The sequence below is a fragment of the Triturus cristatus genome, chromosome 11 (assembly GCF_964204655.1).
Source record: "Triturus cristatus chromosome 11, aTriCri1.1, whole genome shotgun sequence".
Lineage (NCBI taxonomy): Eukaryota > Metazoa > Chordata > Amphibia > Caudata > Salamandridae > Triturus > Triturus cristatus.
In genome coordinates, this window is record NC_140594.1 from 434,751,462 (window position 1) to 434,895,640 (window position 144,179).

The window sequence follows — 144,179 nt, forward strand, 5'->3', positions numbered from 1 at the left end:
TATTCTGATTGACAATCCCTCTCTGTCAACTCTCGCCTGGCCTTATCCCTGCTTCTGGGTTCCCACATGTAGAGTAATCGGTAGTAGCATGAATCAGGGTCAAGTGTAGTGATTTCCTTCCCACAGCTCTTGAAGTCTCATGGTCAGTGCCAGGCCTAGGCCTCTGCGAACACTCTTAAATTAGCATGACGCCAGGGACAACATAAGAAAGCAGGATACCAAATATACATGCAGTTGGGCACCGAGGGAGCGGGATCTCATCCTTGTAACATGCAAGGAATAAGCCCAGTCCAAAAAATTGGGCTTTTTGTCAGTAATATGTCTGAGTGGAAAATAATGCAATGCCATCATACTGGCCTTTTATGTAGAACACACAACACTAACTGCTTCAAGTCATTATTACAAAACCCAGACCCATTGTTTTTATCCTCCTGTAGAGAATAAAGGGCTGAGAACGTTTTCTATTCTATATGAGCACTAACTCCCTTTAGTAAAGACACTGGCCATCCCACACCACAATCCCCACTGCTACCAAGAATTTCACTTAACACTGTCACACTGCAGAACATCACTGTCCACAGTGGAATATCATAAAGAGAAATTGCCAACATATTGCTCGATGGCTGATATCGCGACCACGGAACGAGACGTACGGTCTCTCCAGTTTTGTATCTATTACAAAGCATTATACAGGCCCATCTCCACACTGTCTGTCACGCAACTTTGACTACTCTTCTGAACAGAATGACCTTTTGTATTATATTTCTTTGGCACCCATCACTTTCCCATATATGCACCATTTTCATGCTTGACTATGGGAGTTACCTTATTGTCCCTCGTTCTGGAGGAGGAAATTTAGGGCAGCTAGTTTTGTACTCCTAAACCTTTTAACTAGATTACCATTTTCTGGAAACCTCTTCTGGTTCAGTCGTCTCCAGGATCCTCCAGGATTCTGCTCCACACTCCTAGTTGGCATGTGTGTTTGGCACCTGTGAGTGAGGCTAGATGCCAGATGTAAGATTAACCTCGCCCGATCTAGCCCTAACTGCCTCCAGAAGAGCACTAATGAGCACTGCACAGTGAGTGATGGTGCACTTTGCTGAAGGTGGTGGTACACTGAGAGTGCTGGTGCCCGTGCCATGTGTGGTGATGCACTATGCCATTGATAGGGACATGCCACACTGTGGGCAGAGGTCTGCTGCACAGCACATGGTGAAGTACTGTTTGGCCCATCACTGATGTGTTGATCATGGAGTACTCATTGGATTTTTAAAATTGTTGTATGTTCGACTTTTCTATCCCGCATCTATTTTTTAGGTTTGAAGTCTCTTACGTTGATGTTTTCAAAACTGTTTGACATTGTGTTTAAATGTTTAGAACCATAACCAAAATGTTGCAGTTACTTTCTCTCCCAAAAAAAACGATAGATTCTGGTGTGAGTTATGCTCTTCGTCCTGTTCTCAAGAGCATCAATTTTCTTTCGAACAAGGACATAATGACTCCACTTGAATGTACCATGCCTATAGGCAGTCACATATGTAACACAGTGCAAAAATAGTGTAATGCATAGAATAGTAAATAAATGCACTGATAAAGTAGTGGAGTATGGCCTTCTTCCCTGATTTGTCCTGAATTTTGACCTTTTGTCCTTACTTTTTACAGTCCTGCCCAGAATTTGCCTCCATACCAGGTGGTACCTACTCTACAAGCGTGTCATTGGATGCACCATGAATTATATGGAGCCCGTTTTTAAGCAGCTTTACGAGTCATCTATATTCAGGGCTCCGGGTACCCACACTGTACTGGGAGTGATAGTTTTAGACCGCACAGTACAGCCTTTAGGCAGGGTCTGGTTGGTGGTGTGTTATTAATAATATAAGACATGTTTTGCAACCCTTTCTTCAGGTGGGGGATATTGCTTCGCTTCCATAGGCAAATTTCGCTATGGAAATTAGGGGCCACATTCCTCCAAGTAATAAGTAGATAGAGATAAATTAATTAGATTTATTTAAATTCGACAAAAACTGAGTGTCTTTCCTAAATTCCTGAATAGGAATACAAATAGAACGTGTCGGCGGTTTTAACCCCTCCTCTCTGTGATGCCCTTATATTACGTGGTAAGTTAACATAAAGGTCTTGTGTGTCCACAGTGCTGTGGTTGAAATTCCTGCAATTCGGCCAGTCCAACCTCAAAGCTCTGTTCGATGCCCTTACATCCTCGTAAGATCACGCTCACATTTGAAGATTCCATACCGTACCCAGACCCAAGAAAATACGTCATCTCAAACACCCAAGAAAATACGTCATCTCAAACAGGTATTCTAAAATATAAAAAAAAATACAGAGAAACCCAGAGGATACATTTGACAAGGTTGTATTTACACTCATTTTTACATTTCAAAAGATTCTACACAAGTTTCAAAAGTCTGAGTGGAGGTTACATCTAAGCACAAAAATAAATCTTTTTTTTTTTTTAGCATACTGTACATTATATTACAAACACCAACAAGTCAATAAATAGTGTAATAAATAGGGGAGCGCGCGGACGGGTCGCGTGGACGCAGCTGCTGCTGACTGGAGTTGGCGCGTGATAACAAGAGTTTTTTTCCCCCCCTCTTCAGCCAGGCTGCGTCGATCCCAGTGAAGTGTCCAGCTGATTCATTCGCAGACAACCCTTCTTATCATGCGCATTGAGAAGAGTGTTGCCTTAAAAGCGTAGGACAGATGGCTGGGGGGAGGGTGGGGGTGTACAGTAGGAACTGGCCCAAGCCAGAACGGACCCGCGTCAGCTGCACTCCCGCCAGGAATCCGGCCAATGCGCAGCTCTGTAAAAATAACGTGACGGGCCCATTGTTTTTCGACACGGACACCTCCTTATCATCGCCCCGAACTGCAGCAGGAAAGTGGCGGAAACAAGGCATGTGACAGTGTAGCTCGAAGCCTCCTCATTTCAAATGTACATGCTCTACGTTCATGTCCAGGAGAGCTCTGCTCTTTTTCGGCCTTTGCTCGTGTTCTTGGTAAATTGAAGGACATACAAAGGCTTTCATGGCAGGGACGGACTGAATGGAACTCAGGGGTTGGAAAAAAGCACTGAGGACGGCCATATATTTCCCAAGCAATTTTTTTTTTTTTTTAGTAGTCCAGCCCATTCTTCCTCCGTTTTTTCACACTTTTTTCCTGATGAAAAAGTAATCTCTTTAAGCATGTCCTTTGGCAATGAGGTCCTTTCCTTGACTAAAATTCTCAAAGGTGTCAGCATGGGGGATGACCTTAAAACACACACTTTCCATTGAGCAATATTCATGTTATCAGACTTTACCATCGTGGTTCTTTTTAAACAATCTCCTTACAGCCAGTAGTGTGGTCAGTGTGTCATGGGCCCTAATCCAAGGAAGGTAGTGCCCCCCCCCCCTTACTGCACCAATATAAGCTACACCCCTGCTTGCCGCGTATTCTACCTCATTCGTGTAGTATAAGATTATCATTGTTGCAATATCGTCTAATGTAAAAATGTTGTCTTAAATATCAACAAACATATGCACCCATTGGAGTTAATAATAGAAAATGTACACCTAATGGGACCATCTTTTTGTAAATTATATAAGGTTCACAATATTTTTGTAACACAATTTTTCTGTACAGGGTTTTCTGACATGTAACTGACTCCATTTTAATGAACAAATACTGGGACGATTGCGGTTTTGGGGTCATTGGAAATGTCCCAGGTTCATAAGAGAACAATAAAACTGCATAATGTGAATGTTAGCTCAGCAATATTGACAATGTCGGTGGCAGCAGACACATCCCATAATCTGATTTTGTTATTTTCTATTCTCCATAGAGGTAGGGGTTAAGGAACACTACCGAAAAGCTGACAGAGCCGCGTCAATCTCAGGGGCCAATGAAAGTAGCAAATACTGCAATATGGGAACAGAGGAAGTAACAGCATGGATGATATGATCAGAAACCATTGTACCTTTCCCCCCTGTTCTGGCAAAGAGAGATATGAGAGTTCTTCCACTGGCCTCTTCTCTGAATATGACTTGCAGAGTCCTGGGTTTCAGACAGGTTCTTTTTTTCTCTTGCTACCTATATGCTGGAATAGCTCGGGGTAATGTTTTTTTTTGAAACTCTAAGGAAAAAGATGGAACTACCCTCATTGTATACCTCAAACTCATGAATCTCTCTTATGCAATTTGTCCGAAATCAAAGCGTCTTATCCCGGTTTCTCCGTCTTTCATCTGTGTTTCCTATCTTTGTCCACTGTGATGTTGATGTTCCCAACCTCTGCCTTTCTTAGTCACAGATTTGGTGATAGAAAGAAGATGAAGTCAATCCAGAGCAATTTTCTCGCAAGGATCAGATATTCGGGGCTTGGTCCCTACTTGTACTGAATTGAGAGTATATTAAAAACAGTGATATAGTCTAGTAGTACATCCTTGTCCTGTCTCTAATTATTGATCTGTGGTAGTGATACTCCTTAATAGCTGCTTTAAAAAGAAAACAAAAATTATAGTGCTTTTTTAAGTGCTATCAAAATAGGTGTTCAAATTACACCTATAGAGTACACGGTACTCAATTTCCTATGTGCTGTGGATCAAAGGCTAAGTTGATCATGCCATGATTCAAACTTGTGGCTTCAGATCACGGAAATGCCAATTGCAAACATGAAACTCACTCAGCCATCCGACCAAATTCTGCTTTTCTTTTCTCTCTTCTTTCCTTCGTGATTTTCTTTCCACTCATGCTCTGTTATCATTTCTACCTGTTCTTCTGCTCTAGCCTTGTTTTTTCACTTCCTGTGTCTACTTCAGATTCTTCACCACCCACTTTATCTCTACTTTCCCAAGTCTTGCTCACTCATCTTCTAGATCACCCTCTTTCCACTTTCTGTATTAAATTCACTTCACTTCACACAGGCTCTCATTAACCACCATACTGGGGACATGGAGGGATGGAGGGATGGGGACACATAAACTGGGATCAGATTAGTTCCGCAGAAAATGGGGTCATGTCAGTTTTACAAAAACTGGCAACAAGTTCACTCCGCAAAATATGGCATTAGCTTAGCTACCCATTCTCTTTGCCCATTCTCCTAACTAAATGACCTACAGATGCTCCATAGCATACACCTCATTGAAAAACCTAGTTGCATTTCCCAGTCATCTAAAACGTAGATCAATATGTTGCCTTGAGTAGATCTGTAGTGTGTCTATTCTTGCGCTTTCTTAAAAAGTTATCTCAGCTAGAAATGATCCGTCATAAAGAAAACTAGTGTCACCCACTCAAGCCTCTACCACCTTGCCTTTAAATTCTCGCTTGAGGTATCTATTCTGCAAACCATAACTTTCAGTCCAAGTACCACTCTTACACTTGACCAATAAATGATCCCTCCACTTTCACTCACACTTGCCTCTCACTTGTCTTACCACCTCTTGGGTCGTTCATAGAAACAGAATCCTGCAGTCTCACCACGCTGATTATCTACGGGCTACACCAGGCGCATTGTCTCTTCCTTTCATTTGATTTATTCCCATGTGCTTGCTGTGTTATTTCCAGACCTTGGTGCAGGACTATTTGCGCAGAGGCATTCCATCTGCTTTATCTGGTTAGAGCGCTTCCTGGGCTGGCGCTGATGTGAAGCTGGCTTTTGGGGGGTTAGCTCTGTCAGCGGCTGAAGGTGAGGAGCGATAGATGAGGGAGGGTTATCAGTCTTACAGTAGCTCGGCAACAGCAGGCAGTGCTCTTAGGGATAGGCTTACTGTATATGCTGTCTGCAGACTTCCAGCTATGAAACTAACGCCCTTTTTTCCTACAGTCAATTCACTAAAGGGAGATTGCAATTCACGCACCACCCTCCCTGACTCACCTGTGCATTCTGTTCCTGACAAGTTACTTAACACAGAAAAAAGACTGGAAACACATTTATGAACCAGAAAAGTTTGAGGGATGCTCAGCATTTTAAGGAGGTGCCTTTGTTTTCTGCAAGAGGTAAAGCCATTGCAGTAGGTTGCTGAAGGAGGAAGAGATTTCTGGAACAGAACGGTCCGGAATGTTGTTCACATTTTTAGGCTTAAAGATAGCAATGTCTGCAGTTTTTGCTACAAAACAGGGTCGGACTAGGCCATAGAGCAGTTTGACAGTGGCAGAAGCGCTGGTCTGACAGGTCAGTGTGTGGGCTGTGCTTTCTGACTGTGAGCCTGTTTTATGGTCTAATAAGCCTGTTTTTACTGGTAATTATCCGATACTACCACAACATTGCCTGAAGCAAACCCTCCCATGCAGTCTCCCAAATCTTGTAAGAAACCTTCACAGCATGCCTTCCCAAGTTCAAAACGGCCCCTTTTGCAAATGTGGGCCAATTTTTTGTTAGCTTTCTGATTTGCTAATAGGAGACACTTTCATTCTGCTGCCTTGGTCTATTTAATGTCCCAGTCCGACCCTGCAATCAAATCAGTATTTTACAGTGCGTAATATGACAATACCTCGAGATTTTGCTTTACTCAATTACAACTAATAATACAACAGTGTTTTGTTATAGTTCACCGGTTTTAACTGCTCTTTGCATACCTGGCACATCGAGGCCTCCTTTAAATATTTATATTAACTAAATTATAACATTGTTTCTAGGTATCACTGGAAAACATTCCCTTTTATTTTCTCAGGTAGTCCCTTCGTTACTTATATTTGTACTTCAGTGTGAGGTGACAAACTGACAATGCCCATTTAGGGTAGTTTTGGTTATTTGGCACCATAAGCAAGGGCGGTACTCTGCAGCTAATATCTACGGATGCCGCATTTGTTCTTTTCCTGCCCTGCAGTGAACAACACCAGGATAACGAAGATAAGGTTCGCTGGACGGGTCCAACCACTGCTTAAAACCACTTGTTTTGCATTGAACGCAGAACACACTCTCCATTTCTGCGCCATAGAACAGATAGATTGTCAACAATTATGTGGGAATTACTGCTACAGCTCTCTGTCCCATGAACAGTGGAAATACCTGCAACAACGGTAAACTGGCACCACTATATCGTGAAAAATGAGTAACAGGTGCTGAAAATAAGAGAAAAAGTGGCACTCCCTGAGAGAAATATAGAGCAATGTTTTCCTATAAAATGTAGAAAAAGTTCACATTACACATACATATAAATATGTATAGAGTTTTTCAAGCAGATATACATATACAAATATTTATATTTTTGTGACCAAAGAACATTAGAGGAGAACATATCCGACCGTCATGTGGGTCTCTAAAACTTTACATCTAAGTGGGCCTGTTGGAAACACGTGAAATTTGCTTACATACAATCTGTACACACATCATTAAATAAACGTTTTAAATATTAAATCAAAACTGTACAAATTTACAGGTTTTCTTCATTAAATATTGCCCCAAGAAATATACATGCTCGATCTTCTTTCCTATCTGCACCCACACTCAGCTACCACCATGCCATCATACTTGAACTTGTACGTGACAACCCCTGCATCCAGGTAGAGGATGGAGATGGGATCAAGCTTCGTCGGTACACAACAGGCTTTGGATGCCTTATGAGCATTCTTCAGATGCACCAAAGTCTGGACAATGGCATGCTTTGTTGGGGTGACATGCTCTGTCAGGGGATAGGAGCACACCCCACGGCACTCATATGCCTCGTATCCTGCTGGTGCTATGATCCAGGAATCCCAACCGATCTCCTTAAAGTCGATGTAGAGAGGAGCCTTCTTGCAATAGTTCCCTTTGGCATTCCTCCTGATGCGGGCGGTGGAGTCATAAATGATGTTAGACCGCATCTGGAGCAATGCTTCCTCACTGGGGCCGTCGTTCAGGTTGTTCGCCTCCAAGATCTCCAAATCTAAGAGCTGTTCATGATCGATCATCTCATTTAGTTCCTTCTTCTCCTCTTTCTTGTCATTGCTCTGGTCATTAGAGAAGACGATCAAGAGGGGAACATGCTTGGTCTCTGGTTTTGTATCAATGGACATTTGCCCGTCCACAGGAGACTCAATTACGTCATCCACAGTCTCCATGTGAACTTCAAGCCTATGGGTGGTGGTGCCAGACCGATGCCAACGCCGAATAGCCTCAGTCATGTCAAAGGTTTCCCAGTCACTACTGGTCTCGTAGACCTGTCGTGAGGCCAATTGCACCAGTTTTCTCCCAATGCCCCCTTGATCCACATCTTCATATCCATGGACTTCATAAATTGTTACTTTTCTATCCACTCCTTCGTACATCATGCGATCCCGCTCTACCAAGGTATAGAGCCTCAATTCTGCCATAGTGATCTCTTCATGGTGGGGAATGGAGACATTAAAAAGGAGGGGATATGTTCTCACTCTTGTCACATCTCCAGTCTGTGCAGATTGATCTAAAAAGTGGAAAATCAACACAAATTAGCTTACATTTTTTACATTTAGCATGACAGTGTATATGAATTTACAGTGATCCTAAAAGCCTGGATTTGAGACACAGCCAATTTAACAATATTGAAATACAATGCCTGGCAAAATTAACTCATGAGCAACAAATATCTGCCTGGCCTTTCTTTACCTGTAACATAGCTTTACCACAAACGAAACATTTGTTTTGCACTAAATGCAATGATTGCCTCATTTTGTAACTTTATTTTTGTTACATTTTAACACTTGCACAATACAAAAGCTGCAATAGAAAGCACAGCATGCTGTCTTCATACATCCATCATAATCATAATTTCAAGATGAATACTGATGAGCCACTCTCACACAAATTTTGTCAAATGGCTTTGGGTGACGTGGCCGTGCCTGCTTTATGCTGGTGATACCGGTGTCACTGTACCGGTAATCCACAGCCACCAAACTCAGGAGTTCATAATTAGAGTTTTAAATACAAATGAGCATAGTGCTCCGTTGTCTGTCTTTCATTTTCACAGCTTGGGTCATTATGAAAATGAAAGACAGACAACAGTGCTCAGGGTTATGCCACACACTTGCAGTCCTGTATGTGGCCCAGAGATTAACTGTCTTTACAGACGAGGTTGGTGGAGTATTGGATGTCAGAAGTTTGCCACCACACTAAATTTCCACTTTAAGCACATGTACAGGAAGTGGAGGGTATCTGCGACAATGACTCAAGGTGAGAATCAGTTGTCATTAAGTGGGTCCGTCAAAGTGCCCAAATTGATGCTTCCTGAGCCCCATGCCAAAACCTGGCAAAAATGAAAGACTGTAAATCAAAATTAGTTGAATTCTGCAAATTGTATTTTTACAAAATGAATACATTTAGTACATGTGAATAATTATGTAAACAAAATGAGTGTATTTTTTTAAAAAAAAGTTATAATTGACTGATGTTTTTTTAAATATCCATTCCCCATATATATTCCATATTCCATTTATATGATATTTGAGAATATCCTTTATACTTTTATTTTATACTCTACATCTTTAATATTAAACCATAGAACTCACCATTTTTTGGAGGAGTGGAGGTATGCCAACAAAGATTGTTTCTCCCACCAATGCTAAAGCCAGCCCTGTACCGGGGGCATATTTTCCTCATACCTCTGTCTGCCCATAGTATTGTATCCCCTTTATCTGAAGCTTTATTCCCTGAAAGTCTCAATATAGTCCCAGATTCTTACCAACCAATCACTCTGTGCTCACCAACAAAAAAATGGAGGGAGTGGAAACCTTGCTGGGCAGATAGAGGCATTCATTTATTCTCTTTACCAACTACAGTAGATGCCTCAGTCTCTGTGTATCCTTCTTGCTTCACCAAGAGTTGATGTCTCCCTTTCAAGGCTGTCAGAGTGTGGGGTACAATTGGATGATATCCAGGGGCATTGTGCAAACTCCTCAGGTGAACTTGGCTGAGCAGCGAAAGATTGGAGTCTCCATGTTTAGGGTGCCTAAATTGCAAAGGCAAGCATCTCACATCTTTTTGTATTTTATTTTAAAACCCTCACAGGAACAATTAGATGTTCTAAAGTAAAACATGGATGGATCCAAGTGGAATCGTAAACTTGGGGCGTGTGGTGAAGACAGAGTTCAAGAAAGACTTGTGGGAGAAATTGAGGAGCTGCAATGGCCCAGACTAAGGACACAATAGTGTGCGGCTGGATGCTGTTGATGGAGGAAATAAGTGACCGTTTGGTGACAAATGGTTCAGGCACTAGGAAGCTCCACTGGAGGGTTCAGTTGGATAAAATTTGCAATAGTCTGTGGGTAAACCTGCATATTCAGTCTTCCCCTCACCCCCGCTCTTCAGTAGAGGGAACCATCATCCTTGGCTCAGGTCAGGAGGAACCCACCTATTTTTGGACTTGGTGGGCAGGGAAGGCAACAGCAAGTCAGTCACTGCCTGAAGATTACAGTTGTGGATAGCTTCAGCAGGTTTGCAACCCTAAGAAGTAGCATCCTCCTGGAGCACCCACCAACATAAATAAGTGCTGTTCACAATGGGGCATAATGTGCCTGTTAAACAGTCCGGCAGCAATGGCACCTCTGAAATTCCTATGTGGCGAGGTGACAGGAGACCTTGATAGAAATGTCCTTTCAGGCCCTTCTCTAACAGTTGGGTCAGATGGTTTAATTTGACAATCACAGGAAAAGGCAGGTTTCATTCCCCAATCAGGGTGCAAGTGTCTCTGGAGAGCCCCCTGACACAATATACCAGAACAATATTGTAAGGTCACCAGATCACTTAACACCAGTATCCAATGGGTGTCAACCAGCCAGCCCTCTGCCCTACACCATGCTAATCTTGGATTCAGTATTGGCCCTCAGTCCCACCCACGAGATTACCTGTGGACGGGTGTGTCCTATTCACGAGCTCAGGTTAATGAATGCACAGATTCCTATAAGGCAGACATGCACCCATGCACCTCACAGCCCTGCTCAAGCTAGGTATGAACAATAAAATCTGAGTCCATGCTAGGTCACTTACCAATCTCTATTGACCGACACACAGCCGGGGGCATACATATCAATTGATTCCTCAAAAAACGATGTTGCACGCTATACACAGATATGGCAAAGCCCCTCAAGCCCCAACACTACCTCATGACAAGTCATCCTCACATTTCAGATTAGCAAAGAACACACTCGTGAGTGTAATTACATGTGAAGCTAAATACAGCAGGAGGAAGAGCAGGAGTTTCATTCAATTCCATGGTGGACTCCCCTGTGCATAAACCTGTTTAATGCTTGTTGGATATTGGATTTTTTTTAAGGATTGAGGCATTTGAACTTGAGTTACCCTGGGGTTAGAAGTAGATGCTCTCTTAGTAATGGTGTTCATATAGGCCCAGGTAATGAGTGGGCGGATAGCGGTTATGTATTTCCAACACCCAGAAATACTGGCTAGGGTTGGGCATAACTCGTGTAATTCCATGCAGTGTAATCGTGCAGAATGACCCCGAAATTATGCAAGATAATGCAGAATTGAGTTAGAACAGTAATTCTGCATTTAGCACTATTTTCTTAGAGCAAAAATTCCTTCTTGTGTCCCAAAAGGACGCAAGGATGCATTTTGCACTAAGAAATACATCTGAATGCAAGAAAACATGAATAGCAAGCATCCGCTCGTGCTTGCTAAATGTGCTCTTGCAATAGGATTTTTTATCCTAAATTATTCTGAATTATGCAAGCGGGCATAGTTGGGTTATTAAATGTGCACTTGGGGTAGGATTTTTCTCCCACTTACTCCCAGAAATTAGTGCTATTTTATTACCTAAAATTGATGTAAGCATGCTTTATGCCCTAAGAAAATGATGCTAAATGCAACAGAATATAATTAGCAGCATTAGCAGTTATTCGTGCTCACTAAATGTTCTCTCTTCAGCACTGTCTCAATTCCCTGAAACCACTATGTGAGACCTTTCCCCATACGCCTTCACTACTCAAGCTATATCCCCAACTTCTGCTCCCTACACTGTCCAAATCCTCCACTGGGCATCACCTACCTGAGCAAACAGTGCTTGCAGCAGCTGACTTCCAAATTACAAGGTGCGGGATGTCCTGCTGATGGAACACCTTCCACCAGGGAATCCTGTTGTCTAGGAAGATGGGCAGGATTAAGTATGTCGTATCAAGTGAAATTGGGAAACTTTCCTCACTTGGGCAAGGTACCATTTCCTGACTAAACTACAACTTTAACATGGTTAGGTTTTTGGACATGTTGTCATCACCAGTCAGGTCTGCACTTGATGGGACCTGTCACTTCAAAAGCATGTGCAAGTGGTAATGATCCATGCAAAATGTGTTCAGAAATATTTGCTCACCGTACTCCTCATTACTTACTACCGAAGTCGTAATCATTTGCAAAATCATACCCAATATCTGTTCATATTTGCCTGATGTTCTTTACCCCTGTTATTAACTCCCAGGAGTAAATTAACCCATTGGTAGTTGGCCTAGGTGAAATTTGGATTATGGAGGATTAATCAGGGTAATTTTGGTAATTTTGCATAACTCTTTTGACACAAAAATGATCCAATTATGCAAGTGTGTATATTTATGCGTAATTTGGCATGGAAATCTTACCACAGGAGCACATCAACTACAAGCTTAGTGAGCACGAGCTGCTGCTGTTCGTGTTCTGTTGCATTTAGCGCAATTATTTTTCTGTTTTGATCCAAGGGTGCATTTAGTGCTAAGAAAAGAACGTAAAATGCTGGTTTACACTCCTCACATAATTCCACGTAATTGCCCTTAATCTTGCTGGAATGTTTCTTAATTACATAACAACAAATGGCTCTGATCAAAAAGACTGGATGAATTTGAAAAAAAATTTCAATGCAAACTATGCATGCTAGTTATTAAAAGTACAAAAATGTATCATATGCTCTGGGAATGCCCTGCAATACAGTCATATTGGAAATCTGTCATGAACACCATTACAAGAGTTAGCAGGAAACCAGTCCCTCCTGAGCCCAAGTGCTGCATCTTGAATATCTGGGAGGCTACAGATCTTACCTCTATGGCGCAAACATGGGCAACACTGGGAATGATGCTGGCTAAGAGAAACATCGCCCAACATTGGGGGACACTTGCACTCACGCACATGAACTGGTGTAAAGATATGGACAGAGCCATGGTGGCATAAAAAACTGTGTATGTGAAGAGGGGTTGTCCAAAACAATGGATTAAACTATGGGGTGGCTAAAACACTTGCAGAGGGGGGATATGTGATCTACCAATGATGCATATTGAACCGTAACTTTCTTAAAAGTACAGGACAATGTAGTATATGCAAACCTGCCCGCAGCCGTAACACTTGTATGAAGCTACGATGATCCTAACATGCGTTCTATGTTGTGTATTATACGACTTTATTATTTGATGTGAAGAATCAGAATGTATTTGTGCCGTATATGTTTAATAAAAAGATTTTTTTTAAAGTGCAAAAATGTAATGTTTGACATTTAGAAAGAAAAATGTATGTGAGTTATGCTCCAGAATACAAAAGTGCTTCTCAATTAATTTTTCATGCAATTCGCTGTAAACGTTGCTAGTGCGGTACATGTGGCCCAGGCATACATCTAAATTCATAGTTCCTGCAGTACATGATCTGCTCAGACTAGACTTCCATGAGTGAAAATTATCCTAATAAATTATAAAAGTATAAGCTGAAAGAAACAAACATTAAGGAAAATATTTGAAATACATAAAAACCAGTGACCAGGATATACATGGTGTTATATTTCATAAGGACAATTGCCCAGGATACACAGGACCTTTATCAAGCTTTACCAAGATAGTATTAAAAGAATTCTGTTCAGGGGCGTGGCTAGCGCCCACGGATGATGGCGTGATGCTCCTGGTGCCTGCGGCGAAGACGAAGGATTTGCGATGTCCTACCATGGAGGAATACGGCGAAAATGACAGTGCGACCGTCGGAGCAAAGGCGGTAACTGCTGAATTACCTATCGTCGTGGAAGAGACCCGTTCTGTGGTTAGAATTCCTCATTTTTCCTTGCGCTATATGGCGTCCGCCATTTTGAAGCTGCCAGTGTTCTGAGGAGACTTTCTTTTTCTCTGTTACATTGTGCTTTCATTTTTCTACGTACTGCGCTGTAAACTGCCTGGAAGCAGATTCATTTCATGGGCACTGCTCACATTGACTGACTGTCTTTTGCCTCTTACAACTTCCAAAGGCTTCTTCTCTGACAGCAATTTCAGTGGGCATTTTGAGTCTCCCATGCATTCCATTGAAGGATTCTCATAGAATTTGTCGCGCTTCAATTTATGTCTAAAACTGTATATCACAACTAACCATGCTTATTTCTTTCATGTTTTCTTTTTGTCAACATAGTATTTAAGCAGGCAACATTACTTATGGCATTGTTTGTTCTTATGCTTTTTTGAGGTGATATTGTTGAGGTACATGGCATTGTTTGCTCTTATGCTTTTTTGAGGTGATATTGTTGAGGTACAAAGTACCATTTTTCTGTCGCAAGGCTTTCTTTGAGATAACTATTGTTTCTCCCAGCTACCAGTGGGTTGCATGGAACCCTTTTCATGTGTGAATTAACAACTTTTTTCTTCACGCTCAGCTATTGATATTCTCTATGCGCCATATGGTTTTTTATGTTTTTCTGCTCAGGTCAATTCCCACAGGTTATGACTTTGCAGTTCTTCCTTATAACTGTCACTTTTTCACCTGTTGGTTGAGGCGCTTGTTGCTATTAATGCTAGAGGCTCCACCTGCGTAATTCATACTTGAGGAGATACTATTCCTAATTACCATATTTATGGGCAGACTGAAATCAGTAAGACCTCTGGTGACCCCCGCAAATCGCCCATTTCTTTCTCGCTCACACCTTTTTACTCATCATATCAAAATGGATGATTTTTTGACCTCCTCTCCTCCACTCCTCCACTTCTTCTTCTACAGCCACCAAGGTGTCAACTAAGCGGTTAAAAAAGGACCACCCTTCTCCGCCTAAATAACCCACATCAGTCTCAATATGTCTTCTTCTAGAAGAAATTCTTGCACTCCGTCCATTTGTAGAGGAGACAAATTCCAAGACACAAGTTTTGACTGATGGTTGGGCAAAAATGGAGGAGAGAATTACTGCGGTTGAACATTGTGTAGACTCCTTGGGCATGGCTTGCGCTCAGGTTGCAGTCCTTCAATCTCAGGTTACATCCTGTCAGAAGCAGATTGAAAATCTTGAGAATAGAAATAGGAGGAATAATCTTCGCATATATGGTTTGCCGGAGGGCTCAGAAGGTTCTGACCCTATAGCTTTCTTCAAGTCATTCTTGCCGAAGGTGCTCAACCTACCAGAAACCACTGTCTTGAATATTCAACGTGCTCACAGGCTGGATCCTCTTCATTCTTCACCATCTGTCTTACGTAAACAAAGGGGTATCATACTCTATTTTCTTGAATATACGGATCTTCTCAAAGTACTGGCTGCGGTCCGGTCTTTGAAACGGAGTTCGTCATCAGGATCTCAACTTTTTTTTCGCAGGACTATGCAAAGTCTACAGCAGACAGAAGAAAATAATTTTATGCCATGAGACCAGCTTTACGTTCTATTGGTGCACGATTTGGCTTATTTCATCCATGCCTGTTCAAAGTAACTTTCAACAATAACACCGCCAGCTATGAGGATCCCATCAAACACAAAAGTTTCCTGAATTCACACAGCCCGGAGAAGATGGACATTCCTAAACCATGCCCGTGATGACTCCTTTTTCATAACAGCTCCCTGATATAGCCTTCTTTTTCTATTTTGTTAAGGTTCTTGTGAAGTTCACTGTTCACTTATCAGTTTAAACATTGGCCTATTCTACTTATTGTTACTTTATGCTTGAAATTGTAGGTTTATAATCATAAAGTTAAACTAAGTGCTTGTATTTTAATAATGTTTGTGTTCGCTCTAAGCAACATTTTTCTCTCCTTACAGGCTCCGCTTCGTATTGTCTCACCCTATTGTTTTGTGGTCGTTCTTCCTGAAGTCTCCCTGTCTTACCTCGAGGAGTCCGGATGTGTCATCGTTCCATGTGGCCTCCTCCTCCCTCACCCTTTTTATGTTTTGAACTCACTCTAGGTATAGTTGAATTTGTTTCTTTTTGCTATTTTTACTAGCAACTTCTTTCTTCTCCAGTTCTTCTTTGTCTGTTGCTTCTAACTTGTCTTTACACATCCTCTCTCTCTAGTCATTCTTTCTTTCTTCTCTTGTTCTATTTTTCCTTTTATACTTCTGTGACTTATTCCTACCCTATCATTCTTTTTTTGATTGCAAACAGATTGTTCTCTCTTATCTTACAATGCATTTGTCGCATGTTTACTCATTTTTTTTATTCTTATTTTACTCCTCTACCATAATATTGTTCCACGTTGCAGAAAGTTGGTCTGTTTCTTGGTATATCTCTTATTACTTGTTTTCTTATGTGGATGGATGTTTCATACCTACGCTCCCATTTACCTCATGTTTTTAAACGTTGTCTCTTAGAATATAAAAGGTTTACATTTGCCTATTAAATGCCAAAGAGTTCTGAATCACTTGGCCAAATTGGGTACCAACATAGCTTGTTTGCAGGAATCCCATTTAACAGCAGAAGAATCTTTAAAATTGAGGAGAGGTTGGGTTGGAGAGGTTTTTTACTCACCAGGAGATGGCAAGCGAAATGGGGTTCTGACCTTATGTCATAAAACACTTTCTGTTAAACTATTGTCACAATGCTCTGACGAAAATGGTCGATGGTTGCTCACTAAACTTTTGATTGATAATGCTCCGGTCTCTTTATGAAATATATATGCAACCACTGTTGGTGACCCCTCCTATTGGCTATCCTTAGCTCAGCAACTTGCAAATTGTGTTGATGATAATTTTATTCTTACGGGTGATTGCAACCAAGTTTTTGATCCCTTTTTGGGCCAAAATTCAATGGTTTCCTTTGTCCCTCATAAAGCCCACAGACACTTCGTACAGACTATTAAACAATATAAGCTCATTGATGCATGGAGACTCTACAATCCCACTTCCAAAGAATATACCTATTACTCTCCAGCTTATCATACTCAATCAAGATTGGACTATTTTTTCATCTCACATAATATTTCACAATCATTAATGACAGCAGAGATTGGTTTAATTTCTGATCATGCTCCTATTATTATGCGGTTAGATATTTTACAGAAACCCTGCACTCCCCGTAAATGGCGCTTCAACAATACTCTTCTTTTGGACCCGACATTCACTTCCTCATTTACTTCTTTATTCAACAAATATTTTTAATTTAATCAAACCGATGATTTACATTTTAATGTGATATGGAACGCTTTCAAACAGCAGCTAGGGATTTTATTATTGGTTATGTATCCAAAAAGTGTAAAAAGTCGCAAACACTTACCGCATCTCTTTTATCTAAGATAAAGAGACTGGTGCATTCTTTTTATTCCTCAAGATCAAAGGAATGTTCGTCAGAACTTGTTAATGCTAAATTTCAGTTTAATGAGGAGTCGACGAATAATGCTTCTACTTATTATTAAAATCTAGTGCAAAGTTTTATGGTGGGCAGAACAAAGCCGGCAAAGTACTAGCTAACTATTTGAAGGTTAAACATAACAAACTCAATATAGAATCCATTATGGATGAACACCAGCCATTGAACTATAAAGATGATGAAATCTTACTTTTATTTTTCCCCTTTTACAAAACACTATACACATCAAAAGCCCATCCCACAGAGCAGCATATCTCTCAGTTTTTGTCCAACGACCACCTCTTAATCAACCAGACCTTTCCACTTTAGAATCCGACCTTTCGCAAAAAGAATTACATGCTGTACTATTGGTACTTAAAAAAGATAAAGCCCCAGGTCCGGACAGCTTCACTGTTGAATTCTTCACACATTTTGCCTCCATATTAATCCCTAAACTACATATTTTATATAAATTCTTTTTTGTCCTCAGGTAAATCCTCAGGCTCTTTCTTTGAAGCTCTCATTTGTCTTATCCCCAAGGATGGCAAAGACTTGAGTTATTGTAAAAACATTCGGCCCATATCTCTAGTTAATGTCGATTATTAAAAAAAATCGAAATCCCTGGCATTACGATTGGATTCTCATTTGCCCAATTTGTTGGAGGTGGAACAGTCAGGATTTGTTAAAGGTCGTTTCATCACAGATAACACCCGTTTTTTTTGTTGATATTTTGTCTAAGTCCTCCCATATTTCACATCCCCTGGCAGCCATTGCATTAGACGCAGGAAAAGCGTTTGATAGAGTGGAGTGGGCGTACCTTTCCCAAACTCTTCAATGGTTTGGCTTTAGACCTAAAATAATTTCCTTAATCTCACTTCTTTATTCTAACCCAAGAGCAGCTGTATGTGCCAATGGCACCATATCCTCTTATTTTAATTTGGGTAGGGGTGTTCGTCAAGGTTGTCCACTGTCCCCGTTTCTTTTTAATTTAGCCCTAGAACTCTTTCTATCACGAATTCGCCAAAATATGGACATTCATGGCATTAGCTTCAATGGCATTCATATCAAACTGGCAGAATATGCTGACGACATATTGTTATTCATTTCACAACCCCAGTCTCCTCTCCCTGCATTCCTACATGAAGTTGACTCCTTTGCAGCTGTCTCTGGGTACACATTAAATAAAGATAAATGTGAAATATTACCCTTAACAAAATATACTTTTAAAGATGATTTTGCCTCCTCAAAGTTTGCTTGGTGCCCTCAATATATGAAGTATTTGGGTTTACATTTTACTCCATCCATTTTAAACACAATTTCAAAATGTATGGATAATTGTATACAAATAATAACCTCTTTGACTGCTAAATGGCACCCTCTTTACCTATCCTGGTGGGGCCGTCTTGATACCATAAAAATGATGCTGCCTTCCATAGTTCTTTATACGATCTCCAATATCCCATTATCCATTCCCTTAAAATGTTTCAGGAAAATAAATTCTTTGTTATCCTCTTTCTTATGGAGCAATAAAAGTCACGCATATCTGTATCAAAATTGACTCGCCCAAAGTCAGAGGGAGGTGTCAATGTTCCCAATTTTCCCATATATCAAAAATCTTGTTTGCTCCTTCAAGCATCAAGATGGCTCTCTCATCCCTCAGGGGATTACCCTCTATGGGCCAAACTTGAACTTTCTTTTCTTTCCCCTTTTTCCTTTCAAGAATATCTATCGTTCTCACGCAAACCACAACACCTTTCAACCCCTATAATTAAATACACATCCAAAATTCTGAAACCCACTTCTTCCGTTGATTCCATTAACTGGACTTCTCTCTCCAACTCCACAATATGGCATAATAAAATGATATTGATACATGACAAACCCTTCTATTGGAAATCATGGAGGCAAAGAGGCCTATTTTGGATTCATCAAGTATATACACAAAATCAGATTATGTCTTTTGCGCAGGTTAAATGACTTTATGACCTTCCAATGTCCTTCCAATCTAAATATGCACTCCTAACACAAGCTCTCTTGGCGGCCTATACATACCTTCAAACTCTTCCACTGATTCAGTTCCCCCTTCAACTGATAATTTATACTGCCTGTTACAAGCCAACTCCAAGGCTTCTGTTATTTACAATTACTTACATTTTTAAAGGGGCTACACGTGAAAAATACTAAGACGGAACTCTCTTGGGAACAAGATTTAGATGTCAACTGGTCCATAAGCACATGGAATAAGATATGGTGTAAAATTAGAAAGTCCTCGAGAGCTGCTAATACTACACAGACACTCATTTTTATATATAATAGGCTTTTCTAGTCTCCAGTTGCTCTACATAAAAGACATGCTGATATCTTAGACGACTGCTGGTCGTGCTCTTCTCCACACCCGGATCTACATCATTTACTTTTTACATGTCCGCTTGTCTATCGTTTTGGGACAAGGTGTGGGCTCAAATTAATTTAATTTTTAATTCCAAATATCCTTTCTCTGTTTCTAATGTATTTCTGGGAAATTTATCTCCGGTATGGTCAGAACGCACTTCTAACACAAAAATAGTAGACCTATTATTGGTGATTGTCTTTCAGCAGATTACTAAAAATTGGAAAGACTTTACCAAATTATCATATCAAGCTTGGTATTATGCTATTTGTTATAATCATAGATTAGATACAGCTTTTTGTACGCTATTAACATGGCGATGAAACGTCTGTATTTGTGGTTACTTATTACATCGTTCATTGAAACTAGTGGTAAACGCTCCTCTTTTTCTATCCCCTGCACAAGAGGTTTCCAAACCCCCATGACTTTCTTCATTATGCTTCTATTACAGGATCATTTTCATCCCGCATTATAATTTTTTGTATTCTGTGAATTGAAATCTCTCTGCTTTGTTGTTGTTGATGTATTTTTATTTCTGAACTGAAAAAAGAATTCTGTTCATCTGACATAGGTTATACCTCAGACATACAATTACTTTATTATCACATTTGTTAATGACATAATAATTATTTATGAAATATACTCTCTCAATCAATCAATCAAACTCTTTATTCAATCTTTTTTTGTTCAGATCATAAAAGTACATACAAATAAATACCATAGAACTTTAAAAATACATCTCAACACATTTCGTTCCTTGATCGTGCCCCCTTCTACACCGATTTACCATAAATTCATGTGAGACACGTCCAAGATGAGACGATAAATAAAAATTTGTTTACATATGGATTTTGTACAAATGTATAACTTGTCTTAAAAAGTAATAAAAACAATGCACAGATAGTTGGTCCTACTGGTCCTTTGATTCATTAATTAATGCAACGTGTATTTCCTTTTACGCATGCATGCCCATAAAAAGGACGCAAAGCAGACAGACTGGTTCAGGGGTGATTTCCGAAAATATAAAGCAACATAGCACTGACACAATTTATGGTTCTTTAACCCCTTGTGTGCCCCGCCCTTTCCCCGCCCTGTTCTGGGCGTTGAATTAGCGGGCGGGGTTCATGACGAGATAGTCTCGTCATGGGCACAGCGCAACCGCGGCCCATGACGAGACCATCTCGTCATGGGCACTCAAGGGGTTAAAATTGGAACAATAAATAACTTACTTTCTTGAGCATACATGCTACAGAGAAGTACCAAGTGCAAATCGTTTTCTGGTGACTTTGAGTCACAAGGACAGAATGGTAAATCGGAGTGCCTAAAAATGCTACCTGGGTACCCCAACATCAACGGGATAACATTTAATCGAAAGCGCGAAAGGATAAACTTGTGATGAGAGAATGGGACCCCTACTAAATATGAGAACTCGCCCTCCTCGATTGGGGGGGTTAGTTTGTGCATTTGGATCATCTGTGCTCCACGGTTCTTCTCTCTACGGTCAAATTGGCCCTTAACTTAAAAATCTCAACCAGCCTCAGCTTGGAGAAGGTCCGACATGTCGTTGGTACCTTAAAAAGATTCAGCAAGTGCAGGGCATTAAATTCCTTCTCAATATAGTCTAGCCACCGACTCCTACCATGGTTGTCCATCTTGAGTAGGTCTGTAATGATCCTTTGATTAAGAGGGACTGTGTCCCTAGGCCAGATCGACCACCACAGCAAGAGGGATGCCAGACGTATTGAGTCCGTAATATAAGGAAGGGCTAATTCTATATGAGAAATGTGGTTTGAATACGATTGTGGAAGGGAAATTAGAGATTTCAGAAATGTGTTTTCTGCTGTTTGCAAAGGTTTAATGGATGCCATGCCCATACACTGCGGCTGATACTGTTTTAGCCTGATAGATCTTTTGTATGGGACCAAGAGGTCGAGATCCCAGCCTCGTGGTGAATGATTTTAATGCTGCTAGACTTCTATCCATCGCCATTACTTTTCCTTCCACCAACTGAGACCAAGATTGCTTCTTATCAAAAAGGACTCCTAGATATGCAAACAGCAGTTGTTGTGAGTGAAAAGCGTTACTGTAAATTGAAACAACTGCTGTTGTCTACAACCTTTGACTGATCGCATTATTTGGATTGGAAATTGACTTTTGGCCAGCACACTCCGCCGGTATTTGCGATCCTCTGCCTAGGCGTGGAAAGACGGAAGTAGCAAAACACAAAAAGAGATATGTATGTGTATATGTATATAATTGTTACATGCATCTAATAGTACAAGCACTTTAAAGAAATGTATTTGTTGTTTTAAAATAATTTGAATATTATAATATAAATGTTAAGGGCTATTGCTAGTGTATACTGGTCGATCTCAACAATATTTCCTAAGATTTGGCTGCTCTGATTGTTTATATTTTAATGCACAAGCACTTTTGATTCACGCTTTCATTGACTACTTATAGTGTTGGAAACGGTAAAGTGTACATATATATAAATCATTACTAGTACAAGTTTTTGTGTCAAGGCCACTAGTCACATTAAACTACTCTGCAAGCTCCAGACCATCCAGAACACCGTAGCCAGACTGATCCTGAACATCCCCCGCCACCACCACATCACCCAACACCTCTGCGATCTCCACTAGCTCCTCATCGAAAGAAGAATAACCTTCAAGCTACACACTCACGCCTACAAGGCCCTGCACAACATCGGACCAGCATACCTCAATGACCGCCTCTCCTTCCATGCACCCAAGAGACACCTCCGATCAGCTGACTTCTGTGTGGCCACCATCCTGCATGTCTACAAGACCAGAACGGGAGAAAAGTCCCTCTCTTACCTCACAGCCAAGATCTGGAATGACCCCCGCTCCACCTCCGGCAAACACCTACACTGCCCCATTTCAGGAAGGACCTCAAGACCTGGCTCTTCTGATTATCCCAGCACCCAATGGAGCCAAGCCCCCATCAGCGCCTTGCGACCCTCGTGGGTGAGTAGTTGTGCTTTACAAACCCCTGATTGATTGATAGATTACACTGAGTATGGACTATTGAAGCCCCACCCTCTTCAAAATTTACATAGTCCAACTTGCAACCATCATCAGAAACCACAGACTCAACATCCAGCTGATTCTCTATCTCACTGATGAACCCACCGCCAGCAAGAACAACTTCCACAATGGGATGAAGGCAGTCACACCTGGATAAAGGGCAGCTGCCTTAAGCTCAACTCAGACAAGATCGAAGTCCTCATCCTGGGTTCCACCCCCTCCCCACGGGACAACTACTGGTGGCCCACAGGGCTCAAACCCCCCACATCCAGAGACCTCGCACAAAACCTCTGTATCATCCTGGACTCCTCACTCTCAATGAACCACCAGATCAACGCTGTCTCATCCTCCTGCTTAACCATGCTCCACCTGCTTCAGAACATTTTTAAGTGGACCATCAAGCCCAGAAAAACGGTCACCCATGTGCTCAGCAGCAGACTCAACGACAGCAACACACTGTATGCCGGCACCAGCCAATAACACCTAAAGAAACTGCAGAAGATTCAGAACGCCTCTGCCAGACACATCCTGAACATCCCCCACCGCAGCCACATTACGGGCACCTGAGAGACTTCCACTGGCCCCTGATCAACAAAAGAATCACATTCAAGCTCCTCATGCATGCCTACAAAGCCCTCCACAACACCGGACCTCCATGCCTCAATCACCGCCTTCTGCCCAATTGGCCCTGGCCACCATCCCTCAGATCTGCAAGCCTCAGTTGGAGGAAGATCCTTCTCCTACCTCACGGCGAAGACCTGGAACTCCCTACCTTTACATCTCAGGCAATTACCGTCACTGCCTCAATTCAGGAAGGACCTCAAGCCCTGGCTCTTCAACCGAACCGCAGATTCCCCCATTACAGTGCCTTGAGACCCTAACGGGTGAGTAGTCATGCTCTACAAGAAACCTGATTGATTTATGTAATTGAGCTTTTTATTAAGAATGATTGTCTACAAAACATATATTTTGTATCTAGTTGAATAAGTGGGCAGGCCATGGATTATGACAAAGCTGATTCTAGTTGCTAAATGCAATTTATTAATGCAAGGTTATGTTTTAATGATTGCTATCAAAATATACATGCCTTTATAGTTTATTTTTAAACTGACTAGTGACAATTACAATATATATATATATATATATATATATATATATATATATATATATATATATATATATATATATATATATATATATATTCACTGAAAAAACCATAGGTTTCAGGGGTGTTATAGTTAGCTGGACTTTTCACTTGTACAAAACCATTGAATTTCCCCGTTATAGTTAGTTCAGCTAACTATAACTCGCGCGCCCGCAATGCACTGCTGATGATGTCACATATTACATCACTCATGACATGGTCAGTGACATCACTCATGACATCACTGATGACATCTCAAATGACATCACTGATGACATCACTGATGACATCATCCAGTGAATGTGTGTTTTTCTGAAAATTAAATATGTTTTATATATGTATATCTCAAGGTCGATGGAAGAATAAATGGGTATATAAGTGTCTAAATGGATGATTTGTTTTTGAAAAATTGATTGTGTAACTGACTGATTAAGTGTATCATAGTGAATACATGGCTTAGTGAGTAATGTTTAAATATGTAAATATCTGTATCAGTCTCTCACTTTGTGTATAAGTGGCTGCATGGGTTGGTGAGTAGCTACATGGGTGTCTATATAGGTCATTAGTTGGTTTTTTGAGTATCAGTCTGAGTGTCTGCATGGTTCGGTGGGGGGTATTACGTAGTGCATAGGTGCATGAATGAGTGACTCACTGTTTGTATGTGTTGAAGACAGCATGTGTGCAGGACTGTATGGGTGGATGAGTGTGTGTATGGGTGTGTTAGTGAGTGAATGACTGTCTCAATAGTGTCTTTATGAGTAACTACATATGTTTTAAACTAGTATATGTGACTATTGGTGTATATAAGTGAGTATATGTGAGAGTGAGAGATTGAAAGAGTTCCTGTATGAATAAGTATGTGTTTCTATAAGTGATTGTTTAAAAGACTAAGTATGTGTAAGTTTCCGTAGAAGTAAGTGTGGTGGTGTGTGTATAACTGTATATGCAAGTAAATGTATGTTTGATTCTTTATTAGCATGAGTGACTATGTGTGTGAGTAACTCTATGGATGAGTGGCATTGTGTAACAGGATGTATAGGTGTATGAGTACATATGATGAGTGAGTACATGTATGAGTGACTGTATAGGACTGTTGGTGAATGAGTGGATGTGTATGTGGATCTTAGAATTACTGAAGAGGTTGTTGTAACTGGTATTGGTATGTCCGTTGTTTTGAAAATTTTAGTCTCTATTTTTGAATGTGTGTATCAAAGGTTATATTAGGGTGAGAGGAGGTCTGCCACTCTATCACAAGGATGATGTCATCAGTGATGTCATCAGTGATGTCATTTGAGATGTCATCAGTGATGTCATGAGTGATGTCACTGACCATGTCATGAGTGATGTAATATGTGACGTCATCAGCAGTGCATTGCGGGCGCGCGAGTTATAGTTAGCTGAACTAACTATAACGGGGGATTTTCAATGGTTTTGTACAAGTGAAAAGTCCAGCCAACTATAACACCCCTGAAACCTATGGTTTTTTCAGAGAATTTCTGAGGTTTTTTTAATGCTAATTCCTAACTATAACGTGCCTGAAACCTATGGTTTTTTATGTGAATTTCAAAGGTTTTTTAAATGCTAATTTCTAACTATGCCTACAGAGATAGGACATGTGAAGAAAGAAGGAAAAATGCACAGAAAGAAAAAAAAGAAGTGCAGAAAGAAGCAACAGAAGTCCTCAAAGACAAAGAAAAGTGCAGGAAGAAGGATAACGTGCAGAAAGAACAAAAAGAAGAGCAGAAAGAAGCCTTGTTGCAAAATCATCCTGTACCCTCAACTTTTTCAGACGGATACTGGTGGTAACTGAGTCTGACTAACCAGTCCTAGAGCCAGTGCTATGTTAAAAGGCACTTAGAATACAGTGAAAACACCTACATACACTAGGGAACATTATGCGTTGGGGTCCCCCTGTGATTAGCATGACCTCCTCTGTAAGCCCCTAGTATATAATAGGGCGGGGGGATTAAAACTACCTCTTAAAACAAGCCACAGGGCGTTTTTGCACACATTAACTCAGGCCCTGTCCCCTCCCTTCACCACTGTGTAAACACGCCCTGTGTCCGTTTTTAGTTGGGAGATTAAGTTCATTTGAATCCTGAGGGTCCCTAGGGTCCAACTAGCCCACTAGGTACCTCCAGTAAGTGCCACAGAGCTGCGTTGCAGAGAGGTGTAAAAAGTGGCACGGCCTGGACCACCTCTCTGCAATGAAGAGAGGTGGCGCTTACTGGAAGCACTTGGTGGGCTAGTTAGCCCCCAGGGGCCCTCAGTATTGATGGAAAATGATATCCCCAATTTAAAACGTGCCATAGTGCGTGTTTGCACACGTCACCTCAGGCCCCGTCCCCTCCCTTCACCACTGTGTAAACGCGCCCTGTGGCTGTTCTAAGTTAAGAGATTAAGTCCCCTTGAATCCTAAGGGTCCCTAGGGTCAAACTAGACCACTAGGTACCTCCAGTAAGCGCCACAGAGCTGCGTTGCAGAGAGGTGTAAAAAGGGGCTTGGCCTCAGAACACCTGTCTGCAGCGCAGCTCCCTGGCGCATACTGGAGATGCCTGTTGGGCTAGTTGGCCCTCAGGGACCCTCAGTATTGAAGAGGAATTAATTCCCCAACTTACAATTCGCCAGGGGGCGCGTTTGCAGAGTGCTGCAAGGAGGGGGCGCGGCCTCCGGCACGATGCCAGTCTTTTATTTATTTTAATTTTTTAAGAAGGGGGGCTGTGTGGTTCCCCTTCTTATTCTTATTTATTGGCCCTGATGACCCCATCCCCCAGGGCCTGTCTCCTAATTATATTTTTTTGACCCCAATTCCCAGGGCCGGCCACTGTTTTTTATTATTTAAAAAAAATATATATTTATAGACACACCTAGGACATGCTGGACAAACCGTACGTACCTATCACCATGACGATTTGTGTGATATTCATTAAAAGGCGACTATGCATACAATGAATCCACGTGGAATGTATTTACACCACTAGTGAAGCTCTGACATGTCTGATGCCCTACCGTGCCTAATCCCGGTAGACACCCTTGTTGTTTATTTATACAAACATGGGTAGCTATTGACGGGCACATTTAATACCCATGCACACCAAGCCATTCAAAGGGGATGCGACAAAAATTCGACCAAAACTATGCAAGAAACCCCCCTCACGGTTAATAAAACACACATCCACTGCCGGATGTGTAATACTTTTTATTTTACTCTCTGGAAAGGGGACGAACATCACTTGAGAGTCACAGCGCGCTCCTGGCAGAGCCCAATGCTGTGTTACACCCACCATTGCCTGCTGAGTGCCACACACCTCTGTGTTGTACTCCACTAGCTAGTGCATATGCTATGACACTCTCTAGCCCATGTGCACTGTAACACCACCCCGTGAATATGTCATGCCACACTTGTCTTCGCACGGGTTATATTGCCCCATCTAACGTGCCTTCCTCGATGCCTATGTTATAACGCACAGTGCTATGCCATACATATTACAATCTGGGATCCATATCTTTGTCACAGTGCATATGCAACGTTACACTCCCCAGCACATATTTTATATTACAACTTTAGAGACTAGTTAGGTTACACAACACTGCCCTGTGCATATTACACTCCAAGGCGCATATCGCTTAGCACGCGCTAGTGCCTGTGCTATCTCGCGCTCTCCAATGAATCTGTAATTGCGCACAATGTATTGCATATTATATTTCATGCCTGGTTCATCTTATATCACACTTTTTGGTGCATAGTTTATACCATACACTATATCTAGTTTTCATTTTCAATCGTGCTCTCAGGACTATGTTCTATATAACACTGTGTTCACCTACCCTTTTCACTGGCATTACATTTTGCGATAGGGGGTGGAGGGTCAGGGGGTGTTTCTGCCAAGTGAGCCCGGAGTCACAGTCACAAACGTCCTCTTCTTCCTGAATAAAAGTGAGATTATGCTGCATACTTGTTCATGTTTTAAGTAGTTCGCACAGACACACGTTTTAAAAACAATAAAGTTCCTAATACCCGCCTACTCTGAACAGTTAGTTTGCTGCCCCATCCCCCTCCTCCCTATCCTCTGTTGTGTGAATCCATGGACTAGCCTCCTCCCTCCTGCCATGCATGGTCTGATGTGCTGCCACTGCCCTCAATTTAGTATGATGTACCAGTCCACTCCTCCTGCCCTCCATTGCCCAATTCTATGCCCCATCATTGACCTCCTGCTTAAACTCTGTGCTTAGCTTGCTGCCCCTATTCTCCTTCCCCTGCCCTCCGATGTCTTTGTGCATGCCCCTGCTCCATCCTTTTTGCCCACCATGTTCCATGGACCTGCCACTCCTATCTACTCTGAGTGTTCTGTTGAGCTGCCACTCTCCTCCCACCTGCCTAGCATTGTCAGATGACTGTAACCTGTCCCTGCCACCTCCACCCTGCCTGTCCACATGCCATGCCCCTATCCTCTTCCTCCTGTCCTACATGGTCCATTGTACTGCCACACCCTTCTGCCCTCCCTGGTCTGTTGTGCTGCAACTGCTCCTCCTGCCTGCCCCGTGCGGTCTGTTGTGAGGCCCCTTCCCTTGAACTTTCTTGTCTGTGCACAGGTCCTGACCCTCCCTTCTATCCTCCATCGTCCTTTGTGCATGCCCCTGCACCCTCCTTCTTGCCCATCATAGCCACTGTGCTGCCACTAATCCTCCCACTTGCCATGCATGGTCTTCTGTGCTGCCATGGCCCCTCCCACCTTCCCTGTGTGGTCAGTTAGCTGCCCCCGACCCCCTCCCACCTTCCCTCCATGGTCTGTGTGTATTCCATCACAGTCTCAGTGTTGCTCTTCATGGTGTGTCTTGCTTCTAGTGCCCATCCTGCCTGACCTCCATGGCTATCTTGCTGCTCCTGCCCTGCCCCCTTGCCCCCAGCCCTCTGTTTACATGTGCAGACCCCTACTACCTCCCTCCTGGCTTGTCTGTTCAATTGTAATGCCCCTGATCCGTCCCTCCTGCCCTTTATGGTCTGTTATGCTGCAGCTTTCTCTCCTGTCTGTCCATTATGGTCAGCTAGCTACCATTGCCTCTTGCCCCTCTGTTCTCTGTTGTCCATGTGCATGGTCCTGTCTCCTCCCTCTTGCTTTCTATGGATTGTTGTGCTGCACTCCCGTCCCGCATGCCCTGTGTGGTGTATTGTGCTGCTGCAAACCCTGATGCCTGCCCTGCAGGGTCAGTTTGGTGCACCTCTCCATGTCCCTCCTGTCCTCTGTTATCCAAGTCCATGTCCCTACCCCATTTCCTTCCATGATCCAATGTACCATACTTGCGAACATTTTGAACTTGGTAAGAGGGAGATTTTGAAAAAAAACTCAGTAGGAAATGCTTTCAGTTTTTTACTTTGATTCCATCATGAAGGTATTCAGATATGTCACACATTTGCCATACATTCTGAATGTTAGCACTCTAGTTGCTCATTATATCACTGTAGTAAAACTACTGTTCACCATGGAAGTCTGCTCCTGGTATTAAAAGTGCATGTTTCAGTCTGCATGTCAGAATGTTTTAATGAAATAGAAGAGGATTTGAGAAGTCACTCAAAATGTGCCCTCATTTTCTTTCTTCAGCATTAATCATAATTTCTATGGCAAAATGAACCCCCTCATTGTGTTCCTTTTTAAATTAAATGTTTTAAGTGTTACCAGTTTATTCCAATCAAGATGGCTTCAGGTGTGCCATACTTTTGTCATAATGAAGACAGTAAGCGCTCTAGTTGTTTTTAAGAACACTCTGGGACATTCTGTCATTGGGCTATACTTGGGCTACATCTGGGTGATTTTTGGGCTACATTTGGGCTCTTTTGTCTCTGGTGGCCATCTTGGGAGACTTATTTGTTATGAAGTTTCCTAATTTCTTCATTTACTGCAGTCTCCTCAGTAGGAAATACTTTCAGTTTTTTACTTTGATTCCATCAAGAAGGCATTCAGATGTGTCACACATTTGCCATAAATTCAGAATGTTAGCACTTTTTTTGCTCATTAGATCACTGTAGTAAAGCTACTGCTCACCAGGGAAAACTGCTGCTGGTATTGAAAGTGCATGTTTCAGTCTGCATGTCAGAATTTTTTAATGAAATAGAAGAGGATTTGAGAAGTCACTCAAAATGTGCCCTAATTTTTCTTTCTGCAGCACTAATCATACTTTTTATGGAAAAATGAACCCCCTCATTTTGTTCCTTTTTAAATTAAATGTTTTAAGAGTTACCACTTTAATCCAAGCAAGATGGCTTCAGGTGTGCCATATGTTTATCATAAGTAGGACTGTTAGCGCTCTAGTTGTGCTTTAGAACACTCTGGGAAGCTGCAGTAGAACACAAAGGAATCAACTGACAGTCTCTGCCCTTGTTGGATGTACATGTTTTACTGATAATGTCAGACTTCATTCTCACATGACTGAGAAAGATAATGTGAATTTACAGAAAATAAGCTCTCAGTTTAGCTTATAGATCACCTTCCAAACCTCTGTGGGAAAAGCATGAGAAAATATTTTTCTCTCAATCATGATATCCCAGCAGAAGGCTTTTTCACATGGTGAAATCACCTTAGAACATACCACAATTACTAAAATGAGTATGGTACCATCAACAAATGATTTATAATGTAACTAAAGTCTTAAAACCTTCTATTAACTGCAATGCTTTTTAATGAGGTGCTATCATGTATATTGGTCCCAAGATGGCTGCCAACACTTCTTGGATGAAGTGCTGACAGCCAATCAGATCTCAGGATGAGATGTGTGGTTAGGCTCCGCCCACATATATATATGATTTTACTTTTGATTTTCCCAGGAACTACTGAACAGATTGACACCAGACATGCAAAAGGCACTTCCCTGACCTGAGGACTACCTCTCTGCCAAATTTCAAGTAATTCTGTTCAGCCGTTCGGGCTGTACCTTGGACTAAAGGTCCCTATGGAAAATTACATGGGGAAAACGCGTTTTGGGACCCCCCTTTTTTCTCAGCCACCGCTTGACGAATCCCCCCGAGACTTTCAGGGTAGGAGCGGAGCGGAGCGCCCCACCTATTTTGAAAATTTTGCGAGGATTCGTCAACCGGCGCCAAAGTTATTCCAAATAGAATGTTGCGGATTTCCTATGGAAACACGGTCCTAACTATAACTATCTACTGGCGACCGCCAGTAGATAATATATATATATATATATATACAATATTTTAGCTCATAAGGCAACAGCTGTGAAGCCTTTCGGTATTCTAAAACTTTTTAATTTGATTTGCCTTTTAGATTTCTCTTATAATCAAGAATATTTCAGAGAGAAAGTTATGTGATTGGAGAACACAAGGACTATCAAGTCACATCATGATACCTTCCTTAATATAACAGTTAAATTGAAGAGCTGCCAACTTTGACAAGATTAAGTATGGGAAACAGAACTGATAGCATACTGGGTGTCATTATAGGCCCAGTAATGTCACACTGGAAACGAACAAGTCACTGGCTGAGACTGGATGTTCAAATATAACGTTATGTCAGAATTAAATTAATGAGTAATGTGAAACAAACGCTTACAAACCAATATTTTTATGCAGGTCAAGATTATTGTGGCATTGTGTCCACAACCCACAGAGCAAAGACTTTATATAAACAATTTTCTTATTTTTCATTTATAGTTTTTTATTATGTGTTGAGTTGAAAGGCGTTTTGTGCACTTTTTTGCACTTGCACCTTATTTGCACATTAGGAGAGAAGCACTATGCACTTTATCCTCGCAATGATGTATATATGACAACAAGTTGATAGGGAACATGCCTTTTTAAACTCATGATGAAATTTATGTTTAAACAATGTCCCATTATCTTTTTGCGCATATTGGTTAATACATAGCCGTTTAATATAAACTTTGCTCTTGTTAATTTGTTCTTTTCAGCTAATTGTACTAGATGATTCACCAAATATGAAACAATATTGGGTTTTATTCATTAGCTGTGTCGATAAAGTTTTTGTTTCAGATAAAAAATGGGAACTTTATGTGGTTGTTTGCATTTAGATAAATCACAAAGTCTTTTTTCCATTTCGAGTAGCCAGGAATTGGTGGAATTTATCATGTGACCTTTTTTTTGTAATCTATGTTTGTGTATTTTAACCCACACACTGAACGAGATTTCCATTGCATGATTAAGGCAGGTGATGCCGAAACGCGTAGCAAAGGAATATTATCATTAAACCTGTGGATTCAGTGAAAGCCGTTGGTGTCGGCGTCCTTTCTTTGGTTGAAGATGGGAGTTGGTGGTTGATATATATATATACATATATATATATATATATATATATATATATATATATATATATATATATATATATATATATATATATATATATATATATATTTATATATATATATATACACATATATATATATATATATATAAGACATCTGACATTTCCGATGGGCTTCTGGGAAGCTGCCTGAACGAGGGAGCATGTGGGAATATTGGGTGTCAGCAACTCCGTTAACAATGCATGCAGATGCCAAACTCCCAAAGAACCACTCCAACGCTGCTAACATGCTGCAAAATTCATTTATTGGAGATCACCACCATAATGCATTTAGGCCACTGTCACAGACTTGGTCACATGCCAGAGCAATATCTTAGTGGTGGTATATATACAAAAACGGGCTTTACGACTTCCTGTATAGACATAAATGAAATGCTAATTTTCTTGAGGATTGACGTATCACAATGATTTCACATGCCAAAAGTACACATTGTGAAATTCATAATATTAAATGGCACTACGAAAAGGTGCTAGAATTATGTTCAAGTGGGCCTTCAATCTTTGAGTCAAATGGTAATAACTTTATAAGCATGAGAATTAGAGACAATTTAGTGTACATTATGTTTTTCATATTTGTTTTTGATTATGTTTAATTTAACATGCATATATTTGTGGAATTATATTTTAATTTGCCCCACTTGAGCACTTGAGCATAATGCTGATACCTTTTCACAGTCGTTGGAAGCTGAAATGCTAAGCAAAACTTATGACAATGTTCCCAGCCAACCCTGCTACCACAAGATTCTGGTCATCCTTGGCACTTGAAGGAGCCCTGATATTAATCACCCCCCAGGGCACCTAGAATCCAGAAGAGATACTTCTTGATTTCTTGAATTTAATTTGGGAAACAATGTTAAAACATTCTGCCATTTTTGTGTTATAGCGGGAGGTGAGGTCATCAGCGGAAGTATGGTCAGGTGGAGGTAGAATTTGGGAACTAATTGAGGGATTTGGTGCATATTCCTCGCCCAGTGCTTAGGACGATTAGTTTGGGTGTGGTGCGTAGGTTGGTTGACATTGAGATCAAATAGAATTAGGTGGTGGTCATTCCAGTCGGTGGGTAGGATGGGAAGGGGGATATGGTATTATGGTTGGAAATTATTGCATTGAGGGTAAGGCCTTTATTGGAAGTTTGCTTTTTGCAGTGTTGGGCGAGGTCTTTCATTTCAAGGAGAGTAGATAAGGCTTCCACTGTTGTACCTTCTGCATCTTTAAGGTGCAGGCTTAGGTTTCCTAGTAAACTGGTGCACACACGTCATGACCAAGGTGTGTGTGAGCACCGAAACACTTAGGCACTATTGTCTTTGCTAAAGCAGGTTTAAATAAACCATTTTACCTTCACCGGAGTGTCATGGAATCCTTTTGATGAAGGAACCGTTTTAAAATATTTTTCGACAGCTCGTGGCAAAGTGCTGCAATGAAGCACCACTGGCGATCTGGCAGACTGGGGGTAACTCGCCGAGAACAGAGGGAAAATGTAAATATGCATATTATATAGATAGATAGATAGATAGATAGATAGATAGATAGATAGATAGATAGATAGATAGATAGATAGATAGATAGATAGATAGATAGATAGATAGATAGATAGATAGATAGATAGATAGATAGATAGATAGATAGATAGATAGATAGATAGATAGATAGATAATCACTGAAAAAAACATAGGTTCAGGCATGTTATAGTTAGAAATGAGCATTTAAAAAATCCTAGAAATTCACTGAAAAAACCATAGGTTTCAGGAATGTTATAGTTAGTTGGACATTTCACTCGTACAAAACCAGAGAAATTCCACCGGTATAGTTAGTTCAGCTAACTATAACTCGTGCCCCTGCAATGCACTGCTGATGACGTCACATATTACAGCATTCCTGACATGGTCAGTGACATCCCTGATGACATCACTGATGACATCTCAAATGACATCAGTGATAACATTACTGATGACATCATCCAGTGACTATGTGGTTCTGTAAAGTTTCAATTTGTTTTATATATATGCCAAGCTGTATTGAAGAATGAGTGGGTGTATAAGTGTCTGTATAAAGGATTTAGAAGGTATGTGACTGACTGTATAAATGAGTGATTACATGTGTCTTACTGAATGCATGGGTTAGTGACTAAACTGTGTGAATGTCTGTTTCAATCTGTTGTTTTGTAACCTGCTGCATGGGTTGCTCAGTAGCTACATAAGTGTCTCTTTGGGTTATGGATTGGTTGCCTGAGTATTTGTATGGGAGAGTGAGTGAGTGTGTGGGTGGGTGAGAGGTGTCTGACTCGGTGCATAAATGTGTGAGTGGTTGATTCACTGGGTGTACGGGTTCAAAAGTGCATGTGGAAACAGCTGTATGGGTGGGTGAGTGTGCGTATGAGTCTGTTGGTAACTGAATAGATGTCTCAGTGGTACATGAGCAAGTAACTACATATGTGAAATACAGTGTATGTGAGAGTTGAAGTATATAAATAACTATACATGAGTCAGTGATTGTAAGAGTGGCTGTATGGACGAGTGTGTACTTGTATTAGTGATTACATAAGAGACTAAGTATGCGTTAGTATCTGTATAAATACGTAAGGTGTTGTGTGTATAACTGTATAGGTGAGTAAATGGGAGTGTGATTGATTCTTTGCATGACTGACTAGGTGTGTGAATAACTCCATGGGTGAGTGCAGTGTGTGAGTGTCTGTATAGATGTATGAGCGCATATGATAGTGTTGTATTCATGAGTGACTGCATGGAGGAGGGACTGTATGGGTGAATGAGTGGATGTGTGTCTAGACCTAGGAATCAGTGAGTGCGTATGTAGTAACTGGTATTGGTGTGTTGATGGTTTTGAAAATGATACTCTATATTTAAGAGTGGATGTATCAAAGGTTATATTAGAGTGTGAGGAGGTGCATGAGATTTTCACGTGGATGATGTCATTGGTGATGTCATTTGAGATGTCATCAGTGATGTCACTGACCATGTCATGAATGATGTAATATGTGACGTCATCAGTAGTGCATTGTGGTGTGCGCAAGTTATAGTTAGCTGAACTAACTATAACAGGGGAATTACTATGGTTTTGTACGAGTGAAATGTCCAACTAACTATAAAATGTCTGAAACCTATGTTTTTTTCACTGAATTTCTAAGGTTTTTAAATGCTAATTTCTAAGGTTTTTTAAATGCTAATTTCTAACTATAGCGTGTCTGAAACCTATGGTTTTTTCAGTGAATTTCTAAGGTTTTTTAAATGCTAATTTCTAACTATAACATGTCTGAAACCTATGTTTTTTTCAGTAAATTTCAAAGTTTTTTAAAATGCCGTGACCTGCCACACATACAGAGGCTCATGGAGGACATGCAGTGGATGGAGGCATAAAGGATGGCACCCACCGCTGAACATGAAATGTAGCTGGGATCTACCATGCCCTTCAGATCCTCATCATGGCATTGCTGCCACAAGGCATGGCACAGATGAATGCTGCTGCCCCCACACCCTTCACATCTCTGCCACCTGGTGTGTTAGTGCCTCACAGTGCGGCAGGCTTAATCAATGTGTCCCTGAAGTGTCAGTGGCACACAGTGCGGAAGACAGTCCATCACCGTCCACTGATGTGTCAGTGGCACACAGTGCGGAAAACAATCCACCTTTGTCCACTCATGTGTCAGTGTCACACAGTCCCGCAGCTGGTACAGAAAAACCCACAGGTGGGGGAGTGCACACATACAAGGACGAGGACGTGGATGGGTGTGAGATCAGAAGAAGGCACTACCATTCATTTCCACCACCTGCCCTGTTTATTCTTGGTTCCACACATGGCCCCACGACCTTCCATTGTCCCACGTAACACTCTGATGCACTCACCTTGGTCCACGACATGGCCTGCCATATCCTCTTCATTGACCAATGACACGGCGACCTCACTGGGGACTGTACCCTTCCAGTTCCGCGGTACCAGTCATCCCCGGATGGACTCTGGTTCACCCTCCACAAGTCCATATTGTGAAGAGTGCTTGTCGTGTCCCTCTACCGCTCCAGCTGCTAAATTCCACTGGATGTGCAATAAACATCCAGTGACGCACTGCTGTGTTATGTCTTACCTAATTTATGAATGAATATGTGGAAGAATGTAGAGACAGTGATTCACCTTACGTCAATGATTCTCATCTAATGGGATGCCAGTCACAGTATGCTACGTAGCCTATTGTGTTTATGGGGCCGTAAACACTACAATGGGGACACATGCATAGTAATTTCCTTGTCCGGACATGTACTGAACCACGCCCAGAGTCATTGTGGCTATCCCTGCCCTGTTCCGTCGTAGGCTACGCCACTCCGATTACGTTCCGACATTGGCTCCACATAGCTACCTGTTGCAGGCGTACTAGCTGTTGGTGTGCAGGTCAGTGTTCTAGTTGTTAACATGTCACGGCCACTCCCTGACGGTAGGTTTGCACACACACCACACCCATCCAGCACATGCATCACAAGCCATGTGACCAAGCAAAAATAATGGATCGACAACGTTACATCCTTCATTGCCGGAGGTGACTGGATGGCAGACGCTCCACGGATCTGAATCATAAAGAGTCCATGAAAAGTTGCGCAGAGGGTTAGTCGCACCCTGAGCTGTATGGCCATCACGGTCCTAACACCACGTGGCGTGGACTTGAGTTGCACAGGGTTAGTGCCACCCGAAGATGATGCGGCCGTCAGGGGCCTACTACCACGTGGCGTGGACTTGAGTTGCACAGGGTTAGTGCCACCCGACGCTGATGTGGCTGTCAGGGGCCTACCACCACGTGGTACGGACTTGAGTTGCACAGGGTTAGTCTCACCCTAAGTTGTATGTCTGTCAGCTGCCTACCACCACATGGCGCTGACTTGCGTTGCACAGGGTTAGCGGCACCAGAAGCTGATGTGGTCTCTGCCATTGATGACTCAGGACTCAGCGACATGTGTGGGATCTGCTGGGCCGTGGAGCGGGTCCACATAATGTGCACCAATCCATGGTGGCGGGACCGGGCCCTGGAGCTTTCACAGGCACGTGGAGTGCCCACTGGTAGACACGCTGGTGGCAGCAGGTAATTATTTGGTCATGGATGCGCAGGGGCGGCGGTGTCTCTCTCTCTCTCTCTCACTTCCCTCTCTTCCCTCTCTCTCTCTCTCACTCTCTCCCTTCCTTTCCTTCTATCTCTCTCACTCTCTCTCCCTTCTCCCTTTCTCACTCCCTTCCTTTCCTTCCCTCGCTTTTTCTCTCTGGATTTTTTTTCCTTCTCTCTTTCTCTGTGTCTCACTCCTTTGATATGTGCATTACACACGTCCTTATTTTGTGCTTTATTTTCCAGTCTGTGTTGTCGACATTGATGGACCCGACAAGAGTCTTCCGCCTTGTTGTTTTGTGTTGAGTTTGTTAAAAATCAATAAAGTTTTTGGTTGTTACTTAAGTGCTGTGTGACTCTTTCTCATTCGTATTACTGTTATTTGGTGGTGTCCACAATTGTGTTAAATTTTGGGGCAGTTATCACTGGAATACTGGTGATGTCTGCAGTTTGCACCAGCTTCTGAATAGTGTTAGATTTATCTCAACTTTAGTTGCATTAAAGTGCTGATAATGAGATGCAGAGTAAGCTTTCCTGTGCAAAAACACACGAGGTGCACCTTTGCGATTTATTCTAAATACTAAAATCCTATATTGAATTGCACTGTGGTAGTGTGTGCATTTACAATGTACACACAAAATCAATGAAGAAATCTCATTGTATTTATATTGATTGGGAATAGTGGGTCAGGTGCTGGAGCTTGACGGGATACACTGCCCAGTTCGTTTATTTTTCTGTACACGAAAAAAACCACATCACAACTTTCACAACGAAAGCCAAAAACTGTGATGCGGAACAAATTCCGTCGATAAGCCGCATTAGCACCAGGGACTTTTCACCTGCCTTCTGCTGGTGTTAAGCAGGACGACAACCTGCAGCATGAAAGGGGACACAGCCAAGAGCGACATTGCAACACAGGTTGAACGCACGGTGTAGTTGAAATGCCGCAGGACATGCGCGAATAGGCATTACAATGATGTGCCGTAGGAGTGCACAGGATACAACAGTGCAGCGCACAAAAGTGTGGGGGCTCGTGGGAGGGGGAACAGCTGTTTGGTAACATAACACACAGTGAACCTGCCCATGTGCCACGTGCTGGGCATCTCATCCATGATGACCAGGGTCGCAGACATCCCACGACTGGTCTCTGTACACAACCTGTATGAATGCAGCTGGAGAAGTTACTGTAGAGATTAAAGGTTCTTTGGCTGAGCTATCTTGGGCTAGCACATCTGCTTCTCCGAGAAGGAACTTGCAAGTGGCCATCCCCCCTGACAGATACGATAATATTTGCATCCTTCTCCCACACTACGCACTGCCCGATTTGAGAACATCGAGTAAACATCCCACACTCAAAACTCCTTAGTCGTAGTTAGCGTGCGTGAAATGGTCTTCACACGTACTCCCACCACACCCCTGCCCTGCACCCATTGCACACAGCACCAAGCTGTGCCATTTCATCCACAAGACTGGCACACGGCAAGCCAGTGCAGCTACAAGCAGAGCCACTGACACAATGGCAGGGCATCCCGAAAACATGGTCGACTCCATTCATGTCCACCTATACCTTGCACGTCTGCTGCATGTCCTGGGTGCACTGCCTTTGGCAGTGCTGCAGATCACTTACTGGCTGAGTTTCCGCATTGCGGACATCACCTGCGTTCAACCTGTGTTGCAATGTCGCACTTGGCTATCCGAGTGGTGCATGGACGTGTGGGTAGCTGACATGGATTACGACGGGTGTGTGCAACCCCTGTTGGCCCATGACCAGGAGTGTCACGGTGATGCCCGTTTATGGTATGCATGAATGTTTGGCATGCATGTTGGGAACTGGGCCTGGGAGATTGCACGTGTCGTAGTATGCAGTGAGCAAATTGACCCACTCCCCAATTCTGCTTTGGTGCACATTGGGCACAGTGGTTGGAGTCAGCACATCTGTCCCGGTCAGCTGATGGATTACGTCAACGACATGTCAAATGTTGTGGCCAACCATCACTCATTAGAGATAGTGGCTTGTGCAGCTGCACTCGCGTTCATGGACGAGTGACAAGGTACCTGCAACCATGACTCGATGTGCCACATTGCATGTGTCCCGCTGCATCATTGCACGTTGTGAATCCAGTCACATGTCCCAAGACGACAGTGGACATGGCTGCATTGGCATCGACTCATGTCCGAGACGGGGACAACCAATTCTGCTTGACACTGACGTGTGTTGGTGATAGAGTACCCCGAGGTGAACATGGACGTTTTCCTACGTTCCTTATTCAGGCATGCTGCTGCATTTGTCTGCATATCGTGGCACTAGTCTTGGCCGTACTGACACGCACTTTATTTTATAATGTTTCTATATTTTCACTTGTCTCCAAATGTGTTGTGTCTTCATTTGTATGCCAATGTGTGTGTCACAGACTCTCTGGCTGCCTGCCATATGTGAATTCGTACCCCATCCGGACTGTGGGTTTGTACTTATGCGTTCTCATGTGCCTGTTTCGTACTGACGCTTTTGGATGTTTAGCCACCACAGGCGAGTGCATTTGTGTCCTGTGTTTGATTGTGCGAATGTTTGTGTTGGTGTGCTCTGCTTCCTATGTGTGTGTGCTACTTTGTGTGTGAGATGTCCCTTCCTGTGAGGTTTTGTTCACCCTTCTCCATTTCAGGCAGTGTGGTTTTCACTTCTGTGCTTGCTCAGTGGTGTGATGTTGGCAGGTTGCGTGACTTGTGCTCCTTGTTGGTGTGTTTCATTTTGGCCATGGTTTGTCTGTAGTTGTGCTGTACTTAATTGTGCATGTGTGCCATTGTGCCCTTCTCCCCCGTCCCCCCCACTCCCTGCTTATTCCTCTTCCTGGTGCTGTTGTGTCTGCAATTTTGTTGCTCCACTCATAAATACATGTAAAGAAGAAAAAATAGAATAGTTCCTTGATTCTTTTAGATTGCAAAACTTCTCTCAATTGGCTATTTTTGAATTTTCCATATAAACAGTTTTTTTTTAAATATTCAAGGACACATAGAAGTCAGAAGTGCAACGTATTCTATCAACAGACTTCCTAGAACATTCTACAACACATGCAGGTTAAAAGTTCATCAATTTTTTTAAACCTTACGATATTTTTTTGCAACATTTTCTCGAACATTTAACGGCACGTGCAGGTTAAAAGTTCACGATTGTTTTAAGCTCGAACAGTGCCTTCCAAATGCAAGTAGCAAGTGTGGTTGAGTTGAGCAAATTTTATCCTATGATATGTACTCCACTTTTAAACTGATTTTTCTTAACCAATCAGAAAGATGCTTTTCCACAAAACGAATGTGCACCCTACTTTTAAAAAGCAATGCTTTTCATCTCCAATCAGTTATCGTTTTGTATGGGGAAAAAAGTAGTGCCCCATCTTTAAACATATCTCTTATTCTACAAACGGACTGCATGAGCTACAGACATCTATCCATACCTCCCGGCCATACCTTCAAAATGCTAGTGTGGATCGTAGGACATAGCTATGTTTTCTGGTGCAAGAGGTATGCAGAACAGAGACGTATTGACTTAGACCTAGGTTTACAAAATGTGGAAATTAAATGGTTTGCACAGAGAGGATTGAAGTGGCACCAATTGTTGCCTTTGGTTGAAACCTGTTTGCATCTCCAACACCCTGACCTCATGACTGTGCACTGTGGTGGAAACGACCTAGGCACATTGACTGGCGTAGGTCTGGAAATGCTTATGAAGGATACCTTAGGACCAAGATACTCATGACACAAGAGGACCTCATCGTCCCACCAGCTGTGCACCAGAAGTCGTGTTTGCAGAGTGGTGTAAAAAGGGGTGTGGCCTCGAACCACCTCTCAGCAACACAGCTCTGTGGCGCTTACTGGAGGTACTTGGTGGACTAGTTGGCCCCCAGGGACCCTCTGGATTGAAGGGGACTAAATCCCCAAATTACAACGCGACAGGGGGCATGTTTGCACACTTGTTGTTTCAGGCCCGCCCCCTCATTGCACCACTGTGTAAGTTGGGGAATTAAGTCCCCTTCAATCCTGATGGTCTCTGGGGGCCAAGTAGCCCACCAGGTACCTCCAGTAACTGCCACAGAGCTGCGTTGCAGAGAGGTGTAAAAAGGGGCATGGTCTCAGACCACCTCTCTGCAATGCAGCTCTGTGGTGCTTACTGGAGGGACCTGATGGGCTAGTTGGCCCCCAGGGACTATCAGGGCTGAAGGGGACTTAATCCCCCAATTTACAATGCTTCAGGGGGCGCGTTTGCTCAGTGGTGCAGGCAGGTGGCAGGGCCTCCGGCGAGATGCCGGCTTTTGTTTTATTTATTTATTTTATGGGAGGGGGCCTGTGTGGCCCCCCTTCCCTGGGCCACGTTTGGCCCCGGGACCCCATACCCCGGAGCCTGGCAGCCTTCTTTTTTTTTTATTGAAATTTTATAGAGAGGGGCCGCATGGCCCCCCTCAGTGGCCAATTATGGCCCCGGGGCCTGGCCACGTGGTTGTGGAGCATAGGGGGGAGCCCCAATGCCCCCACGGTCTCACTGGCTCCCCGCCTCCTCCGGGAGCCGGCATTGCTTTTGAGCAAGGGGAGCTGCTGACATGCAGCTCCCCTTGCTCAAAAGCAATTCTGCCATGCTTCAATGAAGCCAAAATGACTGTTGCGCCTCTGAAGAGTGCAATGAGTACGAAACGCATCAGGCGTGAATTGACAGGCATTCTGTAAACTGGATCCACCTGCCGATCCGGCTTTTACCTCATGAAGGTTGCTGCAATGGATGTCAGAATGCGTCTCCACAGGTGGGAACCTTGGAGCTTTGATATATATATATATAAATATTATCTACTGGCGGTCGCCAGTAGATAGTTATAGTTAGGACCGTGTTTCCATAGGAAATCCGCAACATTCTATTTGGAATAACTTTGGCGCCGGTCGACGAATCCTCGCGAAATTTTCAAAACTAATGGGGCGCTACGCTCTGCTCCTACCCTGAAAGTCTCGGGGGGATTCGTCAAGCGGGGGCTGAGAAAAAAAGGGGGGTCCCAAAACGCGTTTTCCCCATGCATTTTTCCATAGGACCTTTGGCTACAGCTACAGCCCGAACGGCTGAACAGAATTACTTGAAATTTGGCAGAGAGGTAGTCCTCAGGTCAAGGATGTGCCTTTTGTAGGTCTGGTGTAAATCTGTTCAGTAGGTCCTGAGAAAATAGCATTTAAATCAATATATATATCTGTAAGCGCGCTCCGTGCGCTTACCTTAAGCTTACCGTACGCGTACGGTGCCGTGCGCGAGCTCAATTCTGATTGGTGGTTACATGACTGTAAACATTCGAATCGGTCGAAATCAGGAAGTGTCGGACGCCATTTTCTGTCTCTCGCACTGAGAAACAAAGGTGGGGAACGTGAAACGGGGGCAACGAAGAGAGTTGCAGACCCCCTAGTGTTTGTCAGGGGGTCCAAGAAGGACCCAAAAGTACGAAAAATAAATTTAATAATTTAAAAAAAAAATCACGGGGTACGTGTACGGTAAGCTTACCGTACGCGCACGGCAAAAAAAAAATGAAAAAAAAATAAAGAAGTAACAATCAAATTTATTAAATAAATTAAAGGACCCACAAGGGAGAAAAAAACAAATGTTACTGCGTAAAAAAAGGCGAGGCGCGCACGGCATGGACTGCGCAACGTGGGTGCTCGGTGCGCGAAGCGCACCTAGCGCCCACAGCGCGCGCACGGTGCGCGAAGGGCACCGTGCGCGCAGGGTGTGCGCATAGTGAAAAACCAGAAAAAAAAATAAAAAATAAATACATAACTTAGCATTTAAAAAACCGTACAAATTCACTGAAAAAACCATGGGTTTCACACACGTTATAGTTAGGAATTATCATTTACAAAACCTTGCAAATTCACTTAAAAAACCATAGGTTTCACACATGTTATAGTTAGCTGTACATTTCACTCGTAAAAAACCAATGAAATTCCACGTTATAGTTAGATCAGGTAACTATAACTTGCGCGACCGCAATCCACAATGTGTAATTTCAGATGTCATCATTGATGTCATGAGTGATGTCACTGACCATGTCATGAGTGATGTACTATGTGACGTCATCAGCAGTTTATTGTGGGCGCGCAAGTTATAGTTACCTGATCTAACTATAACGTGGAATTTCATTGTTTTTTTACGAGTGAAATGTACAGCTAACTATAACATGTGTGAAACCTATGGTTTTTTAAGTGAATATATATATATATATATATATATATATATATATATATATATATTCCAAAACACCATGCCCTCAGGCGAGGCAGCACACGAGCAGCACCGCAATCCAGCGGGTAGAAGACACATCAGCATGCCGGTGTCAGCTTGTCAGTCGTTCTTCGCCTGACGCGTTTCTGAGCCGTTCGCTCGTCATCAGAGGCTCGACTGTCCTTGGCGCTTAACACTCCCAATATTTATTCAAATAAAACTCAATTGAGTTTGAAACGCTGCATTGTGGGATACATAGTAAGTGTTAATTCCCTGAATGGGAGCGCCACAGCTGAAAAATGAAAAGCCCCGAATGGGCCCCAGAATACTGTGTGTCCATTAATCCCTTGATGCTGCTTCACCTCAGACTTTAGTGATTTCAAGTCCGTGACCCCCATAAAATCGGGGTGGTGCATGCCTCCACGGCAGGGCCGCCGCGTATCAATTCCAAAACACCATGCCCTCAGGCGAGGCAGCACACAAGCAGCACCGCAATCCAGCGGGTAGAAGACACATCAGCATGCCGGTGTCAGCTTGTCAGTCGTTCTTCGCCTGACGCGTTTCTGAGCCGTAACGCTCGTCATCAGAGGCTCGACTGTCCTTGGCGCTTAACACTCCCACTATTTATTCAAATAAAACTCAATTGAGTTTGAAACGCTGCATTGTGGGATACATAGTAAGTGTTAATTCCCTGAATGGGAGCGCCACAGCTGAAAAATGAAAAGCCCCGAATGGGCCCCAGAATACTGTGTGTCCATTAATCCCTTGATGCTGCTTCACCTCAGACTTTAGTGATTTCAAGTCTGTGACCCCCATAAAATCGGGGTGGTGCATGCCTCCACGGCAGGGCCGCCGCGTATCAATTCCAAAACACCATGCCCTCAGGCGAGGCAGCACACGAGCAGCATCGCAATCCAGCGGGTAGAAGACACATCAGCATGCCGGTGTCAGCTTGTCAGTCGTTCTTCGCCTGACGCGTTTCTGAGCCGTTCGCTCGTCATCAGAGGCTCGACTGTCCTTGGCGCTTAACACTCCCACTATTTATTCAAATAAAACTCAATTGAGTTTGAAACGCTGCATTGTGGGATACGTAGTAAGTGTTAATTCCCTGAATGGGAGCGCCACAGCTGAAAAATGAAAAGCCCCGAATGGGCCCCAGAATACTGTGTGTCCATTAATTCCTTGATGCTGCTTCACCTCAGACTTTAGTGATTTCAAGTCCGTGACTCCCATAAAATCGGTGTGGTGCATGCCTCCACGGCAGGGCCGCCGCGTATCAATTCCAAAACACCATGCCCTCAGGCGAGGCAGCACACGAGCAGCACCGCAATCCAGCGGGTAGAAGACACATCAGCATGCCGGTGTCAGCTTGTCAGTCGTTCTTCGCCTGACGCGTTTCTGAGCCGTTCGCTCGTCATCAGAGGCTCGACTGTCCTTGGCGCTTAACACTCCCACTATTTATTCAAATAAAACTCAATTGAGTTTGAAACGCTGCATTGTGGGATACATAGTAAGTGTTAATTCCCTGAATGGGAGCGCCACAGCTGAAAAATGAAAAGCCCCGAATGGGCCCCAGAATACTGTGTGTCCATTAATCCCTTGATGCTGCTTCACCTCAGACTTTAGTGATTTCAAGTCCGTGCCCCCATAAAATCGGGGTGGTGCATGCCTCCACGGCAGGGCCGCCGCGTATCAATTCCAAAACACCATGCCCTCAGGCGAGGCAGCACACGAGCAGCACCGCAATCCAGCGGGTAGAAGACACATCAGCATGCCGGTGTCAGCTTGTCAGTCGTTCTTCGCCTGACGCGTTTCTGAGCCGTTCGCTCGTCATCAGAGGCTCGACTGTCCTTGGCGCTTAACACTCCTACTATTTATTCAAATAAAACTCAATTGAGTTTGAAATGCTGCATTGTGGGATACATAGTAAGTGTTAATTCCCTGAATGGGAGCGCCACAGCTGAAAAATGAAAAGCCCCGAATGGGCCCCAGAATACTGTGTGTCCATTAATCCCTTGATGCTGCTTCACCTCTGACTTTAGTGATTTCAAGTCCGTGACCCTCATAAAATCGGGGTGGTGCATGCCTCCACGGCAGGGCCGCCGCGTATCAATTCCAAAACACCATGCCCTCAGGCGAGGCAGCACACGAGCAGCACCACAATGCAGCGTTTCAAACTCATTTGAGTTTTATTTAAATAAATAGTGGGAGTGTCAAGCGCCAAGGACAGTCGAGCCTCTGATGACGAGCGAACGGCTCAGGAACGCGTCAGGCGAAGAACGACTGACAAGCTGACACCGGCATGCTGATGTGTCTTCTACCCGCTGGATTGCGGTGCTGCTCGTGTGCTGCCTCGCCTGAGGGCATGGTGTTTTGGAATTGATACGCGGCGGCCCTGCCGTGGAGGCATGCACCACCCCGATTCTATGAGGGTCACGGACTTGAAATCACTAAAGTCTGAGGTGAAGCAGCATCAAGGGATTAATGGACACACAGTATTCTGGGGCCCATTCGGGGCTTTTCATTTTTCAGCTGTGGCACTCCCATTCAGGGAATTAACACTTACTATGTATCCCACAATGCAGCGTTTCAAACTCATTTGAGTTTTATTTAAATAAATAGTGGGAGTGTCAAGCGCCAAGGACAGTCGAGCCTCTGATGACGAGCGAACGGCTCAGAAACGCGTCAGGCGAAGAACGACTGACAAGCTGTCACCGGCATGCTGATGTGTCTTCTACCCGCTGGATTGCGGTGCTGCTCGTGTGCTGCCTCGCCTGAGGGCATGGTGTTTTGGAATTGATACGCGGCGGCCCTGCTGTGGAGGCATGCACCACCCCGATTCTATGGGGGTCACGGACTTGAAATCACTAAAGTCTGAGGTGAAGCAGCATCAAGGGATTAATGGACACACAGTATTCTGGGGCCCATTCGGGGCTTTTCATTTTTCAGCTGTGGCGCTCCCATTCAGGGAATTAACACTTACTATGTATCCCACAATGCAGCGTTTCAAACTCATTTGAGTTTTATTTAAATAAATAGTGGGAGTGTCAAGCGCCAAGGACAGTCGAGCCTCTGATGACGAGCGAACGGCTCAGAAACGCGTCAGGCGAAGAACGACTGACAAGCTGACACCGGCATGCTGATGTGTCTTCTACCCGCTGGATTGCGGTGCTGCTCGTGTGCTGCCTCGCCTGAGGGCATGGTGTTTTGGAGTTGATACGCGGCGGCCCTGCCGTGGAGGCATGCACCACCCCGATTCTATGGGGGTCACGGACTTGAAATCACTAAAGTCTGAGGTGAAGCAGCATCAAGGGATTAATGGACACACAGTATTCTGGGGCCCATTCGGGGCTTTTCATTTTTCAGCTGTGGCACTCCCATTCAGGGAATTAACACTTACTATGTATCCCACAATGCAGCGTTTCAAACTCATTTGAGTTATATTTAAATAAATAGTGGGAGTGTCAAGCGCCAAGGACAGTCGAGCCTCTGATGACGAGCGAATGGCTCAGAAACGCGTCAGGCGAGGAACGACTGACAAGCTGACACCGGCATGCTGATGTGTCTTCTACCCGCTGGATTGCGGTGCTGCTCGTGTGCTGCCTCGCCTGAGGGCATGGTGTTTTGGAATTGATACGCGGCGGCCCTGCCGTGGAGGCATGCACCACCCCGATTCTATGGGGGTCACGGACTTGAAATCACTAAAGTCTGAGGTGAAGCAGCATCAAGGGATTAATGGACACACAGTATTCTGGGGCCCATTCGGGGCTTTTCATTTTTCAGCTGTGGCGCTCCCATTCAGGGAATTAACACTTACTATGTATCCCACAATGCAGCGTTTCAAACTCATTTGAGTTTTATTTAAATAAATAGTGGGAGTGTCAAGCGCCAAGGACAGTCGAGCCTCTGATGACGAGCGAACGGCTCAGAAACGCGTCAGGCGAAGAACGACTGACAAGCTGACACCGGCATGCTGATGTGTCTTCTACCCGCTGGATTGCGGTGCTGCTCGTGTGCTGCCTCGCCTGAGGGCATCGTGTTTTGGAATTGATACGCGGCGGCCCTGCCGTGGAGGCATGCACCACCCCGATTCTATGGGGGTCACGGACTTGAAATCACTAAAGTCTGAGGTGAAGCAGCATCAAGGGATTAATGGACACACAGTATTCTGGGGCCCATTCGGGGCTTTTCATTTTTCAGCTGTGGCGCTCCCATTCAGGGAATTAACACTTACTATGTATCCCACAATGCAGCGTTTCAACCTCATTTGAGTTTTATTTAAATAAATAGTGGGAGTGTCAAGCACCAAGGACAGTCGGGCCTCTGATGACGAGCGAACGGCTCAGAAACGCGTCAGGGGAAGAACAACTGACAAGCTGACACCGGCATGCTGATGTGTCTTCTACCCGCTGGATTGCGGTGCTGCTCGTGTGCTGCCTCGCCTGAGGGCATGGTGTTTTGGAATATATATATATATATATATATATATATATATATATATATATATATATATATATATATATATATATATTACCTACTGGCGGTCGCCAGTAGGGGTATAGTTAGGACCCCTTTTCCATAGGAAAACCTCAACATTCTATTTTGAATAACTTTGGCGCCGGTTGACGAATCCTCGCGAATTTTTCAAAATAGGTGGGGCGCTACGCTCCGCTCCTACCCTGAAAGTCTCGGGGGGATTCGTCAAGCGGGGGCTGAGAAAAATGGGGGGTCCCAAAACGCGTTTTCCCCATGCATTTTTCCATAGGACCTTTAGACAGGGCTACAGCCCGAACGGCTGAACAGAGTTACTTGAAATTTGGCAGAGAGGTAGTCCCCAGGTCAAGGAAGTGCCTTTTGTAGGTTTGGTGTAAATCTGTTCAGTAAATTCTGAGAAAATAGCCTTTAAATCAATATATATATATCTAAGCGCGCTCCGTGCGCGCTGGGTGCGCGCACCTCGCCGTGCGCGAGCGCAATTCTGATTGGTTGTTAGATCTTAGTAAACATTCGAATCGGTGGAAATCAGGAAGCGGCGGCCGCCATTTTGTCTATCGCATAAAGAGGGGGTGATAAACAAAGGGGGAGAACTTGAAAAGGGGGCAGAGTGGGTAGAAATAGACCTAGTAGGCATTGTAAGGGGGTCAAAGTAGGACCTTGTAGGGCAAAAAAAAAGATTAATATTTTGTTAAAAGAACGAACTGCGTTAAGTGGGCGCGCACGCCACGAATGGCGTAAAGTAACTTAGCATTTAAAAAACCGTACAAATTCACTGAAAAAACCATAGGTTTCACACACGTTATAGTTAGGAATTAGCATTTAAAAAACCTTGCAAATTCACTGAAAAAACCATAGGTTTCACACATGTTATAGTTAGCGGAAATTTTACTGATAAAAAACCAGTGAAATTCCCCCGTTATAGTTAGTGCAGGCAACTATAACTCACGCGACCGCAATCCTCTGCTGATGCTAATACTGTATTTAGACACTTATTTGCCCATGTCTTCTTCCATACATTTTTAGCTATACATATATTACAAATATTTTTTTTTCATAAAGACACATATGTCATCAGCAGAAGATTGCGGTCGCGTGAGTTATAGTTGCCTGCACTAACTATAACGGGGGAATTTCACTGGTTTTTTAGCAGTAAAATTTCCGCTAACTATAACATGTGTGAAACCTATGGTTTTTTCAGTGAATTTGCAAGGTTTTTTAAATGCTAATTCCTAACTATAACGTGTGTGAAACCTATGGTTTTTTCAGTGAATTTGTACGTTTTTTTAAATGCTAAGTTACTTTACGCCATTCGTGGCGTGCGCGCCCACTTAACGCAGTTCGTTCCGTGCGCGCACGGTGCGCTTCGCGCACACTGTGCGCGCACAGTAAGCACGCGGTGCTTACTGTGCTTATGGTGCTTATAAGCCATGCACAAATGGTGCCCTTCGGGCACCATTTGCACACGGGGTGGAGAGAGTGTGGATAATTTTTTCTTTTATTATTTTTGTTAAAAATATTGTGGTTTTCCACACCTCTGAATAAGCCCTGCACATTTGGTGGCCTGCAGCCACCAAAAGCACAGGGGGTGGGGAGAGTGTGGATAGTGGTTTTTTTTTTACATTTTTTACCGTACGCGTACGGTAAGCGTAATCGGCGAAATTAGCGAAAAAATAAAAATGGCATTTTTGGCCTTGGGGGGTCTTGGGGGACTCCCTCATCATGGCTATGTGTGTGTGAGCTGTCAAAACAGCTCCTTTACATGTGTATTGGTTTTATTTAACTACCTAACTCTCAGTGCGAGAGAGAAAATGGCGGCCGCCGCTTCCTGGTTTCGGCCGATTCGAATGTTTACTAAGATCTAAGAGCCAATCAGATTCGCGCTCGCGCACGCCACCGTACGCGTACGGTAAGCTTACGGTAAGCGTACCGTAAGCTGGCTCAGATATATATATTGATTTAAAGGCTATTTTCTCAGAATCTACTGAACAGATTTACACCAAACCTACAAAAGGCACTTCCTTGACCTGAGGACTACCTCTCTGCCAAATTTCAAGTAATTCTGTTCAGCCGTTCGGGCTGTAGCCCTGTCTAAAGGTCCTATGGAAAAATGCATGGGAAAAACGCGTTTTGGGACCCCCCTTTTATCTCAGCCCCCGCTTGACGAATCCTCCCGAGACTTTCAGGGTAGGAGCGGAGCGTAGCGCCCCACCTATTTTGAGAAATTCGCGAGGATTCGTCGACCGGCGCCAAAGTTATTCAAAATAGAATGTTGCGGATTTCCTATGGAAAAGGGGTCCTAACTATAACTACCTACTGGCGACCGCCAGTAGGTAATATATATATATATATATATATATATATATATATATATATAACAGCACTATCAGCACAGATTATATGCTGAATGAAGAGAGCACGCTGGCATATCCTTTTTGCAAAGTTCTTTTAATCCGGACCCCTAAACCCCCCCAACAGACGCGTTTCGCCTCGCGGCTTTGTCAATGTCGGTTTACTGTGCAAAACAAACGCCACTTTCATATCGTGACGTTTCACGAGATCCATGTAAACAACAAAGAAAGATGGACTACAGTGTATTGCTCAAATGGGGCTGCCATCTTATAACATGTTACATGAAGTGCAATTCCTTTCAATGTCATTTCAAAAAGGTGCATTGTGCAATGTGCAATAATGTGAAAATTAATAAAATAAAATTAAGATAGGATAACAAAAGTAGGTTATACATTGCATGGATATAAATATAAGTTTGTTGTCGATTTCATTCAACAAGGTTTCTGATTATGATCTTTCTAGTGTAAACACATAGATTGTTTTTTTTCCCTCTCTTCCCCCATCAAATTGATTGTTTTTAATACATTTTAATTTCCTCTTCCTTGTATTTCCCCCATGTTATTTGCTGCTGTTTGTTTATCTATTTTACCCTGAATGGGCTGATGTCCCAGTATGGATAGGAGCGATCGGACTAAAGGATTCTGATTTTTATCTTAAGTATATATTAGTATTGAGTCATTTTTTATGATGATAATGTTGATACAAGATTTTAACTTCTAACTCTGTCCTCATGTCTCCTTTCTTTCCTATTTTTATCATTTTTTTTCTTTTTATTGATTTTCCCGTCTTCTCTCTCTCTTCCTTATCTGATTTCTCTGTATTTGATCATGAACCTATGTTTTATAGATGTACCCACAATTCTTCATCATTATTTAGCCCTAGGGGTGATTTTGTTTGGAGATCAATGATAAATTTGGATTCTAAGATCCTGAGTGTCTTCACTCGGTTTCCACCTCTCTCTTTCCTATCTACTTGATCTATACAGTAGAAAGTCAATAAATCCCTATTGCTTTGATGGTGTTTCTCAAAGTGTCGCGCCACAGGGTATGTTCTGTCTTTATTTGTGATTGCGCGCATATGTTCTAGTATTCGTTTTTTTGTGGGATGAATAGTACTCCTAATGTATCGTTTCATACATGGGCATTCTAAGCAACATACAGTGAAATCAGAATTGCAATTCAAAAATCTTTTGATTTCCCTTGTTGGTCTTGTGTCATCTGGCCTTCCTTTATATGTTAATAACTTCTTGCTATTCTTGCAAGATTTGCAATGAGGGCAAGGGTAGAAACCCTTAACATTTATGGTTCTTCGAGATTGCGATGGATTGGAGAAATGACTATGGACAAGATGGTCCCCAAGTGATTGGCAGCGTCTATAGGTTATGGATGGATGGTCGGGGAGATGGCTTTTTAAGATGTTATCAGTCTTTAGAATGTGCCAATTTTTGTTAAAACTGTGCACCAATTCCCCTGATTTAACATTGACATCTGTGATCATTCTAGCAGGTTCATCTTTCTTCATTTTTGGTTTTACTGTCAGTAGATTTTTTCTGTCCACCTTTGCTGCCTTTTCCATGGCTTCTCTCAGAACATTATCTGAGTAGCCTCTACTCTTGAACCTTGCAACGGCTTCATCTATGGCCTCTTGGTAGTCCCCCACGTCCGAACAATTACGTTTCAGACGAAGAAGCTCACCAAAAGGGATACTCCGTACTAAGCTTCTGGGATGGTGACTCGTTGCATGCAATACGGCGTTACCCGCCGTAGGTTTTCTGTATAGCCGTGTTTGTAAGTTCCCATTTTACACAAAGACTTCTAGGTCCAGGTAGTTGACAGAAGTCGCACTGATCGTGCTAGTGAATCTAAGATTCCACTCGTTGTCATTCAGCGCGCCCACATACTCCTTGGCCGAGGAACGGTCTCCGCGCCAAACGACAAAGAGGTCGTCTATATATCTTGTCCACAACATGATTTTGTCCATCCAGTGTTCATGGGTGTCGCCCCAGGCCACGCGCTTCTCCCACCAGCCCACGAATAAATTTGCGTAACCGGGGGCGAAGCACGTGCCCATCGCAGTTCCTCGTTTTTGTCTATAGAGTTTGCCTGAGAAGAGGAAGATATTGTTATACAAACAGAACTTTATCATGTCTAGCAACATTTCATTATGTTTGTGGTATTTCAATGGTGTCTTATCTAAAAACCATTTTATAGCTGAGATGCCATCTTCGTGGCGTATGCATGTGTATAAATTGGTCACATCTAATGTGATCAAAAGCATATCTGGTTCCCACATTATGTTGTCCATGAGTCTTTAAAAAAAAAAAATATATATATATATATATTTTATTTTTTATTTATTTATTTATTTTTTGTATATTGATGTTAATATTTGAAGTCATTCTTTATATTTAACACTATTTCTGATGGGGTGTTATAAGTTCCTGCCACCATTATTTTCTAATGGAATGTGTTACTGTACCTGTGAGAGGCCATGTGTGGTGATAGACTTACTCCAAGGCTGATCTGGAGTACATTTACCACTGTTTTGGGGCCTTTTGGCTGTAGTAACATTAGAAGTGTAGTTTGTGAATAGCAATGTGCTTATTCTTTGGTGTGTGTGTGTTTGTATGTGCCTGTTCCTCCATACACCCATCCTTCCCCTTCCTACCCATTTAGAATGAAGCATTTCCCATTTTCCAGCTTATACTCCTTGCCCCTCCCAGGTTTACCACCAAAATGTAAACCCAAGTGTGCAGAGATCTCTGTACAGAAAAGACAAGCGCGGCAGAGGCGGAGATCTCTGTTTGTAAATACGTTAATGAATAGCATATTGTAGTATGAGTTTCACTACTGTAGTACTACTTTACGTACTACAAATTGCAGTTTGTGAACAGAGTAAAAAATGGTTTATTGTTTTAGACCTGACATTTGTTATGTTGCTTGTAAAGACTGTCACTGAATCAAACACTAATTTACAATACAGAATCTACAATCCTCCTCTATGCACCTTTCAAGTTAATGGCGCAAAGCTCACCATTGTAAAATAAACTTTAAAAAAACATCAACAATGCACACTGGTGGTTGGACACGAGCTCTGGCCTATGAAAAGTCCTGTGACCAACTTGCTGTGGGCCGTCAACCTCTGATGCAAGAGTTCTTAGGCAATGCATTGCGGGGGTTGACCACAGAGGCAGGCAGGCCTTTGACCAGCCCTGCACCCTATCCTTCTTAGGTGGCCTTGCAGGGCCTGTGAGTTAATAAAGAGAAGCTCTTTTTAGAGGTTCTAAAAAATACAATTTTGTAGTGTTAGTCATTTTTTGGGGATTTGTAGTCGGAGAAATCACTTCAGTGGCATGACGCAATACGACAAGGTTCTCCTGCAGAACTTTGGGAGACGCGTTGGAATACCGGCATTGCCCGCAACCACGATCTGTTGGCCCATTTGAGTGGTCGGGCTCCTCCCCTACATCTATGAAGTAATACTACCCACCGAGTGAGGTGGAGAGACACTGCAGGTTCCTGAATTTGGAACGAGGGATTTATATATTGAACTCCACCACATATAGGGGGGTCAACTCTAGGTCCTCAGCTTGGGGACCACTCTTAGAGATCTTTGGTCCTGAAGAAGTGCCGCTCGAATTTAGAGCCCCGATTGCATGAAACATTTCGACCACATACACATAAGAGCTACCCTGGTACCTTAAGGCCTTCTGGTAGCCCCACTGCTTTTACTTAGTTCCGGTCCTATTTCTGAATTAAAACGTTCATAGGTCTGGTGCCTATTTTAAATCACTGTGACACTTTATACACACCACTACTCACTTTCTTTGAGCCCACACACACACATTCACATACGGCGTTCTGAGATCAAAAGAACTCCACCAAAGATGCCACCAGGCCCGTCAGACATTGCAGCGCCGGTTTGACGAGGAGCGCCCTATGATGAAGCATGACACCCTAACAGGTGTGTGAGGACATTACGATCTGAAATAGAGATCCCCAGCAACTCAAATAGTAGGCAGTAAGTGACTCACAGTACATCTGCCTAATAGAGGAACTAACTCCTTTCTTTGATTTAAATGTATACACGAAGGAGCATAGGAATAGGGCCTCTTTAAATAATTAGCTCTTCTGTTCCCCAATCTTGGATTAAACGAACTTCATGAGGGGCCACCGAGTCTCCTAGATAGGTTTCAGATTTATTGTCTTTTCTTTCCCTGAATGGGGTGCCGCTTGATGAAGGGCTAAGTTTTCCCCTGAGCCGCCGTGGGTGCAGGAGCCTCTGTTACGCCCCTGAATCACCTTCTACAGTGATATAGGTTCTTCTCATTAGAACTATCAGCCTGTTGTTTACCAATATAGGTAAAGACAAAGGTGGTTTTACATCCACGGCTGCAGCTTGGGGAGTAGAATTCCATATGTAACCTTCAAGACAGGTGCCTTTAGTGTTTATTTCATATGTCTTTGCCTTTTCCCCTTAATTAAAGGACTAATTTCGAAGCCATCTGGAAGGGATGTAGACGTCAGAGCAGCTCAGAACATAAAAAGGTGGAAAACGTGTTATAATACCGAGGTAACATGGAACCAAATTAATTGACTAAAATTTTCTTTAAAAGCATTTTCAATGAAAAAAACCAATTAGTTTATTATAAACATTGCATCTATGAGATAAAACATTTGCCATGTCATGAGTTAAAGTACATTTCAGATGCAAAATAGTCTCCGTGCATTACAATACAAGCAGTCCATAGTAACTTGGACGATGCACAAAGCAATCAGTAACATAAGGTTAGAGAGTAATATTCCACAATTTCCAAAATGAACTGTACTAATTTTATCCCCTGTGGGCAACCTGAATCCATTCAAAACCCATGCTTGTCAGGTGCTCCCACACTCAGGAGATCCAGTGAACAAAGTTGGAGGTCTAGCATTGAGAAGTATATGTTCCTGCATGAGGGAGACTGGTGAGAATGGCAATGTTTGAGAACACAATTAAAAACATCTGACAAACGTCATGTTCAGTGTAATCTTGGAGCCACACAATCAGAAAGAGGAAGGTCTGGCACCTAGTACTAGAAACCTTAGGAAGTGTAAACATTAAAAAACATATATGGTTATGGTCTATTTCTATACAGCCCAGGGGTGATGTTCGTGACCAAAAATAAGTACCATAGATCGGAATTTCTCTTGCAGTTTCTTTGCAAATTTCGAAAATTCACCTCACTTAGAGTACTTGCTTGTGGGGGGCCTGAACTTATAGAAAACCTGTATATGTCTCGTACCCCCATGCTCAGAAGACCCAGAGGAACATAACTGAGGGTCTAGCCTTGGCAGGGGTATGTTTCTAAAAATCCCGACAAACGTTATGTTCAGCCAGTTATCTAGAGTGAGAAAGGTGTGACACCCAGAGATAAAAATGTGTAAATGTTAAAAATGGTTGTAGTATAGTTCCTTTGAGCCCGGTGATGATATTTGTGGCCAAAAGACAGGTACCCTCAGCTGGTATTCCACTTGCAGCTGTTTACATAATTTCCTAAATTAATTGCACTCAGTTTATAACTTTTTGGCACCCTGAACAAATAGAAACTCCATAAATGTCTGGCAGTCCCACAATCAGGGGACCCAGAGGTACAAATCTGTGGATCACGTCTTGGCAGAGATGTTTCTGCACCAAGCAGACTGAATGGAATTACCACATTTTGGTAAAAAAGTGTTTAAAGTCTGACAATTGTCATATTCAGTGCAATCTCACAGCCAGCCAATCAGGGTTAGGGAAGTCTGACATCCAGCAATACCTCAGGATGTGTAAAATATATGGTTGTGATTTGTTTCCGTACAAACTAGGGATGATATCGGTGACCATTGCCTGCTAATCACACAAATTAAACTACTCAATTTGTTAAAACTTCTGAAAAATGTTTGGATCAATGTCTTTTTTTGTTCTAAAAGATTTATTTTATATCTGATAAAAAACGGTAAAAACACTCACGGCCATAATGTAATATAACAAAGGTAAGTTAACTATCGTGTGTAAAAGTGAATTTTGCACTATATTTAATTTGAAATAAAAATTGGAAAGGAATTGTTTTTTTCTGCAGTTTTCTTTGTTATGAATAGGAAACTGTCAACAATTGCTATTCACTTTCTCTTTTGCTGTGAAAAGTACAGATTTGAAAGATCTAGGGCTGCCTAGAAGATACTGTGATATTTTTATTATTAACTCTGACATAAAGCAGACGACAAATACACTCACACCAGCTTTTTGAAGTACTTTGCAACATAACTCACTGTTTAGTAGTTAAATCTCTACTGGGGTTGATATCAACATACAGGCAACTCTGACTTTGCAATCTATATATGAGTTATATATCTGAAGGACTCGAAGACCAATGGTGCCAACTCTAACACCAATTTCAATATAGGTTGACTTTCATCAGCAAGGTGAAAGGCATTATCGGGGAAAGTACACAACCTGGAAGGCTGGAATATCACAGAAGCAGAGAATTGTGATCTCACTCAGGACAGAGGACTATCTCGCCAAGGAGATGAAGAAGGCTGATTTCACTGCAGAATTGACTTGATAGGTACAGGAATAAGGTACGCAATGAAGAACACAACTTTTTTACTGAAACCCTGGGCAAATTAATTCATACTCTAGTTGTACTCACAAATTATCAGATTATAAAAAGAGGTACTAGTGATGAATCGTACAGGAAAGACAAATCACCCATGATTTAATCACTGGTCCTGTCAAACACTTAGGGCCATTTGTACCTCAGTCAAACTAAGTTGCACAAATGGGCAGTTTTATAAATCAGGGCGGGCTTTAGGGCAGTGCGACTGGTGCAGCCGCACCTAGCACTGACCTTGGGAGGTGCTGGGTTTAGAAATAACTTATGGGGTTACAAGCACCTGCTGCAGAGTTTCCTGTGTGTCCAGAAGATTTCAGGAAACAATAAAAATGTCAAGATAGCTCTGGTGATTAATGTTCCTGCTAGAGAAGGATACGTTTTGTCTAGTGGCAGTTTTGACTCACCCCTCGGAATTATTTATTGTTCCTCTATGTATAAAGTCTTAAGTACTTTGGGGCATTTGACCAGAGTCCAAAATAAAGAGCTTTAAACAGTACTTTAAATGGAGATATAGAAATTAATGTAGGTATTCACTATTCAGAGTACCTCTTTGCTCCTGAGAAGTGGCTTTACTCTCTCATTAAATGTGTTGCAGGAGTGCCAAAAAGTGCAGGTACTCATTACCAGACTTGGGTTGGCTGCCAGTGTAATTTTGAGTGGTTTGTGGGAATCAATTTGGGATTGAGTGGTTTTGTTGCAGGTGCAAAAAGACCTCCTAAAGATGCCTATACCTTCGCCTGAAAAGCAGATCTGTGGCATGCAAACCGAAAATACATTGTACTTTGAAGAATAGTGCAGTAATCTATTACTCCTTTGAAATGTATAATTTAAAAGATTAAAAAAACAGCTACTATTTGAGTTGTTCATCCTTGGGGAAAAACTTTGCTGACTTTAGAGACCTGAACTCATGTAAATGCTTGTGTTTTTGCCAACACTGAAGTGAATGGTGTACGGCCCGTAAGCCTGATTTCTGCACTCATGAAGTCAGGCTGATGATTGTGAACATCTCCATCGGCTAACATTGGCCATAGACTCCAACGTTGCAAGAAACTATAGCTTTTATGGTGCAAGACCTATAACAGCATGCTGGTTCAGTTCTCTAGCTAGAAATGACTTAGAGGGTTCTGGTTCTCCTTTTTGATCCCTATTTCTTTTACAGTATAATGGTATATGTTTTAAAGTGCTTTCTTTTTGTAATCCAAATCACTGTTTGGACATGGATTCGTCTGCTGAGGGCTACTGTGTTCTCTGAGTCTAGCTTCATCACTTACTTGAATAAGCCATGGACTGCCCTGCTTTGTTGTCATTGAGAGCCACAAGTAAAAGGGCAGTACTTCTTAATTCAGTTTGAGGTCCATTAGTGCTGTAGAAGTGAGGCACCATTTGTAAACAAACCCTATTGTCACAATTTGAACGCAATAATTGCTTTTCGCCCCCAGACTAAAAGAACCATGCTTCTCAGTGAGGAGATATACTCACTGGCTCAGGGAGTGGGCTTTCCATTGCAACAGGGCCTTGGGAAGCAGGTGAACAGACTCTAAAATTCAAACTTGCAAGTATTAATCAACTTTATAAGGTACATTCCCATCATGGATACGTTTGGAGGTTTCTCACTGACAATTACAGGAGTAAGATTCGATTTGGAGTAGGGAAGTAACACTCATCCGTGGCCCGTGCAGGTAAGAGCGGTGGGGCTGGGTTGGGGGCGGATGTGACACACGACCAAGAGCGAAATTAAAATAAATAATTACTTTTCCCTCGTCGTCTGTCGAAATGCCCCCCCCCCAACCTAGCCCCACTTCTCTTACCTGCACAAGCCACGGCTGGTAACACCACTAAATTTGCATAGACGTAAACGCACAACTTTTGCAGTTACACATGTATAAATGCTTATGCATAGGAGTAAACGTGAATTTTTTTGCAATCTTGCATATAAAACCAATTTATTCACCATACAGAGGTGACATTTATTCACTGGTAATTTTATATATTTTTAATCATGCCGTCAATGTTTTTCTATTGACAGGACACCCAAAATAAAATTTCACACTAAGATGTGATATGATAAAATGTAATCTAAACTGTATATCTTGTGTGAAAATATTGCAAATTGAATATTAAAGGAGCATTCAGATGTTGCTCCACGAGGCGATGTTGTGTTGTTAGTCCACTGTATTTTATTGATTTCAAGTAATTTAAGGAACAAAAGAACATGCAGTGCGAGTTTACAGTGCCATACATATTCTCACGACAATGGCATATCAAAGGCAGCTCCAGACACGCATTATACAGTATTCTCAAGAGGGAACATCTATCAGCACAACAGCATTCAAAGCAGTTTGTGTGTGGGGCTGAGCCTATGAGTCGGTCATTATACAAGGAAGCAACATTACACACATGGTCCTCAGAAAATTGTCATAAGTATAAGCCCTGTACACAGTCAGCCCTCTGTCTCAGAACCACTCTCGAAGCTTGAATCATGGTCATCCTGGAACATAGCCAGCAACTGAGCCCACAACATTATTGCATCAGCAGCCCCTTCATCTGTATGGAGCAATCGCATGTGTTGTTCTTCTGCCACTACTTATTCCAATAAGTCTTGCAACCAATGGTCCAAGAGCGGGACCCTTGTGCCCATCCACCCAATGGCCACCCACTGCTTTGTCAATAATACCGCCAACTGGTCAAGTCTGTAAGGGATTTTACACCGCTTCTGTTGGGCCACCACTTCCAACAATCAGGCTAGCAGTGTCAGGGGTATTCTAATCCCAGTGGCCATCTCCATACGTGGCATTACTTGTCCCCAATAATCCTACACCTTCAAGCATTCCCACACTAGGTGTAAGAAAGTGGTCCCAATCTCCCCACAGTGTGCACAGTTAGCTCCTTTAGTGGGATATATTTTATTTCATCTATATGGAGTGACATAGGTACGATGCAGAAAATGAAAACACAGTAGCTTAAATCTGTTATTACAGGACACAGTACGCACCAGGCCTGATGCACTCAGCCAATCTGAATCTGAGATGGGTGTTCCTAAATCTTTCTCCCAGGCCCCACGTGCTGGAAATTGTCAAGTTTGCATGTCATTTCTAAGGGCTTTGTAGGAAGAGGGTAATTAAGTGGCATCTCTCTCCCCACCCAATAAGACCATCAAGCACCCCCGAGGGCCACAGCCCCACAAGAAAATCCGTCCAGAGCTCCTTCACTACACTTTCCAACTTAGCATAATGTAAAAAATAGGTTGCTCCAATCCCAAAAGAGTCCTGGGGATCCTGGAAAGCAATGAATGCATCTCCGGGGTTTATATCAATGGCTACCACATACCCCCCCCACTTTCCAGTGTTCCATGGACATGTCTGTGTCTCTATTCTGAAAGAAAGCCAGATCCCACTACCACAACACCCTGCTGAAGGGGACCCTATGGAGAACCTTTTGGACTACCTTCTCCCAAAGTTCCACTGTGATTTTAATAAGATACGGAACCGGACGCTCCGACCTGCCCACTCACATCAACAACTGTGGCAAGGTGTTGCCTCCTAGCTCGGTCCTCAGGAGCGCTTTCTCCCAATTACCAGACTCTGAGCAATCGAGCGGCATGTTGCAAGTGTGAAGCATAATAGTAGATCTGTACGTTCAGGACCACCAATCCGACATCTTCCAAATCCCTCCTGAGATTTGCCAGTGACAGCCTGCTGCGCTTACCCGCCCATAGGAGATTCACCAACAGGATAACTAGCCTGAGGAAGTACCAGTCCCTCAGTGAGAACAGAGGATTTTAAACAAGATCCAGGCAGTGCAGAGCAATTTTTTTTTATCCATGTCCACCCTTCTCCTCACTGAGAGAGGAAGTCTATTCCAAAATGTAATGGAGATCTCTAGACCCGTCATCACCCTATCCATGTTTTCACATTGGTGCTGGGCCTCCGTATGCTTAACCCAAATTCCCAGTTACTGAACACCCTGCAATTCCCACCGGAGACCTACATCCAGCAGATGGTGCAACTGCTTTCCAATTAGGCTGCCCAAAGAGAACAAGAGCGGTTTACGGACATTGATCCTAAGATCTGAGAACTTAACGAAGGACCCCAGCAATTGCAGCAGAAGTGGAACAGACTTCACGGGTGATCGCATATACACCATTGAGTGATCCACACATAATGAGATAATAATGAGGGTAGAATCCCCCACCCTGACCACCCAAGGTTCCTGTTCTGTATATAACAGCGCAAGGGCTTTGATTGCTAATGCTAATAGAAGGGGCAAAAGGAAGCACCCCTGACCCATTGGCCAGTCTTCAGAAAGCTCACTACCCACCCTGATACATATAGAAAGTTCAGTATACGGAAGTTGTATCCAGGCACAAAAACATGGGCCAAATACCATGCCCCTCAATACTGGCCTTAGAAATGCCCATTCCCCAGTATCAAACGCCTTTTCAAGATCAAGGTGGACCAGAGTCATCTCCCCCTCCCAATCCAAAGTGTCATGTAGTACATGGGCCAGTCTGTGGAGGTTATCAGTGGTGCTACGTGCCAGCATGAGCCTGTATTGGTGCATGGACCAATTCCCAGATCACTCCCCACAATCTGGTTGCCAATATTTTACAAAATACCTTAAGATATGGTTTAAGCATAGTGAGGAGCCTCTATGCAGAGGGGTCAGCAGAGTATCCCCCAGGCTTCAGCATCACACACACTATCCCCGCTCGCATAGTCAGTGGGAGAAGATGTTTTTCCTTCACCTCCAGTACTTTTTCCATGAGGACGGCGTGATAGAATTCCGCTGGGAACCCGTCGCTGTTCGGAGCCTTGTACCTGTTAAGCGTCTTTACAGCAGCACCCACCTCCTCCAAATAGAGATCCTCCTCCAATTCCTGCATGACCTCCCTCAACTTGTTTTCTTTAAATTAAAGACAGACAGAGCTTTCAAGGTGAGCTAACAAATTAGAGAATTTAAGACATTTCATTTGAGGCTGGTTAACTAAATACTTGGTGGAGATGGTGAGTACTGAAAAGCCAGATGTAACTGGCAAGAAAGTAATTAATCAAGTTCTGAATATAAAAAAGCATAACCCAAAAAAGCGGGAAGAATCCTTGTGGAATGACCCAATTTTACTTCAAGTCAGTGATGGGTGTTAAGATTTGGCTGATAAAATGTTTGGTTTTGTAAAAAGTATTTCCATTCAGAAATGTGTGCAAAGATTTGTACCAATAAATATCATTGTTCAGGCATCCTATTCCTAAACCAATTACAAAAGAAGAGGTGTGAACACAGATTACATGACAGTGTAGGGAATCATACACTTTTGCGGTGTACATTTGCAGTAATACAGCACACATATTTTACAAATGCCCTATGAAATTTCAGGAAGGTCTATAGAATTGCATGACTATGAATGCCTGTGGAAACTCAGGACACATTGCCCCAGTGTGTGGTAATTCTTCCACATTCATCTTTTTTTTCCCAAGTCGACTGAAGTAAAATGAGTATTACCACTGCTAAGAGTTGCAGACAAGGAGTCCAAAATCAAAAGGGAGGGTAAGCTATTGAACATTACCTATGATAATTGTATAAATGTAACTTTAAATGGAACAATTGAATGGAAATGAGAGATTGCATAAAGCTACTTTTTGGAAATGTGCATGTACCGTTGCGCTGAGTTTCCAACTCTGTTTGGAACTTGTATGCCAGCCCTGAACCTGCTCTGTGGCTTGGAGGGGTACACAAAGGGTGGCCTCATAATGGGAGTAGCCTTCTGGCCATGCCTTGTTTCTATCACGTAAAGCAGTGGTGGCAGAGTAACAGAGTGTCAGTGACTCAGTAGTATGACCATATCCTTTTTACTAAGTCAGGGAGAGGAGAACATACTGATCCCTTTCAGGTAAAGTTCCACTGTATCTGAACTCCACAACCTTGCACTGACATTCCGTGAGTGTGTTGAGTGCATATGTGTGCAGTGAGTATGTTGCACCTGTACTGTAGTAAATAGAACTCTGTGGTATTAGCCTGAGCACTGTATCCAGTGGGATCCATTTTGGATACCCACTGGTTTAGCATGACTCAAGCAATAGGGTGGACACAGTTTGCCCAGTGAGTGGAAATGTATTGATTGCATTCCTGTGGTCTGAGTGTGGAGATCCTAGCCCTGGAATGAGGGAGGATGGGCATGTAACTGTTGTTAGAAATCAACAAGGACCTTATTAGCAAAATACTGCTGATGAGTTGTTCCTGTGCACTGCCATGTGTTGGATGGTAGGGGTAAGGAGTGCAACAAGGTGACACAATTTCTAGGCTGGGCTTAACATTTGTTTGCCCCTGATTAGTGCTTCAGGAAGGCTTATAACAGCTAGATGCGAATCTCACATTTCATAGTGCTCTTGTTTTGGATTCTCCTGCTTGAAAACAGAAACGTGGCTAACTGCTATGAGAACCATCACCTTGCACATGAGCTGTGCCTGATGAGAAGCCAGAAAATTACATTTAATAGTAAAAGCACCACAAACCACTTCTGAAAACCAAGACAGTGGATTTGTATCTCTTATTCGGAAAATGTCTACAAAAGTGGGACCAAAACAACTCCACTTTGCCCCAGTTCAAAGTTCCTCATGTCCAAGAAAGGGAGTGTTCCACAGAGTACTTGAAGGACTGCTGTGTGTCCAGTGTTGGTGTTTCCAAGATAGCCAGAATGCCAGACATGAGTGTACATTACCGGAAGTCTGAATAACTTTCTGGGGAAGGTGGAGGTCTGCCTAGTACTTCGAAGCTTGCCTAAAAGCACCAGCCCTGAGAATGACTGCAAGCACAACATGGCAGCAGTATCGTGAGCAGGTAACTAGTCCTTACACACGAAAGACTGAACTACATGCAAAGACCATGTTCTGCTGCTCGAACTTTGATTTGTGATTATTAATCCCATTTTGGGAACACACAGTTCAATCAATCAATCAATTAATCAATCAATCAGGAGTTGTATAGTGCAGCTTCTCAGCCGTGAGGGTCTCAAGGTGCTGGGGGGGTGGTGTACTGATCTGTCTGGTGTGGTGGTTCAGTCAGCTTTTATATATGATCACATATTTAGCACTGTGTCGTCTGCAGTATTGTTTCACTGTATATTCTACACTCAGATCTTTTTTAAATGAATAAATGTATCAAAAATGAAGAGAAGAGTATTCTTATTTATTCCACTCTAGAATGAAATCTTGTATTGTACGATCATCTAGACATGCCAAAGGAATGTACATGATCGATTAGATTACCTAGGAGGAACACATGAGGTGACGTCACTTCCTGAAATGTGGCTTCTTGTAATGATGGTTTGATTAGCTCTGTTGGCGCACATGATCACCACTTCACCCCCTCTCGTCCCACTATCCAGTGCACATGAAGTTTGAAAAATTGCATTTTTGATTGCACCATCACTTTGACAATAAATCAGAAGCATTCTAATCATCTCCTCAATACTGAAATATGGTTTAGATGTCTAAATGCAGCAAAGAGCGGGTGAAGGTGGAAGCACTAGCTGAAGACAAAGGTAGGGATGGGATCAGTAACAGAAATATTTAGGATACCCTCCTGAATGTATTTTCAATATAGTGGTGAGAATTTCTCCCAGATGTTGCATTCTTTTCTGTAACAGCCAAGCTGAAAAGTATGAAATGCCTAATAATCCTTCAGCCCCGACCTCCTTAATCTACAATTTAAGTGATCGTGGCACATTATGCATTTTCTCTCAAAATTAACTTTTTGTTTTGAAAGAAATTAAACATCTACGTTTGAACGAGCATACAGTAAAAATGCGGACTTTTTGACAAGTTCCATATTTACAATTTTCGAGGAATGCCTAATCTATATCTCCTGGAATATATTAATTTATTTATCCTGACTCTGAAGTTTTAATGGCGATGGAGAAAGATACCTGCATAGACAGACTTACAAGCAGTTTGATTCTCGAACATTCTGAAGATTGGTTTTCTTTGCTGCCTCTCCTGCTAGAAGTCAAAGTACAGCTACTGACTATTGCCCTGATAATAGCCCTTTCAACTCTCCAGCCTCTTTCAGCAATACCACTTTTTTCACAGAGTCGCCAGGAGTCACAAGGACAGTTCCCATTATCTCTTCCCATATACTTGTATTTGTGACTCTTTATCATGGCTTTTCAATATGCACAGACCTCTTGGGGTCCATCCTGAGAGCTCAGGCTGTAACGCAGTAAAGTAGACCTAAATAACACCTGGTCCCGTATTATGCAAATGGTGCCTTTTCATTGCGTGCACCGGGCGCACTTTGTAAAAGGTGCGCCCGGTGCAAACAATGAAATTGTGCAGCATTATGCTGAATACGCTGCCACCAGGGCAGCTGTAAATTTGTGCAGCCCTGGAGGCAGCGCATTCTGGTGAAAAACGGAGCAGCTGCTTTGAAACCGCTCCATGTTTTCGAAGTGCAGGCGGCAACCTGCCTGCACTTTTAAAGGGGAATTGAGATCCCCTTGCAGGCGGGTGCAGTAAGTGACTGCACCCACCTGCAAGGGGATGTCTGGCGGTCCATGGGACCCCCTTTCCCACCCTCCAGGGGGCTGCCATCTCCTGAGAGCTTTTTTGCCTCTGCACCCGCGTCTGTAATACAGTGCAAGCACAGAGGCAAAGGGATTCCCTCATTTGCATGGGGGCACACCCCTATTCAAATAAGGAAACACCCTCTAAAGATAGCGCTCGCACTTTATGTGCGCCAGGACTATGTGTATTACAGAAGGGGACGCACAAGCGGCTGCGGCCCCTTTTTTAATACCAAAGTGCCCCGAGGGCGTGCAAAGTGGGTGCAAACGCCCAAACTTGTATAATAGAACCCCTGGTTTTTCTTCAACGTGGAGCATTTTATAATCCAGATGTTTCCACCTATTCCTGCATCCTCCACCAAATAAACTTCTAATATGTCTGCCTACACAGCTGCTGCAGAGGCTTTGATTCTGTGACTCGTCCTGTGTAGCCCTTCAAGAAAGGCAATGTTTGCCTTTTCTGCATTCAAATCCGCTGCATTTGGAAATTAAATTTCAACTAGTAATCAACTTTCAATGTTCCTGCTCATTGTACAGGGATAAAAACCATTGGGTTCTCACTCATTTCCAACTTTTTTCTATCAAGTTAATTTGCTCTCCCCCAAATGTGGACTGTGAGGCCCAGTGACATAACATGGATGCCTTGAGTCCCTATCAAAGCAAGAAAATGGGCTTCTAGGTAATGCCCCAAGCTCCTGAGCTGCTAATGACACTCCTCAAATTCACCCAACAATGAGAAACCTTCAATCCAATGCAGACTCCCTGTCTATTTGTATGTAAGTGTACACTTTGGCTCCTGTATCCCCATTTGGTATATCTGGCTTTGATAGCTTTATGTATCTGTCAGGCTTTTGGCTATATTACATCCTGAAAATATACTCTATATTAAAACATTCAATCATTATCTCATGTATGTGTTCTACACAACAAGAAATCCTTTTTGTATTTTTCTACAGTAGGTTCTTTTCATATCGTCATTGCCATGGCTAAAGTGGAACTCTGTCCCTGGTATGCTTGCCTAATTATTTTCGTCTTTGGGACAATCTAATCCCAAAGAGACCATCCAGTCTCACAGGATCCTGACCACAGCTCAATCCTGCCTTCCTTGTTAACACAGTTGTTGCTCTGCAGACACTACCATTGCTATCACTGTTATTGCCACCAATACAATCACTGCAACAACCGCCATTACAATCACTACCAATACCACCACCATTAACATTATTACCACCTCCAAAACATGTGTGCATGCTTGTGGTTGCACGCTTTACCACATGATAGCTGGGCCCATTGACTTTGCAAATTCTTGGTTTCTTTCCAGGAAGCAATGTGGTGCTTTGGCTTGCCTGTCCCAGCAGCATCTGGAAACATCTGTATTCAATGACTAATGGCAATTTACACCTTTCATTCTGCTGCGCTGTATAGAATTTCATAAATGAAGATTGACCAGGCGGACTATTATGTATCCACTGTTATATTTAACAAACATCCATGTGAGATGGCGAAAGCAACCTTGACTCAGTTTAGACCATTCTAGAGTACCATGATTTAAGTCTTGTATCCCCGATCAGATTAGAGACAAAGACAATCTTTTAAGTCTTTTCCTTTCCCATATACCCACATTTACTTTCAGAGGTAGATTCCAACTTCTGAACATGAGAACGAATCTAGGGTGATTGAGGAGCACAAGGTATGGTTGTTTGTTTTTAGAAATTGCAGAGCAAGTACATCATTTTCCAAATGTTCAATGTGCCCTATTAGAATTGAAACTTGTTAATGTGACTGTCTTTTTTTACTTTGGCATTCATTTCAGACAAAATCCTCACATTGATTACATCTTTGAATCCAACATTAAGGCAGACCATTGCAAAATCAGAGTTGAAACAAAATGTTACGAGATTATTTAAATCCATGGCTAATTCTTGTCAAATAAAATCTCTGAGTTTAAAGTGGAATTATACATTCTAAAGCTGAATTGCACAACTGTACCTAGGGCCTTCAAATATACTCCAGTTAACCCTGTTTCCATCCGCATAGCTTGAACATTTCCTCAACTCCAACAACACTTTCATATTATTCCTTCATTCCTCTATCAAGAAATGGCAATTTATTCTGCTTTTATAACTGTTGCAAACAATAAAGTTGACAGGACTTTTTGTGTGAATCAAAGCACGTCTTGAGGCCTGTGAATGTATATGTTCTAGCAAGGATTTACAGAATAAATTCCTTCTTGTATCCACAAGGCCTATTTCTCTGTAACCATGTAGCAATGAGTTTGACACATTTTATGGATTTGTAGTAACATAGTATCTGACAGAAAAGATAACGGGGCATATCATCAAGGGCCTTATCTCCGCTTTTTTGGCTTTAAAAGCCAGAAAAGCGGAGATAATGTTTTCGCCCTATTAACAAGAGGGTGCCAACATGCATAATAGCATGTTAGCACCCTTTTTCCCTATGCCTCCCTTTGCATATCTAATGAGACGCAAAGTGGGCGTTCCTTCCCAAAATAACTGGAGAAATGTCGCTAACCGACATTTCTCCAATTATCAATGGGCACGCTAACAAGCATAGCGATAAGAAAAGTACGCAACCTCGGTTATCGCTACTTTCCCAGCGATAATTGCACATTTGGCAGCTAACTCGGTTATTTTTACCGCTCTGGAGATAAGCGTCGCTGATAACACGCTATCTCCGCGATACAAACAAGCGATAGCCGGCGATAATTATACTAGCGCTAGGTGCGCTTAGCGATAATTATCGCTGGTTATTGATGATCTGCCCCAAAGTTCTCTAAATAATTAACAGGATCCTTTTTCTTATGTGCAATACTGATACAGCCTGGATGGTCTGCTGCTGAATACCAGGACCTTTTTATAGCACTTAAGACTCTTGACCAGTCCTGTAATCCAGGTAAATAAATCTTTACTTCTAGATCCCTTCGACTCCTATAATTGTGATGCATAATCCATCCATTCCCTTTCGATTATTGATACAGTAGCTCCTAAATTTGCATGTCTTTAGCCGTAAACAGTAATTAAGCTTATATTTCCACGAGGGTGTTTAGTAATGGAAAAAGAAGTTACCACCAAAGGTTTTTTTTAACTGACTTTAAAATGGCGTTGTTTATGTGATATAGCAATAAGTAGAGGAACCGTCGCAATCGTGGGTCAATAATCCGGTGAATTTTCTTCCCAAAGTGAGAAAGGTAGGGTGCTGAAGATGATCACCTCCTGTTCATAGAGGTGAGGGACTGAAAGCATACAAGGGAACCCTTCCCCGGGAAGGGTATGAATCTAAAGCACACCGGGCGATGAAAATCGTTTTTCAAAAATTCCAACTAAGGTTGTGTCATCTTCAAAAATGGAAATGTATTCCTTTTTTCATATTGCGTCATATGAAATATTCAGTCATCATTTAAGCATTTCAAAAAACTGTGAAGCCGTATTAACAGGTATCAGAAGGGTTTTAACAGGTCACCATGTTGAAAATATGTCTCCGATGCATTTCGGGGGTTATTATCTGTGATCTAATAACCCGTATTTTAGCAGCGAGAAAGTGTTTGGAGAACGCCGTCTGGAAAATTGTTTATGTGATGCAATGCCATTTTTTTAAAATGTTGGCAAATAAACTGTGAGGAAATTAAAATTGTGCATTAGTGAACACATACAATGCATTGAAAAACAGCACATGTGATATGCCACAGCCCAACATTTCACAATTTTTCATGAAAAGAAAGTTAAAGCTCTGACATTTCCGCCTATAGAAAGTTTTTTTACATGAAGTGATAGGGAAGATACACTTCAACAACAAAAATTAAATGGATTTTTATATTCTTTCCCTCATGTGCTTGTTTGAGATAAATAAAGATCCGGAATTGTCTATATTTCTTGAATAATTGCATTGTCCATGTAAAACCTGTTAACCTTCTCCTCCACAGAAGACCTAACTCTGAGATTAAAACTTGATGGAGGTGCTTGCGTTGATGCTACTAACCCTCTCTGAACAACCTGGGGTAGCACTCCCCATCATTTACAGCTCACAAGAGTCATTACCGAAGGCGACAAACATTATGCAAATCAATCCAATCCAACCTTAAAAGCAGTGATTAAGTATCAAGTCATAGAAAGCCACTATTTTTTTTTTACTGGAAGTGGTGAATTGTTTCGAAGTATGCTTCTTATCAATGTTTTTATGCCAACGAATTCCTTAATCGTAACATTACTGCAATTATCTATGCCTTGCACTTGCACTTTAGTGGTTTTGAGTATTTGTATGGTTTTTCTTTTTTGGTTCCTGATCTTATAATATCTAGTCAATGCTGTTTTGCACATGGCACATTGCACTTTCGATTAGTGCTTTTTCTCTTACACTATTGCACTTTTATACTATATTATCTATGATATGATTGTGGAAGTGAACCTCCCTATTGATTGTTTTTCGTCAAGAATGCATTAGCACTTTATAGATAATACATTGTAAATATTGAAGTGGTGAATTGTATTGATGCAGGTTTTATTTTTATTTTTATTTTTGATGTTTGTATATTAATGAATTCCCTTTATTGCAACACTACTGCAATTATCCTAGCCTTGCACCTGCACTTTGGTGGTTTCAAGTATTTGTATTTGCACATGGCACATTGCACTTTCGATTAGTGCCTTTTTTGCATCTTATTATTTCACTTTAATGTCATATTATTTATGATATGATTGTCAAATCTATTTTGTAATGTTATTTTGAACCTCTTGCTCTGAATAAAAAACAAAAAAAGAGGACAGTAAGGTGTTGCCTTGAAAAAAAAAAAAAAGAAGTCATAGAAAGCCACAGGTTCACAACTGAACATAGTCATTTTGCTAAAAGAGACTCTGTACAGTAAAAATAATGGAATAAAAACAAGTTCCACCACAATTTCAACTGACCAGAATGAAATTCTTCTCCAAGGTGTGTTGTCCATACTTGATGGGTGAGACTTCTTGAGGTTTCCATATATGATTTTGCGATCGATCAGCTATAGTTTGGAAAAAAAGTTGCATCCAAGCTTAAGAGCCTCGTTTAACCATATCCTTCTTACAGTTTTTATTGAGTCCGATAATTCAAAAGCTCTTCTCACATTGCAGCAGGTAGAGAGGTCTGTAATGAAAACCCAAGAATGAGAAGCTTTGTCCATCTCATCTCTGCTGGCAGAGTTGAAATCCTTGCAGGAGGTTGGTGTCTGCGGTACTTTGAGTTCTACGCTGTAAGATTTTGGTGATGCTGGGTTTTAAGTATGAAGGACGTTTGTCACAAGGGATTGTATTTCTATATGGACTTCCATAGGCAGCCATTGTAGCTCTTTGAGATCTGTTGGTTCCCAAAAGAAAATAAACATTGATATCTACTTTTGATTGGTTTGGAGTTCGCTGGGCAGGGGAATGGGAAGAACACGGTAAAGGTAGTTTTCATAGCCAGACTTCTAGAAATAGACTGAACGGATCTAACCAAGGAAGCTTTGAAAAGATAAGTATGGTATAGATTTCTCTGTAGGAGAAAGTGGTACTTGCTTGATTTAATTAACGGGTGTAAATAAACTTTGCAGAAAAGTTAGACCTTTAACCAGACTCCTACATTGTTGGCCACAGAGACAGACAGAGTCTAAAGATCGAGAGAGTCAAGCCATCAGAATGTAAGATCAGCTGGTTGTGGAAGATTGAACTAAGGAAATTCAATGTTGTGTCCACATATTCCTTTTGCCACATACAACATATTAAATCATGGTACTTCATGCTATCAGTAATGAACAAACAATTCTCTCTTGAGCATATATTGAATATGAAGAACCTTCATGGCTTGGATCCATTCCTGCTTTTACAATAATAGTTGCTCCTATTTGACAGAAATAACTTTTAAGAGGGTGCCTTAAAAATGTGGTTTTCAATGTACAGAGAGGGTGTGATTTATTTAAAGATACGTTAAAGTAGCATTGGAACTGGTAGGGAACGTTCAACGCATTGATTATGCTCCATATTGCTATATATGAAGACCTTTTGGAGTGGAAAATATTTGTGTGCTACAGTCTCTAAAATGCTTCAACACCAAGAGTTAATCTTCAGAGGCGAGGGTAGCTCTCAAAGTGTCCAAAAATTGTTGGAAAAACCTCGTCATGTACACGTCTCATGCAAAACCAAAATAAACGAGCAAGTAGTTCAGTCCAAAAAATGCTCTAATGCAGCAGTTCCAGGGCCAGGATCCACTGACTAAAATGCATCAATTTTAACTTGAATTACAATAAAATGTGTATTTATCCTGGAAACATTTCGTAGCACAAAAACATAGAGGTGAAGTACAGGGCAGATCAATTTCTATGGATTTTGCTTTTTTTCTTTAACGTTTGAATGTGCACTGATTATCTTCTTGCTTATGGCTGGAGCCGTGTGTCGTACTATAGGGCACATTAAATATTGGAAAACTATGGATTGGAATATTTCGATTCTATAAGAAATGCAAAAAAAATGATTAACAGCAGGATGTATTTCATTGTGTAGTGCATACATTATTTTGATTCAGTAAAAAGGAGTGCAAGCATTTCAAGCTGCTGGTCTGTTTCGTACATGATAGATATAAGAGGTGTAACCATCATTTTTAGAAAGTTTTTATTCACTTTTGCTTTATTTAAATTTTTCTAACCTGATCAGGTAATGATAGAACTTACTTTTTCATAAAATATTTTTTGGGGAACCATCCACTTGGCCCATTACAGGTAGTAAGCAATTATAAAGCCAAAACCATATCTGTTTTCCACATTTTACAGGGAAAGTATTCCTTCTGCTTAGAAAGGAGTAGAAAATGTGTTGTCATTCCAGCTAAAGTCGCTTTTTGTTTTAAAAAATACATTTGCAGGTGTGAGTAATACACAGAGCAGGTCGCACATGGAGGGCAGTGGCACAGGGGTAGTTTCCCAGTCACAGGGGGCCTTGAACTGGGACTGCTTATGTTGGGCCTGGTGTTTGTGCCTTTGTATGCATGCTCAGTTGTCTGCATGTAGGTGTGTGAGAATTGAAGAATGTCCTGTATTGAAACTCTTCTTTGTATTAGGGATTATTGCTGCTCATTCTATAACTGTGTTTTATGCCAGTTAACTTGGCTGAACATGTTATCACTAAATGAAACAAGCAGTGGCAATGCCAATAGGTCTTGCTTTACAAGAATGTTGCATGGCAATGTAAAGCATTACAAGAAAATAGCATGGAAATAAATATGTATTTGTGTGGAAGCAAAGAATTGTAGAAAAATATTGGTGTGGGTTACAAGGTCAGGTGACAGTTGCATTTTCAAGCCAAACACATGAAAACATGTAAGTTATTGACTGCCCTCCTGCCATCTGTGCTCCTGCCAGGGAAAAACAACATAAATTATTGCATTATCTAAGACACTTCATTAGCATGTCAAGGGTGTGCCCCTTAAAGTTTAACCACAGACTGCTGTATAAATAAAACAAACAATTACAATGCAAATGCATTTACAAGGGTTTGAGCTATTAGCATTGTAAATGACAATGCCTCTTATTTATGTGTTGTTTTTTAAACAAATACATAAAAGGCGTTGTCATTTACAATGCCTATAGCTTAAACTCTAGCAAATGTGAGACCCATTGCGTTGCAAATGTGTGCAGCGCCCGTGCTATGAAGATTTCTTTTTTTTTAAAGCATTAGAAGAGAGTGGGTCCTGCCTGCAAGGCTGGACAAAGCTATTTGAGAAAATAGTGCTTGGAGGCTGTAATTAAAGCCTTCTGAGTAACAACACTTGAGAGGTTACAAAATAAGACAAGACGGTACTATGGAGGGACTACTAAACCTATTGACCAATGAAATGCCACAATTTTTCAGTAGACAATGAAACAAGCCAATGAAAAATATGGACAGAGATTGGCATCAAGTCCATGCCTGAACACATCATGCCTTGCAGCGCATGCGCTGCCCAGGCTAGACCGAACAAATTATCACAGCTACATGGAGGGCTGAAAGTTTTTTGTGAAAGTACACAACTTCTCCTCAATCAAAAAAACTACTCCTGGCTCCCAAAATGTGGGCGGAGCCGAAGCCTCTCTCAAGTAATGCTCACATAATTTTCTGGCGACAGCTGCGCTGTCAAGCTAGACCATAAAAAAGATTGACGGGATCAGGAGCAGTGCAGGCTACAAAGGGAGAGCACAGCTTCAAGTGGGTCTGTCATGTTAAAGAGTGAGGCATTCAGGGTGCAAATGGGAGTGAAGCAAAAAGGAGAGCGTGCATGCTGTAATGGGAATCATAGGTGCAAAGCAGAGATGTGGAGTGCGAAGAAATAAGAGCCATGTAGACAGGGAAGGAACCACAAACTGTAGGGCTGAATATGTCCAAGCAGCAGGGCACATTTGAAGCCCACTCAACTAGTCTACCCTGCACTGTATGCACTGCTGCTGCTATCCACACACATTGTGTCCAGCTGTGAAAGTGATATTCTTCACATACAAGAGATGCAAACTGCGCATTAGTGTTCAAAGCTTCCCTTGCATGCATAGAACTGCTACAGCAAGGAAGCAGCATTACAATGATGGGTGGTAACGTTGGGCTAGTGAGTTCTGTGTCAAGGAGGGAGGGTGTGGCGCAACAGCCAGAGCTGTCAACTTTGGCGCTGGTAAACCAGGTTCGAGCCTCGGCATCGGATCAACATCCTGTGATTTTGGGCAAATCGCCTAATCTGCCTGTGCCTACCAAAAATGAATGTGTCCTTGTGTAACGCAACTTGTGCTCATGTAAAGCGCTCCAATACCTTTGGGTCGAGTTTGCGCTATATAAAACTGCAAAGAAAAAAAAGAAGCACAAAAGATTCATAGTAGCCGCAGGTGCTGGTTCTGGCCCAAGGTTGTGGGCTTATGATGCAAAATATGATATTGCCAGATGCTACAATTGTGAGTCTGGCCTTGTGCATATTGACATGTGCTATGTGGCCCAAGGTGGAACCTTCAACACTATAAAGTTCTTAAAATTCTTAAGTATTAGTACTAATTTGCGTAACCAATGATGTCACATGAATTGATTTCAGTGACATTAATAGAAAGACACAAATCAATGTAAAAGAGAAAATTACAATGTCTCCCAACATCAAAAAATCATGAATTATGGAGTACAAGCTATGATGACACAGAGTTTAAGTAATAATGGCTAGAGTGAACATTAATTAGCTACAACAGCATGTAGTTCACTGGCCTTAAGCTGTATGCTCATTGCCAATCAGTTACTTTAATATGCATTATTTGTAGCAAACATTAAAATACAACAGATTCCAAATACTGGTGTGAGCATCAACATCCCCAGAGAATAGATTCATCACTGGCCATAGGCAATATGTTCATCACTAGCACTAGACAGTATATGCATCAGTAGCACCAGAGTATTTTCTTCACCAACCCCCAATGGACACAAATGCCCCAGATTCAAATATGTATCACTGTCAATATGTAAAGATGTATTACTATCTGCAGAAAGCATAGCCTTCAATGACCAAAGACAGCAATATGCACCCATGGGGCTACATAGTAATAAACAACAAATGCCAGCTACGCAGACCTACCAGCATTTCCAGGGAGATGTTGGCATGTAACAATCTTTATCTCTGCCATGACTGATTCTGCCACAACCATGATCGCTTTTCAGTGTGTGCCAGTCAAGAAGCCACAGAACTGTAAAGTTTCCTACTCATGTGTGAAACCTTCGGTCAGTCATGGCTTTTGGCATTCAGTAATTAGACTTTTGGGGCTTTGAGCCACCAGCACTTTGCCTTCTGGGACATGTAGTTTTGCTTTCCTCATTGTACAAATGGGCTTCAATGTCCCAGCTTGCAAAGCGCTCTGGGTAAGAATGCAGAGTTGGCTTACATTGTCACACTGGCATGTGACCACTTGGCAGGACTGTTACTCTCCACGAGCCACCCTCTCACAGAGGGAGCCAGTCGAAAATGCATTTTAATACAACCTATGTTATTAACATGATAAGGTAGGTCAATAGTTTTAAAGGTATGAATTACTAAAGTGACACAAAAAGGACACATTTGGGCATCCCGTTTGCAGACCGGCACTGACATTTGATTTTGTCTTAGAATAAGTAAAGCACACTATACAGAAGTCTAATACAGATCTAATGCAGACAGCAGTAATACCAGACCTCCATGCTGGACCAAAATCCTAAGGATTTAAACTGGTAGCAGAATTCACAAGCAACTTCAGTCAAGTGCAGAGGTCGAACTACTATATCCATCAATGAATTAGTTGCAAAAGAAAGCATTTGAGCACATGTTCCAGACGTGATGATATATTTCGGTTGTATGTTGCATCATTAGAATATGGATTTTCTGCATTTCATTGGTGCTGCAATTAATGGCCCTTCCACTTCTGGAAATGGGGCGGAGTTTAGAGCCCATCAGGACCTGAGTAGCTATACACAGACATTGGAGGGGGAGTGGCCCTGGTGAGGGCCGAAGCTTTGCTCCCATCACTCACCAAGACAACCACTACTATCCACCGAAATACACTGCGTTGCATTTCATGGAGTGGTTGTAAAACATGAAAATGAAATTTAAGTTGGAAGTTTCAAGTAGAAGCTGGAAAACCACTTTGTGCAGGGGTTTACAGCTCACCCACTGTTCACTGTGTGATATCTGCACTTCACCAGGTGACTATGCGAAGAGGGCCAGTATCCAGGGGCGTAGCTTGGTCAGTAAGAATGGGGGGCGGGGGGCGAGCTTCAGATTTTCTGACAGTCAGGCTGGCATGTAATGTTTCAATACATTAGACGACAAGCAGGGTGCCTGAGAGGGGCCTAAGGGGGAAGGTGTCCAGGGAAAGGAATGCACATTATTAGGAGTTCTAAGAGAGAAAACAAAATATTTTGTAAAATAACCAATATTTTTCAAAGCAGAGTGTGTGTGTGCGTTTTTGTCTGTGTGTATGTAAAACTTCCTGCTGAACTCCGACTGACATCTCAAAAATACCCAACTGAAAGCACCTGTACCCAACTATTTATCTAAAAATGAATTTATTAAGGGGGTGCAACACCTCCACATCCCCCTGAAGCTACGGCCCTGCCGATATCACGCAACTCGCAGTGGCACTGTGTCAGCTGGGAGGCCTGACGCATTTTATGCTGGGCGTAAGTGACTTCCAAATGGGTTGTGTCAATCTCTTGTCTTGCCAATGAGTGATCATCACATTCAAACCAATAAGAGCAAGTCGTTTATAGGCGCGGTGTGCAGATGTGCTGAATTTTTTAGAGACCCATGACTACTGAAAAAGATGACATCGTCCTAATAAGGGTGTCATGAGAGGAATAAGTCATTATCCAGCCGCAATAATGATTCTAGGAAGGTATGTTTTGAAGTAATGTCAGTTATAACGTGGACATAAAATGTGAGCCGCAAACCTTAGCAAGTGCATGGATTTGACTGTAGGTCACTGAGATCTTGCATTGAGACGGTCTCATCACATTCCTGAAACAACTGCACATGGATCTTTCCTAACAAAGGTGCACAAGCTTTTCAGCCACATCTGCATACAGATGTTCACAGATGTTGCAGGAAAAGGTGGAGATGAATTGTGCATCAAACTATCATAAACCTCAAAAAGCCCCTACTCCCAACTCCCCTCTTGCGCCAAGGTGCTGCCCACTAGCTTCTGTGTCTCCTACTGCGCACAATGCATTGCTCGTCTGTCGGCAGTGGAGATTAGCTTCACTGTTAGACAGACAGAAGCTAATCTCTGCTGCAGATAAGCAATTCTCTGCCGTCATTGAAACTACTTCACTTGAGTGACATCTCTGTATACAAAAAGTGAGACTAAATATGAATCCCACTGTTGCTGATGCTTGATCAACAATACACACATCCTAGATACAGTTGTGCTACTAACCTTAGGGGGCAATCCAAAAAAGCATTCAGGAGTTCAGAAAGCAGTACTTTTGTACATACGTTTGTGAATCAACACCAAAATGTCCAAAGCGCAAAGAAGTCACAGTCCTTTCAGTCTGTAACAGCTGTATAAGAAGGCACAGTCCTGTGGAAATGTGGATTTTCCTGATCAGTTGCGTCCCCTATCTTGGACCCCAACGGTTCTATATGCATGTTACAAATGCATGTGTGTTCCCTCCAGTTCCAGTTTCCAAGACGCAAACATATGTGTGTCTACCGTCGACATGTTCCCTGTCAGATCCGCCATCAATGGGCTGGATATTCAATTCCTAAGTATGAAAAGCCACCGACTTTATATGGCTAAGGTACTCCATTTTTACAGTTCAGGCAAGTAGGCCCGATTCTTTCCTCAAAGCCTTTCCCTGCTCTCTGTCTCTGACAGTTTCAGCTTGAGCTCGCATCTGTATCCATGAACTTTGTCCTACTCCCTGTGCAGCTAACGGTGCCTGCCTCGGCCAGTTTTCGCCTGCCTGCCAAGAAGCTGTATTTCACCTTCGAATTATCTATTTTGCTCTTCAGCCGATGCATTCCTGTCTAGTGATTTAGGTAAACATTTCCTTTAGCTCACAAGCAAAGGACTCAGCCTTTCCGTCCTCCTGCAAGTGATTCATAGCCCTGTTGCCATGGAAAGTTTTCTGCCCCTCGCTTCTCATATAGGCACTTAGACGCTTGTACACGCACATACAGTTAGTATAGAATAGATTCTGTCCGAGAGTCCTTCCTTGTGGATAACATAGTTCTCTAAACATAGGATGTTAGATATGATTTGGGATTAGGTTGACATGACCCCCTAGACTTCTCGTCTCCACATATAGAGCTAAATGTCAAGTCCCCTTCACCCCCTAGTTGCACGTCAATCACACGTCATGCTGCTGCGCACGCATCCATGTTAAGTATTATCGTATAGATCCACCTATGTAAGATAATCAGAGCCAATCATGTTTCTTTTTGCTCCTTATTACGCCTAGTTTCGATTACGTATCACTATGTTAATTTATCTTATCAATTGTTACGCCTTTTTGCACTTGTTTCATTGTAAATGTATGACCTATAAAAGTTACTTCTTGTCAATAAAGTATTGTACTTCACTTCCTGAACCCTCGTGGTGACGGAACCTGAAGGCCGCGACTCGAGTCGGCCATTTTGGATGGAATAAAGCCCATTTAGAAACCCTCTTATACCACGGATTCTGCCTCTTGTTATTCTGAGCTATTTTACTTTATTTTAAAGATTCCGTATGAAATTCAGTTTAGGTAAAAAGAATATTTACCACATAATGGCGCCCGAACAGGGACACTTTCTCATCTCACGCGCCGGCGGTGCGTTGCAGGCCCGGTCTCCTGCCACAGCTGGACGGACCATAAACGCGTACCAGCAGGATTTCCTGTAAGCTCCCTCCGGTCAAGCGGGGGCGACTGAGGCTGCGATCAACCCAGACGAGGCGGTGAGAAGTGCGAAGTATCCCGACCAGAGCCTAGCTGAGAGAGCAAGATCCGAGGTATACAGAAGCCCACCAGGTTTTTCGAAATCCCGATGTCCAGAGGGTCCGCTGTCCGCAGTCATCGAGTCCTGTCCATTCTCTGAGGCCTTCCGTTTCAAGGAGCTACTCGGTGAGTACCATCGCCGAGGAGGCGTGTTGACGCGCACATAGGTTGTGCCGGTCAAGACGGATTTGGGTACACAAATCCGGTCTGCACTGTTTAGCAGTGTATATGTACTGTTTAGCAGTATATCAAGTATTCCGAAGTATTTAGTTATTGTCAAGAATTCAGCGTGGTGATTAGTTAGGCAGACTGTCATCATTGTCGGTTATTGTTAAAATGTTTAATGTTCAATGTTTAAAGTGTTCAAATGTCTTGCATATTGTGGTATGAATGATTGTTCTTTGTTCGCTGTTCATTATTGTGTTTTTCGTATTAAGTGATTTCAAGAGTAAGTATCAGATCAGTTGTCAATATGCCGCTCTTCTCGAAGTTAAGACAGATTACTACCTGAAAAGGGGTGCTTGAAGAAGCAGTTCCTATTCCTCCTAGGGACACTCCAGGGCATTTTATGTACCACAAGCATGGCTTAGATGCCATATTGTTTCTTGATCTGTGGGTAGATTATACCAAGGGATTGCCGGAAAGTCAAAGGTGGCCCGCAGCGGGAACCTGGGATGCAGAGTGCATCATGAAAGTGGAGGAAGAGTTATGGAAAAGAAAGGTCAGACAGTCACAGAAAGACGCTGTTGAGTTATGGCGTAAAGAATCTCATAGACGTACAGAAAAAGCACGTAGACAAGAAGAGAGGAGTAAAGAAAGTTCAAATAAAGTTCAAGAAAATCTATTAATTGAGGAAGGTATCCGAGTGAAGTCAGAACAAGTAAATAGACAAAGAAATGCTCTTATGAATGGTATGTATCCCCTTCTAGCCGAAGGACTACCAAAGGCTGTTCCAGGGATGCCAAAAGACTTGCCACCCCCGTTATTTCCAATTAAGGTACATCAAAAAGGGCATCCCAGAACCGCAGAAGATGTTTTTCTTTCCTCATATCTAGACGACACAGCTCCCGAGTATGCTAACGCCACACTACATAGACCGTCTGGCGGAGGGGTTCAACGTCAGGATCAGGTATCCGACCCCGTGCAACAGCAAGTCCCGATACAAGCTTCGGCAAGCACATCTGTCCCCGCAGTCGATTCTACAGTGGTATCGACACCCATAGTTGCTGTGTCACGTTCAACGAACCCATTCACACCCGACGCCCCAGATGGGGCCACGGGAGGTGCTAGCAATACCTTTACACCACCCAGAATAAATAAACTTGTCTTTCAAGAATCAGCGCATTCACGTACACCTAAATTCGTAAGTGAACGTACGCTTAAGGAACTCCTTGTAAATTGTAGATATGACCCGGTGGTTGGTAAAGAGGACGAAATGGTCCTGGCATCATTACGCATCAGGCGAGCCGCCGAGTATTTAGCAAGGTTACCAGGAATGAGTACGCATCTAGATAACATATATCATTTTGTTCAAACAGGACGAGATCCAGGATGTATTAACAGAGCTATGGAATTCCAGAAAGTAGAGATACAGGGGGAACTGTTACGTTTCCTCATAAACTGTGTGATCAGAAATCAAGACCGTCCGGGGGTAGACCCGAATGCAATGCTTATTCTTACAAGATGGAGCCAGAATATATCAGAAGGGAGACACGATAAGCAAAATTGTATAATAGCCATGTGCCGAAAAATCCGTAGAGAAATAGAGCGTATTCATGAAGAAAGATTGGGAACAGACGAGTTCGAGCAAGATGAAGTGTCCGAATCAGGGAATTCCGCAAGACAGTCAGAGACCATAGCCTATGTAGGCAGAGGAAGATCCTGTGATAATGCTAGATGTTTTTCTGATCCCATACACTCTGTATGCCCAAATAATAGCAGAACGTATCCGACGCCTGTAATAAATCTGAAGTCTCCTGAACATTTGTTTCAAGCCGCAGATAAAATACTGCGAGAACGAAGGGGTTACCACCTCCTCGATTCCATGGATGAGCAAGAATTAGCCAGATCAGCTGTTCACTGGATTGACAGTCCTGAAAAATACGGTGATGAGACCGTAGCACACACGTTTTTTAATCTCAGTGCAGACGAACAACGTTTAGCTGGAATCTATATGATTCAGCAACTCCTTATATTATATAAGAGCCAACATGCTGACCCTGGTCCTTTACCTGATATATTAACGGAACTACTCACGAACAGATGGAGAGGTTCTAGTAACAAGCTAATTAAAGAGATATTAGTGTCACGTAAACAGTATGTCCTTTTTGTAAATCCGGATTCTCTCTCGCTGCCCCACAGAGAAAGAACGCCGTACTATATGGATAGACAAAATCCTTTACGAGAAGTGCACCCAATAAAAGGCGAAGACAATGAGTTTCACCGTGTATTTGTTTACACACCCATATCAAAAATGGAATTATTAGAAATGAAGAAAGTAGTACCTAGTCATGACAAAGACCCAGCGGGTTTCCACCGAGAAATTAAAGACATGTTACTAATGGGAGAGTACACCTTTCCTGATATTATGACGATATTAAAGGTGCTTTTGCCTGCTGGCATCTATGAAAAACTGAAAGAAAAAGAGTGGGAAGTGGGAGACCAAAAGATAGACTGGACAGCATTAGCAGAGGAAGAAAGGGCCCGAACTGCAGGTTCAGGGCTCGGGGATAAAGTTAAACTGTTACCAGGTTTACTAGTACAGGTACTGCCACGTCTATTAACTACAAAAAAGGAAGATTGGGGTGCAATCACAGCCTGCAAACAAAAGCAAGATGAAGACACAAGCGATTATTATGCTCGATTTGAAAAATGTTTTGGTATAAACAGTGGTATAAAAGCAAGTAGTGACTCATATCCACATTTATTTGTGACAAAATTAGTGGAAAATGCATTGCCTCCAGTGAAGAATAGAATATTGAAATTCGAGAGTACCTGGCAAAGTAACACTCCGTCACAAATGCTACAAATGTTACAGTATCATCACAATAGAATTAGGGATGAACAAGAACACGAGCATAGACGCATGAAGGATACAAAAATGAAAATGCTAGTTTCTCAGACAGTACCAGCAGAGGGTCACAAAAAGGGTGTGACACATTCTGGTGATTCTACAGCTCCTGTAAGAGGAACCTGCAATTACTGTAAACAACTAGGCCATTATGTACACGATTGTCCAGTCCTGAAACGTAATATAGCTACAGGTATTGCAAAAGAGAGACCACGATTAGTTAGACAAGATCAGAATGAACAAGGAGCTATGCAGCATGGACAGTCCATGCCAGTTCAGCAACAGTCCATGCCAGTTCAGCAACAGTCCATGCCAGCCTCACAGCAGCCCATACAGTTTGTGCCAGCTGCACCACCGTTGCCTGCTACTGCCACACAAACCACAACACGACAAATGTATCAGACTGCACAATATGAATATCCTGAGTATCAGCGTTACGCATGAACAAGCCTAGAGAGGGAAGTTGACTTACCGCTCATCGAGATTCCTGTAGATCAAGAAGGACCGTATGTACATAGTGAATTATTAGGTCAAGATAGAAAATTCTTACTCGATACAGGGGCAAGTCGAACAACTATAAAACGTAGTGAAGTTCCAGGGGCACCCCTCTCAGGCTCTCAAAATGTTTCCCTTGGTTTTTCAGGAAAACCTATTGTTAATGAAGTATCACAGCCTCTCCCACTTACGATAGGACCTTTGACACGAACTACAGATTTATTGCTTACTAAATCATGCCCAGAAAATCTGTTAGGAATTAAAACTCTGAAAGCACTAGGAGCCATAATATGTTGTTCTCCGGAAGGAGTAAGGTTGTTTCTACGTGATTTTAAAGGTCACTATGTGTCTAGGGACATGGATCCCCGACTACAGACTTTACCAGTACATCTATGGGCACAAGGCCCTACGGATGTTGGCTGCATGAACATTACACCATACCGAGTCACATTGAAAGCAGGAGTGGTACTACCACGAATGCGACAATACAAGTTACCGCATGATGCTGTAGTGGCTTTGCTGAAAATCATTGATGAGCTAATTGCCCAGGGAGTAGTTGTAGAAACAGACTCCAATGTATGTAATTCACCGATAATTCCGATTCTTAAACGAACTGATCCTACTGCCCCACCAGTATACCGATTGGTTATTGATTTGCGTGAACTAAACAAGTGCATTGTACCACAATTTCCTGTGGTCCCTGATATATCATCATTATTGACAGCAATTGATTCCGAAGCAACATTCTTTACTGTAATTGATCTCAAGAATGCCTTTTTCAGCGTCCCAATAGATCCGGAAAGCCAATATTTGTTCGGATTCAGTTTAAATGGGCGCAGCTTTAAATTCTCACGCGCTCCCCAAGGATTCACAGAAAGCCCCAGCATCTACAGCCAAGCACTGAAACGAGAACTTGACAGTATCCACATGCCAGTCAATACTGCACTGCTTCAATATGTCGATGATCTGCTGATCACCGCGAGAAGCGAACCTGAATGTGAAAAGGCTTCTCTGACAGTTTTACATTTTCTAGCCGACAAGGGGCACAAGGTGTCTCCTTCTAAGCTGCAATTCTGTGTCCAGCGAGTTATTTATCTTGGTCACTCGCTGTCCAAGGAGGGAAGGCAGCTTACACCCGACCGCATTCAGTTAATTGCTAACATGTCAATACCCCAGACACAAAAGGAAGTGCGGGCTTTTATAGGCCTCACTTCATATTGTAGGCAGTGGATCCCTCAGTACGCATTTCTAGCAAAACCACTCATTCAGCTAACCACACAGGAGGCAGCCACATCGACTGTTCTCCCTTGGACTCAGGAACATACACAAGCTTTTGAAAGCCTAAAGGAAGCTTTATGTCAAGCACCTGTTTTAGCAACACCATGTTATAGCAAACATTTTACACTCTTTGTTACAGAACGTGAAGGTACTGCCTTGTCAGTACTCACTCAGGATCAAGCAGGATCACGCAAGCCATGTGCTTATTTTTCCAGTACATTAGATCCCGTAGCTCAGGCTTTGCCTGCATGCCTGAAATCAGTGGCGGCGACAGCTTTAGCAATCAGACAAAGCGATGCCATAGTATTAGGACATCCATTGACAGTACAAGTACCACATGCAGTAGAGGTTCTTGTGAACCGAACACAAACACAACACTTGACCATAGCAAGACTTACCGGTTATGAACTGACATTGTTTCAACCACACATAGAGATCCAACGGTGTAATACATTGAATCCTGCTACACTATTACCTATAATTGGAACAGACCCACTAGCTCATGATTGTGTTGAAATCATTGAAATAAAGACGAAACCTAGACAAGACTTGACAGACGTTCCATTGTTAGATCCAGACCTGACGTTGTATGTAGACGGATCGTGCATGAGAACAAGTACAGGAGATTTAGTGGCCGCGTATGCAGTCACAACAGACACTGAAGTTATTGAGACAAATTGTATAGATACTTTGTCAGCCCAAGCAGCAGAACTTATTGCTCTAACACAAGCCTGTATTCAAGCCACAAATAAGAAAGTTAATGTATACACTGACTCACGTTATGCATTCGGAGTTGTACACGACTTCGGCGTACTGTGGCGAGAGAGAGGTTATTTAACCTCCCATGGTGCCCGCATTCAGCACGGACTCCTCATTCATGCCTTGTTAGACGCAATACATCTACCCACTGCTATATCGATTATGAAATGTAAAGCACACACGAAGGTTACTGATATCATTTCTCAAGGCAATGATTTAGCTGACAGAACAGCTAAACAGACTGCTCAGAATCGCACATTAGACATGACAAAGCCAATAGTTCAGACACCAACACAGTGTATGACAATTAAGGATCCCGCACTTGACGTAATTGACATACAGACACATGCTACTGCAGAAGAATTAAAGAAATGGACTGAACTAGGAGGGATCCAGACAGATCAGGGATGGATGACGAAGGAGAAATCTGTATGGTTTCTTCCTGACTCTATGGTCCAAGCCATTATAGCTACAATTCACAGCCCGGCGCATTTAGGAGAAAAAGCTATGCTAGATAGCATTCAACACATTTGGTTCAATAAACATTTACGAGCAGCAGCTAAACAAAAGGTCCGTACCTGTATGATATGTTGTCAGTTCAACCCGGGAAAAAGTGTTCCCGTAGAACAGGGTGGATTCCAGACTCCTGATCATCCTTTTGAAGTGCTCCAAATGGATTATATCCAGATGGAACGATGTCGAGGATTCAAATATGTTCTTGTAGTTGTCTGCGCTCTCTCCCGATGGACTGAGGCGTACCCAGTATCAGATTACACGGCCCCGACTACTGCCAAACAGTTAGTTCGAGAATTCTTCCCACGGTACGGGCTACCACGTGTTGTATATTCAGATAACGGCCAGCCTTTCTCATCCGAATTAATGAAACATGTCTCACTTTTGTTGGGATATCAGTGGAAATTCCACTGTGTCCGACACCCCGAGGCAGCAGGTCTCGTGGAACGACATAATCAAATTTTGAAAATCAGATTGTCTAAAATATGTAAGGAGAAAGGTGTTGACTGGATAGTAGCCTTACCAGTTGCACTATTTTACATAAGAATGGTAGCACACTCTCGAACAGGGCTATCCCCGTATGAGGTGATCTTCGGAAGGCCACCAAATATGTGGGGGACGCCTGTACCACGTAAAATAACTGATGTTAATTGTAATATGCTGACAGATTACCTGGCTTCCTTGATGTCTGCACTACAATCTTGTCGTTCACAGGTAGCTGCAGCTTTTCCTGACAACACTGAGGTGAAACCCCATGACGTTGCTCCGGGGGATCTGGTGTTTGTGAGGAATTTCGATCGGAAAACCCAATTGGAGCCCAGGTGGAAAACACCGAAGCTAGTCCTGCTGACCACAAGAACAGCCGTGAAAGTGGAGGGCCGCAAAGGATGGATACATTCCAGCCACGTTAAGAAATTTCATGGACTATCCTCGGATATAGACACTGTGCCCTGCACTCCCTCACAGACTGATTCAAAACTTCCCTTTGTTGAAAGGAATGACTCTCAGAACTATAAATTAAAACTTAGGCCCAAACAGTCGAGCAATTTGATTGTTTAAGTCCTCTCCAAGGTGAAGCGGTTGAATTGTCTCTGACATGTATCCCTTGGACCTGAGTAGAGAAAATACCAGAGAAATGTTGAAACGACAGGCGTATTGTAAATCACTGCGTAGCTACTGTGTGAGGACATTATTAATTCTGTTTTTATTGAGTGTTTTAATAATCATTACGAGTGTGATTTTGCACATATATCATCCTATTTCTAGACATGTTTATAATATTACTGCTGAACATTCTTTTAGTGACCTACCGCCACATGAATTATCTTATAGACTTGCGCTGCGCAATAACACCTTCATTAGTATGTTACATCATTCCCATCAGACTAGTAATGCCACCAATTGTTGGGTGTGTGGCCGACTCCCTCCCTATCAGAATAACAAAGGAGTTCTGCCTTTCTTTCCACATCCGTTCACACACAATGGCTCCTGTGGAGCATGGTTTAGTTTACTAAATTCCATAGACCCAGACACAGCAGTTTATCAACAACATTGGATATGGGGAAATCTGAATCTAGTTTTATTCAAAGTCTGTCACCCTAATAAGGAGGGTCACCCCAGTAGAACAGGAACTGATTTAGAAAATGAAGTGTATAAATTAGGTAATTTTACGCCTAATCTCATGATTTTGAACGTCAAATCCGAAGTTGAATTAATTCTGCCCACTATGTCAGTATTTCTAGTTAAGGGTGAATTATGTGTGAGAAAAGTTGGTTCCATACACATGGGCCATAGCAAATGCGTTACTACAGTAGAATATAGTGATCAAGGGAAATCTTCATTTAGAGCTTCTCGCCATTCTTACTTTATATGTGGTCAGACGGCATATATGCGTCTGCCTCTAGATTGGGATGGTACCTGTTACATAGCATTCCTTTTGCCACCTGTTTTCCTAGCTCCCCCTGACTATTATCGAAATGTTCATTTAGTACACAAAAGAGAGCGTAGAGATCTCCCAGTTGTCGATTATACTGAGACGGCATGGGACAAGTATGTAGATTTCAATAAAGGTATCTTTCCCTATATAGGTACAATATCAAATAGTAAGCTGATACGCAGACTCACCAAGACTCTTGAAGCTGTAGTAAACGAGACTATAGCCGCCCTAGGCAATCTGACAGAGGAACAATCAGTGATGAGAATTGTTGTTCTCCAGAATCGTCTTGTCCTTGACGTCATCCTGGCCGATAGGGGCGGAGCTTGCAGGGTCATCGGATCCAGCTGCTGCATATTCATACCAGAAAATTCGCCATCTGTATATAAAGCTATAACACGCCTTCATAAGATTGTAAGCCAGATACACGAGAATCCAGGCACTTGGACGTGGTCCGGGTGGTTTTGGAGTGTGATATCAGCCTGGGGATGGAGAGTTCTATCTTTCCTAGGTATTGGCCTTTTTATGCTCTTCAGTTGTTGTTTATGCCTACAATGTGGACCAGCGATTTGTGGTCTGTGTGCCACATCATGCATTCCATATCAAAGTTCTCGTTCAAAATGCCGGAAAAGGAAGGAAGAAGAAATGATGCTCCATGAGCAAATCGATGGAATGATGAAGATTGATATCTCTTGAAGGGCAAGTAGGGGACAAGGAGGGAATGTGGAAATGTGGATTTTCCTGATCAGTTGCGTCCCCTATCTTGGACCCCAACGGTTCTATATGCATGTTACAAATGCATGTGTGTTCCCTCCAGTTCCAGTTTCCAAGACGCAAACATATGTGTGTCTACCGTCGACATGTTCCCTGTCAGATCCGCCATCAATGGGCTGGATATTCAATTCCTAAGTATGAAAAGCCACCGACTTTATATGGCTAAGGTACTCCATTTTTACAGTTCAGGCAAGTAGGCCCGATTCTTTCCTCAAAGCCTTTCCCTGCTCTCTGTCTCTGACAGTTTCAGCTTGAGCTCGCATCTGTATCCATGAACTTTGTCCTACTCCCTGTGCAGCTAACGGTGCCTGCCTCGGCCAGTTTTCGCCTGCCTGCCAAGAAGCTGTATTTCACCTTCGAATTATCTATTTTGCTCTTCAGCCGATGCATTCCTGTCTAGTGATTTAGGTAAACATTTCCTTTAGCTCACAAGCAAAGGACTCAGCCTTTCCGTCCTCCTGCAAGTGATTCATAGCCCTGTTGCCATGGAAAGTTTTCTGCCCCTCGCTTCTCATATAGGCACTTAGACGCTTGTACACGCACATACAGTTAGTATAGAATAGATTCTGTCCGAGAGTCCTTCCTTGTGGATAACATAGTTCTCTAAACATAGGATGTTAGATATGATTTGGGATTAGGTTGACATGACCCCCTAGACTTCTCGTCTCCACATATAGAGCTAAATGTCAAGTCCCCTTCACCCCCTAGTTGCACGTCAATCACACGTCATGCTGCTGCGCACGCATCCATGTTAAGTATTATCGTATAGATCCACCTATGTAAGATAATCAGAGCCAATCATGTTTCTTTTTGCTCCTTATTACGCCTAGTTTCGATTACGTATCACTATGTTAATTTATCTTATCAATTGTTACGCCTTTTTGCACTTGTTTCATTGTAAATGTATGACCTATAAAAGTTACTTCTTGTCAATAAAGTATTGTACTTCACTTCCTGAACCCTCGTGGTGACGGAACCTGAAGGCCGCGACTCGAGTCGGCCATTTTGGATGGAATAAAGCCCATTTAGAAACCCTCTTATACCACGGATTCTGCCTCTTGTTATTCTGAGCTATTTTACTTTATTTTAAAGATTCCGTATGAAATTCAGTTTAGGTAAAAAGAATATTTACCACAGTCCTTTCAATCTGGAACAACTGTATAAGAAGGCACAGTCCTTTCAATCTGGAACAACTGTATAAGAAGGCACAGTCCTTTCAGTCCGTAACAACTGTATAAGAAGGCACAGTCCTTTCAATCTGGAACAACTGTATAAGAAGGCACAGTCCTTTCAGTCTGGAACAACTGTACAAGAAGGCACGGTCCTTTCAGTCTGGAACTACTGTATAAGAAGGCACAGTTCTTCCAGTCTGGAGCAACTGTATAAGAAGGCACAGTCCTTTTAATCTGGAACAACTGTATAAGAAGGCACAGTCCTTTCAGTCTGGAACAACAGTATAGAAGGCACAGTCCTTCCAGTCTGGAGCAACTGTATAAGAAGGCACAGTCCTTTCAATCTGGAACAACTGTATAAGAAGGCACAGTCCTTCCAATCTGGAACAACTGTATAAGAAGGCACAGTCCTTCCAGTCTGGAACAACTGTACAAGAAGGCACAGTCCTTTCAGTCTGGAACAACTGTACAAGAAGGCACAGTCCTTTCAGTCTGGAACAACTGTATAAGAAGGCACAGTCCTTCCAGTCTGGAGCAACTGTATAAGAAGGCACAGTCCTTTCAGTCTGGAACAACTGTATAAGAAGGCACAGTCCTTTCAGTCTGGTACAACTGTATAAGAAGCCACAGTCCTTTCAGTCTGGAACAACTGTATAAGAAGCCACAGTCCTTTCAGTCTGGAACAACTGTATAAGAAGGCACAGTCCTTTCAATCTGGAAGAACTGTATAAGAAGGCACAGTCCTTTCAGTCTGAAACAACTGTATAAGAAGCCACAGTCCTTTCAGTCTGGAACAACTGTATAAGAAGGCACGGTGCTTTCAATCTGGAACAACTGTATAGGAAGGCACAGTCCTTTCTGTCTGTAACAACTGTATCTACACATTTCTATGTTATTCCCATTCCATTTCCGTTTTAGAGGTTCTGCAGGAGTACTCTTTTACGTACTCTGACAAACCTTTTTGAATCAACATCTAGGTCTTCCAAACTTCCTTTATCCTAATGATGATCCACTCACACATTGCCTGACGTGTTTAAACATAAAGAAATATGATCTGCTGCTATTAGGATTCCCCCCACACCTCTTTTTCTCCCCAAAAACTATTTACCGACTTTCAACTTAGTCTCACACTGGCTGAAATATAAATATAGACATATTTAAATGAAATTTGTATGCAGGCAAACTAGTGCCTTTGTAGAAACACACATGCGTTCCCATTGTTTTTGTTATATATATATTTACAATTGATTCGCCTTTTGTGCTTGCTCCAGCATAATTTTGTAGTATTCAAATTAGCCACAAACTTTTATTAAAAAGATTCTCTTTGGGCCAATTCATGAAAGCCTTTAGAGCACAGGATAAGGTACTCTTATAGAACTAATTTACATACTCACAGAAGCTATCCACAAATCTCAGGCCCAGGGTCTCTGCCTGCGTAGCTCTATCTCTTATGTGCAAGATCTCCGCCATGAGAATGGAGATCTATGCACATGCATGCAAACATATTTATAGTAAATGTGGGAGGAACAAGTTGGAAAATAGGGAATATTTACTACTAAAGGGTTGGGGTTAAGGAACATTTATGGAAGGTTTTAGGCATTGACATGCAAATTCTAAAACACACCTACAAAAGAGTAAGACAATTGTTATTCACAAAAGTTACTACAAGTCTACTATAGACAAAACAGGCTCAGTACCACACTTGGCTAACCACTGGTATGGAGGATGTTTTAAAATGTCTAAGAAATATTTTTGTTAAACTATATTTGTAAAAAATTAAAATTAAAATCAACATTAATTTATAACTTCAAGTAAAATACCCACTTTGTCTGTCAAGGCTTCAAACACATGAAACACACTTGCTACTCTAAGGGTGGGTATGAGTGAACAGAGAGGAATCCACTACACCCATCAAAAAACGAAACTCATTACAACATCAAACAATTACACACACCGTCTACCCAAATACGAGACTATGACACAGACAAACAAAAAATAAGTATGACCATGTCAGTGAATACTTTTATTGCCTTGCCCCCTATCTTGAAGAACAATTATCTGATGAGGAGAGAGAGGATTTACAGATCGAAGATCAATTTAACATCATTTATGCATGGGCTTTTTTAGATAGCACAGTTGTATCCATTAGGGATGAAATATTTTTTCCTGATCCATTTATAACTCTAGTGAATGCAGATTGAGAAAGGGTTAAGGCCCAGAGCACCTTGCCTTAAAAGTGATTAGAACCAAGTTAAAATAATCATGTGCTGCGGTATTTCTTGGGTCACTTATCGCTTCCCACACAATTGTTCTTAATGCAGATCTCAGATCATTTTTTTTAGCTTGTAGCAACATTTCAAAAACGCTCTAACACTACCTATTCACTGTCTCCTAAGGCCAAACTCCTCCTCACACTTAACGCGATGGAGACACAATCCTACTACTTGGTGGAGATTTGTCCCCATCACTGGTGAAAACCATCATGGTGGCCATGTCCACCGAGGCGTATGCATAAATCTACACGTGTGAATACCTCTGCATGTTGAATTTTGTCTCTAAAAATACTCAGCTTTATTTTATTTTTCCATTATGAATGTTAATCTTTCGACTGTTCTCCAGAAAATGGATAATCTGGATGAGACATTTTTGCCTTACACATTTTAAAACCTGGATATTTTCAGCAATCTGAGGACCAACATACATCCTAAATTCGGGGCATACCTACCAATCCATGGACCAATATTCATCATAAATTATGGGCATGCCAACCTATGGGTCATTGTTCAGTAGAAATCATAAATGGCACATAAATACATGGCAACAGATGAACAAGTTTACATTTTATAATGGCCAGAAAGACTGCCTGGCAGCATAATATTTCGGACTATCTGCTTAGCCTTGAGGATTGTCGACTATACTTAGAAACCTATTGGCAGCCAGTACGGTTGTCAACAAATCAAGATGTCTGCTCTCATGCCAGTGAACAAGGGCCGACTATTAATATCTGATCTGAATCCAACCTGCAGAAATTTAACAGAATGCTTTTCACTTTCATTGTATGTTTTCTCCACCTCGGAAAGATACAGATTTGCCTCACTACTGTTTCACTGGTGGACTCCCAGTCGGTCATTATTGCAGGGTGTTGTCATGCTGCCTCTTGATCTCTCTCCATACCGCCTACTACTGCAGCTGTCTCATTCATTTGGTCCTCCAAAAAACACACTGGACAACCTCCTCCGCATTAAACAGATCCACCTACTCACCCAACTCAAAATACCATTGTTTTGCTACTCCATTATCATGCTCCTTCTGTCGCTTAGTCAGGCTTATCTTAGATGATAAAATACCCAGTCAAGCAGTAGTATCTGCAACTGTAAATATGTAGTTGCCACTGTGTAACCACCCATGACACATTTCTTGATGGAACTATAGACTTCCTTTTCTTCTTCAAATCCCGGCTTTCCAAACTCTGGATACTCTCTGTCACTCTCTTGCAGCCTTGATTTCTTCCAATTATACCACATCTATGTTAAACAGATATTATGCATTGGTGTTTGTCTTGTATGCGTTTGCCGACAGTATGGCCTCCTATGAGCTGTCTGGTTATTCTACACTGCTCTAGACTGTGTGGGTTGTGCACATGATGCGTCATACAGTAAATAATATCCATTGTGACGCAAGGAGGGCGCACTGCAAAGTGTTGCATCGCTGCTTTCACGCAACAATGGAATGAGTCCCAAAATAATGTGCGTCAGGTGGGGGTGCTGGTTGTGAGGTGTTATAGAGCGCCACTTTGCCATTGTTTGCTACATGGTAGGGGGGATATAGTTTGTAGTATTGCAATACTTTGCTATTGTTGTGGTCTTGGAGCAATGTCTTAATGTATGATGCTATGGATGATGGTATGTTTTGCTTTTGCTTAGAGTGAATAATTATGTGTTCATTTCCTAGACACAATTGTGACTACTACTAAATATGGAGTCGTAGATAAAGCCACAATTACAAAATAGTCCACAGTTTACATCAAATAACTGAACAGACAAAGACATATCTGATTTTCAGTCAACTTCTTACCTACGAAAATGCTTGGATTATAGGACACAGGACCAGTAAAACTACTTCACCAAAATACTGCATTTCTACTTCGAGGACACTTTGCCAGACAATTTGTAGGAACCCTACAATTTACCCAGAGATAATTTCCCAAAGAGCAGCCTTTAAAATACAAAGAATCGAAGACAACAAACCGAGTACACATTGATTATCACACACCACTGAATACAATTCAGAAACATTATCAAAGATCTACAGTCAATGACAAGGTGAGATGAAAAACAAAAGAGATACTATATTCAACAAACCATAAGCAATTTCCACCACCAAATCTATGCAGATGCTAGTTAGAATCCTACATTCCATGCAACAAATCAGGGGACTACCTGATACAAATATCCAGCCATCGAGAGCATAGCAAAACCTGTGGATACATTACCACTCCAAAAATTAATTATACATTTCAGAATTAAGATCACAGGTGTAATCAGGATGCAGGGAACAGTGGTTTTCATGTTGCTGTAGCTACTTGAGCTCTTGGGGTTGTCTGTGTTCAAGTACCTATTATAAATGGGATAAAGGACCCCCTGCCATACATTAAAAGAGATTGCAAGTCACAGAGGAGTTCCATGACAACCAAGAGGAATGAGGCTGAAGGCCAAGGAAAACTAATACAAAAATTAAATATGTGGCCATAATTTATTAATTTCTGCTTCTCACTGTTCATCTAGAAAAACATTTGAGAAGGTAAAGTTTTGTTATGTCAGAACTCCACTATAAGTTATTACCATTGATCGGCAAAGTAATTTCTGTTATTACAGGCAACTATAGATGTTAGAAGTCATCAGTAATAAGGAAATTGAAGAACAGGATATTTTGTATAAATTGCAGGCTCCTGTGTTTTACGTGAGGGATTAAGTACCCCCTGTTGTATATAATAAGGGTATTGCAAGTCACTGAGGAGTTGCATAGCCATATAGAAAAACGAGGCAGAAGATCGAGTTCTTTATAAGGTTATGGAACTGCGAGGTGACTTGCAATATCCTTATTATGCATTCCAGGGGTTACTTTATCCCTGTAATACATGGTCACTCCATCACCTTCCCCACAATCCACTTAAAACCTTGGTGCATAGCTCTTTCATATGAAATAGCGAGCATGTTTGCAAACATTAAAAATTGAACCTCAAGTGCAAACTCAAGCACATCAAAAACCTGTTAGATATTTGTTGCAAACAGATATTAGAAACAGTCAAGAGAAGTCAGTTCTGTTTTTTAAAGCTGTAGTAGCCGAGAATGTGTAGAAACATGCAGACAGATTCTTGCATTTCTCTATCTAAGGAGTGCAAAAAATAAACATACTCTCTCTTCTTGGCATTATAAGCTGTTAAAATAAAGCAAAAGAAAGAAAAGCACCATTCACTCTTGATGCTTTTAAACTGCTGCTTCAATTATGCTCCGTGACCTGACCAGCCTTTCACCTCAACTGCTGGCTATGGCAGCAGGCACTGTGATATCAGAACTGGACTGTAATAACTTATAAGAGTTGAGTTCTGATGTATTTTCTTTATAATCGTCGACTGGGTGCATCACAAGTCGCCGATTATTAAGAAAATAGAGACTGCCGCTTTTACAGGAATTACAGAATTTCATGCCTTATGTTGCGCTTCTGGTATAATTTCATCCCAGTTCCGGTGTTATGTAGTCCTGCATCAAGAATTAGAAGATGCATGGACTAGACAGTGAGCAGATCATGGAGCATAGCCAAATGAGACTTGAGCACAACGAATAAGCTTTGGCAAAGTCAATAGGTCCGGCTTTAATGTGATAATAAATGCAATCAAAGGCATGCACTAGTGTTGTTGGCCTGTGTTGCATGTACAAATGCTGTTAACCACAATAACGCCAGACCTATTAATTTTTCTAACACTGGGGAAAAGTAGCAAAAAAGGTTTCTTTCTGTAAAGCATGGAATTAGGAGTTATAAAATCGAATGCGGGAAACTCTGTGATCATTAAGTATATATTTTTCAGGTGTAAAATAGCCCCTTATTTATTCGAAAAGGAAGTCTTTTGAGAAGGTGAAATGAAACATGAAACAGCCAATAGTATGAGGTGAAAGGGTTGGAACGACATTCTACTCTACGTATATTTTAAAGAATTTTCAACACTACGCCAGGGGACAGCTGTAATGTCAAGCTTGCACCATAATAAGCACTCATGGTAAGACAACCCATATATAGGGGTGCACAGAGACTGAGTGAATGCATAGGTTCATGCAGTGCAAAGCGCTAAGAGACCTGCCGGTGAATATGCGCTATACAAATACCAGTTAACATAACATAACATAACCACTGGGTGAGAGTCTCATTTCTTGGCGCACAATGCCATTTAGTTAGTGTGAGTTTTATGCCCAAAAGCACATTTTCACGCATAACATAGAAATCTCAGTTCCTCGAGCACATCCTCAGTCTTGAACCGTTTCTCAGTGGTCAAATACACTTTACGAGTATTCCATGTGAACCTTTGGTCCAAACCCTCAGAAATCAAATTCTGGGTGACTCTTAGCCTTGACATCTCTGCTGAGAATTGCCACGGTTCTGGCTGGCAATACTTTACCTATGGAGCACGAGGGAGTCAAATAGCTAAAAGTCCAGGGATGGAATTTCAAAGGACACATCTGATTTGAGGATCCACTGCAAAAATGGAGGGTTTCTGCTGACATAATTTTTGGAAGCACACCTCCTGCCAATGCCCTGCCAAGGTGTGAGAAGAGTGAAAGAGACCGCGGGGGAGCACAGGATGCTTTGAGGAATGAGGGGTTAAGATACCCTCAGAAAACCAACCTGTGACAGCTGATCCAATGTGGCAGCTTCAGTATGAAATAAGGGGTAGGTCCAACCTATGCTGAGACTGCACGACGGTGAGGATCGGATGAGCTTTTAAAAGAGGTAGGAGGTAGTGGGAAACAGAAAAGAGGTGGGGAAACGGTGCCACGGAAAGCAAAATATTACGGCTGCCCCAACATTTTTGCCTTGGTGGGCTTAAAGGAGCATGGGCAACCTATGAAGAGGAACCACAAAGTATCAGGTGCAATGCACAGAAAGGGGATGCGATGGGATAATTAGGAAATCAGGTCGACACATTTATTGAAAAAAAAGCCTGCAACCATCACCACAATAGGAAAACCACAGCAATGGCGGCCATATCAGCGCTCTCAAGGTTTTTCTTTAAATCTCTGTATGTGTGTGCTATTTCTATAGCACAAACCTAGCCACGCGGCAGCGGACTGATGTACAACCATAAAGTCAATAAGAAATAAGAGAGGAAGCAGGGTTGTGGATTGTTAATGAATGGTGATGTAGTGTTTGTTTGTGAGTCTTCAGCCCTTTCCTAATTTGGAGCAGTATTGGGGCAATCCTGGTGGATACAGGGATACTCTACCAGATCCTGAGTGCATGGATGGAAAATGGCTGCTGCCTTGTTTTTACTGTTTTTGCAATCCTTGGTCTGCAGTCTGATGGTGTCTTGGCTGTGGGTGTGTAAAGAACCTCCAGAGATAGTGAGCTTGTCTACAAGATAAGCCGGGGTGCTGGCCATGATGGCCTTGTAAATGATGCAGCGGGTTTTGTGAATTGAAGAGGCTGGAAAGGGAGCACATGGAGTTCCATCAGAAGGGAGTGATGTGATCATATTTCTTCAGTCCCTGGATGAGATGTGCTGTGGCACATAGGATGCCTCTTAGGGGTGCGAGTGAGGAGTCTGGGAGGCCACGGAGTAAAGCATCACCACATCCATATGTGAGGGTATACGGGCTTTAATACCAGTTCTCAATTCACTTTCTGGAAGAAACAAATTGTTTTTCTTTAACCCAGAGAGCTGGTCCCAGACAGTTATTGGCAATGTGTACCTTGAGGGTGAGGCTGGTGTCCAGGATGAATACAGGTGACCTTCCGTTCTGTGAAAGTTGGGTTTTGAAGCCATCAAGGTTCATATCGAGCCAGTTTTGTACTCAATCTTGTTGGTTGTTCTTTGCATATAACAGACATAGGGGCATGTTCGCAAAACATGTTGGAGCGCAATGCAGGGCCACATTTGGCAGCGCCGCGCTCCGACATTTTGAAAATGCCGGGATGTGCCGTATTCACAAGAAAACAGCATACCTCTGTGTTTCCACTAGTGCTGGTGCAAAAAAAGCTGTCTAGTGTCAGAGTAGGCACCCTGCCATTGCAAGGGTGCCTGTGCTGCAGTGATGATTATTTATGTGCAGGAAGGGAAACTTTCTGCACGTAAACAATCAGTAATGGTGATTTGCACCTTCTATGTGTGCATTTGTAATTTCTACTTGCTTTTTGCTTTTTCCATGTGTGCTGCAGGATGCTGCACACCTGCTAATACACCTGGTATTCCATGGCGTTAGTTTTTGGTGCAGCCTTAGACTTGTGAATCTGGGGCAGTATCAAAAAGCAATGGGTGTTCGCGGTGGAACACCCACATTAACACCCACTGCAGCAGAAAGGGCGATATTTACAAGGTGGCATTAAGCCACGCTAAGTGGCTTAGCACCACCTTGGTAAATATGGAAAATGGCGCTACGCCACCAGAGCATCAAAAAAAGTGACGCTCCGGTGGCGATAGGGGCGTGTAAATATCAGGTGAGCTTCAGGTAGGTGCTGGATGATGTGCAAGCAGTGTTTGGGGTGTTGGATGTGTGAAGCAGGTGAGACTTTTAAGTAGAGTTCTGCCTCATCGGCGTATTGATGAATCTTGATGCTGTTATCCGTGAGCACACCATCAAGCAGCTTCATGTAAAGGGTTGAAGATGACAAGAGACAGTAGTGGTCTCCGTGCTGCAGCATGATCTGAAGCCAGACTGGTAGTCATGCAGGAGATGGCAAGTTACTTAAATGCCCAAGTAGTGTGTGCTTTGCTACGATGGCTCAAATGTGTGGTACAGGTTTCAATCGGTCCTGAGTCACTTGGCATATTTCTCAGTCGGCTCTGTGCAATGACTCAACACCTCTATCAACTTTCCCGGGATGGCAGTTTACTTCAAACAAAAGCACAAAAATGTTATAATGCTGACTATTTTTATGACACACACGTGCTTTATCGCAGATGCTAATATTGTCTAGCTCACTGGTACTTATTTTAACAATTACAACAGAATAAAATACTTAAAAGATGAGCCAATGTTGCTTTTTGCATGCAAATATTATAGATAAAAGAATCCCTGCGGGTAGCATGCAGTCCTCTGAAGTAGCTCACTGATGTGACCATAATCATTGGTGACAGTCCCTGAAGAGAGGCCACACACTGAAAGAGCATGACATCTGAGAGGCCTTCTTAGCTGCTTCTGGTGACCATTTCCACATTTTCTGTCATTGTAGGGACTTCTGCCTAGAATGTGCAAAGGCGTTACTATATGGCAAAGCCGGGGAACAACCTTTACAACGCAACTTTTACAACGCACTACACTTACAACGCATTTTTTACAACGCAAAATCCATTACAACGCATTCCATTACAACGCATGACACTACAACGCATTTTTAAAAACTACTTTTACAATGCATTCCATTACAACGCATACTACCTTTCCAACGCATACCATTACAACGCATAATATTACACTACACTATCCAACACTTACCCTACTGTTGCACCCCCTGGAGTTAGAATAGTAATTTTTACCCCTATACTATCCAACACTTACCCTACTGTTGCACCCCCTGGAGTTAGAATAGTAATTTTTACCCCTATACTATCCAACACTTACCCTACTGTTGCACCCCCTGGAGTTAGAATAGTAATTTTTACCCCTATACTATCCAACACTTACCCTACTGTTGCACCCCCTGGAGTTAGAATAGTAATTTTTACCCCTATACTATCCAACACTTACCCTACTGTTGCACCCCCTGGAGTTAGAATAGCAATTTTTACCCCTATACTATCCAACACTTACCCTACTGTTGCACCCCCTGGAGTTAGAATAGTAATTTTTACCCCTATACTATCCAACACTTACCCTACTGTTGCACCCCCTGGAGTTAGAAAAGTAATTTTTACCCCTATACTATCTAATACTTACCTTAAATGCAATTTAATATTATGCGTTGTAATGGTATGCGTTGTAAAGGTAGTATGCATTGTAATGGAATGCGTTGTAAAGGTAGTTTTTAAAAATGCGTTGTAGTGTCATGCGTTGTAATGCAATGCGTTGTAATGGATTTTGCGTTGTAAAAAATGCGTTGTAAGTGCATGCGTTGTAAAAGTGTGCGTTGTAACGACATACCTCCGGCAAAGCCATGTGCTCTTTGTAAAAGTTGCTAAATTCTCTGTCTAAGTTCACCTGTGGCCATGAAACATCTTTCTGCACGTTGCACGAACCGTTTCACGGAATTGTGCGATTATTCTCACTCTAATCAAACCTAGTCAAGATGGAAAATGTGTGCTGGAGTTTTCTCTACAAGTTTAGATTTTGCAGTGTTTTTCTTTGCACAACGGCACATGTATGCTGATTATTTTTCTCTGCAAATTTACCTTTTGCAACATGTTGTGCTTTTAATCTAATGTTGCAGAGTGCAGAACTTTGCAATTTTGCGAAGTTTGCAAGGTTTTCCATTGAACTTTAAGAAGTTTGATAGTAAAAATACAAATTTGCAATCGACTATCTCAGCCTCCTTTGCTCTAATGCTGACTCTTTGCTCATGCCCTGACTTTCATACCCCTAATGCAAACAATGTGGAGTCGATTTAGTTTGAAGTATGTAGCACATAAACAAAACTCACTCGCATACTGCACTCTTAATCTATCCTGTTTTACCTCTTCCTACAAAATGTCGCAGAGTGCACTCCCACTGCATCTCATTTCCTCTTGTAGGGGGTTGTTCCTTTATATTGCTCTGCGGTTCAGATTGAACTTTCACCACAAATAAATGAAGCTGGACAATCTTTTTCTTGGAGATGATGCTCCCGAATGCAGGAGCTCCTGGACACCAGATTTGCCTCTTCTTGATTCCATCTCTTGCCTCTCTTTCACCACCTTAAACTTCCTCTCTTTATATCTCACTTTTCAAAGCTCTTTCCCAGCCCTGCTCTGTTTTCCTAGCTCTCTCTCTCTCTTACTCCTTCTTTCTTACTTGATGATGTACAATACGTCTTAGTCTCCAAAATCAGTGCTGGTACCCTTCGCCTATAACCACTGTTACTTACTGGTAGTCCCTGCCTTGGGTCCCAGAGGGCCCTGTAACCACTTCCTCAAGAAAACATCATCCTTAGAACCCAAGAGAAATCTTTAGTGACAATCGTGTATTATTTATGAAGGTTTTTTCTGTATTTTGTGTTACTTTTTAAATTTGCCTTTTGAAATGTCATCAGTAACATTAAAAAAATAAACCTCACGCCCTTCTCAAATCTCCCACTGACAACTGGCTCCGATGTGCAAGAAGTGACATGATGACAGCTGATTAAAATATTCAGAAAAAAACATTAAATTGACCTCTGGTGGGATGGTTTCGCCTGTAAACTGATGGTAAAAAAAAGCGAGTCGAAAAGCATTTATAAATATTCAACAAGTGGATATTTGGAAGGCATCTCCGCCCTTTTTTTCAACAATCTGCTTTATGCAGTTTCACTGGGCTGACATGCATAAGGCTAGACCTCAGTTAGCCCCTGGGTTGATGGGGCAAGAGTCATTCTAATTAGACAGATGCCTGATGTTCTGTGGGTGGTAGTGGAGACCCTGCCAAACGCACCAGATTCCCTGTCCGCACTAGCAGCGATATGGCTGCCCCCTATAGTGGCTTGTTGGTTGGGATCATTCAACAATGACTGTACCGCCACATTATCTGACGGCGATAACTCCATGCAAGCTGGTGGATTTTCCTGAAAATAGTGTCCCCAGTATGCAGGGACAGGAACCAGGCCTGTCAAGTGTTAGGGACACTGACATTGTGCACCACTTTGAGGTGCACTCCCAACACCCATATTTGCTGATGGAATTTCCACCAGCATGGACAGATGGTGGTGGATTTTCCACTGAAACTTTTCTCCTCCAAAATTGAACCTCCCATGGGCATACAGCCACTTTGATGTTGTTGGCTCTGCCACCCCGGCACACAACGCTAAATGTGACTGATTTCCAATCACTGCCATGGCAGCGGTTGTAAGTATGGATTAGCAAAGGGTTAATCCACTGACCTAACCAAAAATCAGAATTAATGTATTTTAGAGTTTTGTGCTCTCTTCGGAGAAGTCTATCCATGAATAACAAAGGTGGGCTTTAGGTACACCTGCACCATGCCTTCAAGTCAACTCACACACGTCAGTCTACATTGTTGTGACAGCCATGAATGCAGAACTATGTTTGCATGACTTCTTTGAGTTAACATGTTTGCCAAGGAAATCAGAGTCCCGTATAGACAAAGACCATGGACGAGCAAGCACCCTTTAAGACTTGGTGCTCCTCCACACTTGCAGGACTTCAGGGACCTACTTTACACAACTGAAGAAAGTGCATTAAAATGAGTGAATGCAAATTTGTTTGCGAAGACAAGAATAACCTTGTACCATAAGTGCTCCTCTTCTCCAAGGTACGATTGTTCTGTGATGCGAAACAGTGAATTACTTGCCTCGCTCTGTGAAGTAAACTCAGTGCAATTAAACAGACCTGTAAATAATGAACCACCCTCTACACCACACCATTCCATATAAGTAAACCTCCACTGTAACTCCGTGGACTCGGTGAAACATCTACGAAGTTCATCGATGGACGTCTGCTTCCCACCTTAGATTTTTGATCCCTAGGATGTTCCCTAAGTAGAGAGATCTATGTCTTCTTTTGCAAGTCTCTCCTGCCTCCATAGCCAACCATCCAATTATGCTCCGCAGTCTTTCATTGTGAGTTCAGAGAACACACACATGTGTGGCTGATCCACCACCCTTGCAATACCGTTGAGGTTGGTCATTCCCTTGACCCGAAAGGTGAACAGAAGGTAAATTCCATGAGGCTAAAAAAGTATTGAGTAAAAGGTATTTTGTGAAGCTAGTGAACCTTTGTCAAGGAATCATTAAGGTGCACCGACTTACCTTCATTGTTGAAACTGCGAACGATGTTGGCCGATGGCATAGAGGTCTTGTCCGTGGCAAACCTGTTGTACAGCTCAAGCATGTATTCTGGTGGATCCACCTTAACCAGCGAGTGCCCCGGGATCCCCGAGAGGTTGAGGGTCTTCAAGAACTCATCCTTCATGCTCTCAAGCAGGGTGTCGAAATCCAAGCCGCCCTGCTCCGTCAGGACCTCGTCGAACAGTGGGCGCTCGTCAGTTAGCGAATCCTCCAGGCTCATGATGGGGCTGCAGGCTCCCAATTCCACCAGCACACACAGACCAGCAAAAAAATACAGAGCCGTAGAATCCATTGTTTTTTCCCCCTTTCCTTCCTGTCCTCGACCGACTTATCTCAAATGGCTTTCACTCTGCGCCCTCCTAGGCTGTTTTATCCACTGGGGAATGCACAGCTCGTGTCATCTGAAGTTGACAAGTTTGGAGAGCCCTCGTTTGTTGCTTGTGACCATCCTCACTCTCTCTCTCCCTCTCCCACCCCCTCCCTATCGCTAACTCTCCCCTCCCCTCCAAAAAACAGTTTCCATTAATGAGACAACATGGCTTCCTATGGCTTCCTTGACGCTCTTATCTGGACAATGTAGGCTGTTCGGCAGATTCTGTTGTTATCTCGAAATCCTCCCTCTCTTAATGAGCATTTTGTAAACATTTGCACATTCTGACACTGGCGATGAGATAGGTCGCTTTCCTGTCACAGAAAAAGAAGGCTTTGTCCGGTTTAGTTTTCTTGCAGCCAACTTCCCTTTAAGATTGACCACTGTAGACTCTCTGCAAAGCTGTTTTACAGGCGGACATGGAATGCCATCAACATACAGCATGACCTGACCGTGTGCAGAGAGTGAATGGCCTCCGCGCGCAGCTCGAAATAGAAGCTCTGTGAAGGATTGCTCAAGAAAAGGCCCCACCTTCACGGCGGAAGTTCTACTTGTTGACATGGGCCGAAGGAGCCACGTGACACCCCTGCAGGGGGCAGCACTGTGGATCTAGGGCGGCAGGAGAGTGTGCTCCTGCGACAGACCAGCAATTAGAAACACAGGGGCAGATTTACAAGCCCCTTGCGCCACCCGTACTTCACTTTTCCCATGATAAAAAATGACGCAAAAGTGGCGCATGGGGCTTGTAAATAAGCCCCATATTTTGGGAAAACAGGCCATAAGGCATGGTTTTAGATAACTGAGCTTCCGTTTTATAGAGAGGGATGATTTGATTTTAAAGTCGTAGAGCGCCCCGATACCTCAAAGTGGTGTCTCTGCACTAGGGGAGAAGGCCCATACCTCATCGAATTAAGTGTACCTGCCCCACTTGAAGCCTGTGATTTATGTAAGAATTTTGAGGAATTGCACTGCGCGCTCTTTAACCCTCATAGGGCAACAGTTTATGGACTTTTTTTCTGATTAACTAGTCAATTAATTTCCCGAGGACCTGATCGAGACAGATAGGAGTGTGGTTTTCATCATGAAAGGCTTTAGAGGTGCTTATTCCAAACAGATTTCAAAAGACTGTATGGGGCAGATTTATAATGGACTTGCGCCACTTTTACGGCATGTTGCGTCACTTTTGTGACGCAGCGGCAGCGTAAACCCTGCGCCATGTTGCGCCCCATTTACTACGTGACGCATCTGGGGAGATGCGTCACGTTGTGAAGCTTGCGCCACATGTGGGTGTACCTGCACAGGGGGGGGCGTTCCGGCGCAGGAACGCCTCCGAAAAGTGGGTGAGTGAAATCCACAAGATTTCACTCAGTCACTTTTAGGCCCATGCTGCGTCAAAACCCTGCGCCTGCTTGAAGCAGGCGTAAGGATTGACGCAGCATTGTAACCATAGGGCACCCCCGAGCCTTGCTGGAGCAGCGTCGCACTTGCGACGCAACTCCAGCAATGCGCCAACCTTCCGCCATCAGATGCGTCACGCATCTGTTTATCCTTGCGCCACGATGCGCTGCATTGTAAATGCGGCGCATCTATTGTGGCGCAAGGGTAAACTTTCGTGACGCATCTTCCCTGGCGTATAAATGCTGATTTGCAGGGATGCGCCAGGGAACATAAATCAGCCCCTTAGTATTTAAGAATAAGACAATACTGAGTCAAAATGACCCCACCACAACCAGTGACGCATCACCAAGCGCCTACGGCTCAAAAGCCTGCCAACCTATCACCTTTTTCTTGTGATATAACATTGGCCTTATGCTCATGAAATGTGCATAGAGGTAACTTGGCACACATTTACTTTTTTGACAAAATCTAACATTACTCCTTGAATGCACCTCTACCTCTTTGGCAGCCAATGAGATCTGAACTTCTTCCTGCTAACGTTTTCGATTATACAGACCGCGAAATTCCAGAATGGTGACCATTATAATGGCCCTAGAGGGGGAACACTGAAGACTGTGCTCTAGACCTGTAGTGTCTAGGGGCCTGGTCACGAGTCTGGGGGTCTTTCGACCGGCAGACACGGAGTGGAGCAGGAGTGGCAGTCCACTATTTTGCCAATTAGGGCTTTGAAAATCGCATCGGCGGTGGACTTCCAGCTCCACCAGGGAACAGTCATTCTCTGTTGGTGGCTCAGGAGCGCCTCAGCTTATTATGATGAGCAAGGACAGGCGCAGTCTCACTCAGCATATTTTGAGTTCCTGGACCGCCAGCCTTTCCGTAGCAGAACCCTACCATGAAAATGCGGGTGGTGCAGGAACAAAGGGTGGCCTACAGGGGCTCCATGCACTCCCTTCCATGGGGATTCATTCAGGAGTCTGTATTCCCCTCAGTTCCAGCATGGCATGGATGTCACTGTCCATGTCGTGGTGGAACTTTTTGCCCGTTTCCATTGAGGTGCCTGTTTTCAAGGCACTGCCATAGGAAAGGCCAGAGGACCGCCGACTGTATTACGAGTTATACTTTTACAACTCGTAATACGGGCGGCAGTCTATGCTCAGGTTTGGCGCAGGCAGATTTCAGCAGGCGCTGCTGCGCCAAAACTCGTAACCAGGCCCTTGGTCACTTTTCTAAGAGTTTTCATATAATGTGCACTGTTATGTATACGATAGAACTGGAAATGTGATGTACATAACAATTAACGGAGATAACTGTGTAAAACCTGTTAAATACGACCAAGAATATGTTATCGACCAGAATGTAATTGTTTAGTTTCTACCGAGATTCCATACCTGGTATGTTAATGGTGATTTACATACTGTATATAAATACTGGCAGAAATTGTAATACTTAGAAAATCAATAAAAAATATGTTTTAAAAAAAATAAAATAATGTGCACTATTGACTGAAGTCATCGAAACAGGAGCGGATTGGCCAAGAGGGAAATCTGTACATTTCCCACCCCGCCATCGATTCAGCAAGGTGACAGTCAAGCTGGACATGTGACTTTTTTCTGCTCCAACCAAATACGCCTTTGAGGGGCAGAAATTAGTTTGTAAACTTTCTGATTATGCAGCCAACCACTCCTCCAGCAAGTGTCGATCTGTGCCAACACTCTTCACTGCCGTTGGGTATGCGGTCCATGTTTGGCTCTAATTTTGGGGGTTGCTTCTCTAGTCTTAGAGGTCTCTTTTGATTTAGTGTTCATTAGTATGGATCTCAGCTTTCTGGTGTTGGTTTAAACCATTATTTTATGTCACCCACCCACGACTTCAGGGCCGGACTGACCATAGCGGGCACCAGGCTTTTCCCCAGTGCACCACCAGGGTGGGGGCTGGTTTTAGACCCCTGGGTTGACGTTTTTGTGACTGGAATATCAGCCCCCTGTAACAAAAGCAGCTGCAGCGTTTTCCACGCACACCACCCAATCTCCCCCACCTTCCCCCCTGCAGCCGGTCCAATTCACTTGCCAGGCCGATTTGCGTTCTCAGTCCAGCCTGGCAGGACTTTACAGTAAACATAATTGGTTCAGTCTGCGCTGTGTTTTTTAAACTCTGATGAGATTTGTTGGACAATTGGGTGTCATCGGGCCATTTATTTATATGTGTATGGCCTTTTTAGACCAGGCCTGTTCAACATAGGTCCTGGAGACTAGATTTCTGTCAGATGTGCAGGAAATCCACATTAGATGCATGTTAATGCAGGTAGCCTATATGCAAATTCTTTACACAGTTTGTGTTAATGTTGAATACCTCACTCCTGCATCTACTTTAGACACCACCTATTCAGAAGTTGATGAAGCAGTATCATTCTTCTCTAGATTTGTCCCCAAGAAAAGTGCCCCAAAAAATGTAAATCATAAAAGTAGAGATCCTTTTGGATACATACATGGAGTGTTTTCCATCTAATTGGCACCCTTCTAGAAAAAAAGTATTGAAAAGTTGTTGATTTTGGGTTGTAGTAATGATTAAGATTTTATCATGTCTGTTTTTCAATAGTTATCACCAGTACTTAAAAATAAGTACCAGGGCCCTTGTCAGGAGGCCACTCCATCTTGCACCACCCACTGCCCTTGTCAGCACTGACAATGAAAGTACCAACAAAACTACTAACCACCACACTCCTACAAGTGTGACAACTTCGACTATTCCAGGCACCCAAAGCTGTAAGAATGGATTAGTCAGCAGGTATTAGCCATTTTTAAGACACATTGAATGAAAAAACAACTGTTGTTGTCCTATCTCTAAATTAGATAGATATGTGGCAAAATGGCATAAGTGTGGACATTGACAATCTTGTGCTGGGGCCGAGCACAGGAAACCACCAGTCCAATTTAAGCACTGGTTACTACAATGAGTGGGTAGTTCCAATTAGGACTCGACCTGCACCGTATTACAGGATCTAGTCTTAGAATTTGATCCCCTAAAAGTCTGTAGCTCTACTAAGTCTGCATGCTTATATACTGTGTATGTATGTTTGTATGAATATGGTATTTGTATAGCACAAACCCAGCTGAAAGGCAGTGGCGTGCTGTGCAGGGTCAAAGGCACAGTCACTGTGTGGCTTGAGAGGCGGCTGGTTTCTAAAAGGGAGAGTGGACTGTCAGAGTGGACTATTACTCTATCATGATGTAGTGTGCCTTAAAGAGATGTGCCTTTAGCTTTTTCCTAATATGGAGGAAGATTGGGGCCGTACTCATGGATACAGACATATCATTCCAGATCCTGAGTGCATAGGTGAAGAAGGCCTGTTATTCATGTTATTTTACACTTCTTTGCCTCCAGTTTGGTGGTGTTGTGGCCAAGGTTGTTCCGAGAACAACTGTTTATTGTCTACAATAGGCACAAAAGTGATAGACTCGTAATATTGGTTTGAATAAATAATATGTAATGGAATTGCTCCATTTATTAAAGCAAAGCTAACACCATGGCACCTTGGACTAATTGTTACATTTAAGCCCTGCAATCCCTTCTCTACAGCTACTAGGGCCATGACCATGTGGTCGTTCTTTCACGAAATTGGCAGGAGCAAGGGTAGTGAAAGCGACATTACATATCCTCTGACCACTGATGACATTACAATTCAACTCCTTGTGTTCCCTAATCCCCCAATATCCTTTTTCTTGACACAGAGGGGCATTGGGAAGGACAGTGGTGGAAACAACTTGAAGTAAGCCTGGCTCTTATGGCCCTATTTCCTACCTGTTCCAACAGCTGCCTTTGTGACCCCTGGTAGTGGTAGCAGATGCAAACCCACAGGGTACCAAAGGGATAGCCATGGGCAACAGCTGCTACCCCTAATCGAGGTTCATCTATGTCCAAGTCACTTGCTGCTAAAAAGGAGGGATTTGCACAATAGCAAAACTTCTATATTGACATGCCAAATCTATTGATGCTAAAATGTCTCTTTAGGCAAGATTATGTGTGGTATATTTAGGGGAGTAAGTTATTCTTATTCAAACATGACCCTTTACCCGTACCACGAATGCAGGGACTTAGTTATCAATAGTGTAGCAGGTGCAGTGGTACCAGGTTCCTCTGGTTTGAGGGGGCCACATCACCCTAAATGTGGGTGCTTTTTTCTACCAAACCAAGGGTGGTGTGATTTTCTGAGGTGCTCTAACCCCACTTGGCACACATGCTATGCCACTGCACCAGTGCTTGCACTCTGTGGCCAGAGTCTTGCGGCATTGGAGGTGGTGGCACGCAATGCGTGCTGGGATGCCATACTCCAGCCTGCGTGGTCTCTGCCACGTCGCCTTCTTGGCCGCACTCCAGAGCCCTCAGCAAAATGACAGATTGAATGTCATTAACTTCACACCATTGAGTGATTTCCTCTCTACATACATTTTTACCACACATGTTGTCAGCATGTCAGCCCAAGCCTCCTTTAGATGCTAGATATCATCATGTAGTAGGCACGAGGGGCAGTAAATAGTATGACTTGTTTATGAAGCGAGATGGCATTTGGCCAGGGTGTATTATTGTAAAGCTCTGTATAGGAACTTGATGATATAAACCATAGAAAAACAATGTGCCCCCACTCCCATCCCAAGGTACTTGGAACTCTTGCTCCATTTACAATGATATATCTAACACACCCTACTCTGAAATACGTAATGCTGATTAAACATTGGCGTGCAGTACCTCCCTATGAAAGCAGTGGCAAAAAGCCAATAGGAAGACAAAAGCATCAGAGAAATGAATGTCACAGAAAAAGCAGCCCTTATTTTCTCCAAAATCCATTTTTTAGATGCATTTGTCTGTGCTTGCTCCCCAGTGGGACCTGGCCACCTGCAGAGAGTGAAGTAGTCCCTACTGCATTTCCGTGGAGGCAGACACCTAAAAAACTAGATAGAAAAACAGTGCCACAAAAGTACTCATGTGGGCTTATCCAAGTGTGACTAACAATGCCTCAAGCCAAGGGTTCAAAGTTTTTAGGCAAAATAAATCAATGGCTGAAGTATGCGACACAAAGTAAGTATAGTACACAAAATATTTGCAATGAATGGTGCAAGTACTGTACACATGAAATTGACCAAAAATAAATTCGTTTCTCTCACCCCACTCCCCACAAATCCAACACTCACGCCTAAATTTTTTCAAGTTTGTGAGTTTCCAGGAGGCGATAATTAACTCACTGGCAGTGAACAGAATCTGAAATTTGCCACAGGGCCCACTCAGCTCTACTCCAGTCTGGTGAAAAATGGATTTTGTCACTTCCTAGCCTTCATGAGAAAGTATTGTGCATAAATACATGGTATCCACTCTGTTTTAGGAAATAATAAATGGATTGCCCACGCGAGGTTCTTAATCTCTGGACTTTTGTGGACCCCCACTTAGTCATTACTGGAATCCGTAGGCCCCTATTAAGTTATTATTGGAATATGGGGACCCCTATTGAGTCACTACAGAAAGCCAGGCTTAAGCAATTTTGATGATTTGAACTTCAAAACAAAAACACAAATTCTGAAAAAGTTTATTTGAATCACAGACACACAGACACATATAAAGTAATCAAAATTTTCGTTTGAATGGGAAGGTTGGGGCATTTCTAACTTCAATGGAGGACACCCACCATTTACATTATATTCTCTTTCTTGCATTGTCACTCCTCCCAAGATTTAATCTGAGGATGCCAACTTATTTGTTAGCCTCCAATTTCAAATTCCTCAATGTTTATGGAACATTTTTTAATTTGAAATGATGCTTTATTTATATACTGTTTGCTAATCTGCTACAACTTGGGTTGGTACTTGACATGGATGTGAGCCCTGGTCAAGCAGCAATTCTTGTCAGGATGAGGCGCATGCCAACACTAATTTAACCTGTGCTCAACCCTCTTGTAACATGGCACACAGCTGTCAGGCTTAACTTAGATGCAATTTGCACAGTATTTGTGGAACACTTCAAACAGTAAAACAGTGAAAACACCACACAAAAAGGATCCCACACCAAGTTAGAAAAATAGAGTACAATTTAATAAATAAAACAAGACCAAAATAATGACAAATTCAATAGGTAGAATCAGAGTTATGAATTTTTAAAAGATTTTTGGTTAATAGTGATAGTAAATAGTGACAAAAAGCATTAAGTGCCAACCAGTAGTATTTGGTCGCACTGGACCAGGACAAAGTCACACTTGGAGTGCGGATCGGATACAGTCACCAGGTTCGGCCCGCTGGAGTTTACTTTATCAAGTTCATGGCAAGAGTCCTGTTCTCATTTAAGAGCCCACATGGAGTAGGAAGAGCGTCGCAGGAGGCTGTCAGCGAAGAGCAGACTGGCGTTCTGGGCAGGTGTTGCTGGAGCTTCACGTTGGTAGTCCCAGCGAGCGGTCGATGCTGCAATGTGAAGAGTTGGGCTCACAGAGCTTCGCAGTGATTTGCGGTGCAAGCAGCAAGGTCTTGGTGCAAATGGGCCCTTTCACAGTCGCATAGAGCCCAAAATCTTAATTCCAGCATCGGTGAGCCACACCCAGGTTACAGGACCTGAGAGGCACCTCTTGGGATTCAAGAACTTGCTGCAACTGGGTTCAGGGGCTGGTGCAGCATTTTTGGGAGCCTTTTATGTCCCGGAGGCTCAGATCAGGTGGCCAGAAGACTAGTCCTTGGAGTCACTCTTGGATCCTGGGTTCAAGATAAAGTTGAGTGTCAAGTTCTTCCTTCCCAGTCAAAAGGGCATCATGCAGCAGGTCAACACTGCAGGGCAGCAGTTCCTTCAAAGCAGAAGTCTAGCAGAGTGGTAGTCCTTTCAGCAACATAAAAAGATGATGGACAAAATGTTGAACATTGTCAAACATGCACCCCGGTCACAGATCTGGGTTGAATCCATTGTATTTTTTGCTCGTCATGTGTTCCAGCCATATTCAAATCAGTCATGACCCTGTTCCCATGCGAACAGTCCAGCCCGAATTGCCGGGTCAGGTTCTCCCTGGACTGGAAAACAAGCATCCTGGGACCAGTATTGGGGTAGCACCCTTCATCAGCCGGGCTAGCTTGAATCCAGTGGCATAGCAAGCACAGGACTCATGTCTGGGTATGCCCTTCCCACTTCGGACGACTATAGAAACACAAAAAGATGATAAACGGAATGCTGAACTTTGTCAAACATGCACCCCAGTCACAGATCTGGGTTAAATCCATCATTTTATTGCTTGCCATGCCACCCCAGTTGGGACCCAGCCCTATGCAAATAAATCTTGACCCTGCTCCCTTTCAGCAGCACAGCAGTCCTGCTTCGTGGCAGAGTATCCACAGGTTTAGAAGTCCAATGAAGAGTACTGAAGAGTTGATGCCTGAGGTCCCTCTTTAAAACCATGGTGCCCTGGTTCTGGAAGGTGGGAGAAGCTTCTAGACTATGGGTACTCACAAAATTTCTGTCGGGGGCCAACATTATAGTGTGGTTTGTGGCCGAGGGCCGCACCGATAGGAGTGGGGACGGGGTCAGTGGGAGGCAGGGCTAGAATAAAAAAAATCAAACCCGTTTCAAAACATTGGACAATGCGACAATGCTGTATTTCAAAAGCAAATGTAACTACAAAGAGCATATTTTGATAATAAATGTTTATTAACAGACAATAGCAATCTTAAGAGGCATTGCATAGCTTAATACACACTTTGACCCCAATTCCATCACAGTCTCTCTCTCTCCCTCTCTCAGTCATTCAATCTCTTTCTCTCAGTCAGTCTCTTTCTCTCAGTCAGTCATTCTCTCTCTGTCAGTCTCACTCGCTCTGTCAGTCAGTCTCTCTCTCTCTCTCTCTCTCTCTCTCTCTCTCTCTCTGTCAGTCTCTCTCTCAGTCAGTCAGTCTCTCTCTCAGTCTCTCTCTCAGTCAGTCAGTCTCTGTCTACCTCAGTCAGTCAGTCTTTCTTAGTCAGTCAGTCTCTCTCTCAGTCAGTCAGTCTCTCTGTCTGTCAGTCAGTCTCCCTCTCAGTCAGTCAGTCTCTCTCTCTCAATCAGTCAGTCAGTCAGTCTCTCTGTCAGTCAGTCTCTCTCTCTCTCTGTCAGTCAATCAGTTAGTCTCTCTCTCAGTCAGTCAGTCACTCTCTCAGTCAGTCAGTCTCTCTCTCTCTCTCTCTCTCAGTCAGTCAGTCTCTCTGTCTGTCAGTCAGTCTCCCTCTCAGTCAGTCAGTCTCTCTCTCTCAATCAGTCAGTCAGTCAGTCAGTCAGTCTCTCTGTCAGTCAGTCTCTCTCTCTCTGTCAGTCAATCAGTTAGTCTCTCTCTCAGTCAGTCACTCTCTCAGTCAGTCAGTCAGTCTCTCTCTCTCTCAGTCAGTCAGTCTCTCTGTCTGTCAGTCAGTCTCCCTCTCAGTCAGTCAGTCTCTCTCTCTCAATCAGTCAGTCAGTCAGTCAGTCAGTCTCTCTGTCAGTCAGTCTCTCTCTCTCTGTCAGTCAATCAGTTAGTCTCTCAGTCAGTCAGTCACTCTCTCAGTCAGTCAGTCAGTCTCTCTCTGTCAGTCAGTCTCTCTCTCTGTTAGTCAGTCTCTCTCTCTGTCGGTCAGTCAGTCTCTCTCTTTCAGTCAGTCATTCTCTCTCTGTCAGTCTCTCTCTCTCTCTCTCTCTCTCTCTCTGCCAGTCTCTCTCTCAGTCAGTCAGTCAGTCAGTCTCCCTCCCAGTCAGTCAGTCTCTCTCTCTCTCAGTCAGTCAGTCAGTCTCCCCGTCAGTCAGTCTCTCTCTCTCATTCAGCCAGGCTCTCTCTGTCAGTCAGTCACTATCTCTGTCAGTCAGTCTCTCTCTCTCAATCAGTCAGTCTCTCTCTCTGTCAGGCTCTCTCTCTCAGTCAGTCAGTCAGTCTCTCTCTCTACTCTCTCTCCACTATCTCTCTCTCCACTCTCTGTCTCCAGTGTTTCTCTCTCTCCACTCTCTCTCTCTCCACTCTCTCTCTCTCTCTCTCCACTCTCTCTCTCTACTCTCTCTCTCTACACCCTCTCTCTTTCCACTCCCTCTTCACTGTCTCTCTCTCTCCACTGTCTCTCTCCACTCTCTCTCTCTCTCTCTCTCTCTCCACTTTCTCTCTCTCTCCTCTCTCTCTCTCTCTCTACTCTTTCTCTCTCTCTCTGGGGGGCCATGGGTACATTACCTGCAAGGTCCGCAGGCTGCCAAGGAAGGCCTGCTGGGCCGCTGGCAGCCCGCGGGCCATACTGTGAGTACCACAGTTCTGGACAGTGACTTTGAAATGCATGGATTTCCTTGCCTCCCCTGCCCTGGTTCCACGCTCGCTGCAATAACATTGGGGGATCATTAGGCCCTTTCTGTGAAGGCAGAGCTATTCAGATATAAGTGGGGCTGTGCTTAGCTCTGCCCCTCTATCCTGTCAGCAGACGACCCATCCAGGCACACCTAATCCCTCTGTTGTGTGACTGTCTGGGAGGAAATCACAAAGTCTGTCAGCTACACCTAGTCATGTGACCCAAGACAGGCTACAGACACAAAAGGGCTAAAGGCAGAAAAATGCCAAATTTCAATAAGAGGTTGGGTTAAAACTGAGGTGGCACGATGGGCAAAAAATGATGGATTGGGATGCGGCCCAAGTGATTCCCAGTGGCTAAGGTCAATTCAATAGTTAAATACATCAGCCTGTTGTTTTTGTATTCAACTTTCTAAAAGTGGCATTTTTATAATTGTGATTAAAAATCTGACTTTACCAATAAATAGGGCTGTTCACCACAATTCCAAAGACACCAAACAAGACATACCTACAAGCACCCAATTGGAAATTACAGCTTATTAATTGTAATAGGGAATCTCTTATGTTATCCTATGGAAGGGGTAGGCCTCACTGTAGCGAACAACAAATTCAGGAGTTTCTCACTACTAGGACATGTGAACCTTAAATGCACATGTCTAACCTTTTAATTACACAGCACCCTGTCCTATGAGCTATCTAGGGCCTACCTTAGGGGTGACCTATCTGTAGAAAAAGGGGGGTTTAGGGCTTGTCAAGGGGGTTTTAATGCAAACTCGACATGGCAGTTTAAAACTGCATTCAGGCTGCAATGGCAGGCCTTGGACATGTTTAAAGGGCTACTTACGTGGGTGGCACAATCAGTGCTGCAGGCCCACCAGCAGCATTTAATTTGATTTGCAGACCCTGTGTATATGGTATGCCACAGTACAAGGTATTTACAGGTAAATCAAATATGCCAGTTGGGTAGAAGCCAGTTTGACCATGTTTTAGGGAGAGAGAGCACAAGCACTTTAGCTCTGGTTAGCAGTGGTAAAGTGCACGTTCAGCAAAAAAAAGGAGGTGAGGCAAAATGTTTGGGGGTGACCCTGCAGATAGGGCCAGGTCCAACAATCTGTTAATAATATTTAGTTTTCTAAGCAGTCGTGGACCTTTTCGATAGACGTTATGGATCCCCAGGAGTCCACAGTTTACAACCCATTGACCCACACCATGATCACAGAGCCTTACCGCTTAGATACTAGTGACTTTATTGCACAAATATTTACGTGGCCACATATATGTCTACTGCAACATACAGGACCCTCTTGGGGGATAGATTCCACTTAGAGGCCCTTACAGATCACAGGTCAAGCTGATATGCACATGCAACCTCTGTGATGGTGAATATATCACTTCTTTCAAAGAAGTAACTAGTTCAGCATTTCTGAGCTTTTGCCTTAGGCAGCACCGCAGTCTTTCGTACCTCGCTGCCCTACGGCAAAAGAAAAGGTCAGGAATGCACTGTATCTATCAGATACAGTGCATTTCTGTCCTTTTCCCCGGTGCTGGTGCACAAAGGGGCTGACTTGCACCAACACAGGCACCTTTGCACCATGGTGCAAGGGTGCCTGCATTGCAGGGATGATTATTTTTGTGCAGGAAGGGAAACCATCCTGCACAAAAACAATCATAGAGGCTTTTTCCTCTTTCTATATGTGCTGCAGAATGTATGTAACATGCACGGAGACACCCTGCTGTTTGCTGCTGCTTCCTGGCCTGGTGGGACTCCCTGTCCAAGGGTTCTTTGCTAGTAAGGGGGTAGGCATGACCAACATGCATAAAGCGCTGCCTTGAACCCTGCGGCAAGAGACACCCTGCTGTTTGCTGCTGCTGCCTACTGCCTGCCCTGGTGGGTCTCCCTGTCCCAGGGTTCTTTGCTGGTGAGGGGGGAGGCACCACCAATGTGCATAAAGCGCTACCTCGACCCCCGCGGCGAGGGACCCCCTGCTGTTTGCTGCTGCTGCCTACTGCCTGCCCTGGTGGGTCTCCCTGTTCCAGGGTTCTTTGCTGGTGAGGAGGGAGGCACCATCAATGTGCATAAAGCACTGCCTCGACCCCCACGGAGCAGGACGGGTGCGCTTGGCGTGCCTGGTTGAAGCCCGGGCCAAGGGTGGGCCTGTCCTTGCCTGTCATTGCCCGGAAGAGGCCAGGCTGGACCCCCCTCTAACATTTGGTGGAATCTGGATGTATAAGGTACTGTCCTTTTATTTATTGTCCCCTACGAAGAGTGTTTCTTCTTCACACGGTTTTGCTCCTTTGGACCAGCAACAAAGACTGTCTTGAAGACTTACATGACCGCTTTTCTAGTTATTGTTAGCCAAGGTTTTAAAGAGGCACAAAACCCTTTGTAGTGGTGCTTGTTTTATGGTTTAATGGTTATTGACCTTTTATACAGAAAGAAGGGAGAGGCAATGCTATAATGGCCAAAGAGTTAATCTCTTTCATTAATCACAGACGATGACAGAATAAATGATTTCTGTAGCCGGAAATGTTCTTAGTCTTTTTTTATTTCAGTTTTGTATGTATAGCCGCAAAACAGCCAACACGTTTCACCCTTTCAGGCTTCTTCAGGGCACCTATAATGATTCGCAGAGTCTTCGGCTCGGAGTTTCCAGATACTCATTCTAGACACTTTCAAATTTTAGAATATACACTTTTATAATTCTAGAGGATGAGAGAGACAACATTTCATTGATTTGAACAAGTGCATAGTACAAAGAAAAGTTCCAAAGGCAAATCTGAATTTCAACAGAGTGACGCATATTTCCTTGTCCCACATCAACAAAGAAACAGTAATCAATACCTACTAGTATCAGAGTTACTGTAGTTACATATTCTGGTCCATGTTCCTCTTTCCAATTCAGCGGGTCCTACTACCACACCAATAAGTGAATGCGCTCAATCGCCCAATCTTTCAAAATCAAAAAGTTGTCCTTCTATGTGTTCGAGTCCACACCCATGGTAAGTCCAAGGACCTCGAGGAATAGACAGTAATGGCGGCGCTCATTGTCTCTCTCATCCTCTAGAATTATAAAAGTGTATATCCTAAAATGTGAAAGTGTCTAGAATGAGTATCGGGAAACTCCGAGCCGAAGACTCTGCAAACATTATAGTTGCCCTGAAGAAGCCTGAAAGGGTGAAACGCGTTGGCTGTTTTGCTGCTATACATAAAAAACTGAAATAAAAAAGACTAAGAACATTTCCGGCTACATAAGTCATTTATTCTGTCATCGTCTGTGATGAATGAAAGAGATTAACTCTTTGGTCATTATAGCATTGCCTCTCCCTTCTTTCTGTATATCTGTTTTATATTTGAAACCAAATTGGTGTCTGGTTTCGGGAGGTGGGCATTTGTTGGACCACTACTGGTTGAAATAACTAATATGTATTAGATATTGTACAAGAACACAAGTAATTGGTGCAGCATCTTATACCCTAACACTGTTCTCACTGTGTATGTGGTTATTGACCTTTTCCCTGATTTGATACTCATATTTATTGAGGACAATTTGTATTTCTCACCCCGTCTTTTTACTGAAGTTAGTATGGGTAAGCTTAAGGCTACCTATGCCCGCCAGCTCTAGACACCACCCGCACAACAATAGACTTCTTTTTAGTGTGGGCAGGTGTATGTCATTTCTAAAGAAATAGGCATTGCAGAACGTTGTCTATCTTTAGGAGCAGGGGCAGGTGGGGTTGGGATATCTGGGTCATCCATGACCAATGACACTGTGATAACAGCTTCTGAGTTGCAGTTAAGAGAACCCCACAGCTTTAGTGTTGTGTAAGGCTCAATAACTCCATCTGATCAAGAGCTGGCACCAGTCCCCTATGCTGAGAACTGTTTTCCATCAGCTTATCCCCCGTCACCGTAGAGGAAAAGGAAGTGCAGGAAGGCTCCTATGCTGATTGGAGCGTCATGTGTCCAACCACCTATAAGTCCATTACATATTGAGGCAGTGACCCAGCTGAGCCCCCCTGCAGATTCCTTTTGGGCTCCATTAATAGCTGAAATACATCTAAATGGTGGATTTGCTAATACCTATTAGAGAAAAGCTAGAGATCCTGATTACCAAAGTAGAAAAAATTAAAATCCATTATCCTAATGTACCCAAAGAGCAGCTAATGGGGAACGCACATGACACAATTCCACATGTAATCTCAACATTGAGGGTGCGGGGGCCTAATATAGGGGAACAAGATCATTCCCAGCAGGAACATAGGAGGCTGGCACTGGGCCCGAGCTACACATTAGAGGTGGTGGATACCTATCTGCCTCAATGGCCCAGATAAAACATAAGTCGCTGCAATCTATTGTGAATAATACCGACCCGATACAAAGCAATACCATTCACCCCGTGTCCCTGTTAGCAAATCAAAATACAGTAAGGTATATTGGTGGAATCATAAAGAGTGCCCATGTTGCCATCAATTTACCGCCAGAATGTTGCCCGTACATGGCAGGTTTTTTTTTATAACAATTTTTATTTTTATAGAAGTACGACTTACCATTTAAAACATTAACAGCCGTACATTTCCATGAGACATTTTTGTTCAGCACATGATAGTGATTACATAGGGTGCTAACATTTCTGATGCACAATAGAGGCTTATCACTGAACAGGCATATGTTATTAGTCATCATCATCTGAGGTAGAATTTATTTGCGGGGGAGTGCAGATATTTCCCCTGAAAATGTTCCATTTAACCCACATTCGCTCCCATTTTTTGGGGCAACCCCTGTGGGCATACGTGGCTTTTTCAGCCACCATGGCTAGGTCCATATCTTTACACCAGTCCGGGAGGCGCAGTGTTGCATCTGCCTCCCAATATTTTGTAATTTTTCGCTTCGCTATTAACATACCCAGGGTTGCCCATGCTTGGGAGGTATGATTTAGGTCCGTAGGCTCCCAAATGTTTAAGAGACAACATTTAGGCACAGGTGGTACGGGGCATTCGCTAACCTGTGTGATTGTGTCCATCACTTCTGTCTAGTATGATTTAATCACTGGGCATTCCCATAGTGTGTGGTAAAAGGTGCCTATGTCATCACATATGCAAAAACAACAGTTGATGGCCAGAATGCAGAACAATGTCATACATTCACCCCAGTACAGAGATCTGGGCCTAAATCCATCGTTTTTTTGCTCACCATGCCATTCCAGTTTGAACCCAGCCATATGCAAATCAGTCTTGACCCTGTGCCTCATGGCAACAGTCCAGCCCGAACTGCCAAGCCAGGTCCTCCCTGGACTGGAACCAAGCATCCTAGGACCGGTTTCGGGGTTTCACCCCTCTTCAGCCAGGATAGCTTGATTCCAGTGGCATGGAGAGCACGGGACTCACGTCTGAGCATACCCGTCCCACTCGGGGTGACAAATGCAAAAACAACAGTTGGTGGACAGAATGCAGAACAATGTCATACATTCACCCCAGTACAGAGATCTGGGCCTAAATCCATTGTTTTTTTGCTCACCATGCCATTCCAGTTTGAACCCAGCCATATGCAAATCAGCCTTGACCCTGTGCCTCATGGGAACAGTCCAGCCCGAACTGCCAAGTCAGGTCCTCACTGGACCGGAAACAAGCATCCTAGGACCGGTTTCGGGGCTTCACCCCTCTTCAGCCAGGATAGCTTGAATCCAGTGGCATGGAGAGCACGGGACTCGCGTCTGACCACGTCATACCCGTTCCACTAGGGGTGACAAATGCAAAAAGAACTATTGACGGAATGCATATGGCCAGGTCTAAACTACTGGGGTGGCATGGTGAGCAAAAGAATGATGGATTTAACCCAGATCTCTTGACTGGGGGTGAATGTTTTGATTTGTTCTGCATTCCGTCCATCAATTGTGTGTTTTTTGCTTTCTCGCCCTAAGTGCACCAGGTATGCTCAGACGTGGGTCCCGGGCTCACTGTGCCACTGGAATCAAGCTATCCTGGCTGAAGAGGGGTGAAACCCTGAAACCGGTCCTAGGATGCTTGTTTCTGGTCCAGGGAGGACCTGGCTTGGCAGTTCGGGCTGGACTGTTCCCATGAGGCACAGGGTCAAGACTGATTTGCATATGGCCAGGTCTAAACTGGGGTGGCAAGGTGAGCAAAAGAATGATGGATTTAACCCAGATCTCTTGACTGGGGGTGAATGTTTTGATTTGTTCTGCATTCCATCCATCAATTGTGTGTCTTTTGCTTTCTCGCCCTAAGTGCGCCGGGTATGCCCAGACGTGGGTCCGGGCTCACTGTGCCACTAGAATCAAGCTATCCTGGCTGAAGAAGGGTGACACCCTGAAACCGGTCCTAGGATGCTTGTTTCTGGTCCAGGGGGGACCTGGCTTGGCAGTTTGGGCTGGACTGTTCCCATGAGGCACAGGGTCAAGACTGATTTGCATATGGCCAGGTCTAAACTGGGGTGGCATGGTAAGCAAAAGAATGATGGATTTAACCCAGATCTCTTGACTGGGGGTGAATGTTTTGATTTGTTCTGCATTCCGTCCATCAATTGTGTGTCTTTTGCTTTTATCCAGAATCAACAAAGCCAGTGTACAGTAATTCAAAACAAGGGGCACTCTAGTTAATGCAATACATTAATCAAAAGAGCACAGAGCCACAGATTCCCTGTGAACCGTTATGTTCATGGAAAGCAAGTTTGGCCACTATGGAACAATACCCAGTGGGTATAAAAAAGCCCTCACTCGCCAACCTGGTTGGTGACATGCTTCATCATTGGGCTTCCACTGGGACGACCGAATGTCATCCCAGTGTGCTGCGACGCCAGGTTACTGCGGAGCGGGGTTTGTTGTGTGGGGAAAGTGAATTTAAAATATCCAATCAAGTCAAAAAGAAACTTTAATAATTTTGCTTAATTGGAAAGGAGTAAAAAGGAGTGAGGGTCAAAAAAATAAAAGACCTGGTTCACTCCGTGGCGGTCAACATGTTTCTGCCTCTAGGAGTGTTAATCGGGCATTCTTCAGGACCAGAGGGGGATGTGCGTAGCCCCGGTGGTGTGAACTCACTAAGGTCCACCCTACCGTGGGCTGTTTGTGTGAAAATCCCCAAAAAAAACACTAAATAGTGTAAACTCCGCCAGATAAAGTAATTAATTATGGGGAGAGGAACGAGTTTACTCTGATGATACAAAGAGACAAACAAACAGAAAGACAAAACATAAAGAGAGATATCAATGTTTGTCGCAAAAATCGTGCTCTACAAATCAGGAGTTAAGAACTGATGTGCTCGAAGGACAAATGAGTGCCTCTAGATCTACCTCAGGTGCAAAAATGTGAGAAGCTGTGCACCTAGGTATAGTCAAATATCGGTGTGAAGATAACAGGACGTTATCCTATCAAAGGTGACTAGTAGTCAAATCTCGGAACGCACGTGAAATGTAACAGTGACACTCAAATGCGGAGAAATCGGGCTAGGGACTGATAAAACTGCCCGCGATGCTCAGTATGCACAAATAAGGGAACGGATCTTACAGAGAGGCCAGTCCGTTAGATGCCTCATGGATCCCGGGAGGGGGGTGGGAGCAAATTGGCACACCCTGCATCAGGAAGAAATGAAAAGAAAACGGAGTTCGTGTGAATATCACGAACGGAGGAGAAAGCGAAGGCTCGCTTACCTTGTTGGGCGAGGAGCGGATAATGTTACTTACGCCCTTGCTGCTCTTCACCCGTGATATGCCTACACAGCCTCTTGCTGCGAGTCCGGATAGTAGTGATCCGGGGCCGGAGGTGTGCATATAAAGGCCACTCGGCGTGTCCCTAGTCAGGCTCTCTAAGAGAGCTTCTACCTGATTGGGTAGAAAGCTCTTACTCCAATGCTGATTGGCCTAGAGAGAGCCAATCGGTGCGAAGGTGATGAAAGACGAGGTTGTTCGTTGCGCTAGGCAACGCTTAACAACGAAGGGGGAAAAAAAGAGGTTTGTACAAAACTTTAATGGCATGAAACCCTGGGAGCATTAAACAAACCAATACAGAGCACACGTGGAGTGTGCATCAGGGCCTGGAGAAATGGAGAGTAGCAAGTGTACGGTACTGCTAGAAGCAGACTCGTGCACTGGGTCAAGGAGACCTGGCCTGTCTGCAGTTAGGGCATGAATAGACCAAAGTCACCATAGCTGGAAATGACACAAATCGGACAAACTGCCTGGGTGTCAGGAGTTCCTAATGTCCAGAAGAATTATCGTTACAGCAGGAAAGATGAAATAAACCAAACGACTAATTAAAGTCAAAAAGCAGTGGTATCAGGGGATTCTTTTGAAAATGGTGATCATCATATAGGCTGAGAGTGTTCAAAGGATATTGACCCAGGGGACATTGTCATTCAACCCATGGAGGTTAGTCCCCAGACGGTAGACCCACCTCTGTTCCCTTTCAAAAAGTACTTTAGTGATGTTTCTACCACTTGAGATCTCTTCTATCACTGTCCACCTTAAGTCGTTGGTTGTGTGGTTGACAGATAGAAAGTGTTCACTCATTTTGGTAGTTGTGCGTTTGCACCTAACGTTACTCCGGTGTTCGCATATCCGGAGTCTGACCTTCCTCGTCGTCATCCCCACGTATCGTAAACCGCAGGGGCATGTAATGAGGTAAACCACATTCGGAGTGTTACAATTCGTGTGGCCTCTTTGGGTCCAGGTCTTATTGGGTTCAAGGTTGAGGGTTTTGGTATGTGAGGTCAGATGGCATACACTGCAGTCAGAACAAGGAAAATGCCCAGTGATCTTGGGGAGGCCCCAAGCTTCCGTTATAGATCTTTGTGGGGTCTCTCGTGGCATCAGTGGTCGTGTGTGTACCAGATTGTTGCGGAGGCTTTGTGCGCGTTTGAATGAAAAGAGCGGTTTTTCCCAGTTGCGATTAGCGCTGTTGATTATACCCCAATGTTTATTGATAGTCTTTTTAAGTTGGTTAGAAAGGGTACAATAGGTGGTGACACAGGTAAGTGGGATAGACGCAGTATCCTTTGGGTAGTCAGTTAAGAGTAAATCCCTTGGTTGATTCCTCGCACGTTTGTAACTTCTGGAAAGGAGGGGGGACGGATACCCTCTCATTCTCAGTTTAGTTGTTAAATCCTGAGATTGGCTCTTGAAATCGCTCAAGGTGGTGCAATTTCGTCGTAGGCGGAGGTATTGTCCGTAGGGTAAATTTTCCCTCAGGGTGCGTGGGTGAAAACTGGTAAACTCGAGGAGATTGTTCCTCGAGGTTGGCTTGTAATAGGTCCTAGTTTGAAAGGACCCTCGTACCTTAGTTATCACCACATCAAGAAATACAACCTCAGATTCGTCATATGTGTGTGTGAAATTCAGGTGCGGGTTCAAAGTATTGATCCATGTGAGGAAAGACTGGAGGGTGTTGTTACTACCTTGCCAGATCAGAAGCACATCATCTATATATCGCTTCCATAAGGCTATGGAAGAGCAGTAAGGGTTTGAAGTCGGGAGGATGAACTTCTGTTCAAAAGCATAGACGTACAGTCCAGCTACACTGGGAGCAAAGGTACTCCCCATGGAAGTACCTGTGGTTTGGAGATACAATTGTCCCTGGAACTCAAAGAAGTTTCTCTTCAAGGCCAAGGAAGCACATTGTATCACGAACTCTTTAGTGGTTCTGTATTCCCAGGGAGTGGAGTCAAGTGATTCTTCCAGGACCCTGATGGTTTCGTCCTGGGGAATGCTCGTATACAAGCTTTCTATATCCAATGTTGCCAGTATAGTGTGTTCTGAGCACGTGGTGTTACTGAGTAGTTTCAGAAGGTCCTTTGTATCCTTAAGGTAGGTGGTAGATTTTTGGACCAAGGGTTTCAGGAAGTGGTCACAGAACCGAGATAGGGGTTCCAAGAGAGAGTCAATCCCCGAGACAATGGGGCGTCCAGGTGGGGGGACTCTCTCTTTATGGATCTTGGGAAGTGTGTAGAAATAAGGGATCTTCCCCGGGCCTTCAGTGAGGAAACGCGCTTCAACTCTGGTGATGACACCCTGTGTCTGTGCCTCTTCGACCACACTTAGGATCTCACCTTTGAGCTCCTCAGATGGATCATTGAGGAGTGGTGTGTAGTTGTGGCGGTCGTTCAATAAACGAAGACACTCCTGGTCGTAGTCGCAAGCAGGATGATCGCTAGACTTTCCAATCTTGGCTAGTGTTACTCTGGTAAAATATGTCCTGTGGAGAATTTTTAATTTTATCAAATGTAACTTACAGGATACTGCTACCACTCTTGGGGATTCCAGTGCCTTCTGCCAGTCGGTATCGTCCAATTCGCCGACATCGGTTTGCCATTTTTCTCACAATAATTGCATCGGATCTACCTGATTATTAATGATTTTTCGGTATGTGATTGATATTGCCTTATTGTCAATATATTCCGTAAGGAGTCTGTCCTCCAGTGGGGAGGACTTTGTAAGGACCGTGTCTGGTGGGGTGGCCACTTCTACGGCGTGCCTAATCTGCAAGTAGCAAAACAGCTCGGTGGGTGCCATCTCGTATTGGGTTTGTAATTAGGCAAAAGTGAGGATTTTTCCATTTTTCCAAACGTCGCCCAGTCGCGAGATCCCTATTGTGCCCCATTGTCTAAACCCTAACTCTTTCCCAGGCTGCCTAGTTTGCCCGTTTGCCATAGTGGGGTATGTTGCGTTAGATTGTCGTTCCAGCCCAGATGTCGTGTAATGGTATGCCACGTGCGGACGGTGTGCGCTGTGGGACCTACAAGCTCTGATTTCCGCTTTTTATTATATAATGCTCGATTAATTCCACCCACTCCTAAAGTATGCCTGTCTAGTCGATATGCCATGTTAGTTTGGGGTGAATGAATCCATTGATTGATTACTATTCATTGAGAAGCCCAGTAGTATGTTTGGATTTGTGGGAGTGCAATACCGCCGTCATACCAGCTCCTAACCAGCTTTACTGCTGTTATTCTAGCTGGCTTGCCGTCCCACAGAAGGTTATTCACTTCCAAGCCTATTGCTTTGAAGTATGAGGGGGGAACACTGAAGGGGGTATTATGGAGGGCATGAAGAAATCTGGGGAGCGCCATAATTTTATAAAGTGCTGCTCTGCCCAGTAGTGTAAGAGGCAGTGCTTGCCAGTGTCGTGGCAGTTTTAACTAATGTCCCACCTTTGCAGGCAGACCAGATAGAAGCGCATGAGTGGCTAAAAATAGAGTGGCACACTGGCTCCACGGAAATTGTCAATTCCCAGTAAGTGGTGCCCAACAAATCTTGTTAACCATAAGAGTAGGTTGGGTTGGCCCTACAAGGAAACAATACAAATGGGACTGTATTTTAATCAATTTTAGGACCCTAAGCTGTGCACAAGAGGTCATGATGAAGGCAAGACCCCCTCTACTAATGGAATCAGCTAGATCACTGCAACCCCAGGGTTTTTTCTATCGACACTTACGAAATCCCCAGTTTCAAACGAGGGGGGCAGGAAACACATTCATTAACCACGTTGGTGGTCTCCAATAGGTTTCAAGCACTGAGTGACCTGCAGGATATCAATTGACAAGACACAGGGCAACATAGGCAGATGGAAGTCTTAAATCTGGGGGATAGGCAGGCAGATGTTGTCCTGGCTCTCAATGATTTCAATTGTGTTGATAATAGTTTTAATGCTCGACTGCCATCACCGAATAGTAACGCAGTCCAATTATGCCAGAGCACCATTCTGCAAGATTCACTATTCCCTAGTATTTTTGCTCAGGTCTGGTTGGAGGCCACAAAAATGCATTGTGGAATGCAGGTGGGCTAGCAAATAAACAAGGCCTACCTGGTTAGTCCGATTTCATTAGTCATTTTGATATCATGTGTATCCAGTCCAGGAAACCTGGTGTACAGCTCCTTTTTATTTACAGAGTTTTTTTTTTTTTTTAACAACATATTTTATTTGTTCATTTTTCGATACATTGGGCAGCGGCCCCACAATGGCACAGTGAATCAGTTGAACAATGTGTGCATCAATAACCATTTCTATGAAAGGAAACAAACCCTGCAAAACATGCAGGTAAAATAATAATCTAAACAATGTGCAGACAGTGGACCGGTTTCTAAATACAATACATGATTCAGCAGATTCACAATATACAACCCAGCGAAATAATAAAGCAGTCAGTCGATACCAACTTGGGGGACACATGGCAGAGAGAGCAACTCAGGGGTCATCCTCAGGGAGGGGGGGCAGGTCGATTTTACGATAAGCTGCCCATCGCGCCCATACCTTGCGATGTTTCCGTGGACAGCCGCTAGCCTCAAATACAGCAATCTCGGTTCTCATACACCTATCCAATTCGGACTTCCATTTACCTATAGTCGGAGGAGATGATGCCTTCCATCCCTGTGCTATGTCCCATGTGGCTATAGTAAGGGCGAGGAACAGTAGGTGTTGTTTGTATCTATTCCCTCCAGTGTCGTCAGTGGAATGTAACAAAAACAGCCGTGGGTCCAGTGGGAGTATCCACCCCAGCACCTCATTAAGACATGTCCTGACTCTGTTCCAGAAGGGCTGTAGAGCTGTGCAAGTCCACACCGTATGGAAGAAGGATCCATCCACTCTGCCACACCGCAGACACTCAGGGGACAGACTGACCCCCATTCGCCACAGTCGCACTCTCTTGTAATACACTCTGTGTAAGTATTTGAATTGGATGAGCCTGTAACGTGTGGAGACAGCCACGCCCCGCGTACTTGCAATCGCTGCTGCCCAATCGTCGTCAGTCAATTCGGGAATGTCTGCCGTCCAGGGTAGTCGGGTGTTGTCCAGAGTGGTGGGGGTGTGTGTCGTCAGCGTTTGGTATATTTGCCTGATTTTGTGCAGTCCAAGGTCCCCATCAGCAGGCGACCCTCTAGGGGTCGGAACTCAGTGAGGGTCTCCATATATCGGATCTGGGGAGAGAGTGCGTGTCGGAGCTGTAAAAATTTATAAAATTGCGACTTGTGGAGGCCAAAATCGGTCTGTAGTTGCTGGAATGATTTTAAGGTAGTGCCCTTCACAACATCGCCCAGGGTAGAGATCCCCACCAGGTCCCAACCCCGGAACCCTCTCAATGTATTGTATTGTATTGTAATTTGTAAAGCGCGATTGCTGCCCAAGGGCGTCCAAGCGCTAGAGTGCAGAGAACAGAGCTAGGGGGGTAACAGAGAATAAGATTTAGGTGGGCCTGGCAAATAGATAGGTCTTCAGTTGTTTACGGAATGAGAGTAGGTTAGAATTGGACCTGATTTGTAGCGGGAGTGTGTTCCACATCTTTGCGGCATTTAAGGAAAATGACCTTCCTCCGGTCCTGGCTCTCCTTACTCTCGGGACTACGGCCAGGAAGGCCTCCGTAGACCGAAGGGTTCTGTTGGGATGGTATTGAGTAACCAATTTGTTAATGAGCGCTGGACCTGACTTCCAGAAAGCTCGGTGCGCGATACATAGTGCCTTAAAAGCCACTCTCTGTTTCACTGGAAGCCAGTGTAGGCTGCTTAGTGCGGATTTAGCAGACTGCGTCCTTGGGGTCTGTAGCAGGATGCGGGCTGCACAGTTCTGGACCACCTGTAGTTTTCGCATGGACATCTCGGGAGCCCCTACATACAGGGCATTGTTTGAGTCCAACCGGGACTGAATGAGGCCCTGAACTGCCACTTGTCTGGCTTCCAAAGGGAGGAGGGGGAGGACTTTCCTTAACATTCTCAGAAGGCCAAAGCAGATGGCGGATAATTTAGTAGCCTGGGTGGAGAAAGAAAGGTTTTTATCCAGCCATACTCCTAGGCTTTTAACGCTCTCCTTGGGGGTGGGAGGAGAGCCCAGACATCCAGGCCACATGGAAGGAATTAATGTGGGTATTGCGGGGCCTAAGAGCATAAGCACGGTCTTATCTCCATTCAGTTTTAAGGAGGAGCCTGTCATCCACATTTTTATGTCCTCTAGGCAGTTCATCAGACTTCCTTGGGTATGATCGGCGCCTTCCTGGGTCAGTGAAACCACTAGCTGGGTATCGTCAGCATATGATACGATTTTTATTCCTGACGGTTCAACGAGCCCGGCCAATGGTTTCATATATACATTGAAGAGCACCGGGCTCAATGAGGAGCCCTGTGGAACTCCACAGTTCAGGGGTTTTCTGGCTGATATTATGTCCCCGTCGAAGATCTGAAAGGATCTGTTGTACAGGAATGATTCCAGCCATTTTAGAGCATTGCCTCCGACCCCGATGTTGTGCAGACGGTTCAACAGGGTGGCATGGTTGACAGTGTCGAAGGCCGCGCTTAGATCAAGGAGGATCACTGCCACTGATCCTCCCTGATCCAATATCCTTCGCGACTCTTCAACAACTGCCAGCAATGCGGTTTCGGTACCATGTTTAGGCCTGAAACCTGTCTGGGATGGATCAAGAAGTGCATGGCTTTCCAGGAATTGTGTCAACTGCGTATTTATGTGCTTCTCCAACACCTTACTTACCCAAGGAAGTAAAGAGATTGGGCGGTAGTTGGAGTGATCTTCTGGGTTTAGGGTGGTTTTTTTTAGCAAAGCCCGTACCATCGCTCTCTTCCATCCAATGGGCACTGAGCAGGAGGATATAGATGAATTGAGAAGCTCTAGCACCACTGGAAGGATGGTTTGGCTTGCCTGCAGCAATATTTCTGGTGGGGCAGGGTCGAGGGGAGAGCCAGATTTGACTTGGCCTGCCAGTTGTTGCAGTGTTTCCAGGTTTAATGGAGAGAAGTGGTCCAGCGTAGGCTGTCCTGGGGGGGGGACATCACTCGAAAAGATCAGATTGGGTGTTATTGACTTGTTGGCTGTTGCCGGGAATGCGGAGTAAATCCTGGTTACTTTATTATGGAAAAAGTCTGCAAGTTCATTGCATTGATCTAGTGTTTTGGGAACTGGGGGGGCAGTGTTAACGGTGATGCATTTTTTAACCAGATGGAAGATTTCCTTGGATTTTGATTTTACTGCCATTATTTGGTCTGCGAAGTAGGAGGCCTGGGCCGCCCTAACCCCATTTCTGTAGTTCTTAATAGCCTCTCTGTATTGGGTTTTTTTTTCCGGGAGATAGTGCATTCGCCAGGCTCTCTCTTTTTTTCTGCAGAGGCGTTTTAGGTCTCTCAGGGAATCTGAGAACCAAGGGGCAGATTTGTGTGACCTCTTAGGAATAGATTTCCGTAACGGGAGGATCGTGTCCAGTGATTCCCTGATCCAGCCCTCATAGTTGATGTTTGCTTGGTTGGGGTTTATGCAGGGAGGTGGGCGGGATCCTTCGAGATTGTTTGTCCATGGCTCTATGGGGAGTTTTTTCCAGTTTCTCTTAGTTATGGGCTGAGGGGTCGGTGAGGGAGGCTTGGCGGTCGACCAGGTGAGTGGAACAAGAAAGTGGTATGACCAGGGGAGGCAAATAGGTTGCCCGATCATCAGATTCATGCAGTTGCTAAAGATGGGATCCAATAAGTTCCCTTTTTCATGGGTGGGGGATCTGACCAACTGGATCAGTTGTAAGGCTGTAAGGTCCTCTGTCAGTTCCCTGGCAACAAGGTCTGTAGGGGAGTTGAAGTGCAAATTGAGATCTCCTAGAACCGTATAATTGGCCGAGGTTAGAAGTCGGTTCGCAATAATATCTGGGAGAGATTTTTGGAACAGCTTCCCTGGGTCTGGGGGGCGGTATATCAGAGTACCAGAGAAGGAACTGTTCGCAGAGAAGTCTATGCTGAAAGCTAGGCTCTCGCACTCAGGTATAGCTTCAATAGAGGTACGACAACAGTACTTATCTTTTAGAATAATAGCCAGGCCTCCACCTCTTCCCTTGGTTCGGTCTATTCTGTAGATTTGGAACCCGGGGGGTAGGGCGGAGACTATGTCTGGCTCCGAATGAGGCCGGAGCCATGTCTCGGTCAGGAAGATCGCGTCTGGATTAAAGTTTTCTAGTAATAGGCATATTTGTGTGCTTTGCCGAGGGAGAGATCGGCAATTTAGCAAATACATCTGGTATTCCTGGGACGTGGTTGATGGCTCGATGGTATCAAAGGAGTGTTTGCAGCCAGGGCATTGACTGGGACGTTCGACTGGGAAGAAGGAAAGCGGGCATTGCGCCATGGTGGAGGGCATTAACTTTTTTAATGCGGCCGAGCTATAGGTCCTGACCTGGGTGGTGTGAGGGGCAGGGGGAGTGGCCCCTGGTCCCGGCAGGTCGCGGACGGGCGCAGACGGGCTTGCCTTTGGCGCGCCTTCGGCGCACCGCCGGCGCGCCCGCTGCGCCCGTCCGCTGCGCCTCCGGAAGCAGCACATTCTTAAATGTGGTAGGTGGAGGGGTGTGGCCTAACTCAGTGGGCATTGCCCGGGGGGTTCACGGCGGCTGTTCTCAACCCGCGTCAGCGCCTGACTCGGCTGCGCGAGGGGTCAATCACCAAGGGGCCAGTAGGTAGGATTTTGTTGAATACAGTTTTAACACATTCACAAAAATTTTAAAAGTGGTCTTTAAAAGTTGCAGCAATCACAGTATTCACACAAACACAAATTCAAGTAATCTTAACAAGTAGCGTTTATCTTGCTCTCGGCTTCCGCCTCAAGAGCTCAGTCTCTTAACAAGCGCTGGTGAGAAAAGCGCGCGTATTTGTAGCGCGAGCAGGGGGCGTGGCCTAACTCAGTGGGCGTTGCCCGGGGGTTCACGGCAGCTGTCCTCAACCCGCGTCAGCGCCTGACTCGGCTGCGCGAGGGGTCAATCACCAAGGGGCCAGTAGGTAGGATTTTGTTGAATACAGTTTTAACACATTCACAAAAATTTTAAAAGTGGTCTTTAAAAGTTGCAGCAATCACAGTATTCACATAAACACAAATTCAAGTAATCTTAACAAGTAGCGTTTCTCTTGCTCTCGGCTTCCGCCTCAAGAGCTCAGTCTCTTAACAAGCGCTGGTGAGAAAAGCGCGCGTATTTGTAGCGCGAGCAGGGGGCGTGGCCTAACTCAGTGGGCGTTGCCCGGGGGTTCACGGCGGCTGTCCTCAACCTGCGTCAGCGCCTGACTCGGCTGCGCGAGGGGTCAATCACCAAGGGGCCAGTAGGTAGGATTTTGTTGAATACAGTTTTAACACATTCACAAAAATTTTAAAAGTGGTCTTTAAAAGTTGCAGCAATCACAGTATTCACACAAACACAAATTCAAGTAATCTTAACAAGTAGCATTTCTCTTGCTCTCGGCTTCCGCCTCAAGAGCTCAGTCTCTTAACTTGTCCTCCTTTATCTTCACGTCAGACGAGTATGGTCTGTTTTCAGTTGCTCATACTCTCTCTTGTCTGGGATGGGATCGCCCTTCTGTCGTACTGTTGGTCAGATGATTCCTTTGTAATTTTCTATAGTCCTTTGGTGGTTCAGGTCTTCTTCCAGTAGATATGGTAGTGTTAGATTACTCCCTTCTGGCTTTGGATGTGCCTCTCAAGGTCCATATCTTTTTTTTCACAAAAATGCTGGTGTAGGTGGACTTGAGTCCAGATGATTTTGTTTGGTCCTTTCTGATGGGTAAATTGCAAGTCAGTGGTGCCGGTTGCAGAATCGCAGGACGCGGCATCTCTGGCAGCAGTTCTAACGTACGTACCATGCAACAAGGGGGTCTGTCGAGTAAGGCGCCCCTTCCATCCCATTTGTCTATTTACAGAGTTTTTCATCATACTGGCTCGAGGCTAATCGATCGCCCTCTGGTCGGGCTATAAGGGGGCTTTTGGTTCTTATATCAAATAAACTCCCAATAAATTGCAATAGAAAATTAATTGTAGGTCCTCACTCATTAATGAATATATACTTTTACTTTGCATGCGTTACATCGCATGCCTTTACAATGCTGTTGTTACATCGACCGCGTTGTTACAACGCAAACTATTACATCGCAAGTCATTTCAATTACTTGCTGTAGGGGGAGCGCTGGACTTAGGAATAGTATAATTTACTATGCCTACTCCCGTTTGTGCAACAGATGGGAAGGTGTTGGATTCTAAATCCAACACCAGTGCGCCCCCTACAGCAAGTCGTCGAAACGACTTGCGACGTAATGGTTTGCGTTGTAACAACGTGGTTGTTGTAACGACCACGTTGTAAAGGCATGCAAGGTAAGGCATGGGTTGTTATTGCTGTTTCCCCTCGTTTATACTATGGCTAACATTTAAAGGAGGTCAGGATGTGGTATTGGTAAACTTTTATAATAACATTTTTGACTCGAACCCCGGAAAGGCGATTGCTGCTCTCGATGCTGATTAAGTTAAATTACTTCACTTTATCTCCAATAGTTTTCTATTTATTTGGGCAGGTGATTTCAACATCCAACCCTGCCCTTTGTCTGCTACATGGGTCTGTGGGGTCAATGACCAGGCAGGGACAGCTATTTGCATTTTCCCCATAATGATTATGGGTCTCTACTGAACTTCATGATTACTAAGCTGGACCTACACCTATTAGAATGTGTCTGTGATAATATGGTAAACAGATAGCAACCTTTATAGGAAGGAATGCCGTAACTACTATTGACCACATACTAATTTCAACTAGTGCAAGTAAATGGTGCTCTACCCTTAGGGTCATCAAGCCAGATCTGAATGACCATAATTGTATTGATGATTTTTTGTGGGAGAAACCCAGTAATACTGGGCCAAATTCCATTACTAACATCACTCCTATAAGTCCTAATAGCGTCCATATTAAGTGAGTGGGACCCAACAAAAATCATTCATCGTATTTTTTCTAAGGGCCTTACAGATATCCTTTACTGCCTAGAGGATGAAGTGACTCCTAATCAGTTACTAACTAGTTTCATTAATGTAACTAATATAACTAATGACTTTCTGATGTGCTCAAGTAACTCAGGCCTTGGCCAACCGCATGGCTAGTTTAACTATACTTGTACCTTATGTTTCTGAGTATAGCAGCAAAGGAACTAGAAAAGAGTGACAGGCACTTCGAACCGGCTGTGGATTCAAGGTGATAAAGTGCAATTAACATTTATCAGTCCATTCACTTACAGCACCACACACTTTACTTTGACGAAATAATAGGAAATTACCAACGGTACTAGTCTTCATCTTCGATAAAGTGCAAATGAACATTTTTGCAGTCCATTTGTTTACAGCACCATGCACTTTATCCTGGAGAAATTACTGGAATTTATCAAGGGTACTAGTCTTCACTTTAGATCACCAAGCTATTTCTATCACTAGTAACAGTAGCTCATAAATGGAACATAATTTGACCTTTTATAAAAATAAGAAATAAAAGTAAAAAATCATTTTTGGAGGGGAACTGTCAATCATAGTTGTCCTCCACTACAGGGCCACTTTTTTGATTGTGATTTGGTGTGCAGTTCAAGCTGAATCCCACAGTAAGCCTGCTCCCTACAGCATGGCTGGCAACCAATAAGTCCGTAGGACCTAGTGTATTCCTTTTTACCTTGTTTTAAGGCACATTTTAACGAGATTCATGTTAATTAATGTATTGTTATTATCGCCCGTGTATTTTATGCATATTGGTGGATGTGCCGCCCTTTTATGATTTAAACCAAATCAAATAAAAGTAATTTTTTCATTTCATTTCTATACTTGTACCTTAGTCTCCTGTGAGTTGAAACTGGCTCTTCATCGTCAACCAAAAGATTCCGAGTTGATTAAATCCCAGAAAAAAGAGCTACAAGAGGAGGCTTGGTATAACTGAACTCGGGCTGCTGATACAGGTAATAATAAACTTTTCTGGGATACTAATTATTCTCCCTTTTTAAAGAGTGCCTCTCACCACGAGCTGCTATCTCACGTTACTTGTGATGCCTGGGTCTCACACTTCACCAAAATGTTTAGGTTACCTGCTATAAGGGAGGGAGTTAGATTATGGTAGATAGATGACCCCTGGCCTAATCTTCCACTGAATATCACAATTGAAGAAGTCCTATTAGCAGTAAATGGAAGTAAAGGAGGTAAAGCCCCAGGACCTGACGGGGTACCTGTGGATGTCTTTAAACCATAGTCAACCTGTGGAGCCCAATATTAATTAGGGTTTTCGATATGGCAGCTACTACAGTGATCCCACCATATTTTTTTTTAAATCTGCTTTTATTAATTTTTTCAAATTTTTGCATTATAACAAGTTGTTCATAAATTCCACATGTGTCTCCAATTGGAGCTTGCAAGAGTTGCTTTTGTATATACATCAATTGGTCTATTGTACGACATTATGAACATAAAATGTAGTCATGCCAATGATTTGCTGCACAGTGCACGATTACCACTCTTATTAACTCATTATTTTCACATTCTTAGCACTGTTATGCATTTGTGTTCCTTTTAATCTCATCACTTCTACTTTTCCGTTATTACTCGCGACATTTTTAACGCTATTTGACCCCTGATGCTGAACACAGCTTGTACATCTTTGCCATTGCCTAATTGTGATTATATTCGCTAACAGAATAAACTGTAGGGAAGGGTCATAATAAAACAAGAACAAATGATATGTGATGGTTTTTAAAACTGAGTAATGAATGCTATCGCTGAGGTGCCCAGGTTTTATGAGAGATCCCACCATCATGAGGAAGATCTATTATAACACCAATCTTTAAGAAGGGCAACAAATCTGAAGCAAAGAATTACCATCCAATATAGCTTTTAGACTCCTTGGTGAAAGTGATGAGTAAAGTGTTACTCATGAGACTGAAATATTGGGCAAATGGACACTCAATACTCTCCCTGGCACAGTGTGGGTTTAGAAAAGGAATGGGAATCCTAGAGCAATGTGTGAACCTAGATTAATCTATAGGTACATTTACTCGGGCCAAAGGTGTTAGATTGTATCTCTTCTTTGCGGATCTGAGTAGTGCTTTTGACTTAGTCGACCATACCATTCTATGGTCAACCCTGCTCTCCATTGGTGCCCATAGGCCGATTATTCATTTTCTTGTTAGGCTATATGAGAAATTATCGAGTACTGTCCGCTTTGGTCCACAAGACGAATGTACTGATAAGTTCAAGGTCGAGAAAGGTATTTGACAGGGTTGTGTTCTTGCCCCTTTGTTGTTTTCTTTGTTTATTAATGAAGTGGACAAGGCCCTAAAAGCTATAAATTTAGATGCCCCCCAAGTCTCCGGGAGTCCAGTGCCAGTCCTACTGTATGAGGACGATGCAGATTTGCTGGCCAGGACCCCGGTGGGCCTACAACGTCTAATGAATACTTTTGTCGAATTCATAGCTGCAGGAAAACTGGTGGTCAACAAGAACATAGCCTACACTTTGATCTGTGGAGCCAAGCAAAAGAAGTGTTGAACTTTTTTTATGGATAATACCCCAGTAGCTACAATTGACACTTTTTGCTATTTGGGTATTACTTTTGCAGGAAATGGCTCACGGTCACTCAAAATTAACATTGTCAGGAGTAAGATGAGTAGGAGTGCTCATGGAATTTCCAGGTTCTCAGCAAAGTTAGGCACCCAGACCATAGAAGACATGCTTGCTATCTCTAGGGCTAGGTTGTTAGCTATTGCCACATATGGGGCAGGCTATGGGGCCCCTATAAGAGCAAGGTCCTACTGACTGAGGAAAATACTTTTTCCCAAATGCCTGTTGTACCTCCCTACATCCGCCTCTGCAGAGGTAGTACACAGCTAATTCGGTTGCAGTACCTAGCAAATATAACCACACTCCGCCCCTTGTTGCTCGGGCATGCTATCGGGACAAAAGAAGAAACCTGTTTTACTAAGTCAATTATAGAAGATAGTTTGTCTCTGGAGAAAGCACTGTGAATCCCCTGGCTAAGTTACATTAATTCCATCTATATTGAGTTGTTCAAGATGCTAATCCTGCCCAATCTCTGATCGATATTAACACTCTCCAAACGGTCTATTCAAGTTAATTTTATGTATTACAAAAGGGAAGCCAGGATGAGAAGGGAGGGAAGGAAACCAACTGTTGCACTTTATTTCTCATTTGCTTTGAAAGAGGGCTATAAAGGTTATTTAACCCATGTTTTAAATTTATCGCACCATTTTTTATTCACGGGATTTAGATTAGGGATTGTCCACCATTTAGTTGCCTTTCCCTATATGAAAACTTGCCCACCTGATACAATTCCATGTCCTTGGGATGGCCAGAGCAAACAAAGCACCATGCACTTTATGCTGTTCTGTGTATTTTATTCCAATTTTAGGTGTAATTATTTAAAACCACTTTTGCTTACACAAGATATGAGATTGCATATTGTTGCCTTAACATATTAGCTTGAACTGAATGACCCCAGGGTATGCCTTAATGTTGCACTTTTTATCTCGAAAGCAATTAACATACGTAAAAATATCACTCCTTGATGCTGTAATTTACACTACAGAGACTGGTTGGCAGCCTTTTAGTAATTTTAAGTATGTATCTCTGGTAGTGACATCTTTGTTCATAATGAGTTGTCATTGCTGTCGTTTTTATTTTATTTTTCAGTTTTAGTCATGTGTGATCGTTTTATTGTGTTTGCTTTTATGGTTATTTATTTTAACATACCTAATAAAGTTTTTTTTGACTCGATTAATATGTAACATGACAGAGGGAATGCTATTGTGTGAAAATTCTAAAGTCCGTTTGTGCTAAGCACCTTTGATGACATCTATGAAATCATGATGCTGATGTGAGATAAAAATGGAGGTGGTTAGAGAAGTGTCAAGAGTAGAACCAGAAAAGGGGTGGAGGTCAGGAGTCACAGATTTTAAAGATATGTGATCACGAGACGCAGGTAGTCAACAAAACATTATCAATGCATTATAGGAGAATTTCTCTAACACCAATTTGTGGCCAGCATAGTCTGTACCATACATCGGGCATTGACTTAGTTAAGTTTAATAAACAAAAGAAATTTTTACACCCAAGTGAATGGTGTGGACAATTGTTTATTCACCAGCCCTGTGTACATTATGCTCAGCATTGATGTGTGCCCTCAAGCACGTGTGAAATTAGGGTTTAAAATAGTCAATGTGGTATCATTAAACATAATTGCCTTACAACACAGATAGACAGTTTAAACTGTGAATTACAATGCCTAAGGGCACAGAATCCTTCATCGTTCAAGTAACGTTGTATTGAATTGCTCAGAGCTAAAGGTTTTAAAATCTAAACTAATAAGTGCGAGGCACTTTTCGAATATGCAAACTAGTGTCACATAAGCACCCATTCCCACCAAACTCATTCACTTGTCCTCATTCTAATCTCCTAAACACACTTTAACTCATCCCCTCCTGCTGATCCCCATAACCATGCCAATACCTACATGATCATCTCCGTCCTGCCTAATTTCTGCTTGATCCACTACAGCCCCACTGATCAAATGGAAATTCCCACCTGACATACGCAACCTTACAAAGACTAACTACAACACAACCTCAGCATTGTGCCCCCTTTTCCACCACCTGTCTCCCTTACTTTCTTCAACCACACTCTTAAACCAGCCCTCAATGATATTAACCATGTGCATGCTTTCACGCCTCCATCCTTCACCCTCAGTCCTGGATATCACATGCAAGCCAGCCTATGCTAAAGTAGCAGTCAAGCTCCATGGCTGCCTATCAGCTTACAAACACTGGCTCGAAGGAATCCAAAACTATCAAATCAAGTTACTACTACTATTTTGGTATTCAACTCACTCTTCCTCTCCATATATACCTTGTGAACCTCCTTCAATATCAAGTTTTAACTGTCTTCAATCAATGAGACTTAGCTCTAACTTCATCTGCATTACATATCACCACCACAGTGCTCCATACTCATTTAACTTGATCCTCCACCTCGACAACCCCAGCGACCACAACTCCACCATCCTCAATGCCAATCTCGCCAACATCTGACTGAAACAACTTGTCACCACGCACACCCACAAGGCAGGATACACCCTCAACCCCATCTTCGCAGGGGGAAACAGAACCCACTTCAACCACACTATGCAATCCCCATGAACTGACCACCACTGCGTACACTTCTTCATCAACAAACCCAAGCCACCCAAACCTGCTCCCGCGCCCTCCGTGAAGAAACTGGAGCAGACTCACAGAGAAGCAGCTCAACTCCATCCTCAATAGCGACACCCCCTCTGCCACAACTGACACCAACCTCAGCAAGGGGCATCACACTTGGATCTATAGCTGTGCAGACAAGCTCGCCCGCTACGCAACTCCGACAGGCAGCGCCACAGGAAAGAATTACATCACGCCATCAATGCCACCTTCATGACTGGCACTTTCCCCGATGACTGGAAACACGCAGAAGTCAGACCCCTGTTTAAGAAACCCTCAGCAGATCCCACGGACCTCAAAAACTACTGGCCCATCTCTCTCCTCCCCTTCATGGCAAAAGTCACTGAGAAGACCATCAACGCACAGCTAACAAAGTTCATCGAAAACAACTCTATCCTCGACCCCTCCCAATCCGGATTCCTCAGCAAACCACAGCACGAGATGGCACTTCTTGCTGCCACAGATGACATCCGCACCCTCCTCGACCAAGGCCACACCGCAGCCCTGATACTACTTGACCTGAAACAGCATTCAACACCATCTCCCACCGCACACTTGCTGCCAGACTACACACCGCTGGCATACAAGGAGCCGCCCTTGACTGGATCCACTCATTCCTCACCGGCAGAAGCCAAAGAATGAGACTGCCACCCTTCCTCTCCGAACCCACGATAATCAACTGCGGAGTACCCCAGGAATCATCACTCAGTCCAACCCTCTTAGACCTCTACATGGCCCTCCTCGCCGCCATCGTCAGACAGCATGTCCTCAGCATAGTATCCTATGCCGACGACACCCAGCTCATCCTCTCCCTCACCAAGGACCCCACCACCAGCAGACTCAATTTCCAAGAAGGAATGCAGGATGTTGCATCCTGGATGAGCAACAGCTGCCTGAAGCTCGGAGAAGACAGAAGTCCTTATACTCAGAACCACCCGGTCAGCATGGAACAACACCTGTTGGCCCACCGTACTCGGCAACCCTCCGACCCCCACGGACCACGCCAGAAACCTCAGCATCGTACTCGACTCTTCCCTCTCCATGAACAAGCAGGTTAACGCTGTTGCATCCAGCTGCTTCAACACCATCTGCACCCTCTGAAAGACCTTCAAAGGTATACCCCTGAGTCAAGGAAGATAGTCACCCACACACTCATAACCAGCAGATTGGACTACAGAAATGCCCACTATGCTGGCATCAACAAGACACTACTCCGCAAGCTCTAGACGATACAGAACACCGCAGCCAGACTTGTCCTCGGCATCCCCCGACACGAGCACATCAGCCAACACCTAAGGAAACTCCACTGGCTCCCCGTTGAGAAGAGAGTCACTTTCAAGATACTCACCCATGCCTACAAATGCCTCCACAACACAGGACCCCAATAACTCAACGACAGAATCGCCTTCCATGTACCCATAAGAAACCTGCGCTCCACCAACCTCGCCCTCACCGAAACCCCACACATCCGCAAAGCCAGAACAGGGGGAAGAGCCTTCTCCTACATCGCGGCCAAGACCTGGACCGAGCTCCCTATCGACATCAGACGCACCCCCTCCCTGAACACCTTCAAGAAGGCTCTGAAGACCTGGCTCTTCGACTGAAAGGAACTGCTGTTCCCCCCCACCCCCAGCGCCTTGAGACCCTCATGGGTGAGTAGTGTGCTTAAAACTCCCTGATGGATTGATTGATCGATTGACTGCTTGTTGGGATGGGTAAAGAACTTCAAACCAGGTAATCGGAGGATTGTGGCTGTCTCTACTTTGTTTGTCAAGCGGGCGGTGGTGCAATGCTGGGGTGCTAAAACTATCGCAACAGTAAAAAAGTGGGTCTGAGACTTGCTATATTGCAGGGAACAATTGGGGACCTATGTGGAGGAACTGCCCAAGGCCTCGCGGCCCGAGGACTTTTGGGCTCCACTCACGGGTTACCTACTTGGAAATCCTGATTTGCAGTAAACAGTGTCATAATGTGCTGGCTGTCCGAGTTGGTGGGACTGGGACTGCTCTTGAGGACTGGTATGAGTAAAATGTATAAGCTGCTTTGGGTTCATGAATAAAGTGTACAGTGCAGGGAATAGTGATGGGGAGGGTGGCGGGATTGTTCTTTTGGAGCGCTGTTTCCAATGTAAAATGCTTGTATTGCTCCATTGATACAAATTATTTGATTGGCCCCTCCTACGGGGCGTTGTATGCTGCTGTTACAAGCTGTTCAATAAAAATATTTTTCAAAAAAAAATTCTTTATTTCTGCCAAGGCCAATAAAGATCCAATAAAATCCCAAAATATAGTAAATATTTAAAACATATTAAAACAGCTTGTTACAATAAAATAACACAGTTTAGCAGTGTGGGTTAAACATGATGAGACATTGCGTAAAATGGTACTGACTAAATGGTAAGGGTTATACAGCGACTGTGGGAGCAGTTGAGATGGGGCTGGGGGCTGATGGGAGTAGGTTTTAGGGCGTGTGGCTGATTTTAGGGCTAAGGGAGGGGGCTGGAGTCAGAGTCGTTTTCAGGGGACTGTGTTTTAGGGCTCAGGGTAGGGGGCAGAAACGGGCCAGATTTCAGGCTAGGGGGCAGTTTGGTGGGATCTTAGTGGGTGGGAGAGGGGCAATTTTCAAGGCTAGGGTCCATTTTTAAGGGCTCAGCGCAGAGGTGCTGGAGTCCGAGTAGTTTTTGGGACAAGGGGGTCTGGTTTTAAGGCTCTGGATAGGGGGTGGGTTGGGGTAGTTTATAGGGCTAGGGTGGGTAGAATACACTGCAGGAGATCTGGATTTTAGGGCTCAGGGTAGAGGGGCAGAAGTGTGATCTTTACCACACATGCCCCTTTACCAGTCATGTCTTTACCACAAAATTGATTGGTAAAGGCATTTGTGGTAAAAGCATGCATAGTATGTCGCCACTAATGAATCTGTCTTCAGCCGTTTGCAGGTGGTGCAAAACACCGCTGCACGACTGGTTACCAACGCACCATTTAGATCAGCCTCTCTTCCGCTGCTCCAACGCTTGCACTGGTTGCCGGTGAGGAAACGAGTCATGTTTAAGCTCTGTTGCTTGACACATAAAGCTTTGTGGGGCCCCGGACCGATATATCTTGCTGAAAGGCTCCACCAATACATCCCTAACCGTGAACTGAGATCAGGCTCTAAATCTTTGCTACTTATTCCTAGGATAAAGAAAGCACGGATGGGAGGCAGATCCTTTTCTTATCAAGCCCCGCTGGTCTGGAATCAGCTTCCCCTCTCGCTCAGACAATGCTCTGACTACCTCAGGTTCAGGAAGATTCTGAAAACCACCATGTTCACGGAGTGACATCTCTTTTACATTCTTGCACAGTTTTGCCAGCGCTGAGAGACCCCTACGGGGGTGATTCACGCGCTCTACAAACTATTTAACATAACATAACAGTAAAGACACAGTCATGGTTGAGACCATGTTGTTCAGGCATGCGTTGTTGAGGCATGCGCAGTTCCATCACACAACATTTCATGGCACCCTTCGAAGGCATGGGTACTGCCATAGAGTGTGACCAGCATTCTCCAAGACCTAGGACGAACAACAAACTCTTCATGGCACTCAGCCATGGAATTTGGTTAAATCTACCCACCCTAATAATGTCTTGTAATGTCTGCATAATGGGCCAGCTCTGGGATAGAACATAATGTCTGCCAAAAAGCAAAGGCCTTAAGGTGAATTTCGATCCGATCTTATTAATGCCCAAATCCAGATATAGAGGATACAGAGGAGTACTGGTAGGAATCTACTCTCTGAGCACTCTAAGACAGAGACTTCACCAAATCCCCATAATTCAGCCCTCTAAAGTGCAGCTCTCAAGGCATTGGTGACACAGACCTGCAAGGTGGGGGCTATAAGTTTAGTGTAAGAATTATGTAATTCTTTTAGGATGACCCTGACAATCTGCCTGTGTTTCAGCAAGGCCAGATTAATATGTGGGCACCAAGACAAAGTTGGTGAAAGTTTGATTTCCAAATAATTAAACGAGTCAACCCTCTCCTACGCCTTCCCCCTAGCACTATGTTGCCCTTGACCTTCCTACGATTTGTGAAGACCATGAATTATGTTTTGATTATATTTATTTCAAGGCCACGGTTGTTACAAAAGGCACCACATTTATTAGGAAGTAATTGAAGACCACTCATTGTTTTCGATATTAAAAGAACATCATCTGCGAGCAAGCAAAATTGGGGTTTTAACATTTGCTATGCTAGAGGCATCTGCAGAACAGTCCAAGAAATACTGAACAAGGCCATTTAAGTATAAAGACCCGTGAGGTGATCGTAAACTGTCATGTTGTGTTCCATGTGAAAACTACTAAATAAACGGTTTAAAATAAAAGTATAAAGAAAAAAGAGTGGGGCCAGTACGTGCCCCTGGCGAACATCTTTCTGCACAGGGATCTTGTCTATCACTTGGCCTTGAGCACCCCATCTAGCCCGGGCATTGTTTTTATTGTGCAGACTGACCACTAAGGAAAGTACATCAAGAGGCATATCTATCTCTTTCAGAAACTACTACTATCACTGGGGCAGCACCAGGTCAAAAGCAGATTTTAAATCAACAAAGGCGACATACAAGTCGCCTCTGCCAATCAAAACCATCTTCCAAAATATCGGTGCTAACCGAGACCTGGTCAATTGTCAAGGTTTTAGCCCTAAAGCCTGCTTGTAAAGGGGTTAAGATGTCATTGTCTGAAGCCCAAGTTTAAAGGTTAGCCAGCACAATTCAGCAGAAACATTTTGCATGCCATCAATTAAGCTGTAGGGCCTATAATTTGTCGGTAATTACATGTCCTTTACTTTAAAACAGGAATAGCCTCCGCTCCTTGTCACGATTCTGGAATAGGGGTACCCAAAGATATCGCGTTAGACAGAGCTAGATTTTAATCTGCCCAAAGATCAATATTCTGCACAAAGACATCTACTGGAAGCCCATCAGGCAGGGGGCCTTCCCACTAGCAAAAGTAGACAAAGAAACAACGGCGTCCTTTTTAGTAAACAGATCATCAATAAAATTCAGAAAGGTACGAAACAATGTCGAGCCGTTGGTTAAAACAGTGTCCTTATTTTGATAGAGATTAGAGAAATGGGTAAACCAATCTAAGGGCGAAACATGATTCTGAGGTGCAAGTCCATGCAGGTTGGCGCCACTGGCAACCAGCTTCCAGGAGCACATAAAATCCCTATGGTAACATGTCTCTGTCAGGCTCCACCATCTATCCTTGTCCCATTCCTTCGTAGCCTTCAACAACCCACACTTATATTTCTTTCTAATGTAGAAAAGTACTCCTTTTGGCATGGTTACATCCCACTTTTTGCCTGACTCGTGCATCTTTAACCGAATGTGCACTGGGTTCCTGCTAAATAGGTTCCCAGTGCCTGTGTTCTTTCCCAAAACTGTACCTTGGTTTCCACTATTGGCACATCTCCGGCCCACATATAGGTCCCTTGTAAAAGGTACCAGTGGTACCAAGGGCCTTGTGACCAGAAAGGGTCTCTGAGGGCTACAGCATGTTTTGTGCCGCCCTAAGGGACCCTCACCAAACACAAGCCTACTGCCATCACAGCCTGCATGTTTTGGTGCAGATAAAAGTGAAGAATCGACCTGGCACATATCCCTGTGTGCCTGGACTACCAGCACTGCAAGGGGCATGGGAAGTCACCCCTACAGCAGGCCTTGCACCCCTAAGGCAGGGTTAACTATATCTCATGTGAGGGCATAACTGCATGAGCAGATATGCCCCTATAACTCCATTCTTAGACATTATAAGTGCACGATGAAGTCATACTGAGTACATGGCCTGGGAGCTTGTCAATACAGCTCCATGATGGCTTAACCAAATTCCATGGTACCAGATATCTCAGAACAATGAGCCCATACTGATGCCAGTGTTGGATTAATTAATAAATGCACATAGAGGGCACTTCAGAGGTGCCCCCTACAAACCTGCCAAACCATTTGTGTGTGCATGACTGGTCTGCACCAGCCTGCCACCCCAGACATGTTTCTGACCCTCTGAGGTGGGAGCCTTTTGCTCTTGTGGGTCAGAAACAAAGCCTGCTCTGGGTGGAGGTGTTTTACACCCACACCCAAACAGGAACAGTATACCACAGCAGTGAGCCTCAAAGGATTCCTGCCCTCGGTTATGCTGACCAGGGCCTCCCCAGCTAGTAGGGATGCCCATCCCCCTGACCAAGCCCCACTTTTTGCAGTGAGGTCAGCTGGAAAATTTGTAAGCAGAATAGGTGTGACCTCTCTCAACCAGGACCACCCCTAAGGTGTCCTGAGCTGAAGTGACCACCTCCATTGAAAATCCTTCATGTTGTGTTTGAGGATTTTTAACCAATAGGGTTAGGGGTATGCCCCTTCACCAGAGGGAGTGGACATACAAAGAGTGTAGTCAACCTAAAGGTAAGTAGCCCCTTGGCTACTACCTTCTGATCCCTGTAATGCTCCTAATACTAGTATTTAGGGGCACTCCTGTACCTTACTACTTGAATTCGATGGACGAAAAGGAGAAACAGAAGAAGACATAATGTTGGACCAAAAAATGAGCCCTGCTGCATAAAGAAATCAGCACAAACCCTGCCAGCAGCTGAAGGACTTGGCGATTACGACTTGCTGTCTCTCCTGGACCCTACGAGACGAAACGACAATCTTCGCAAATTGCCTTGAAACTCCCTAGAGGCTCTAGTCCCCGGCATACCGCCAGTAAAGAAACACCAAGTGGTGAGGACCGGCTCT

At 43.4% G+C, this 144,179-nt stretch overlaps 1 protein-coding gene across 1 annotated transcript; it reads right to left on the minus strand.

Annotated features, from left to right (window-relative positions):
• Positions 1-2,358: 2,358 nt before the first annotated feature.
• Positions 2,359-102,767, minus strand: BMP10 (bone morphogenetic protein 10). Its single transcript, XM_085636338.1, has 2 exons — positions 102,305-102,767; positions 2,359-8,378 (listed from the first exon to the last, which is right to left on the minus strand). The coding sequence occupies exons 1-2, from the start codon at positions 102,633-102,635 to the stop codon at positions 7,429-7,431; spliced, it is 1,281 nt and encodes a 426-aa protein (XP_085492464.1). The 5' UTR covers positions 102,636-102,767; the 3' UTR covers positions 2,359-7,428.
• Between the last annotated feature and the right edge of the window lie 41,412 nt (positions 102,768-144,179).

What these genes read in the sequence shown, in the direction of transcription:
- BMP10 (XM_085636338.1), bottom strand. Translation starts at nt 102,635, where the DNA reads ATGGATTCTACGGCTCTGTATTTTTTTGCTGGTCTGTGTGTGCTGGTG. An exon ending in TCGCAGTTTCAACAATGAAG is followed by an intron (nt 8,379 to 102,304) that starts GTAAGTCGGTGC and finishes TCCACTTTTTAG; the next exon opens with ATCAATCTGCACAGACTGGA.